We start from the raw sequence: 120,002 nt of genomic DNA, 5'->3' as shown, positions 1-120,002 counted from the left end.
GGCAGGCACCCCAGAACCCACGCAGGTAAAAGGCCAGCCCATATTCTCACCCAAATACACACATTTAAGGTGAGAGAATGGGTGACACACAAATAGCCCACTCTGAGGCATTCTAAAGGGCCTGTATATGTCTATCGCAATAATTAATCACATTCACATTTTTTAACACTTTGAGAATGTGGCAAAATGAGAAGTGAACAGAGTAAGATATTTAGATTTTGCCTATTATCCTCTATTTCTTTCTTCATATAACCATGCAGCCCAAAATATCATATCCTCTATTTCTATCTCAGGTTTGAAACTTCGGTATGTGATACGGTTGTATTATAAAATAAATATGGTCAACTAAGTGTATTCTTGAAATCAGCATCACTCTTACCAGTTCCTTTGACAATTGGTTTTCCCCTAATTTGGGTTTTGCTTTACTCAAACTTCGAATTTAATCCAACCACCAAAATAATTTTTTTTCTCCTCTGAAACAAGAGTTTCAGTGGTATTTTCCCAGCAGAAATGATTTAAAAGAAGATGGTCTCCAGAATGACCATGCTGGTCTAATATTTGCTGGGCTTCAGACCTGCATTTCTCATCCTGCAGGTACCTCAAACCCCACAGTTCCTAAACAAACTCTTTCACCTTCCCCCCAAACTGGTCCCTCTTCTGGTTAATTGTTCTGCTGCTTACCTAGCCACAAAGCTAAAACCTTAAAGTCACCATAAGGACAGCAACCATTAAATGACTGGGGCTCTAAGGTAGTCATATCATGTGGATCAGGATTTTTCAACCTCAACACTATTGACATTGTGGGCAGGGTAATTCATTGCTGGGGGGCCTTCCTGTGCATGGAAGTATGTTTAGCAGCATCGCTGGCCTCAACCCACTAGATGCCAGCAGTACCTACCCCCTTCCAGGCCTCCTAATCAAAAATATCTCCAGGCATTGCCCAATGTCTCCTGGAAGAAAAATCAACTCCGAGAACCGCTGATGGGAATGATCTCTTTATTCTTCATGGTATCCCACACGGTAAGTATCATAACTTCATGTCACATTGTGTAGATGAGAAAACTGGCCTCTGAGAAGTTAAGAGACTTGGCCTTGGTCACGTGGCTAGTATGATGCAGAGCTGGTCTCAAACAAAGTACTGTAAAAGCTGTCTCCCCTTCTCTCTGTTGCCTCTGGTGCGCACTTCTCCTATGCATCTAGTTTCTTATCTAACTATATTAATTCTGCATTTGAAATGTCTTGATTTTGCCCCCAGCTTTCTAGATTGCTTTAGCTCAGCTCTGTATTTCTTACCTAGATTATAATAACTCGGCTCTTATTTTATCTCTCGGATTTTAGTCTCTTCATCTTTCAATCTCCCTTTCACATTGCTAAGAGCTAACTTTCTTTCCCCAACAGATATTATGACATAACTGCCCTACTGAAAAACCTTCAGTGCCTACCGCAGTGGTTCCCAAATGGTCCTGGGTGGGACTAGTAGCATTGGTATCACCTGCAGCCTTGTTAGAAATGCAAATCCTAGGCCTCACCTGAGACCTATTGAATCAGAAATTCTAGGGTTGGGGCTCAGAAATTTGTTTTAACATATCCTCCACGTGGTTCTGATGCTCACTGAAATTTGAGACCCCCTGGCCTACTCCACAGAGCCTTGGGATGGCATAGAAAGCCTGACTTCCTTTCCTACCATATCCTTTGCACTACCTTCCCCTCTCCTGTCCCACCGAACGCATTTGCCCACCCTTTATTTTCATTCTTTCATTAGCTACCAAACCTACATTTGTCATTCTGTTCTAAGCACCAATAGTATAGATAAGACAGTCCGGCTCCTAAGTGGCTCACTGGCCTGGGGCTGGGGTGCTCCAGCCACATGGCATCACCTGGAATTAGGTACATACCATGTCATTTTAAGCCATATGCCTCTGAGATAGTCTCCTTCTTCTTGGTGAATTCCTGCGTCTTTTGTGGTTCATTCTCAGATGTCCCTTTTCCTGAAATACTCAGAGTTAATCCCTGTGGGTCCACTAGCCTCACACATCCATCTGTCATTTCATTTATTTGCATTTGTTTACCTGCATCCTAGAATACACTTATCTTTGCATAGCCAGCATTGTGACCCTGGTGATCAACCAGGCACACGTCAGAATTATCTGAAACTTTTAAAAAATATAAACGCCGGAGCTCACCCCGCAGACCTGCAGAAACAGTCTTGCAAATCCATATTTTTAAAAGTCCCCACACTACAGTTGAACCATTGCACCGTGTCCTGCACAGAGCAGGCGCAGAATGCCTGGCCAATTGCTTAGCAAGGCTGCCTGGAGAATCCTGTCTACCTCAGCTTGCTTCTGCAGCTTTGTGGGGTTTTGTTTTTTGTTTTCTACTCTTTTGATTTCACTTTCCATTTCCTCTAACTTGAAAGTATCTGCATTGGTGACAACCAAACAGCAGTCATTACTGATAAAAGACAATGTTTTGCTTAGAAGATCTTAATTTATGGACTTCATCTGGTGTCGAAAGGTTACTACTATATTGTTCGCAGTTGCAAACACGCAGCAGCAACCTCAAATTAGAGTTACCTGTTCAACAGTTCCTAAGGTATCTTTCAGGATTCTAGTCACCTCGCGGGTCCTGGCTCACAAGGTGTCCGTGGCTGATCACAGCCGTCTACCCTTATTACCCTCTAAGGTGGATGTGAGATCTTTAAACTGACTCACCTGTTGCCGACCAAGCCCGCTCAGCTCCACATCCCGGGGGCGCAGCCGAGCTGTCAACCTGGGCCGAGGTCGGAGGGCGCTTCCGAGGAGAGGGAATGGGGAAGTTCCCCGGGGCGGGCGCATGTGCAACCGATAGCGAGAAATCGAAACTCAGCTGTTAAAACCGCTGCCCCTGCTCTTCGGAATCGCGTCTGGAGACCCGGCTGCAGCCCGGGCTCCGCGGGCTCTGAAGGCTCTGAAGCATGTACACCCGCAGCAGCGTGCTGGGCTCCGGGCTGGGCGCCTCCTCTTCCTCCCGCCCGGCCCAGGACCCCCATGGGCAGCGCGGGGGGCTGGGCCCGCGGCCAGGCCAGAGACCCGGTTTGGAGGCAGCCCCCGGGGGCCCTTCGCGGGAGAGCACGGAGCACGCGGGCCACAGGCGGTAAGTAACAACCTGTGCTGGTGGGGGGAGCCCAGGCCCCAAACGTACTACTCCCAGGCACCTTCTTGGTCTTTGGAGTTTGAAACCACAGGGACCCAATAACGGATTTTGACAGAATGAAGGCTTATTCGCCTACATAAAACCACTCATGAATTGCCTTATTAATGGAGCCTGCTAGTTTGCAGGCCTTCACTAAATATTCAAAGCCCCGTTGCTTTCAAGGAATTCCTTTCTAACTTTTTTTTTTTTTTTTTTTGAGACAGAGTCTTGCTCTGTCGCCCCAGCTAGAGTGCCGTGGCGTCAGCCTAGCTCAGAGCAACCTCAAACTCCTGGGCTCAAGTGATCCTCCTGCCTCAGCCTCCCAAGCAGCTGGGACTAATTTTTCTGTTTTTCTTTTAAATAGAGGGGGGTCTCGCTCTTGCTCAGGGTGGCCTCAAACTCCTGGCCTCAAACAATCTTCCAGTCTTGGCCTCCCAGAGTGCTAGGATTACTGGCATCAGCCACCATGCCTGGACCCTTTGAAACTATTAATACTTTCCTGATTCTCATGACTGGCTACAGTTGAAAGATATGGGCATGGAGAAACCACTTAGGCATCTTTCTAATTTTCCAGGTATCTCCACAACTCATATTCCAACTAGTATGGAAATAAGTTTTCCCTTACTGTTTAAAAAAAAATGGTGCTTTAAAATGGGATCACTACATCAAATGCCAGGGTAAGGGCCAAGGGAAAATGTGGTATGGGGTAGAGGATCCAAATGCTGCCTCTAGCTAGGAGCAAGCTTGTATCTCAACAAGGCTGCCAGACAGACTGCCCTCTTAGGACCAGGGGAGTGAGGCTGAGAGTGAGGAGGTGAGAGACTGGAATGACTCTTGTCCTGGCATGGACATGTGTCCTAGGCAGGAACAGATAGGTAGCATCTATTCCTGGTCTTTGGTTTGGGGACTATAGTTGGTATCTTGGAAACATTTATTATGCAAAGTGTTAGCCTTTCTTTCCACTCAATGGAATGAACTGCTTTGACTCAACAGTATGGTTTGTAACAACATTACTACCTTTGAAGTGTTGCCTCTGTGAATTGGAACTATCCAGATTGTTTTTAGTCTCTCCTTTTTCATAGACTTCTAGTTACATGAAAGACAAATACTGGTTGCTAAGAAACAGTATATAACCTTATGACCAATAAACGGATTTTCTTTCATCCCTTAACTTTTGAAAGTACCAGGCCTTTAATACTATTCAGTTTAAAGTTACCCTTAGGTGGGGCAGATGATCTGGAAATCTATTAGAGATTGCAGCATTTCTCTCCTCCTCAGAGAAACTGGTGTCTTGCCACAATAGAAGAAGCTCATTAATTTAAAGTAATCTACATATCTATATGTGGTAACATTTAATAGTAACAGAGGTCATGGACATACGGTCTCATGTCCATGAGTGGTTAATGATAATTACCACCTACATGGCTTTCTTCCCCCTATTAAAGCATTCATTTAGCTATTACCATTTATTTGTAAGCTTATATCATCTCATAAGCATTGCAGCTATTTTCTTATTTGATTATAATTACCCCAGAATCTTGTTGGACCAAATTACTCAGAAAATGGCAGTTTTCTGATTAGTTATCCAGGCCTCAATACCCTAAAGACCCCACTACATACTATTTTGTGATTCCTAAGAAGATTTGCAAATAAACCATTAAAAAATACCTTAAAGAGTTCAGTTATCTCTCAGAGTTCTTTCTTTTCATGTGAACCAGTTGTAGTAAGCAGAGAATTATAAAATGCATTCCTTTTTAGGCAATTAATGTCTAAGATGTTGTTTGGACCTCTCTGAACTCTTCTTACATCCCCATTGGTCACTTATATCCACTTTCTCACTGTTTCCTTTAATGGAAGTGGAAAACCAAGGAGAATGGATGGCAAATAGCATCTCAGTAAAATTAACAAAAAATTAAGGTTTTATTTTTGGGATATAGATTATAAGCATTTTGATGGAAAATTAAGAAAAGAGAGGATAAAATTAAGGGCTTTAATAGTAAAGCTTCATTTGTTCACTCACAATATACATGAATCCTTCCATTAATCTCTTCGGGCAGTCCCAGAATGGGAATTAGGAACATGGGCTTTTATGCCAGGAAGACTGGGGTCCAAGTTCTGATTATTGCTGTTACTTACTCTCTGAACAAGATGCTTAGCTACTTTATGCCTCAGTTTCCTCATTCCTTAAAAATGAGACAATACCAACCTCAAAGGGATTTTTTTAAGCATGTGTATATGCATAAAACATAACTTTATGCCTGGTAAAACAAATATCCAGTAAATATTGGATGCTGATAGCCTTGAATTCATTTAGTCAATGTTTGTTGACCAAGTACTGTCATCCTTAAGTCAAGTGTTTGAGCCTTGTTAAAACACACTGATATGCGTAACCTAAACTTTTGTACCCCCATAATTTGCTGAAATAAAAAAATTTATAAAACAAAAACACACTGATTTAAAACAGCTGCTTACATATAAACAAAATACACTAGTAAAAATATGTGGCAACCTCTTAACATATCAAAGGATTCCAAGGACCTCTGATAGACTTTCAGGCAAGGTTGAGTTTTTGATGGAATTTGGATTTATTACAAGTATTTACTAATTCATGTTGGCTTTCCTAATAATTTTTAGTTGGTGATTTTTATCTTGTCCCTAAATATCATGAGCTATCTGCATAGATTTAAAGAGAAAAAAGCTTACATAGACTTAAAATCTAATTCTTTATCCTTCCTTCCTTTCAATATTTTGCTTGTTTGCAAATATCTCTTACTCATATCACATCTAGATAACCATAAGACAAAGGCATGGGTTTACCTAGTTTTACCCACTTTTGGGCAATAGGCTCTTGTCTGTAATATTCATGGTAATAAAGGGTTCATGTCACATTCAGATTCTTGTCTATAACCATACCTGTTCCTTTAGCTTAATGCTGTGTGAAGGAAATAAAAAGTATTTTGAAAATGAACCTATAATGTAGAATTTTATTATATAGTTAAATTTAACATAATTTATATACAAATTCAGTTTACTTTAACATATGTGTGGCCTACTTCATCCTGAGTACTGTAGACTTAAATGAGCAATAATAACAGCAAGCACTTATGTAGTGCTTACTGTGTAAAAGTGCATTATGTATATTAACTCTTTCAATCCTCACAACAACCCTGTAATACAAGAGGGTCTCTAGTTTAGAATAATTAATTAAAAACAGGAACAAATAACCAACAAAAAAGCTTTTATGAAACTTGCTGTCTAATTGGGCAGACATGTGTCAGATAATTACATGAATAAATCTTTATGTGTACTACAAAGGAAAGCCAGGGCCTTGAGCTAGTTTTAGGAATAGGAAAATCTTTCCCAAAAGGTGATATTTGAGCTGCATTCTAAAGGATAATTAGTTGTGTGGTTTTCCTGACACCAAATATGTCATTCCTGTACCAACTAACTCTGACACCAACTGGGTGTCCGACAATTTGATTCAATTCTGACACTACCCAGGGTTAGTGCAGACTCCGCAAATTAAAGACTCAGTCCCACAAGACTGCCTGCCCCTACTTCAGACTTCAGCCACCAGCTACAAATGGGGTCCCCAGGCTACCTTCACTTCTGCCCAGCAGACTACAAGTTTGGGAGTTCCCATGACCTCTCCCCTTCCTCAGTTTTGATAATTCACTAGACTGACTCATAGAACTCATGGAAACCACTATACTGAAAATCAGTTTTATTATAAAGGATACAACTCAAGCAGTCAAATGGAAGAGATGCATAAGGCATCTCTTGGGGGAAAAGGAGTGGTGGTGGGGGTATTGAGAACTTCCATACCTTCTCTAGGTAGGTGCCTCTATGTGATCACCAACTTGGAAGACCCCCAACCTGGAGGCTCAAGAGTTTTTACTGAGGCTTTATTATGCAGGCATGATTGATCAAATCACTGGCCATTGGTGATTCAACTCAATCTCCAGCCTCTCTCCTCTTCCCAGAGATTGGGGTAGGGCTGAAAGTTTTAAGCCTCTAATCACATAGTAGTTTTTCTAGGGATCAGTCCCCATCCTGAAGCTATCTAGGGACTCCCACCAAGAGTCGTCTCGTCAGTATACAAAAGACACATCACTCAGGGGATCCCAAGGGTTTGGGAGCTCTATGCCAAAAACCAGGAACAATGACCAAATATTTATTTTTTTGTTATACCACAGGAATTTAAATGGCCTTTGTGCCTCCAGAGAAACTTGTCATTTAGATCTTCTTCAAAAGAACTTGCTGTGGGGAACATTGACAATTGACAGCTCCAGCTGCCACCCTTGGAATCCATTACACCCTTTGCTCTGAGTGCTTGCTTACACTGGGTCCTTCCCAGCCAGGGTCTGAGCATTCCAGGGCGCTGGTGCCAGCCCATTCCTGGCCCATGTGGGACTCTTCTATTGGGCAACTTCTGCTGGAAGATTTCCCCATATTCCTGTCCAAGGTTTTCTCAGAACCATACAGCTGTCTGAGGTTCTTTCTGCTCAATCCTCCTTCCTGTTGTCCTTTCATACGTAGTATGAAAGTTGTCAGAATCAAAATGAAGTCACTTGTGTCAAACTGACAAATGGAGCAGGGGCCACGAAGGGAGGATTCTCAAGCACATATGCCTGACAACAAGAACTATCAACAAGGCTCAGCAAAAACCATGACCTTGCATGAAGGTCACACTGTAACCTTACACAAAAAATACTTCTGCAAGGACAGCTGCCCAGCAACTACGTGTCTAACCTTGGACTGATGCCACCCTCGTTACTGATTCTTGTGACCAAGGATAATTGTCTCAAAACAACTTATGTAACTCTCCTCACTTATCCTTTAAAAATCCTCATCTTTCTTTACCTCCCTGAATATGCCCACCATATTCCCCCTGCATTGCTCAGTCCTGAATGAATATCATTTTCTTCTAGAGAGCCTCTCTGTTATTTTGGTTTTGACAACAGTTATCAGACCTGCTCTTGTTCTCAAGGCTTTCCCTGCCAACTCTTGCTCCCTCTTCCTTTATCCTTCACAGGCATAAATCTCTTGCGTGTCTAACCCCGTCTTGGTGTCAGCTTCCGGAGAACCCAAACTGACGCCGTCTCTAAGATACTTCATACTGCAATCACAACAGCTTAGACACTCATGTCCGTTGTTGGCATACTATTTATGCACATTGGGGAAACCTACGCTTTTCTTATTTCTTCTCTTGGGGCCCACGGGGCATTCCCTGGTTGGTTGGTTGGTTGGTTGGTTTTGAGACTTAGTCTCACTCTGTTACCTGAGCTAGAGTGCAATGGCATCATCATAGCTCACTGCAACCTCAAACTACTGGGCTCAGGCGATCTTCCTGCCTCAGCCTCCCAAGTATCTGGGACTATAGGTGCGTACCACCATGCCCAGCTAATTTTTCTAATTTTTTGTAAAGATACTATGTCGCTTACTATGTTGCTCAGGTTGATCTTAAACTCCTGACTGCAAGCGATCCTCCTGCCTTGGCCTCCCAAAGTGCTGAGATTACAGGCATTAGCTACTGCACCCGGCCCCCTGATTTCCTTAATCCAACTTAAATGCTTCTCACCGGCTAGTTATGCTCAGGGGAAGGAAATAACCCTTGTAACTGACACTTTTTCTTCCCTTCATCCTCAAACCCTCCAGGGAGATAAAGGACGAGAATAAAGGATGGCTTGGAAAGTGTACTTATTAATTAATGGCCAATCTTGATTTTTTTCTTTTCTCCTTAAAGAGATCTGTGTTATATTTTGTAAATATAATATGGAATATAAGGTAAGATATATTATAGCCATTAATTTGTAGTGTTAAATTTTTATAAATATCACTATTTAATGTGTATATTTTGAAACCCTGAAGTATGGTTTCTTATGTCTAAGACAAAACTTAAGTCATTCTTGATTCTCATTATTTGCATCTGAACCAGCCACATAAAATATTCTTAAATTAAAGGCAAGTTTTTGCAAATATATTAGAGCCTATAAGAACTGCTTTCACTATTTCTTCCTCACTGCAATGCTACAGATTTTAATTTCTTCTCCCCACATGATTACAAGAAAATACACTTCTGCCTATAGATGCTAAACGACATGAAAGCATCCGGCTATTACTCCTCCCTGGAAATGGAGAAGTGAATAATGCTGACATTCTTCTTAGCATTATGAAATAATAGTACACTGGAAGAGGAGATCTCTGATTGATTGTAATGAGTAATCTTCTTGAGTAATTTTCTCAGTATAGATATTCATTAGGGGATTATTTGACTCAATCTCTAGGCAAGGCTCATAAGCATTCAGAAAGGTTATAAAGCAACAGATAGTAGTTAACTCTTAATGATATGGTCCAATGAGTTGAGTAAGTATCTCAGTGATTACCAGATTCTAATACTGAACTAATCAATAGAGCTCTGCTTGTTTGACTTATTTTTGACAAGAGAAATGTAATAAAGGATTGCAATACTGTGGTGGCATAAAATAAATTAGTTGTGACCTGGAATAATTAAACTGGCTACTCATAAGAGACTAAAACCAAAAGAACAGTCAGTGGCTCACATATGTCGAACAATTAACCATGTGCTAACCTTGTGTTAAGCATGTCACGTACATTACTGAGTTTTCTCTTCACAGTAAACCCTTTGCCACCTTACAGATGAGGAAACTGAGTCTTGAAAGATTAAGTGGTTTCCTAAGATCTTCTGGCTTTTAAGTCACAGAACTAGCATTTAAACGTGTCTGTCTACTGAAGTCTGGGTTCCGAACAGGATGCAGAGTGGGAAGAGGGAGTGAAGCTGCAGCTAGCTAAGGTCCCATCAGTTTTATGGTCACACCAGGAAAAGAAAAATTCTATAGACTACAAATAGTGATAATATAGAAATAGCAATGTGACTTTTATTTACAGTTGTAGGGGAGAAAAGATTTCTTTCCTTACATATCCCCTAGGTTCATGGCTGAGATCCCTATAATAAAAGACTAACAAGAGAAAAACATATAAATTGATTTAATAGAAGTTTTACATGCCATTGGAGCCTTCAGAAATGAAGACCTAAAGAAACAGGGAAGGCCGGGCACAGTGGCTCACGCCTGTAATCCTAGCACTCTGGGAGGCTGAGGTGGGTGGATCGCTCGAGGTCAGGAGTTCGAGACCAGCCTGAGCAAGAGCGAGACCCTGTCTCTACTAAAAATAGAAATAAATTAGCTGGCAAACTAAAATATATATAGAAAAAAAAAATTAGCCAGGCATGGTGGTGCATGCCTGTAGTCCCAGCTACCTGGGAGGCTGAGGCAGTAGGATCCCTTAAGCCCAGGAGTTTGAGGTTGCTGTGAGCTAGGCTGACGCCACGGCACTCACTCTAGCCTGGGCAACAGGGCGAGATTCTGTCTCAAAAAAAAAAAAAAGAAAGAAACAGGGAAAACTCTTTTTATGCTTAGATTTATTTGATCAAGAGTTAGTGGCCAGGCATGGTGGCTCATGCCTGTAATCCCAGCACTTTGAGAGGCTGAGGTGGGAGGATCCCTTGAGGCCAGGAGTTCAAGATCAGCCTGGGCAATAAATAGCAAGGCCCCTGTCTCTACCAAAAAAAAAAAAAAAGAAGCACAATCTAAGTATAATTGGTCAAAATGTGGTACAATCTAATGGTAATAAACTCATTTTTAATGGGGAAATTTAGCAAGGCCTGTTTGTTCAAATTCTTTGTCTCCATTCCTTTCCTCTAGATATAGGGAGGATTCCTCTGAAATGAGGGTCTTATGACCTATTAATACTTTAGAGGAAAGTCAGAGAATTTTTGTTTGCCTGCTTCAGGGGTGAATGATGGGAGAAGGTCAGAGACCTTCCTGTTTTGGTGTTTTATCAAATGCTAAAGTGCCATATTTTGGAATGGTGTGTCCTGAACCCCATCATAGCTTTAAAGTGATTTGGATAGAGAAGTAGTTTGCAAGAGCCAAGTTTCTATGGGGATCCCCTTTTCTGTGCTGCTTTTCATGAATGACAGCTTGGTGACCTTGTGTTGGAGCAGTTCTTTCACTGTCACTGTGCAACCTCAATAACGTAATGATGTCCAGTGATTTGATTTCAGACTTCTGATCGTAGCCTACGGTGAGCAATTCATTTGATGACATGACCTAGTGCATGCATGAGTATATATTAGGGCATTTATAACTGGAAAAAAAATTTCACAAAACAATTTTCACCCTTACTATATATGATGTACTCTGACATTTTCTATTTCTTGTTCATTAAAAATCCATTGAATTGATTTCACAACCCATTAGTAGGTTCCACCTACAGTTTGAACAGCACAGTTCTATGCATGGCAGAAGGGATTGTGAGAGTGAATGAAAGGAAAAGACATTTTGATTTGATTAGATCAAATTTACCTTCCTATTTGTGCAGGAGGGTATAAATTATGGTCCTGTTTAGAATGAATTTCCAACTTTTCTGCACTGCATTCCACTCCTCAGTATGGTATGTTTTTGCGGTTTTCCAAGTCTTAGGGAGCAATCATTTTTGTTCAAATACAATAATATCAAAAATGAATGGGAATTTCTCAAAAAAGTCTTTGACAGCTGAAACAGTGAAACAATAAATCAACAGGATGATGAAAGCTTGAAAACCCATAATACCTATAATAATCAGTAGAAGCATAGCAGAAATGAGAAAAAAGAAACTTAGTTCAATTACACAGTAAGGTTACTTACTTCAAAGTCAGTAGAGTGCTGTAAGGTTATACGTATTGTTAAGGTTAATTGCATCTATTCAGAATGTATTTGAATTTGAAACAAAAGCTTAAGAGGGAAAAACAATCAAAGGGAAGAAGACTGCATTTGAAGGGTCTGTTCTGTATCAGAGAATCAGCTCCATGATGGTTCCTTTGTTCTGTAATGTTTGTAATTCCCCCCACCTCCCCAAACATGAAGACTTAAAAGGCAATCCATTAAAGTCCTGTAGGAAAACTGGACATTTACCATCATTAAAACTCAAGGCCTAGTATTGCCCGATGTTTGTTTTACTATGGTGCTGGTGAGAGCAGAAACCTTTGCTACCTAACCTTGTAAGAAAATCTGCGCCCCTGCTTTAAGAAATATTTATTCTAAGCATTTCTCCATTTAAAAATCTTTGGACTATTTACTCCTGATTGTAAAAGTAAAGTCATATCTGCTTGTTATAAAAATGCAAGCATTACAAAATAATACAGAATGTGAAAATCCCCTGTGAGTCTGACCCTTAGAAATAAACACTTCAAAGATTTTAGTGTAAAGAAAATCTTTATTTTTAAAGTATAGATTCTGCTCTTTGACTCTTCATGCCAAGTGGAAAATCTTAGTGCCATTATGCCCTTTTCCACTTCCAATAGAGGGTGACAGGTATTCTTTTTCTAATCTTTATTTTACAATGTGATTGCTCTCTGTCATATAGACAGATAACGTTTTTTTCACATTGGTTTATTATTTAGTTGTACAAGGAAACAACTCTTCTTCTCACGGTGGAATCTTGGATAATCTGTGTAGTACTCTTTCCAAAAGTAACCTAATCTAATCATGAAGAAATAATAATTTCCTTAAATCCAGTTTGTAAGCAATTCTATAAGACAGTTTACCTGGACTCTTCAAAACTGTCAGTCATGAAAGAAAGACAAATGTCAAGGAGATTGTCCTAGATGATAGGACTGAGGCAAAAATCTCAATCAATGGAAGTTTATTAAGCCAAGATTTTGAGGACACACCTGGGGAAAAACATGAACTGCAAATTGGGAGGGTGGGTTGTGGAGTGAAGGAAGCATCAATTATGTAGATGCCCCTTTGTAGGTGGAAGGATGTCTGCTTCTGTCTTGTCTCCAGTTCTGTTACCTGTAAGATAAACTTGTAATTCATTATTAGTGTGGAATCAGATAGGCTTTAGGTGCTAGACATAGGTACAATTTGCATGTCCTTGCTTATGGGAGGTTAGCAAGAAATTTCCTTAATGATTTGTGGGGCCAGCTCTTCACAGGCACCTGAGGTTGTGATTTTCTTTTTACAGAGTCTACAGAGATGTGTCAAACAACAGGAATGTGTAATCCATAATTGGATCTGGGATGAGGAAGAGTAGGAAGGTATATTAAAATTGGAACAATTTGGAAATTTGAATATAGACTATTAGGCAATATTATATCAATAATATGTATTAATACAATATGATAATATTGCTTTGTTTAAGTAGGAGACTATCATCGTTTCTAAGAGAGAAATGTTGAAATATTTAGGGATGGTGTATTCTGACCATGAAGCTTACTTTCATGTGGTTCAGAAAAAAAGGAGGAGAGAGAAAAAGCAACTGTGGAAAAACATTAACAACTGGTAAATACAGGTACATAGTATATAGGTCTTCATTTTACTAATATGTTAACTTTTGTTAGGCTTAAAATTTTTTCAATAAAAAATTGAGGAAAAAGTAATTTTAGGTAATATCCTAAAGCTTATTACGCCTTCTACTTCCTTTTTTCCTTATTTTCTCTTTTGGAACCCAAAGAACTTAAAAGAAGCCTTTGTCATGGAGCTGTATACTTAAGATTTATGCAGTTTATTGCAGGTGTATTATACCTCAAATAATTCAGTGAAAAAAGCCGGAGCTTAGAACCATGCTACCATTTACAGGGAAAAAATATTTACTAATCTTTAAAAAGATTTTTTATCAATACCACTTTGTTTCATGCAGTGGTTTTTATTATTCCTGGGACACAAAAGAATCAGGAGCCAGGTTATAGACATTAGAGGCAAGAGCCAAAACTGGGGATGTAAAAAAAACAAATTAGTAATCTTATGTTAGTAAACATATATATTCATGAAAGAAAATACAGCAAAGGGATTCAGTCACAGCATTAAAAAAACGAGATGTACTAGTGATTCAGGGCAAGGTTCTATTGCATATAAGAAGATAGGTGTCCTATCTGCTATATATAGTTATTATAATGAAATATAAAAAAGATGTCCCCCATAGGTGTGTTAGGTACATATGGCTTTGTTTGTTTATCTCCTATAAAAGAAATCTGAAGGTAGGTAGTCTAGGGCTCATCTGGCACAAATCATAGGCAACTGTAATAGAACACTTATTTTCTGGTGTAGTTCTAAGCACTTTATATAGTATCTATATGCTATGAGGTAGAAAGTTGTTATCCCTGTGTTACTAGTGAAAAAAATAGAAAAAGTAATTTGCTCAAAGTTGTACAGTTAGGAAGTAACAAAATTAGAATTTGAAGCCAGGCAGTTTGGTAATAGATTACCACTAATGTGGTGGTTTTGTGGTCACAGAGCACCGGACTGGTTCTGTCTTTCTGCTTTGCCATTCCTGATGCATGTCTTCCATGTTCAAGTTGCCTCATTGACCAAGATAGCTGCTTCAGCACCAGCTACCACTTAAGCCTTCCAAGAAGGAGGAAAGCAACAAAATAGCTTTTTCTACCTGCCTCCATTTAAAGGAGCTTTCCTAGAAACCCCTCTCAATGGCTTCCACTTCTCAGTTTCTCAAATTTAATCACATGGTTACATCTAGCTATAAAGAAGGCTGGGGACTGTAGTCTTGTCATTGGGCACATTGTCAATCTGAATACCGTAGAAGTGCTATTACTAAGGAAGAAGTGAGAGTGAATTTTGAGTAGGGCTGGAATCTCTTCTAGTTTAAAAACTGAGGGTAAGAGCATAAGAGTGGAAAATAACCAATGATTTAAACTGTCTCTGGGATTTTGGAAATGCAATGTATATCAAAGGCAGAAAAACTTAAATGTAGTCTACATTCCTATTCAGAGCAGTAGTCCCCAACCTTTTTGGCATCAGGGATCGGTTTCATGGAAGACAATTTTTCCATGGACTGGGGTGATGTGGGGCTGGTTTTGGGATGATTCAAGTGCATTACATTTATTGTGCAGTCAAACCTCTCTGCTAATGATAATCTGTATTTGCAGCTGTTCCCCAGCCTTAGCTCCACCTCAGATCATCAGACATTAGATTCTCATAAGGAGCCCACAACCCAGATCCTTTGCATGGGCAGTTAACAGTAGTTCATGCTCCTATGAGAATCTAATGCCGCCCATGATCTGACAGGAGGCAGGGCTTATGCAGCAGTGCAAGCAATGGGAGGGCTCTAAATACAGATGAAGCTTCGCTGGATGCTCACCTCCTGCTGTGCAGCCTGGTTCCCAACAGGCTATGGAAGCTAGTAATTACAGTCAAATCAAATCCCAGAACTCACAACTCTGTGTTCTGAAAATATGAGTTCCTTGGACTTATTTTTTTACTGAGGAAGTAGTTTTAGACATTTTGCAAGCATGCCTATCAATTGGCCTCATTTCTATTTCCACCATTGGGTTTTTGTCCTCTTAAAGATGGTGAGTCTCTACAGTATTGTATAATATTTCATATACAGTCTTTTTATCTTTAGTCTGAATGCTTCTTGCTAACTTTATTTTGTAACTTTTATTATTTGTGTGTTTTTAAGTGAAAAAATACATCTCACGTCCACTCTGTATGGTCGTGCCAGTTGGTAACTGCACACACGTGCCCAGCTAAGGTGTATTTCGGGCTGAGATACATACCAAACCATGTGCCCTACGGGTTACTGCCTCCTGAAAAAAGGGGCATGTTTTCTAATTTGCAAAAATTTGTATGTCTCACTAGGCAGTGGGGATCCTGGAATGTGTGTGTGTGTGTATGAGTGTAGGCATGTGTACCTCTTTCTAATTTTCATAAAGGCATCCTATAAACCGCCCTGATGATTTCTTGCTTGTTTATCTTTACCCCTGGGTCTCTATTCAGTCCATTAACAGAAGCTGTGAATTGATGAAAGAACTAACCAACTTCACATCTGCTTCTTGGGTGTGCAGGCAATGTCTTAGGCTCTGCAGGTTCTGAGACGAAAGAGAATTCATAAGCCCTTCCATACCCAAGGTGTGAAGTGCTTGATCAGGAGTGGCATAACAGGCTTAAGGGTCAAGGGTGATTTAGCTTGATCTTGTCATTTTTTTGTTTTTCTTGGTAATTTGATCTGTTTACAAAGGAACTTTTGGAGACCTAAATACCTCAAAAATTTTGCCTTATGTTGACTAAAAACAGTAACTTCAGATTCCTACATTGAAGCCCATGTAACGAAAACCAATATGGAATGCCATGTCTAGAAAAATAAATATCCAATGCCTTTGGTTACCCAAGAATCCTCCTTTTTCTCAATTTATACATGTCTAAGGATAGGATTTTCTAGAGCTATGAAAACATCAAACCAATTTTTTTGTAGGACTGTAGACTTTACACGTCTACTATTCTGTTTGGAATTATCTGTTTGTAACTTCTATCGCTTTCTGAGTTTTCGCTCCTGACTACATTTCTTTTATAGTCAAACCAGTGTTGTTCCTAATTAGAAATTTAAATTACATCTGGTGTAGTTTGTACACACCAGGGGATATATTTATGTGATCCTTTTTGCCAGCCAAGATATTTTTCATAACTTCAGCATAACATTTTTTCATAGTGCTCATTGATGAAACATTATAACAATTGTGCAAGAATGCACACACAAAATACAGTTGTGTAACTCAGGAGAGACCTCACAAGGAAAACATTTCTTGAATATCTTTATTTTATATATTTTTTATGGTGCAGAAAAAAATTTTTCTCTTTGTCTTGTGCTATTCTTTCACGTATTCTCCCTTGGTATATCTTACTGATGCGTGCTGTTAGAAAGTGAAAACAATCTTACAAATTGAGACATTTCATTAAATTTCAATGAAGTAATTAAGGAGACTCATTTTCAAAAATATACATTTATTTCACTAGCTTGAATGTTGCTTAATCAAGAAATGACCAGAATACTAAAGATTGGTTGGTTGGGCTTCTCTGGATCAGCAGCTTTGAGAGTCAGACTGTGGAAAGGGGAGGCACTCAGGTTAAAACAGCAAAGGCCTTTGCTGCGGGTAGGAACTAATTGGCTGAAAACATTAATAAATTATCCTTGCTACTCATCTCAAGAGAAAGCTAAGAGAGAAGGGACGAATATTTGTCTCTACTGAGGCTTTACACTCTGCCGCATGATATTAAAAAATGAAAAGCATATCCTTAGATTTAAGTTCTTCTTCCTCTAGCAAGTAAGAGAAATAGAAGCTGAATTACTTGGAAATGCTTTCTTGTGAATATCATCAAATGTTTTAGATTTGGCATTTTCAGCCAATAAAATATTACTAAGGAGGTTGCCAAAGAATTCTCTAACATAAAGCTGGGACCACTGCTGAGGTTTAAGCTAAGATGCTTTCAGTTAAAAACCTCTAATTTCAGAGCTAATTTTTCCCCTCTTTTCATGTTCCCATACTGGGTACCTATAGGCTACACACATTGGCCATAAACTGACTGCAGTCCTATTCCTAAGACTGAACGTTCTAGTATTGTCGTTGTCAGACTTAAAAACTTAATCAGATTAGATATTGTAGAATACAATCTTTTAAAGACCAAATGATTTTTCTTTCCAAACCTTTTCCAAAGTTTCCATACGAGAGTCCCATGGATGTGGAAAATTCTCTGTGAAGCTGCTCCTAGCAAAGTCCAGGCAAAGAAACACTTTTGCCATTTCAGATCCTGTCCTTTAAGACTCAACGTGCTGTTCTTATTTCTTGCTATTCAGTTTTCTACTCCTGCAGTCTCTGTGAATCTCCTCTGTCTTGGATCTCTGACTACTTACACTGTTCCACCTGAACACTTGTTTGGATATTCTTGTACTATGCTCTGGTGGTTCCTTGACTTGTTCCTAAGTAAAGTATACATTCTGTTAAAGTGGTTGGTATCTGTTTTGGTATCTGCCCTCACTCTCCACAACCCTCTAACATAATAAGTCCATAATAGATATTGAGTTAAGTAGGTTGCATTGTTTGGAAGTCTATCGAGGCGGTGAAGTTGAAAGACAGTCGTATTTTGTGCTTTCTACATTGAGTTGAAAAGTTAGTTGCAGATGGTTAACTGGTCTAAGTCAAAACCGGATTTGAGTCTCAGCACTGTTGCTTAATTAATTAACCTAGTGATCTTTGGCACACAATTTAACCTCTGTGTCTTTAACAATGATTTATTAATTCCCAAGTTTCCTTTTAGCCCAGATGTTCTAAGATAGCTTGATTGATCTATAGCAGTGGTCCTCCCAGTGTGGTACTTAGATCAAGAACATCAGCATCACCTTGGGACTTGTTAAAAAATGGAAGTTACTGGACCCTAACAAGCTTGCCTACAAGCTCCCCAGGAGATCTGGATGCACAATGAAGCTGGAAAACTACTGATCTACAGTGTAGTCACATCTCTGGTATAGTGGGAAGCTCTATAGCACAATGTTAGCAGACGTCGAAGATTGTGTAGCAATTTCGTAATTGGCAGTTAAATCTAGTATCTTGTGTTTTAGCTTCAAGGCTCTATAGAATGGTTTGCCACTGCATCATATTCAAGTTTCCAGGGACTACCCACAGAATTGCAGCTCCCAAGCTCCTATAATACTGGCACTTGAGGAGTGAAAAATTTTTCTTAGGGTGAACAAAGCATATGCAGTGGACAAGGGATTAATTTCCAGCGGCAGCCTCCTAATTTTGTATTCATAGCGTTGTATGTATGCTAGGCTACACATGCAAGTCTGCTGATATACATTAGGTAATTGGGCATCCAGCAGGCCCATTTGCATGCAAAGGTTGTTGCACACCTCACATCTACAAGTCTAAAATTAAAGCCCAGTTTGAAGCTGGATGAAGGCTCGCCGCTAGGAAAATAATGAGATAAGGAAGAAATGGCTTCTGTTAATCAGCGCTTTGGGCCTCTACTGTTCAGTCTTTGCTAATTTGTCCTTTGAAATTGTACATTCCAGGTAGAAGAGAGAGTCTTCGAAGAGTATCTGGGTTTTTGTTTTTATTTTTTTAAAAAAAACAACAAATCCTACAGTTATAAGCAGGTTGTGTTTACCTACAGTGTTTCCCCTGAAACTGTATTGCCATGCAAGCTGCAGTCTGTTACCAGGCTTTGTTTTTGCTTTAGAAAGTATTCATGTTCTGTGGGACCACATGCATCATTTCAAAAAAGAGCCACCGCCACCACAAACTCACAAACTTGGTCTATAGCATCATTTTGTTTCAATTCAGCCCACATTTATCAAGCAGCTACTTTGTGCCAGGCACTGTGCCAGGGACTTGGAATACACATCATTTAAACACAGTTTCTGCCCTCAAAATATTTTAAGTTCTGGTATCTCAGTGTTGAATATTTTTGCTTAAATAAAGTCTTTCCTGATCTCGCTGTTTGAAGTTGACTCCTTGCTTCTCTGAGTTGATTAAACTCAAACCTGTGTCCCTAGGAGAATAAGAAACCCAGTGGACCCAGGCCTAGAAAAGTTAAAGCCTAAAAGCACGAGATTGTGGCCAGTTGGCTACTCAGGTGGGACACCATGAGGAGGTAGCAGCATTGCAGATGGCCTGTCCTCTGTGGGAACAAAGAATGCACCACTGTTTCCTGTTCTCCCAGTGTTGGGTCACAGGACAGAGAGAATGCCAATCTAAAGCAATCTTAAAGGGATTTACTCACAAGTGCCACCTAGAGGAACAGTGAAGCCCTACCAGGATGGTCTACCATGCAGTCACTTGTCCCTTCGTAAACTATTTTCTATTTCCATATTTGGCCATGTCCATTTGTTTTACTTTGACAACAGATTGTAAGGTCCTGGAGAACAAACCTGGCTCTTAAGATCATTGTACACAGTCCCTATGTGATGGTGATGATCTTAAATACAGTACTTTAGGAGAAAGAATGTCTGCTGGCTTCTATGCGTTAGTTTCTCACAATAATATGCAGTTTTTTCCTCCTCTTCATTCTAGAACAGGCGCATATACTTTGATAGCACCAAATGAAAACCGGAGAAATCAGATACAAAGAAGTATGTATATTAATTTCAAAATGTTTCTCATTTTCTTTACAATTGATATGTTTTGGTATGAGGTGTTTTTATTTTTTGATTTACATAGACTCGCCAAATCTCATCAAGCTTTTTTTCTTTTTAAACTTCAGTTTTTATTATACCTTTAAAATATTGTTGAACACCTACAGTGTGTAGTACAAGAAAAAAATATTCTATTGTTAACACTTCTAAGTTCGTTTCTCTATGTTAGTAACAGAACTCGTGGCACGATAGCAAGTCCTGGACTTCCGTTGTGCTTAACCAACATTACACTTGTTGCCAATGGACTGATCCCATCCCTGTAAGGTTGGTGTATGTGCTGCTGAAGTGAGCACAATCCCTGTAAAGTTGGGCTGACTGGTGAAATTTTTATGGCACTATGAATACTTTTGAAATACAGACAAGTTATATACCAAATAGATCATGGAATAATTTGTACCTTTCTTGATTTGCCCCATCCCTCCTCAGTGCAATTTTTCTTTAGCCTCTGCACTCTAATGCTGTAACTGTCAGAGTCTACCCTCAGCTATTTTTATTTCTGTAGTTCACAAATAAAAAATAGATTATGACCTCCTTGAGGGGAGGGACCACATCTTACCCATTTCTGTGCTTCTTGTACTTACTGTGTGTATAGCATGTTTAACTGAAGTACAGTAAATATAAATGCTGCCACGTAAAGTTATGGCATTATCCTTTAGAGTTGGGAGGAAAACTAAAGTTCGTACAGTTCACAAAGAGGTTGTGAGGCTTGTTCAAGTCAAGCTGGGGGAACATCTATGCTCTCCTTTGTTAGACGACTAATAGGAAATCTAATTTCATTACTAATGATGGACATAAGGGTGCAACAGAAAAGCAGCTCTGTAAAGGGTTCCTCCCAGACAGGTAGCACCTGGGTGATACCATGGGTCAGTGTAGAATGTGACAATCACAGCTGCCAGCAGTTCTGGTATCTTACAGGCTGTTGATTTAAATACCTAACAGGAACTTATATTAAATATCTCAGTGTGCTCTGGGTTTTTGAGATGTTTCAGAATTTTTGTTTTTTTTCCTAATAATAAAAAAAATCATCAATGGACATTTGCAACAATCAGGTCTAATGAGACCATGAGGGCAGTCGCTGAAGGAACAGACTAGTATCTCTCTGGCGCCCCCTGCTGTCATGCAGAGTGAACGTTTGGGGACGGAGCCCGGCTTCCCAGGGAGCGGGCTACCTACCTAGGGATGGCCAGGAACCAGGGCGGGTGTGGCTACAGGTGGCACAGGCCCTCACTCCTCACACTGCAGTAAGCCTGGGGAACATTTAAAATGACGTGAATAGGTGGGCGCCTTTTTCGGCCTCCACCCGTTTGCACCCAGATGCTCGAAATAAACAGCAATTAAAAAATGAAATAACGTGAATGTAGACATCAGAATTCTCCGGGGATATATTTTTACCTGACTGTGGATAGTTCTTATTGATATATGAATATTCTAGTTTTGCACAAATTGTCTATAGGAAACCTTTAAAATTAACTTGATTTAGAGTTTTAAGAATGCTCGAACGGGAGGAAAAACTATACTTCTTTATTTTAGTGGAAGTTCAGGTCGTTTTCAAATTTGAACCCTCTGTGCTGACTCTTGGAGAGAGAGTGCTACAGGGGTGGGCCCAGGGTGACCCAGGGGGGCTCAGGGCTTGGATGGTGTCTTCCTTTCCTTGGACATCTTGTTCGCTTATGCTCACAGGTATTTAATTGCCTTCTGACGGTTGTTTCGTATGCTTTGAAAGGACCAGGTTCCTCTTGCTAATGCTAATAAATGATGACTTGATATTTCTCACCTGCTCAGTTGCTGCGCAGGAGCTGGCTAACCTGGAGAGGTGGAAGGAACAGAACAGAGCTAAACCCGTGCACCTGGTGCCCAGGCGGCTAGGTAAGCCAGCACGCCGATTGCCTGTTAGTCCTGTGCACACGTCTGTCTTTGAATGTCCATTATAGGTTGTTTGGTCGTTGAGTTGCTTGGGATGAAATACGTTTAATGCAGGTATATTGTTTTTTCTGATTTTCTGCGAGTAGCAAACGTATGATGCCATGGTTCTGTGGAAGTAAAGTGATAGTTTAATTGCCAAATAACGCACAGCCTCTTAGATGATCGACTCTGAAGAGAGTTTACCTGGGGTGCCACACATGCCCTGTCCCGGCACTAGTCAGAATGGGAGTAAAAGCTTAGCACAAGCATATTAATCAGGGCAGTTAAATGTTAATGTGAACAAAAGGAATGGAGAGTCAATTGCAAAAGCAAGATGAGAGTGAGCGGGGGACCCAGTGGTGGGTATAAAGAGAAATGTCACCTGTGTTTTCATTCTGCGGATAGAGACCTCTGGGCCTCGGGAGCGGGTGCTGCCAGTGTGATGAATTGTCTGAGCCGCCTTTGCCGGTGTCTGAACCATTCAGAGGGGATGCCACCTAATGGGACTCGTTCACATCTTTCCTTCTTTCTTCTCTTCTAGCAGCAGCTGAGAACTTAAAGGGCTGGACACAGTTTGTATTAGCTAAATATGAGTTTCCGCAGATTTGGTTAATACAAACATGTCTTGAGTCAGGGGCCACTTACTGTTGCGATAGTTTTAGAGAAGTTTTCCCCCATCCCGCAGGATATAGGTAAAAACAAGCTACTTTGGAAATGATTTCTTAAGTGGAAGTAATAGTATTATCACCATCATCCCACTGTATTCCATGAAAAGGGTTAATCTCCTGTCACCTTTATGCTGGATAAGCAAAGTCGGAAAACAGCTTTAGTCCTTCCTAACTGGCCTCTCAAACCGGCTGTGTGGATCTAGTCTTTCCTGTGCTCTTTGGATGAAGTGAGAAATTAAATCTTTTTGGTCTTTCTTAAACAATAGAGTTACTCAGCTAATTCTAGGCCTAAAACAGTGTCATTTCACTAATTAGTGTTCAGTCCTAGGTACAGGTCAATACTCTGTTACTAATGGAGATTAAAGGTTCGCCCCTACCCCAGCCCAGGCCTGTTTCATGCAGGAAGCTAACAAGTGATACAGGGCGTGGCTGGATTTTTCTCGATTGACCCCTCTGTTCCCAGGTTCTGCCCCTTCCAGGGTCAAGGGTGGAAGAGCAGATGAGAGGTCAGGGGTCTATGGGGGCAATGATCGTGGTTTCTTTGAGCCTAGGTGTGTGCTGATTGCTCATTCTCCCTCCTGGGGTTCTTCAGGTTCTTCTGCGGCCCTCCCTTCCTGTCACCCATCTCTTACCCGATTTCCCTGATGGCGACAATATACTTTCCAGCTGGCAGTGCTTGGCTTCACTGTTGGCTCTTGGTCAACTCTTTGTAGTAGGGCTCCACTGTTCTCAAGGTGGCCCTCATGGGTGAGTCCCTTCAAGATGCCTTTAGATTGGCATTCTTTTTCATGAGATCCACACTGGAAGTACAGGAAACACTTGTGCATCATTTCTTCTCACAAACTCGGTGAATACAGGCCATTTGCAATGCAGCTCCCTCTTCCTGAGGACTCATCTGAGTAGCCAGCTGATAATAGCCTTGTGCCTTTAGGCTTTAACTTTTCTAGTCAGGGGTCCACTAGGACCCTCATTCTCTTAGGGATGCAGTTTGAAGTCTTAAAGCGATTTTCATTAAACCTTTCTCGAACATCTTGAAGATTCCTCCTTCAAACACAAGCACAGAGGAGATGGAATTTAGAGAGACATCCTTCCTCAGATTTCTACCTTCCTTTGACCTATCTAACCTCTTTTACAGGCTGAAAGTAATTGCTATTTAAGGTTCCCCAAACTAGTTTTCAGTAATTTCTTGCAGCTCCTACTTTGGGAGCTGCAGGTACCTCCCTTTGGAATTCAGAGCAGTTGGTATCTACTGTCTTGGGTCTTAGCAGAAAATGAGCAGGATTCTCATTTCAACTTTCTGTTACATGAAGTATCTAGAAATGGTCAAGTATGTGTGTGTGGGAGAGCTGGGGGTAGAAAAGAAAATTCTAGAATGTGTTAAACTTTGAGATGAGTTTTGAACAAAGCCTGCAAATGCTTAGACATCTGGCTTTCTCTATTTCTTCTAGTTCCCAACTCCTGCTCTATTTCTCTACCCCTTAAAATATTGGAATGACTCTAGGAAATTCAAAGAGTGGCTGTAACATTAGATAAAAGCTTCAGCATTCCTCACTGTTTCAAAAGGCACACTCCCCCATCCCCCACAATAGCAACCAAAGGGCCAAAACCAAACCTTTTATATCTTTAGGAGCTTGGAAGAAAAGTCCCTATGGTGTCTTTCTCAGTTCAATTATAAAAACTACAGTGAACACAAATTGTTTTAATGCATCTTCCGTGAGAGGGAATCTTTCAGAGAACTGACACTTTTAGTGACCAAAGCACCAGAGAATTATTTCAGAGGACCCTTTATAATGCGCACACCAAGCTTGCATAAACACCGAGAAATCCCTAGGCTGCAAGGATTTCTGGCCCCAAATTATTTTAGGTTTAAGAAAAAACAGGCAACTAATCTAACATCCATAGTTTTCTCTTGAATACCTTAAAAAAAGTAGTATGGATTGATAATCAGTTACTAACTAGAATATTCTCATTGTATTTTTAGAAACTGGGTTATAAAGACTACATACTTGTCTAATGGCAAGAGCCCTAAGTTCAAGCCTTGCTGTTTGAACACAGAGCAATAGCATTAGAAGAAAACCAATTGAAGCATCATTGGTCATCATCCTTATTAGGGTAAGGCATGGTCATATTCAAGCTGGAAGAATGTTCTAGAATTTCCAAGACGGGCATTATTTCTTACTGCTTTGCATGGCCCTTTAGGCATGATTTCAATCTAAGTGAAAGCTTTAATACCTACATGGTTGAAAAAGCTTAGAAGAGCTGTTCTTTTAGGAATACAGCCTCATCTTTCTGTCCTGCTCTGTTTTTCTTTTAAGTGAGTCCCATTTGTTAAGAACATAAGCAGTTTTTTTAATAAGACCTTATTTCCAGAGGTATTAAAATGTTAAAGAAACTCATGTTGTAGACTTATCATGTATTAATTAGTCCTTGATAGCGGACATTTGAGCTTAATATTCATGTTTCACCTTTGTGGCTTTTTTTTTCCTTAGGTGGAAGCCAATCAGAGGCTGAAGTCAGGCAGAAACAACAACTCCAACTGATGCAATCTAAATACCAGCAAAAGGTCAGAATCCATCTCCTTTAGTTTAATTTTGGCGAGGAATTTGAGTACTGGCTCTTTCAGGTAACCATGAAATAACACAGTAACTTTACTAAAAGCATAAAAACGTTGAAACCAATTGCAGAAAGCACCTCTTGAAATCAAAGATATTGGGAAGTGAGATGTTTAGAAATTAAAAACCTCGAATTCTTATGCAAGTCATCTATCAGTCAGCATGACCCTCAACTAAGGGAATTTTTTATCTAGTTTAAGTTAACTATGTTTTCACTGTAGTTTAAATGTACCATGTATGGAATGTTTTGTTTACAAGAAGTGGATTTGTTTACCACATGCCAGTTGTGGAAGTAGTACAAAAAAGATTGAAGACACCCAGTGATTTTTTTACAATGAACACTATGAGTTTCATAATCTAGAAAATTATCTTCCCGTTTCTTTCCCCAACACACACACACACACACACACACACACACACACACACACACACAGACACACACGCGCATGTGCGCGGGGAGGGGAGACAGAGAGAGAGAGAGAGAGAGAGAGAAGGGGCAGAGAGACAGATACAGAGTAGTTGAGAAAGAGACAGACCAGGGAAGAAACACAAAGAGAAGTTTCATGGGCAGAAGGCATCGTCTGTCCATTCTCTGTGATCTAAGTAGCTTGAAGTAACAACCTATAATCATGGTGAGGTATAGCATCGACAATACTGTAATTTGCCTTTCATCATAATTTTGTGTTCTAGAGGTTCAGACTGAAAAATGGTAACCGTTTTTTGTCCTCTGTAATCTCAATACAATTTAGATAAAAAGAGAAGAATCTATAAGAATCAAGAAGGAAGCTGAAGAAGCCGAACTCCAAAAAATGAAGGCAATTCAGAGAGAGAAGGTGAGCAGGTGGAAGATCAGCTCACATTTATTGAGGGTTTGCTCTGTGCCAGGTTCCCTTCTAGACACTGATCACATACCAACTCATTTAATCCTCACAGCAATCTTATGAAGTATGTATTATCCTTATTACTCAATTTTGCAAATGAGGTAGATAACTTGCCCAAGGGCTCATGGTCAGTAAGTAGAAGAACTAAGATTCATGTCCAGGCAGACTAGCCCCAGAGCTATGCTTCTGAGTCATCACGCTGCCTCACCTCTTAGGCAAGTGATCTAAGTGGTAAGGGTTCAGTCCCGAAGTCAAAGCAACTAGTAACAACAGCCATCAGTGGTATACTGCCCTACTTATATCCAGACATTGAATTTTCCAGATTGAGTGTGGTGTAGGTAAACATGCCTCTCTTATGTGATATGATCTATTCTAAACCTCAAAGTGATGTTCAGTCTTGACACTCTTTCTGGGGTTTGGGGGGGGAATCTCTTAAAAATGCTCATCTGCTAGAGAAGAAAGAATGTAGTATTGTTCTATTCCTACCTGCTTCCTTCTAATCTCCACAAACTCCCAAGCTATAATAGGTTTTAAGTGTTGGAGGTTTAGGGGGTGGGGGTTGACTCGAGAAACTGACCATGATGTATGACACCTGGTCCAGGTATAAGTCAAGGAAACACAATTCCTTTTCCTGCTGTTTGCTTTTCTGTCTTTCCCTCCCTACCTCCCTTCCTTTCGTTTTTATTTTAAAGGTTAAGTGCTGGTCAAAAATTTGAGCCTTATTCCCCCAAAATCAATGTTTTAATCAGTTAGAGTTAATGAAGCCAAAGCTGATGGCTTATGGAGAATGTGAGAGAATTAGTCTTCCCCTCCCATGAGGAGGAGATCTCTTCCTGGCCGGGAACAAACTAGTCTCTCTTGGAAAATGTCTGTTGTGCTGCATGACCTTGGGCAGCTCTCCAACCTTCTCTGAACTACTCCTGTAAAATGAGTCTGTAAGCACCACCTCTTCTCCCAAGTTCAAGAGCATCCTATTGCTGTAGAGATACAGGCTCTGGAGGTGGAGATAAGACTGGACTTGCAAATGAGGAACTGTAATAAATGCTGGAGGTATGAAAAAAAAAGAGTATGGGAACTTTGTTTGCAAAATTTGATTCAGCAATCCATTTCTAAATGATCAGTGATTACACTTTCATTGAGAAGATTTTTATTATAATAACTTTTTAAAATTTACCTGTCTTTTTCTTTGTACTTCTGTATTCCCCACCCTTTTCTTCATCTCCTTTTCTCCCCTCTCATTTTCTTCTTCAAAGGAAGGTTCACACTTAGGTCTTGTGATAGCAGAGGAGGTGCTCCCTCACAGAACACAGTCTGTCTGCATTTCGGGCAGAACAAAGAAAACCATCAAATCGTCACCAGGAACTGAATTAAGAGGCTTGCAGACCCTGAAGAATTATTGTGTTACAATCTCTTATCCTAAACTCATTTATTAGTTGTCATTTAATACCTATAATTGGCTGGCTTGTGGGTCATTTATAGCTTATTTCTTCATGGGTCAATAATGTATACTATTCATAAATGTTAATGGCTGGAACTGTTTTCTTTAACATTGAATAAAAGCAGTATTTTCCCCCTTCCTAGCATGGTAACTGTAGTGCTTACTGGCATAAATTTGCTGGAAAGTGAGAGGTGGGGAGAGAGTTGATCTGTAGACCCTTCCCATTGAAAATGTGGCCCTTGAACAAGCAGCACTGGCCTCACCTGGGAGTTTGTTAGAAGTGCAGAATCTTGAGCCCCACCTCAGACCCACTGAATCACAATCTGCATTTTAACAAGCTCCCCAGGTGATTGCTGTACACAGAAAATTTAGGGAGCATTAATTTAAATGACCTTACAAAAGAAGCAGGACCCATCCTGGACCTTCCACAGACTTGATTTCTCTGGCTGATTGGCCTGCACTGGTACCATGACCCTAGCCCTTCCTGTTGTATACAATCCTGTGGCTTTTCATATTAAATGTGAGCCTATTTAGTAGCTGATGTCAAATGAAAGAAAAAAGTGGACATTAGCCATCTAGAAGTGACATATTTCACATTGCCAGTGTGAAAATGGCGAAGGGAAGCGATAATGACTGTGCTTATGGAGCGCTTATTTTTTAAAGTGCACAGCAAACAAACACACAGACACACAGACATCAGCCTGCAAAACGCTGCCCTTCTCCCTGGGCAAATTGCTGCTTCCCAGAAACCCTGAACCATGTAGAGTCCGAGCAGCCAGTTGCTGCACAAGAACCTCTAGCAAAGCTAGATCCAGACCCCTTCCCCACCACCCTTCCATTTTTCCTCTCCCAGATGAAGTCACCAGGGGACACTGAGTCTCTTTCTGATTGGTCGTCATCTGTGCGTGTAACATTTAGTGAAGGGAGAGTAGACTGGATTCCTCACCAGCATTTTTGTGTGTTCTTTGATCCTTAATGAACAAGAAGGTGCAAAAGTCAGCCAACTCTTTAGCATCCAGTCATGTCAGTGGGGTCCAGGAAGAGTTTATCCCATGAGTAAAGTGGGAAATTTGGAGACGGGACTGGGATGCTTTAGTCAAACTTGCATCCCCTAGACTAAAGTATGTCGATGGTGTATATATGCTTCCAGCCGTGTGCTCCTTTGTACTGGGTCGTGATAATGAATTGTTAAGTTTTCAGGATTTTTTGAGCTAGTTGACTTCACGTTGGCAGCTTGAAACTGACTGTGGTGGAAATATATACACCATGGAAATTGGTAAATGCTAGAAATCAACCTTCCCTCCTCCTCCCTGCTAGAGTTGGTTGTTAAATGTTTACCAGCACACCACTGCCTAGCACTAAATGAAAAAAGTGTTCTCTTACCCACCTCTACCACCCACATTCCAAAGCCAAGCCTCAGAGGGCTACAGAGGGCAAAGATTTTGGGAAATGTCTGACATATTATATGTTTGATACTGATTGATTTAAAAATAGATTATAATGCATGTGGTAGACAGAATAATGCCTCTCCCTACCCAGCCCCCCAAGATGTCCACATTCTAATCCCAAGGATTATGTTATTTTACATGGCAAAGGAAATTAAGGGAGATTAAGTTTACAGATGGAATTAAGGTTGCTAATCAAACTCACCTGAAAATAGGGAGTGTATACTGCAATGTCCAGGTGGGCCCAATGTAAGCACAAAGGTCTTTAAAATTGGAAGAAGGAGGCAGAAGAGAGAGAGAGAATAGATGACAGCAGGAGAAATATTCAGCCTACCATTGTTGGCTTTGAAGATGAAGAAAGGGTCTATTAGCCAAGAAATGTGGGAGGCGCCTCGAAGCTGAAAAGGCAAGGAAGTGGATTTTCTCCTGGAGACTCCGCAGGGAACACAGCCCTGCTGACACCTTGCAGGTGGGTCCATCCTGGACATCTGATCTCCAGAGCTGTAAGAGAATGAATTTGTGTTTTAAGATGCTAAGTTTGTGGTAATTTGTTTACAGCAGCTGTAAGAAACTAATACTACTCATGGTTTTATAGTGATGCATTAATTTCTCTTCCTAGAAATCTATAAAGCAGAGATAATATCTCTAAGATATTAGAGCATTAGAATAAAAGAAAGTCCTTAAAAAAAAGGCAGTGTACCAGAGGCAAGTACTTTCTTTGTCACTGGTTCTTGAAGCACAAGGAGGAGACAGGTTTTCCTAACACCTCAGAGAAAGCCTTTTGTTTAAATTTAGTGCTGTGGGAGTAAAACTCCACCACACTTTTCCCTCATAATCACATTGATGAATTAAGTAATAATTTGATTTCTCTGGACTTTCATAATGCCCACAAAATGGGCTAAAAATGAAAATCTTCTAACTCTTTGTTAAAGACTCTCCCTACCCTCTGGATTCATTTTATTCTGCCTTTGATCTACATATGTTTGAAATAACATTAAACAGTGCTACATAGTTTCAAAATACTTCCATTTAATTCTCCCAACCTCTTGGGGTATCATAACCTCAGAGAATGAAGGAAATCGGCTAGAGATCTGAGTGGTATCCAACATCTTTTTTTTGCTCTTTCCACTAAACTATGGCTGCCAAAGTCATTTGGAGCACTGGAAGTCACAGTATTTTATGCAGACGTTGAGAAGTGTCATTAGTTTTAACGCTATAAAGTGAAATAGGAACTAACCAGTAGAAAACAAGTTATGCATATTACAGAGATTCATACATATACATATGCTTAAGGAATCACTTAATTGCTTTCTTATTTCTAGGAAGCAAGTAGTAGCAAGGGCTAATGGTTTAAGAATAACTTTAGGGGAAAAACTCAACATTGAGGAAATTACTTCAATATTGTTTGTATAAACTGGGAAACGTTTCAATTTCTGAAAACTTTCAAGGGACACCAGTGTTTCCAAGAAACGTGGTTCCTATATCATGCATTTCTTTGTGGATGAATGGTGGGGGCCTTAAGCCTTTGGTTGTTGAAATGCAATAGGATTTCACTAATCAGTTCCATAATGTTGGAATGTTGATATCTCCGAAATGCAGATGCGGTGCTAGGAGTGGAGGCTGTCTGCTTCTCTGTGCTTCACTTGCCTTATTTGTAAAATGGGTATAATAATATAATAATGGAACTGGCAGAACCTTAGTACAATACCTAGCACTTAGCAAGCACTCAGTAAAGGTGCCCTAACCTAATTTTAAATGTAAAGAAATGCTTTAACATTACCTCATTGAGCTCTATTGTATCAAATTTTTGCAAGGAAGGCATAGAGAGTATTATTATTATTATACACGGTTGGATGGGTCCAATTATTTCAGTGTTACCAAACCCACATGAATGAGATTATGAGATTGCTGGAGAAACAACACTTTTTCTTTTTTTGCCACACCATGTTTCTGGGCTTTCATCTCAGCTGGGTCTCTAATGAATGCCCAATGGCAGCATTTTTCCTTTGCATTCTAGGCCCAGCCCCAATTACCAAGATCTTCGCTCACTTCACATTCTTCTTATCTTTCATGTTTCAGCATATGACCTCATCTCCTACTTCTTAGGAAGTAAAGGCCATCAGACCTTAATTATCTTTATTTTTCTGTTTCTTTAGTCTCCTGTTGTTGATGCTCCCATTCCATCCCAGGAGGAATGAGAAGGTGCCTCTCCTGGTTGCTAAGATGATTCTTCTACCTGTGTCCACCATCTCATCTTCCCTCCCCTTTCCTCAGGGACCTTGCTTCTCCATCAGTTAAGCTCCCTTTTCTCCTGTTACTTTCTTGTCTTTGTGGTGTTTTGTTTTTCTATCCCAGGATACAATTATACTCAAGTTTCTCATCTTAAAAAGAAATTTTCTCTATTGTGTTTTGCTTTCAACTCCTCTATCCCCAAGCATCATGGTTCATCTTCGTGAAAGACTTCTCTACCATATTTGATTCCCAAATGTCAGACTGTGAACTGACTCTTTAACCAATCACCTGAACCAAAGAATCTCTAGTTTTTAAAAAAGATTCCCCAGGTAATGCTGAGCACAGTTAGCTTAGGAACATACCTTCTCTGATTCCTCTCCTTAACTCGTTCGTTGGTGGGCTGAGTGTGGCTTTTGTCTCCAGTACTTCTCTGGTTCTGATCTAGCTAAGATCACCAGTGCTGTTCTTAACTGAAATATCCAACGGAGACTTCCGTCCCTAGCTTATTTAAGCTGTTTGCAATATTAAGTCCTCTGTCCTCCAAATTCCACCCCTCTGGGTTTCCTCTGTGTTCTTTTCTTCCAGTTGTTTTTCCACTATGGCTGCTCACCAGGCCCTGTCCGTCGGTCTCTGTACCTGTGCCCCCATCTTTAGGTGAAAACTCCCAAATTTAAGGATTTAATTATTGCTTGTACTGATGATTTCTGAAATCCCTATCTTCAGGCCAGACTATATTTCTAAATCACAGAACTATATATTTTATTGAATGCTTGCTATTTCTCCCTAGACATTCCACAAGTATACCTGAAATCCAATAAATTCCAAATTGAACACATATGTTCATTATGAGGCACTTAAATGATAGTCATCTTACACCCTTCCTCCTTTTCTTACTCAACCGCTATCTGTGTAGTTATACCACCTATTATTTCTGTCCCCTACATTTTTGTAGAGGCTGTTTTTCTCCATCCCTGCTGCCTTAATTTGGGACTTTGATAATCTATGGCCTGGATTACCGTGAGAACCACTCACAGGTTCTCGTATCTGTGGCCCTTGTAGCCGCTTATCCTCCGTGTTGCCGTCAGAGGAGCTGCTTAGTGTCCTGCTTACAATGACATCATGGCTTATCATTGCCCGTCATAAAGTCCACACTTCTCTACTTGGCATATAAGTTCTTTACAATTGTCCTTTCTTACTTTCCCAGCCTTACCTTCCACCCATCTCTCTCCAAACCCTGTTCACTTTGCCTATGAGCTTCTTGAGTTTCTCTGGTCTGGGATATTCTCTTGTGTCTTTGTATATTGAAAACATTGTAAATTCTGGGACTTCACTTTTCCTACCCAGGGCCACTACTAGCCCATCATTGTCTTTTTGAAAATTAGAAACCAGTTCTCCATCCGGGCAGTCAATTCTGTGGGTATTCATACAGGTGACAGGTGGTACCATTGTGAGAAATAGAAAAAGACACCTCCTTTGTGCTAACGTAGCCACATGCTGGGGTGTGCGGCTTGATATTTCAGCCTTTCTGACCCCCTCTGCTGGGAACCCCTGGGCACTGAGCAGTCCATGTAATGGAGTGGAGTAGCCCTGCCCTCACCTCCTCCTCCTCCTCCTGGAAAACTCTTGCTTGTTTAAGATTGGTCTTTATGTAGAATTTCTATCTCTCATTAGATCCACGGTTTTTACCTTTGATTTGGTCATCAGCCCCCTGGGGAATATATAGAAAGCTATGAATCCATTCTGCATAGAAAGGAACATACACCTAACAGGCAGCTTATCCATGAACTCTAGGTTAGAAACCAGATGCCCCATGTTTTGAATCACTTTTTGGCTCTCGTGTCCAGGATAGAGTCTGACACTTAGTAGGCACTGAATGAATTTATGGAACTTTTGAGAGCATTTCCTGACAGTCCACTTCTGTGCTTTGTCTGTGTTCATGTTACATTATTTGCAAACTGCTGTCCCCTAACATATTTAACATACTGCCATCATTATGTCTTGTCTATGTCCCCAACTAGACCCTGAAATTTTCCAGGATAGGCACTGCTCTGCTCATAGCAGTAGTCCCAGAGTCTAACATAGTACCAAGAATACTTCTCCATCACTTCTGCTGAGGCATAAACAGACTTTTGTTTAATAAAATTTAGCTACAATGTGACTGTGAGTTGGAATCTATTAGTGAAGAGAAGAAAACCAGTGTTTTCAATTTCTGACCTTTAATAACTCCTTGCTTGTTATCTTCCACCCTTTTGGCCTCCACCTCTCAACATCCCACTCCTGTGATGCAGGAAACTCATCACAAATGAGCACTTTTGGTCTCATGAGTCAGGATTTTTTTCCTAGATTAGCATCATGTTTATTTGGTTTCACAATTTTTCATTAGTTTGCTTCCTAGAATTCTGTATTTCATTAATAATCCAGTTGCTTGCATTATAATTGATCGACGCTAGTAAATTGCCTTTAGTTTTCTCTGAAAGTGAAATCACCATCCATTTTGCCTTTCAAAATTGGACTCACAATTAGTTCTGGGTGAATGAAGACTTTCATGGGAATGAACAATATGAACAGTTTTTTTCCCCCCTTTGAAAGATGGAGCCAAACTTATGTTTGGGTTTGAAAGTGATGATTTCTATTATTCCCTTTTCACAGGTCTTCCTCTGGGCAAATCCAATTTTTTATTAAAGCAAATGCAGCTGCTTGCAGTCTCTCTTGGATTCATTTAAAACTTCACATTTCTCCTGTGTTGTAGAACTTGTTTTTAACTCCCCATTAAATTTGTTGTCTAGAAATTTTACTTGTTTTTCAGAGGCAAGTTAGAAAATGACAGCATGTCATGGTGAGCAAGAAGCAAGTGTTCCCGGGTTATTTAAATTGGATTAAAATATGCCAGAGCCATGGGTGACAGTAATATCAAATATGAAGCTCTTTATCTCTAGGCTCTCCAAACAGCTAATTAAAAAAAAAAAAAACTCTTTTCTATTCAAGTGGATGGCTTTTTATGACATGTGCGGTTCAGTCCCTCAACAGCTTTAAGTATCTGATTCTAAATCAGAAGGGAGTTGGGTTGGCTTATTGTAATTCTTTTCCTGAAAGCTTTAGTAGAATGTGGGTGTATATATCTATAAATTTTGCGTGAACTATTTAACCATTTATTATAATTTTAATTTAACATACTTGGTATGGAAATTTCATGTTTTCAGTAAAACATTTTGAAAGCACTGCTTATAAAAAATAAATGTTGCTATCATTTGAACTAGAGAATAAAAATGTGAAATACTGAATCTGTGATTATATCAATCACATTAGGAGAGGGAAGCTATAGAAAGAACTGGGGGATCCTGGCTTTCCAGGCAGTGCCCTTGGGGACAGAGAGGGAATACCATCTTGGAACCTCTGGCAGGGTACCATGTTGGACTACTGAGGCCACTTGAACTTCAGGATTTTGGAACTTGGGTAACTTTAACATCATGATTCACTTAATGTAATAGGTGACATTTTTACTTATATTTAAATAATAACTGAGACAGGGTTTTGCTATATTGCCCAGGCTGGTCTTGAACTCCTGGCCTCAAGTGATCCTTCTACCTCAGCCTCCCAAAGTTCTAGGATTACAGGCATGAGCCACTGCACCAAGCCAGCAGGTGACATTTTTATATTTGCAATTTCAGAGCAACAAACTGGAGGAGAAAAGAAGACTTCAAGAAAACCTCAGAAGAGAAGCATTTAGAGAGCATCAGCAATAGTAAGTTTATATTTTCAGAATTTTGTATCTTTATAGCCATGTTGTTCATCTAGCTTTTAAATTCGGGTGATGGTAACTTTTCAAAACATCTGTATTGGATTACTGGCTGTTATAGTAATTATGTAATTGAACTGTGTTGTTATGTAAGTGAGGATCTAAGGTTGGAGATATCTATACTCACCAAAGGATCCTTTAGTAGTCAAATGATTAGCAATAATACTGCTAAGTTTGGGGAGTTCCCCATCATAAATAAGTTGGAGGATTTGATTCTTTGGTGATCCAAGGTACTTATGATTATGTTGACTTCCAAGATACCAGTATAAAGTGGATGATGTTTGAAATGAAGTACCCTAGCAGAATCTAAACTAACTAGGGATTTATCTAATGGACTGAGGACTGTTACATGCTTGTGTTTTTTTCTAGACAAGAATTGGGAAATCAATTAGCACTTATTGACAAAATTCCTAATTGGTGGTCATACATACACCTAGGTAATTTTTCCAGTATAATTTGTGAATAGCAGCAGCTAATATGGGTATGACAACTACTACGTGCTTTGTAGTGTAGATAATCTACTGTTGTATAGGCTTTAAAGATAAACTCACTTGTGTCCTAGCTCTTGGTAGCTAGGTTACCTGCACACTGAATGAAAGGAGACAAAACCAAAGGAAAATATATCTGGCCCTACATTAATTCTAAGTGTGGTAGAATTAGACCAAGCAGATCTATGTTCAAAGTCTTAGCCCCCAAGAACACCTGTCTGAATATGAGTATTATTTTTAATTTTTAAAATAGGGATGATAATATCTATCTCACAGACCATTTGTAAGAATTAAAAGAATTATCTTGTGTAAATGACATAAGGATTTGAAATGATACTTTTTACAGAGGTCTTAGTTGAATGGCACTGTACAACTTTTATAGAGACTGTATTCAGATTTCTGTTCCCACCAGAACTAGTACTTGGTCTCCCATTTTCATATAGAATGTTCGCCGACTGCCTCCTGTTCTCTAGTCCCATGTTGTCTCTCACTTACAGAGTTTAAATTCACTCAGATGTGGGGGTAAGCATGTGTATGACACCCTGGAGCATGTCCCTTGTCTAAGCACAGAATCCTCTGGTTTCTCATGCCACTGAAATGACCCTTCCTCTATAATAAGCAGCTCCTTCTTGATTTAAGACTCAGAAACAGGAATGGAAAAGAAGTTTCTCAACCCTCTACTTTGCTCCTTAGTAAAGGTACTTGGCCTCTGCTACCCAGGCCAGAAGATGGGTTGGGGTAAGATGGATGTGTTGATGAGTGATGTCATCTTTCATAACTAAAACAAGCGTCACTCTCATTTTAGTCATGGAATCCATAGCCTGTCTCTTTCCACTCTTCTTTTAAAGCAGGCATGGAGGTGAGGAAGCTGGTGGGAAGCTAAATACCCAGATACATGGACTGTCTTGAGGAGAGAGATCGCAGGAGGGAGGTACTAGATTAAAGGTGTTAATGCATTATTGTCCCCCCACACACACTTCATGGATAGGGAATGGATGAGAATTTATTTCTAGGCTCAGCCTGAAGAGTTCTGGGTGGTAAGGGCTAGGCTGGGGGCATTAGTAGCTTGAAGTCACAAAGAAGAGCCAATGTCCGGTGGCATACTAGTTTTACATTGGAAGAGGGAAGACCTACTTACCGGTGAGGGTCTTAGGTATGGCACTGGGAAGTTGAACAGGTTCATTCTCTGGCAAGTTCTAAACCTGGCAAGGTGAAGGATGAGAGATTCTTGGAGTTTTAAAAGATGAGAGGTTGTGCTGCCCAATCTTCTTCCCATCATCATCTTCCAGCTTCTTGAATTTGTGTTTTACTAAATACAAAAGATCAATCACCCTTTTTCTATAAAGAATAAGAAACCCGTTTGTCCTCAGCCACCAGGAGCGCTGTCAGTGGAATTGAATTCAATTACATGCACATTTCACTCTCTTTCTTCTGCTTATCGTGAAAGTCCCAGTTAACCAGGAAAAAGAGAAGTTGGCTAAAGATCAAATTGACTTTTAAAACCTATTGAGAAATACATGAAGAGATATGTGTGTCAGAATCTTTTTTTTAAAGAGTATTGTATGAATTACTTTTGAAATTAAAAGACCAATAGCTCATGAAATGAATGACCATTATATAGCTAGAAATATGAAAGGGACTTCTTAGAAAAGACAAATCTCTATATAACAAGTGTTTATCACACTTTCTTGGACTGATTTTATGGTGGAAAAAATGTCTAGGAAAGCTGTTAGGATTTTAACAGTGCAAAAATTTCACCAGATCAACCAGACTGCCTGCCCCCCATCTCCCAAATTAGACTCTCACGAAGCTGTCAAACAAAGGAACACAAAATAGAAACATAAATAAGAAATTCTTTGAAACTAGTCAATACCTTGCTAGTTGCAGGGTGCTGTGGTTTTTAGTTCAAATAGCAGACCAGGAACGATGTTTTTTGTTTTCTGTAGAGAAGGGCAGCCATGAACTTGAGCAGACTGTAAATCCAAGGTGGCTGGAGAAACAGCTCATGATAGCAACCTGGGACATCACCAGGAGAATCTTAATATGCTCTTTCTTAACACCTTGTTCCTGGCTTCATTCATTTGCTTCTGATTATTTTTAGTGTTGTCAATTATTTAGCTAACAGGCAGAAAACTAGGCTTTTATTGACATCCAAAGGGACTCTCCTGAGTGTAATAATGAAGGCAGTTTATTGAATGCCTGTGAGGTTGCTTTCTAATTGTACGCATTAATCTGCCCATGCAAGCTGGCTGAAAATACACAAGCAGATTGCACATGCAGATGGAGCACACAGGATGGTTTTGTGAAAAGACCTCTGGAATGTACTTTTGCAGCACTGTCTTTTCCTTAAAAATCGAATGACTGTGACTATTTCAATGGGCGGCTGATAGCAGAACAGATTAATGGTGCATTAAGTCTGCTACTCTGGCTGGGGACAGACTCCAATTTCACAATTTCGAATTAGTTCTAGGGTTCTTGAGCCTGAAAGCAGAGGGTAGAAATGGGCATTTAACCTTGGTGTCGTTTTCACCGTTATTTTCAGTCTTTGTAATTGTTTACCGACTTATAAAAGTTCAGATGGGATACTTTTCAGGATGGCCTTTTCTATTACTCATTATTACTGGTAGATGAAAGATCTGAAGTAATGGTTAATAAAACTCTTTTGGAAAAAACAGGATGGTGTGATTTAGGTTATTTAAAACATTGGATAAAATATACCTCGGCATTTTAAATTTTAAATGGTGATTTATTTGGGGGTAATATAGTCATCTTTCTAATTGTGTGTTTTTTGAATGAGTGTTGAGACAGGTTTGAATTGTGAGCCTATTTAACCAGTGAGGGGGTCTAGGGTAGGATGGGAGTAAGAACAGATGCATTTTGTATGCAGGTGTTAGGAAAAAGTGTTCTTTTAAGGAATTTTCTGGAGATGTAAGAATTGGCTATATTTTAAACATTTAAAATTTTAATTCATACCTAATAACCATTTAATGTAATAGATTATACATTTATATGGTTTTAAAAGTACAAAGTTCTTGGTTCTTTTACTTAAATGAATTAAAAAGCTGTTAGGTAATTTTGAATCTGTGGATTGTCAGGCACAGTATTAGACATTTTATATACACTTTTTTTCCCATTTAATTTTCAGATGAACCCTACTGGGGCTGTGTCATCTCCATTATTATAGGTAAAGGGTTGGGCTATTAAAATTTCCCAAAGTCATAGAGACATTAAGTGATGCAGCCAAAGGCCTGGAGATTTTGAGGGTCTCATGTTAGGTTTAAATTAGTCTACTTGTGTTAATTTTAACCAGGGGGCTAGGAGGTTTTATGATGACTCAATGGTTAATTAAATGTTTATGAAATTATGGTTCATTGTTAGATTTTTTTTTTTTTTTTTAAAAGATGGGGTCCCACTCTATAGCCTAGGCTGGAGTGCACTGGCACAATTATAGCTCCCTGCAACCTTCAACTCCTGGGCCCAGATAATCCTCCTGGCTTAGTCTCCTAAGTAGCTGGGACTACAGGTGTGCACCACCATGTCCAGCTAATTTTTCTTATTTTTTATAGAGATGGTAGCTTGCCATGTTGCTTAGGCTGGTCTCGAACTCCTCGCATCAAGCAATCTTCCTGCCTCAGCCTCCCAAAGTGCTAGGGTTACAGGCATGAGGCACTACACCTACTGTGAGATTTTTATACACCAATAATTATGTAAATATATTTAACACGCACAGTTAGTAATAAGAGAGGGGGGAACAAATTACAGTGAATAGTTTGGGAGACTAGTACACTGACTGAACTGACAGGTCTGTTTTTTCTTTGCTTTTTTTTAATCCACCCTCACTTTATGAGATTTTTCTTCCCCTTTTTTTTTTTTTTTTAATCTAGTTTTTCTTGGAACCCCAACCAACAGTGGGTTGAGGCAGGGGATGGTTGCTGTTTTTTTCTTAGTAGAGCTTTTACTGGTCATTGTCTGATGGAAAAGAGGCCTTATAGTTTCATGGGTAGAGTTTTTATAGCCCTTTTTGGCCATGGTTAGTTTTTTTTTGTGGTTTTTATGGGCTTCTGTAGGAGTAGGTGTAGTCATTATCTCAGCGGTCTTTTGGCTTTACTTTTTAGACATGTCTCAGGGCTGTCTGGCCACAGCAGGTGTTATCTACCATACATATGTTTATTACTTTGAGGGGTCAGTAATTTTACCGTAGGCTGAGTCACTCTATAAGTGACTCATAAGTGACTCTATTTTTAGACATGTATATCTAGGGGTTAGGGAAAATAGGTAATTTAGAGGCATGGCATACTATGAAGGTCAAGAATGTCTGAGGGTGGAGGTGCTGGGCACTACAGACACACGGGGTACCTGTGGAGAGGAAGATTGGAGAGTGTAGGTCAGCTCAGAGAAAACCAGCTTGCTCAAAGTTGACTTCTGCTTCTTCCTACCAAGATCTAATTTTGCCTGAGTAGGCAAATGAAAAGCTTAGAAAATATATCTGCTATCTCTCTAATCAGCATACATGAATGACATCATCTTCTCAGGCCTACCACTGGGTTATTACCATAACCAAACTTACTATAGGGTAGACGGGCTTTTATGACCTCTCCTGACTGCTCTCCGTGTTCTTAACTACAGTTTCCAACATTGTTTCTAGGGAGAAAAAAGGCTGAGTTCTGAAAACCTCAGTTGGAAAAGCTCTTGGAAGGAAGCCCATTTCAAAACAGGGCCTTCCTATTTCTAATTTGCCATGCACCACCTTGAGCTCCGCCTGTCGTTTGTAATATTGGGAAGTTTCCTTCATTTCTGCCATCAGAACCATGCATCTCTTTTACTTGCATTTGGATAATGTGTGATTCGTTCCTAGGGGGCACATCTTCATCTATTTTAGTTTCCTAGTGCTGAGAATCCAGGCAGGACTGCTGAATATGCACACTTAGGCTCCAAGTTTGCCTTCCAATATGCTCACAAAACTTCTAATGCCCTTCACGGGAGCTTCCAGAAGACACTTAAGGGCCAAATTGATCCCTTATCCATATGGTAGGCTTAAATCCAACCTTGAATTTTATCATTCAGGTAAGGTGAATAGAAAGTCATCCTATTCATAACTTTCTATCTTAGGCTAATAAAGTGAACTTTTAGATGCAAAAATTCCATATCTGTTTTGTTCAGAATAAGACTGAACAGGTTGTGAAAAATCTAGTCTGAGGGAATTCCTGCCTACTGAATGTGAAATCATGTTGATGGTTAAGACCATATCAAAATTTCCAACCACTGTCCTTTCTTCCTGCAGATATCCTATTGTGTTTTAACACATTTTCATTTCCGCTGCAGCCACCCTCATGTCAGTGTTTATAACATGTCACCTGAGTTATGGCCTGTGTCTTCTGTGATTCCGGTTGTCTCCCATCCCATACTACTGCAATGGCTTCGTTATCTTCTTTGCCACCTGTCTCTTGTGAGCGTCTTATATGTATTGTCAGGTTTAGTTTTTTCAGAAACACAACTTTGGTGATGTTACTCCCCTACTCCAAAAGATTTGATTATTTTCTATCCCTGTTGCCGATGAGATGAATTCCAAACTCCTTAGCCACACCATGGAGAGCCACGGGCTGCCTTAGTAAGATGTCAGAAAGGGCCTATCGCATTTGGGCCTGTGTCAGGTGATGAGGAAGCAGGGGCTTAAGGAAGCAGATCTTTGCTCTGGATTGGGTATTATCAGGAAGCAGCATAAGTCATGATTCATTATAGTCACAGAGTGACGACTTCTGACATTGATATTACATGAAATTGTTTACTTTGAACAGGATAACACCAAGGCCTAGTTGTAAGTGCCAGGCCCCTTTTAACTTTTGCAGTATGTACTTAATAATTGGTGAAAGATAAAAGTTGACTCGTGCCTTCCTTACGAAATAGTTCCACTTAATTATCTGGAACCTAGTACCATCAATGTTCCCTTCTTGGGAGGGCAGGGGGTCTGGGGTTAGACTGCCTGGGTTCAAACTGTAACCTTTCTCCTTACTAGTTAAAGAACATTATTGAACCTCTTGGAGCCCCTGTTTCCTCATGTGTAGCATAGAGTTGGGGTAGTCGATACAACCCACATAAGAGATCTAGCAAATGAGACCCAGAACATAGTATGATTAACTCCAACAAGGGCAGCAGAGGAAGAAGTAAGAGGAAGGGAGCCTCTCAGGCCTCAAGAGCCTGAGAACCTCTTTTTGACATATGAGATTCACCGTGAAGGCCCTGGGGCCCGGAAAGTGTTCCTGGTAAACATACCATACCTGGGGGAATATGTGACCCCCTTCCTGGAGACATGCTACCTGGAAAACCAACTTTATCATTTCTACATGAGTTCGAAGAGCTTTATTGAAAAAAATTACACAAAAATGAACTTTAGCCAAACAAATAATGAATCCAAGAAAAAGATATGATACCAGAACAATCATGAACAAAGAAGACAGTGTGCTTGATTTTTTTCATTAGATCATTAGGATCTAATTAAAATGATGGAGGATTTTAGCACCAGAAGAATCACAAGGAAGAGGGATATGAACTATAATATGTATTGTTTTGTTTTGTTCTATAAGTGAATGCTTATAAATTTCAGGTATTGATAGAAAAATATGTTTCTACATGTTAATTATATGTACAAATAAGATCTACAACACAAAAGCATATGAAAAACAATATAAATGAAAATTTGATCATTACAATAAAAGCCAAAAAGAAGGTGGAATTTTAACAATAAAGTATAAAAAAGCAAAATATTAAATCCAATAACTCAGCATTCACAAAAAAGATATATAGGCCAAATTTTCTTATTAAAAGAAAAGCTCTTGGATTGCATAAACAATACAAATCTAGCTATATGCTATTATAAGGGATATCTGAAACAGAAGTTGAAAACAAAGGCATAGAAAATACATCCACAGATGCTAACAAAGGAAGCAATAGTAATATGAGACAAATTAAATTCAAGGTGCAAACTATTCAACAGGATAAAAGAGATTTTATGCAGATCAAAATATGTAATCCAAAAGAAAATGTGAGTCGTAAATCTTTATCAACATATATTTGAAATACGTAGGACAAAAACTAAACAAAAACTGTTCAAGTCTCTAATATAGACTATGGATTTGCCACATTTTTCTTGTATTTACCTAATTCTCCATAGAAATTAACAGATCAAGTGAATTAAAAAACTTCCCAAATAAAAGATAATTTGAATAACAATGACTAAGCTTAATTATATAGACAGTTATAAAATGTCATACCTAGTATATGAAAATACATATTCTTTATAAATAGTGACTTTAGACTGACTAAAAATCACCACAAAATTAGCTAGGACCGAGGCCTCAAAGACTCTCTGTAAACTCCAAAAATCCTCCAAATCCTAGAAAGCAACAGTCCTTGAGAAAAACATAGTAAAATTAGAAATTAAACAATAAGAGATTTTAATGTCTATTCATTTTTTTAAAATAACTTTTTAGATGACTTTTGGGAAAAAAACAAAATCAAACTGAAATTTCTTTGGGGTAAAAGAATAAAAACTTTAAAGCCAGGAGGAATAACAAAGTATTATTGGCATCCTAATCAACAAATAAGTAGATCCATTGAATGTTATAGGGAATCCATAAGTAGGCCCATGTTATATGGAAATTTAGTATTTAGGACTTTAGCTATGGGTAGAAGCATCCTTTCAAATCAGTGTTAAAAAGGTCAATTTGACAAATTGTATTTAATCAATAGAGGTAGAATGTAATGAAGGATGATTTCATAATTTGGGAGTAAGAACTCCTTTCTAAGCAATACACAAATCTCAGAAGTCATAAAGAAAAACCATGGAATTAACTACCCCAAAATTTTAAAATTTATGATAGAAGATATAATGAATAAAGTTTGAAGTGATAATCTAGGAGAAATTATTTGCCTCAAATATATTGGATAAAAGCTTCATTTCACAGAGAACTTTTATAAGATGATAAGAAAAAGACAACTCTAAAAACTATTGGCCACATACTTGAACAAGCAGTTAAAAGAGAAGAAATAGGAATCAATAAAAATATTCAGTCTCAGTGCTGATTAGTGAAACACAAACATAGGTTTTAGTACACTGGCAAAAATATCAATGTGCAGGTAACATCTAGCATTAGGCAAGGAGCTCTCATTTATTCAACAATGAGCATCTAATGTGTGTCAAGCACTATACTAGGTTCTGGGCATGAATTGTGAAAAGAGCAAATACGGTTCAATGAGTGAACGTGGAAATTCAGATAATCTGACAAAGAACTACATAGGGTAACATTATAATGTTTCCTATGAAGGAACATAGTGGAAGAGAGAGGGTGCAGGGATTGAGAATACAGGACTGGGAGGGGAAGATCTTCTTAGCATCATAGGTAAGACCTGACTCCATGAAAATGGCATTTGAACTAAAGATAGAAGGAGGGGAAGGAACCAGCCATGCTGAGAACCAGGGAAAAAGGTTCTAGGCTGAGGGAACAGTGTATAGTGTATTCAATAACATGAAAGGAAGCTGGTGTATTTGGGCTGAAGTGAGCAAAAATGAAGAGAGAGCATGAAACTGACAAGACAAGCAGGAGCCAGACATGTCAAATAGGTCACGCAGCGGCCCTGGCACAGGGTCTAGATTTTATTTAAGCCACAGGGAGAACTTTCAGAGGCTTTTTATTCATTTTAAAGAAATAGTGCTCTGGTTGCTGCATTGAGAATAGATTTGAGAAGCCAAGAGTGGACATGGAGAAGCTACTGAAGATGTCACTGCAGTAGTGCAGTAAGAGCTGGTGCTGGCTCAGATTACGGTGATGTCGATGCAGAGGGAAGTACAGGTGTACCTTGTTTCATTGCACTTTGCTTTGTTGCTTTTTGCAGATACTGCATTTTTTCCAAATTGAAGGTTTGTGGCAACCCTGTGTCAAGCAAGTCTATTGGTGCCAGTTTTCCAATAGCACATGCTCACTTCATGTCTCCGTGTCACATTTTGGTAACTCATGTGATGTTTCAAACTTTATTATTGCATCTATTACAGTGATCTATGATCATCGATCTTTGATGTTACTATTGTAATTGTTTGGCACTCCACAAACCGCACCTATATAAGACAGTGAACTTCATTTATAAATGTTGTGTGTGTTCTGACAGCTCCATTGACTGGCTGCTCCCACTCCCCTCTCCCTCTCTTCAGGCTTCCCTATTCCCTGATATACAACAACATTGAAATTAGGCCAATTAATAACTCTACAATGGCCTCTAAATGTTCAAGTGAAAGGAAGAAAGAGTCACACATCTCTCAGTTTAAATCAAAAGCTAGAAATAATAGTTAAGCTTAGTGCGGAAGGCATGTCAAAAGCCGAGTTAGGCTGAGAGCTCAGCCTCTTGCACCAAGCAGTAAGCCAAGTTGTGAATGCAAAGGAAAAATTCTTAAAGGAAATTAAAAATGCTACTCTAGTAAATACACAAATGATAAGAAAGCAAAATAGCCCTTTTGCTGATGTGAAAAAAGTTTTAGTGGTCTGGATAGATCAGACGAGCCACAATGTTCCCTTAAATCAAAGCCTAATCTAGAGCAAAGCCCTAACTCCCTTTAATTTTACAAAGGCTGAGAGAGTTGAGGAAGCTGTAGAAGAAAAGTTTGAAGGTAGCAAAGGTTGGATCATGAGGTTTAAGGAAAGAAGCCATCCCTAGAACATGAAAACGTGAGGTGAAGCAGCAAGTACTGATGTAGAAATGGCAGCGAATTATCCAGAAGATCTAGCTAAGATAATTGATGAAGGTGGTTACACTAAACAATAGATTTTTCAATATAGATGAAATAGCTTTCTACTGGAAGAAGATGCCATCTAGCACTTTCATGGCTTCAAAGGACAGGCTGACTCTCTTGCTAGAGACTAATGCAGCTGGTGACTTTAAGTTGAAGCAAATGTTCATTTACCATTCCAAAAATCCTACAGCCCTTGAGAATTATGCTAAATCTGTTCTGCCCATGCTTTATAAATGGAACAACAAAGCCCAGATGACAGCACTTCTGTTTATAGCATAGTTTGCTAAGTATTTAAAGTCTATTGTTGAGACCTGCTAGGACAAAAAGATTACTTTCAAAATATCACTGTTCTTTGACAATGCACTTGGTCACACTAAAGAGCTCTGAAGGAGATGTACAAGAAGATTAGTGTTGTTTTCATGCCCGCTAATATAACATCCATTCTGCATTCCATGGATCAAGGAGTAATCTTGACTTTCAAGTCTTATCATTTAAGAAATACATTTCATAAGGCTACAGGTTGCTGTAGCTAGTGATTCCTCTGATGGATCTGGGCAAACTAAATTGAAAACTGCCTGGAAAGGGTTCACTATTCTGGATGCCAGTAAGAACATTTGTGATTCATGGGAAGAGGTCAAAACATCAACATTAACAGGAGTTTGGAAGAAGTGGTTTCCAGTCCTCATGGATGACGTTGAGGCATTCAAAATTTCCATGAAGGAAGTAAACTGCAGATGTGGTAGAAATGGCAAGAGAACTAGATTTAGAAGTGGAGCCTGAATATTTATTTGCTTGAATTTCTGTAATCTTATGCTAACACTGGAATGATGAGGAGTTGCTTTTCATGGATGAGAAAAAAAGTATTTTGTTTTAAGATGAAATCTATTCCTGGTGAAGATGCTGTGAACATTGTTGAAATAACAAAGGATTTAGAGCGTTAAACTTACTTAGCTAATAAAGCAGTAGCAGAGTTTGAGAATGTTAACACTCCAATTTTGAAAGAAGTTCACTGTGGGTAAAATGCTATCAAACAGCATTGTCTGCTACACAGAAAGCTTTTGTGAAAGGAAGAGTCAATTGATGCTGCAAACTTCATTGTCATCTTATTTTTTTAAAATTTGCCATCGCCACCTTAACCTTTAGCAACCACCACCTTGATCAGTCAGCAGCCATCAACATCAAGGCAAGACACTGCACCAGCAAAAGATCATTAGCTTTCCCAGTGTTGCTGCTTCACATTCATGTTCTGTTCCATACATCTCATGCTTGTGATCTCTTAAATGGGACTAGTATATCTATCCCAGTAATTTTCTCCCACGTTCTTATTTACATAGGCTCTGTGAGTGCTTACAGGTATATGAATGTCTTTTGTTTGCACCCAGTTATGTGAAACTAACTCAAGCAAAATAACACTTCTTTAGATTGTCCTGTAATCTACATTGCTGAGCACGTAGCAGAGACTCAGGAAGCATTTGTTGCTTGCATGTGTGAATGTGAGAATGATTACTTACTCACCTAAACCTCATGGTGGCAAAGTTCATGTTTGTGCAGCTATTACAAAGTACAGGTAGAATGCATTGTTAGTACTTATACAGACAGTCCCGCAGACACACTGAGGTTTTATTTCCAAATGTGCTATATAACATGAATTATTCATAAGTCAGAATCATGAGGACCTAAGATAATGATGCATATTAAATATCCATCTGTAGTACCGTAGTAGTTCTCAAGATCACCAGGGATGCTTTTAAGAAACACAGATTTCCAGATCCCACTCCAGACATGCTGAATTAGAAAGTCAAAGGCTTGAGTCTAGTAATTTCTAGCAAGCACTGCTGATGATTCTCATGTAGCCAGCCCCACACTGGTCTTCCTGTTGGCATTTGGGAAACTATTGTTCTGTGAAATCCAGAATGGCATCTGCCAAGTCCTTCCCTAGTAAACACCATCATAGTGTGTGTGCTTTTTCTTTTTTTATCTGAGAAACATTTTAGAGACACAGAAAATATGTATCAACTGCTAAGATCACACTGTTAAGATTTTACTTACGTTTGGTTAAATTTTAAAAATAAATATTACAGAGACTGCAGAAGTGTTATACTTTGACCTTCATTCCTTCCTCCTCCATCTTTCCCTGGTAGTAACCACTGTCCTGGTTTGTAACATTTGTCAATAGCCTTTAGCCAAAACCCACCAGGAACACACCTGGAGCAGAAGGAGTTGTGTTTATTACTCATTGCAGTGAAGGAAAACACATACCATAGGGAATGGTGGGGTATCTCAGTCAGAAAGCATTGGAACCTATTGTTAGGATTTGGCCTTGGTTGGGTAATTTTGGGAAAGGTCTAAGGAAACAAGCTTGCTCTGGATTGGATGCTGTTGGAATCCTGGGACAATTTTATGATTGGATATCTCAAGAAATCTTATCTATTGGGAGGACAGACTAGACTAGAATGAGTATGAAGCTGTAATTGGCAAAGAATTAGCAGCCATTCATTTAGTTAGAGGAGAGGATGTTTGGTAATTTGTGGATCGCATGATGACCTCGTGTGAAATAGATGGTCTGTGTGACTGTTTGTATTCAACAGTAGAACGAGGCTCAACTGCAGCATTGAATCAGTTTATCATAACACTGAGGTCTACATCAATAGTAATAACTATCAGATCAATAGTAATAACATTCATCGGGTATTGGGCAGGTGGGAGGAGAATGGGTATATATACACCTAATGGGTGCAGTGTGCACTGTCTGGGGGATGGACACACTTGAAGCTCTGACTTGGGTGGGGGAAAGGTAATATATGTAACCTAAACATTTGTACCCCTGTAATATGCTGAAATAAAAAATAATAAAAAACACTTATGAAATGGCTAAAAAGCCAAACCAGATCCTTGAGAATTCTTTTTTTTTTTTATAATTCTTCCTCAACTTTTCTTGGCTGCTTATTATGTAATTTTGGAATTGATCACCTAAATTGAGAAATGATCTCTTGTATATATTACTTTATGCCATAGTATTAGGGTGGACTAATGGCTGTAATAGACAGGCCCCAAAACATATAACAGCTTGAGTAGTGTATTTTCTTTTCTTGTTCATTTAAGACATCAGTGAACAGTTTTGAAAGATGGCCTCCTCTGCTCAGGTATTTAAGGACCAAATCTGACAGAGGCTCTACCACCTTCAATACACAACTTCCAGGGCTTCCCTGGGAGGTGTCTCTATTCCAGAAAGCCAGAAGGAGAAAAATGTATGGAGACACATGCCTGGGAAGTCTATAATCAGTTGGTCCTGGAATTGCTGTGCATTCCTTCCTCTCACATTCCACTGGTTGAGACTCAATCCTACAGCCAACCTTAGCTGCAAGGGAGGCTAGGAATGCAGTCAAGCATGTGACCAGAAGAAGAGGAGAATGTACATTTTGATGAGCATTTAGCAGTCTCTGCTACAACAACAACAAAACTGTATTATGTTGAGGTGAGATGATCCTGAAGAGCCTTTTAGGATAAGCCGTAGGAATCGCCCCAAGAAAAAGCAGGAAGGACCCTTAAAGACCATAAGTTGGGCATGAGTCAACTTTATCTTCAAAAACAGTCTAACCAGTTGTTCTGTGGAGAATAAAGGAAGGAATCCTTTATGCTTGGGTCAGAGGGATAAAGTGCAAGGGGACCATCCCCACTGACAGGCACCAGCATCACAGTGAGGAACCCAGAAGAACCCAAAGGAAAAGGTGACTTGTAGTGCCAGAGTCCAGGGTTCTTAGTCTAGTTGGACTTCCAGCAAGGACGTTTTCCTTTGTTTGCCCCTCAGAGAGGTTCTATACCTTATTTTTATTAAATATAACCACAGTTACTTGCAGGGGCCCCAATTCAGTTCAGCCAGTACATGGAAATTCTTTTATATACCACGCACTGATGCTAATAGTAGAAAAATACCACTTAGCACAGTAACTTGGGACTTCCTTTGTTTGTATAGTTGGTGACTTGGCAGTGATCCACATTCCCTGCAAGTTGTTACTTGTATTCCTCTGGTGGTCCTGAGACCCCTTCACCCTGCTTTAATCTTGAGGCATGAGTGGGGCAGTGGTAATTGGCACAAGGGTCGGAGCTGGAGGCTGGTGTCCAGCCAGCTTTGTGCATGGCATTGGCAGTGAGGAACAGCAGTCGGCACACACGTAGGGGCTGCCATCAACTTGGTCTGAAGTTCCTTCCTTCCTTCCTTATCACGGTGTTTGTTTTTCACTACTTTCTCCCATGGTCTGCACTCTGCTAAGGATATTCAGAAATCTCCTCCAAACTTCTGGCAACTCTGTCTTCTTTTTATACTTTTGACTGATGACTTCATAAAGCCCCAGACAGTGGGGCAGCTTCCAGACTCTGTGGCTTCATTAGTCTCCTTGTCTATTCTGGGCAAGATAAGTAATCCAAGACAAATGGAAAGGCTGCTCGTCTCAACTGCTGAAGTCTTGTGTTTCTCAGGGTTGCGTACCTTGCTTCACTTTTAGCTCTGCCTTTCCCTGGTCAAGCTTCTGACCCTGTTCAAATGCCATGTTCTGCCTAAGTAATTGTAGTGATGTTGGCATCTCTGTTTAATTTCTCAGCCCTTGTTTTGATTATTTTCCCCAGCGGGTGCCATTTGTTCTTACCAGACCCTTTGTGTTTCCTTTGCCTGTGCCCTAAGTACCTGATGAGTCAGATCTCAGCATTGGGCTTAAACTATTAGAGGGAGGCGGAGGGAGGGAGGCAGATGGAGCCGGCTGCACAAGTCTGGTGCAATATAAATCAGCCCTCCGTGAGGTATCTGGTTGTGAATGCGGAATAAGGAGGCAAAAGTCCCACAAATTATATGAGAAAAGGACCAAGGAATAGAAATTAATCAAGGGTAGGCAGGATGGGGCAGTCTTTGAGGTGATGACTAAGAAACAATTCCTGTGTTTGATGCTTCACACAGGTGAGAGGAGAAATTGGGGTAGTGGTTTGGATTTTTAAGGGAAAACAAAGTACTTCTTATTTAAACTGAGGACATTTCTAGGTCAATCTTTCAGAGCTAAAAAGAAATGTCACTGTTCTAGAAATTCAGATTCCTGTTTAAAAAAGAAAAGAAAAGAAAAGAAAAGAAATGTCAGAAATGCAGCCCAGAATCAGCAATACTTTTTAACCTCCATGGAATGAGGTTTATCGCCTCCCTTAAATCAAATGCAAAAGTGCATGAGTATGTTTGTGTGTGTGTGTGTGTGTGTGTGTGTGTATCTGTCTGTAGAGAAAGAGTTCATTTCTGCTTTTGGAATCACAAAAGAGTCCATGATCCATAAATGGGAAAGGGTTTCTGGATTAGAAGGTCTGTGTATCCTGAAAGCAGTCAGAGCCATGAGGGAGATGAGATGATGAGGAGAAAGACCCCCAGAGGGTGAGGGGCTTAGTGTAAACCTGGTGTGAAATGAGGTGTTGTAGGGCATTAATGTTCCGCACCTCCATCCTGAAGTCTGAGTGTCAAGCTTTAATTGTCCAGATAGGAAATTAGGGGCCCATACTGGGGAATCTGAGAGAGCATTTATTTTCATGTTGATATTACAAAATGGACAAAATAAAATCATAGATTCACATTTTCACAAACCTAGTTTTATATTTTTCAGACTAATGTTCTTCAAGAATGCAGTCTCACGATAGCATTTTGTTTTGATTTTCTACTGCACCTTTTCTCAACCTAACCTTTTGTTCTATCTAGGATGCTTCTAGTCATCACTCAAAGTCTGGGCCAGTATCCAAAGGCACAATAAACAATGATATTTCTATTTTTATGAAGGCACTAAAACCTATTTGTGTTCCCGATAGCAAAACTGAGGAGTTCTTGAGCAGACTGAACACAGAGTTGCCAAACAGAAGTGTCTGTCCGACTGCTCGTCCTGACCCACGATCCTCCACATGGGTAAGAGGAATGTCATGCAGGGTGCTGTCTGGCACCTTTTAAAGGGGTGTTTAGTGACTGAAGATTAAGGACACAGAGTGACTTATGCAGCATAAAATGCTGGAACTAAACTAAAATGACCTGATCTCAAACTTTGACCTCAACTATTGCCTGATCTGGAAAATACCGCTTGTATTTGTTACCTATATTATGGGTATCTGGGCTAAAATGTCAGCCTCGGAAAAGTCCTTGATTTCTGTCAGTCATCTCTCCATCCATCCTCAAATTCTTAGGTCTGTATAAGGCCTGCTGTATAAGGCATACAATTTCTGCCCTGAAGGACTGTAGCAGAGTGAGGGACAGTATGAACAGTGACAAGGCACATTGGTGAGTGCAGAGCACACCGCAGTGAGAAGGTACCATTGCCTTGCCGGGAAGAAGCATCTAAGTCATTCTGTGTGTGCCTAGATGCTTCCTGGTAGAGATGACACCACAGCTAAAGCTTAAAAGATGAGTCAGTAAAGTGAAGAGAGTCATCCCAGGTAATCAGAATTAATCAAGACACCAGAAGCAAGAATGAAGGCATAAAGGCAAGAAGTGTGGCTCGTGTTGGGGAAGCAGAGTTAGGTAGCTGCAGTGTAGAAAAGTGAACTAGAAGGCGCGAGAAGTAAGCAGGAGCCATGAGCGAAGACTCTTTCTCAGTAGTGGCACCACTGGCGATTTGGGTAGGACAGTTCATTGTGCATGTTGCCTTGGGTACTATAGGATGTTTAACGTCCTGGCCCCTGGACATAAAATGCTAGTAACACCACTCAGACACTGAGACATCCAGAAATGCCCCACACAGGAAGCTGGTGGTGCTCCTGGTAGAAAACCACTGAGGAAATTTGCGTACCACGGTGGAGAACTTGGAACTCATTCTGTGAGCACTGAAGGCACTGAACATTTTTAAACAGGGAAGGTTCAAGGTTAGATTTATACTTTCACTGGATCACACCAGTAACGTTGTGAAGGATAGATCTCAAGGAAGAGAGAGGCCTCTAAGGCTTCTGTGTTAGGCTGCACGAGGAGTGATGAAGACTTCTAGGACAGCAGGGGAGAGAATGGAGACTCGAGTGCAGGTCAGAAAACTGCTTAGAAGGTGGAAACCACAGGGCTTCGGTATTGACTGGCTAACTGGGGCCCAGAAAGCAGGTATCATTAAAGACGACCCTGGGAAAGGGTTGTAGTTGAAAGAAAAGATGGGTTTATGTTTTTAAAAGTCTTAGCTTTTCCAGGATGTGGGCAGATAAATAAGTTGTTAGAGAAACTTGATCTTTATCATCCCCCATCCTGTTCTCATTAAGGACCAAGTATCAAAATGTCAAGAAGACATGATGACACTTCTTGGGAAAAGGTCACTATACTCTGCAAACCTTTAGGTGTTCCTGGTTTTATTTATTTATTTTTTTTATACTATTACTTCTTTTGGTGTTCCAAAGTCTAAATTTGTCAGTGTGGGCACCACAAGTTTATATTAACTGAAATCCGTCATCTTTCTCCCCTTTTGCAGGGCTCTGGGGAAAGAGTTGAGAAGCCGTAGGTAGTGAAGTGAAGTCATATGTAGATGACAGCCTGACATCTGTCTGGGTGTCCTCATGGCTGTGAGGGAGGGAGAAGAGGACAGAAGTTGGATGGCTTTAGCAACTGGATTTTTGCCTACCCAGATGGTCTTGCTTTCTGTTTGAGGGCTCCCTGAATCCTGTGATTTGAAATACCTGGTAGTACTGTGCGTGCCTGCTCTATTGATTTTTGGCTCGTCTCTTCAATTTAACAAGATCATCCTGAATTTTAATATTGTTGTCCAAAGCATTAGCAATGTCTCCCAGAGCTGCATTTTCTGTGGGTTGATTAGTGCATTAGTCACACGATCCTCAGGGCTATTAATAGAAAATATGGAGCAGGATTGGACCCCGGCTGGTTCCTTATGAATTGCATGCAATAGCTGCTCTCATTTTGACACCAAACTATTAATAAGTTGTCGGCGTTCAATATATTTAACTGACTTTTTACCCATATTGTACTCTTCTCATTCTGTCTAATCCATATGCATAGAATTCTTCTGAGAATGCTTTGCAGAACCATTTCCAATGCTGTAGGCAAATCAAATATGTACATTGTACTTCCGTGAAGAACGTTTCTTCTCTGTCAAAAGAGGATACCTGCAGTTTACTTTAGCAGTGGTCAATGTATAGAATGTGGACACTGTGATTCCCATCTATATGGGTTGTGATGAGTTAGAAGAATTTAACTTTGAGGTTTTGTTTTCCAATTTTAATTTTACTACCTAATGCCATTTTCCCAAGATTTTTCTTACCCTTTTCTTATTGAAATGTGAATCTACCATTGGCAGATGGGGATTTAATAAATGATAAAATTATGTCTATGAAAAACTATAGAAAAATCCCTTTAGGTGTTACAAAAAAATTCTTTTTGTGTTAGGACTTCAGACAGAAGGTACTCACAGGGTTCACTGTGTACACATGGATTGATGTAGTTCTCTGTACTTGTGTGCGTGTCTGTGTGTGTGTCTGTGTGCATGTCTGTTTGGGGGTGTGTGTGTGTGTGTGTGTGTGTGTGTGTGTGTGTGTAGGCAGAAGTGCCAGCATCATCATACCTTCCTCAGCCATTATCATTGAATATTTCCAGTTGTACACTAAAGGGTTTCTAGTCTCTGGTTTGCTGCCCACACTTCTACAAAGAATAGCAACTTAAAAAAAAAATCTCATCCTGGTGTTTCACTGCCCCAAATCATTCAGTGGTTCCCTATCTCCAAGGTCAAGGATGAAGTAAAAATGCCTTAGCTTAAGCACAAAACCCTTTCTGCTCTCTGCCTCTTTCTTCCCGTAGATCCTGTCTGTTTCTCTGTCTCTGCCCCCAGCTCCACCTGCAGATTCCCCCTCTCTTTACAGTTGCCTCTCTCCAGGCCTCTAGGATCTGGAGAACTGGCTCCTCCAGTCTGAACCTTTGCTGTGGTGAGTGCAGTCGATGGACATGACTTGGAAGCTTACAGGAATGCAGACCAACCTCAGCGCCACCCCCCCACCCCCGCCCCCTGCAGCCCTCCTGCAGCCCTCCTGCCTCAGAGCCTGCATTTAACACCATCCGTGGGTTGCTTGAGGGGCCCAGCTCTGTAGCTCTAGCAATATCCTCTCCCACTACTGTGGGCACTCAGGGAAGTTGGGTTATTTTAATTTTTATCCAGGTGTCACATGCTGATTCTTTAAAAAAGTCAAATATCAATTGTATATGTGCCCCTTGAATCCCACTTCCACCCCAGTACTTTAAACTTCTTGTAGTTTCCATTGCTGCTGTAAGAAATTCCCACAAATTTAGTGGCTTACTACAACACAAATTTATTCTCCTGCATTTCTGGAGGTTAGAAATCAGAAATGAATCTTAAGATGCTCAAACTGGGGTGTCAGCAGGGCTGGTTCCTTCTGGGGTCTCGGGGGGCATCTGCTTCTTGCTGCTCCGGCTTCTCTTGGCCGCTGGCATTCCTCGGCTCCTTGGTGCGTGGCTGCATCGTGCCAACCTCTGCTGCTGCCTCACGCCACCTTCTGCCCTCGCTGACCTTCCGCCCTCCTCTCACGAAGACCCTTGTGATCACAAAGGGCCCACCTGGCCAAGCCAGGCTACTCTCCCCATCTCAGAACCCCTGGTTTCTGCAGAGTCCCTTTTGCCATGTAAAGAACATTCTCCGGTTCCAGGGATTAGGTTGGGGACATCTTTGGGAGGGGCTGTTATTCAGACCACCACACTCCTCTAGTTGTTTCTGTTGTTAGCTCTGCATTGCTATTATATTAACATGTATTGCTATCTCTTGATTAATACATTTTAGACCTTATTAACCCTTTCTTCCCCTCATTCTCCTGGTAGCATTATTCAGTATTTCAAGCTTTCCTTATTATGACTACATATTTTCTTACTGCCAAGCCAGTTATCATACTCTGATACGTTTTCTTTTACAAGTTTTGGGACCTATTTTTGCATTTTCTTCATTTCATTTGAATATTTGATTGTCTTCCTTCAGCTTTTGTGACTGTTCTACAAAATGCCTCTTGATGCAAATTTCCACAGTTTTCCATTTTGTGCCTGTCAGATAGTTATGCCTCCACCCACCCAGTGTCTCTTACCCCCTGCTTTAACCTGCAGGGGTCATTCTTTAGGCCTGTGGAACCCTGACCAGCTGCTGTTCTGGGGCTTCAGCATCCTCTGCACGCTGGATTCACCTAGGGAACTTTAAAAATCACTGGTGCCAGGTTTGCACCCCCAGAGATCCTGCTGTGCTGTGGCCTGGGCTTTGGGGGATTTTAAAGCTCCCCAGATGATTCTAATGTGCAGTCAAGGTTGAGAATCACTGTTTTAAAGTCATCTTGGGAATCGCTTTTATTGCTTTCCTATGTTGGGTTTCCTGATTTCTGGGTCTCATTTCTTCTATTTTCCTGTTTTATTTCTTTGTTTTGGTGGAGCATGTTATTAGTAGATTTTCAAGAGAAGATGCATGAGAGGTGAACATGTTTGGCTCCTTCCATATCTGAAACTATCTTTAGTTAGCTCTCATGCTTGCATTTTTACTGATAATGACTTCAAATTGGAAATAATTTTCCCTCTAAATTTTGAAGGCCTTGCTCTTCTAACTTGGAGTATTTGTTCCTGAGAAGTCCAAGGCCATGGGAATTTTAGGCCTTAGATGAGGGCTTTTCCCTGTTTTCTCTAGAAATATGTTAACATCTTTTCTTTTTCTGGTATTCTGCTCTGATGTGACTTAGTGTGAGAATCTTTTTTATTCATTTTCAATGTGGAAATTCATCTCTAGTTCTAGATGATTTTCTTGTGTTATTTCTTTGATTTATTTCCTCTTCATTTCCTCTTTATGGAATTTCTCTTATTCTACTTCTAGGCCTCCTGCATTTCTCTTCTAACTTTTTTCTTTTAAACATTTTTCTCCTCTAATTTATCTTTGACTACTTTTTTTCTACCTTCTGGAATATTTTCTTGACTTTATCTCCTGAATATTTTACTGATTTGAGGTCTCCTTGGGGAGGGCAGGGGAGATTTTTTTAAAAATTTTCAGGAGCTCCTTTTTTTCCTCTGTTGCTTTAAAAATATATATCACCCTATACTTTTCAGAGGAAGCAATGCAGGGAACAGAAGAAAATTTCAAAGAAGGGGGCTGGGAGGCTCACTGGTCAGGTGCAGGATTTTATAGAATTGTTTTGTTCTCAGCCTGGCGTTTGACCACTGCTGCCTTCTAAAGTACTTGGGTGCCTGGTTTGGTTTATCCAGAGAACACAGCATTTTTCATTTCCTGTTGGGGCTGGGTGAATTAGCACCTGCATTTTTAGGGCAGGAGCACCTAGGGGTGAAGGGCTTCTATTTGAGATAGAGTTTGTGTTTGTTCTGTTTTTTCCTCTGATGACAGTAATTTTCGAGAGAAGAAGGGAACAGAAACATCTTTACTCCAGCATGTGGAAAGAAGTTACTGCTTGTCATGGGTTGAATTGTGTCTCCCCTCCCCCACAAGTTATATGTGGAAGCCCTAAGCCCCAGAACCTCAGAATGTGACCTTATTTGGAGATGGGGTCTTCACAGATGTAATAAAATGAGGTCCTTTGAGTGGGATCAAATCCAATAGGAAAGGTAGCCTTATATAATAAAATGGAGAAATTGGGACACAGAGGTGTCCATGCAGGGAAGGTGATATGAAGAAACACAGGGTGAAGATGGCCATCTACAAGCCAAGGAGAGATCTTTCCTTCCCCATCCTCCAAGGGAATAAACCCTGAAGACACCTTGATTTTGGATTTCTAGCCGCCAGAACTATGAGATAGTAAATTTCTGTTCTTTAAGCCACCAGTCCATGTGGCACTTTGTTAGGGAAGCCCTAGCAAACTCATATACTGCTATTTTTCCTTTGTTCATATGATGCCCAGCCCTCTGCTTAGTCTGATTGCCTGCTCACTCTTTGAAATACAACTTAGCCTCGCCCACTATGAGGAGGTATCCTTGATCCAGTTTAATAAAATGTCCTCCGTTTTGGCTTCCTCCATCATAATACCTATCACGTTGTACTTTGTTAATCTTCTTGTCTGACTTCCACACTAGGCTATACATGCATGAGGTCTGGGATTGTGTCTTGACACAGTGCACATAGGAGGTTTAAATGTTGTTTATTGAATGGATACATTATAAGCATAACTTTTGGGGAAAATGAATAAAGTGTATTTTAATTGAATGACAAAAATTTAGCATCAATATATTAAATACTTAATGATAAAAATATGTGAATATAGTGACTTCTAAATTTCTGGTATTCAGAACTAAGAAAATTAGTGATCAAAAAAATTTCCTTTCCCGCCCCCCATTATTTTTGAACAGAAACTTCCTGTCCTGCCTAGGGATCACAGCTGGGTAAGCAAACAGCATTACAAGTGACTTTGAACTTTTCATAGTTAAGGTGCCAGGTGGCTTCGCAGCATCTTATATGTCTAATAACCATTTTTTTTCCTGAGTCAAAAACTAGGACCCATATTCTAATAAAAGAACAACAAGGGGGTAAGTTTAAAAGGAAGGTATTTAAATAGACTTTAGGGCCCTTGCTCAAGTCATAATATTTGCTTTATATATTTTATTCTGCCTTTTAATCTCTTAAATAGAAGCTGTCTCCCTCTCCTTCCTTCCTCCCTGGGTCTTACACAGAACATTTGTGATAGAGATGAACCTTCTCTGATATAAAAAGAAGGGGTCATTCAGAAGACTACTCCTCCCTTCTTTGCTTTATCAGAGTCCCTTTGTGTTTATCATGTAAATAAGAGAAAGTGGTAGGATGTACGTTTACCTGTTTAATGTGGCAGAGTTGGGTATAAGGGCTTTCTGAACACGTGGAGCTCCATTACTCTAATTGATACCGCTGTAGACGATATAATTCCGAAAGCTTCTCTTTCTGGGAAGCAGCTCTTACTGTTTGATGGTGTATGGGTTTTTATAGTGACAGAAATGGAGAAATGAACTTAAGAAGTGCTTGAGAAAAATGATATTAAAGAAAAAGGGAGAAACAGCTTGCATAAGCTTTATGGATTATGAGTCCAGAGAACTAGGCCTGAAATATGTAGCCTGCTGCCGTGATGCTGCTGGTGGTTTTATGAGATCAGTGAGATTTCCTAAGCATTAGCGTAGCAGGCTGGACTCTCTGCCTTACAGAGCCTGGGCCAGCAAATCAATCTGAGGGAGAGAAAATATATGACACATAAACAGAACACTTGAAATACCAAAAAGTCCAGAATACATGGTCACTATGCTGGTGTGTGGAACCCTGATGTGGTGGGTCAGAGAGACTAAAGGACATTCTGCTGCACGTGCTGGCTCTCTCATGGTGTATGTGCTCCTGTGCAGACTTTGTTTTCCCTGTAAGAAACAGAAATAATCTGGAAATAAGCTTCATACAGATTAGGGATGCAAAGACTTAGAAAGTAATGCATCTTTGGAATTACGTGGTATCAATCACCAGTGGACAAGTTGTTTAATAGGAATAGCATAAATGAGCCATAGACATATCAGTGCTTCTAAAGACAGCACTTGTTTTTAATATTGACTGATCAGCTAGTTGGCATATTTTCGAAAATATCTTTAACTTTCCACTAGAAGGAATAAACTATGTTGGTTATCTCTGAGGGGATATTTTTAAAGCTTAATTAAACATTTAGATCATCCTTGAAAATGTGCTGGATGATTTTGCTTACAGGAGCCTTCTTTTTATATATCTCAAGGGACATCTTCAGGCATATGCGTAAATCACTTGATAAGCAAGTGTGTGTGCAGATCTTACCTTACGCCTAGGTTGAGTTACTGGCACCAGTCTCATAATAGGCAGACTGGGGTGCTGTGGCGATACTTTTCCTGTGAACTTTTCTTTTCTTTTCTTTTTTTCCCCCTGTATCTTTATAGGCCAGAAGCTGGGCTCATAAAAATTCTCTAAAGGAGGAAGAAAACCAAAAATTGCAAAAGATGAAGGATGAACAACATCAGAAGGTATTTACAAGACTCTACTACTTCTTGCTAGTTGTTTGCTTGAGGTCCTAGATAATTTTGAAAAGTTTCTAAACAGAAATGCTAAAATACTTGAAAATCCTGAAAAATGAATACGTGCATTGAAAATAAAAGGGGAGTTCTAGGTTTATTTTAAGAGTATGGTAGTGGTTTCTTCTGGTCAAAACTTTCGTGGTACTTAGCTTCACAGGGAGCTACGGTGTGTCGGGCCCAGTTGGTGCCAGCAGTTCTTGAAGATGACACAGCACATGTGAACTTCAGATCTGCACCAAAACAAAACACGACCAACATCAAACCAAGATAGGGAAAGATAGGGTGATTGCATATAGTGGCCAGAGAATCCTAGAATGCATAATAACCAAAGTAGGCATACAAAGTTATGAAACTGGCTTAAATATTCACCTAAAAATTGTTATACACATACAATAAGACATAAAGATATACTACCCCTGTATACAGATATGTGAGGCATACCAAATATTTTGAGCAACAGAAATCAGCGTAATGAATACAGAGCCATCTCATGACGGTGTAAAATTCTGTTATGGCAACTGACGATATTCAGTGTGATAGTCATACCTGCCTTTGATAACTAGACTCAGATGGGGCCAGAAGCTCCTCAGCCTGAGAAGAGAATCATGAGAAAGATCGGGGGTTAACTCCAAGGTACCACTTTATTCTAAATCCTTTAGATAAGCAAAGTAGTTGGGCATGGACTCTCTTACCAATTCTAAAATAAACCAAGTAACTCCTTTGATTCTACTATCCTCAGAGATATTACTTTTTCTGTTGCTACCAAATTTAAAAAAGACAGTGGTAATCTCACTATAACAGCTTCTTTATTACCCACTTTATCCTTAATTCCTTATGATCTAGTTTATATTCACAAATGCTGTTACTAAAATTGCTTTTTACTCCCTTCTGAATATACAATTCAGTGGTCTTTTTGCAATCCCTATCTCCCTATAACTCTGCAACACTATCTAACACCACTTTAAAGCTTTCCTTTTCTGGCTTTTTTTTTTTAACCATATTATTCTGGTTGATCTATCTCAGAGTAATCTATCACAGTATTCATTCATTCATTCTATCAATAAACATGTACTGAGGTCCTGTGATGTGCCCGGCCTTGTGTAAGTTCCAGGAGCTACAATTAAGAACTGCACAGACAAGTTCCAACCCTCCTGAAATTTATATTTTAATGGAGGAGATAGACAATTAAAAGGAGACAAAGAAATAAACATTGTACTTTTTATTTTATAGTGACTCATCATTTTGTAGTAATTAATGCTACAAGGAAATAAATCACATGTTGTGATAACTTCAGGCTGGTGTATCAAATATTGTTGATTGTCTGCCTCTGTACTATAACCCTGATTTTTCTTCAGGTAGCCATCCTACTTTGCGTGACCTGTTGCAGAGAAGACAAATGGCACCCCAGCCCCAGGGATTTCATTCCAAAGTGGTCTAACACTTTCAAGGGAGTTCCATTCTCCTAAACTGTGATTGGTTCCACTGTGGACATATGATACAATTTTGACCAATGGGAAAGCTACCTTTCAGTACAGCTTTTTATCAATATAAAACATACTACTCTTCCCATTTAATGATTTTTTTAAGCTTGATTTATTTTTTGTCTTTCTATTTTGTCTGATACTAATATTTCATCTACCAGTTTTTTGTTAGCATTTAATGTGGCATTTTCTTTCTTTTTTTTATCACTCAATTTTAACCTTTTTGTATCATTTGGTTTAAAGTAGATTTCTAGTGACAAAATGGCTGGTTTTCTTTTTGTCTAGTTTTAGAGTCTCTTTTAATGAGTAGATTTGATATGTTCTCATTTATTATGATTACTAGTGTTGTTTGCATGTATTTGTATTCTTGTTACATAATTTACTATTTTTAACTATATTTATTTTTTTGACTCTTTGAATTTTCTGTTCCATTTATTTACTAATTTTTTTGCTTTTCTTTTTCTCCCTCCCTTCCCTTCTTGTATTCTAAGAAATCTCATACGTTTCTGTTTTTAATCTTGCATAGTCTTTGGTTCTCTCTTTTAATCTAAAAATACATGTCTCTCTTCAGTATTCCTTTTTGCTTCCCATTTTTCTTTTGTGTTTCTTCCCCTACATTGTGTCTGCTCTCCATTTCTGGGACATCTATCAAATGGATTTTGGACATTCCAGATTTCTTCTCTATATCCATTCATTGTTTTCTTATACTTCTTATCTCTTTAGCCTTTTTTCATTGCATTCTGGAAGAAAACTTTAACTAGATCATCCTGCTCACTAAAGTATTTCATAACTTTTCATTCAGCTTATTTGGCACATATATTGAATTGCTGATTTACTTTTTCATAGCAGTGTTCTTTATAAGTACAATATTCTCTTTCATGTCTACATTGATGGTAACTACACAACCATTTAAGTGTTCTACATACTATATTAACTATACTTTTTTTCTTTCCATTTAAATCTTTATCTTCCATGGAATTCTTTCTCCAATCTTTGATTGTTCTTATTTATCGTCACGTGTTTCTTTGGACATGCCGCCAAGTGAGGTATGCAGGAGCAGCCCCTTGTTCTCCTATCTTCAGTAGGTACCTGAGACATTTCCCTGCTTCTCTGAGCCCGGCCACCCTTTCCCCCTTCACTGTTTACCCCATGGGGCATGTCAGTGCTGCCTACTGTGCAGTGCAAGTGTGCAAGGGGAAATAGCCCACGATCAAGCTGCTCTCAGTGCAGTTCTCCAACTGACCATCCTAAAGACTGCCTCAGTAGTTCCTCTGGAGCTCTTTCAGAAGCACTGCAAACTCAGCTCCAGTTTAACCTGTACCTTTGTTTTCCCATGCAATTTATCCTGTCTTCTTTCTGCCTTTCAGGAATTTCTTAAAATCTCTAATAGGCTGATTGCACTTAACTGCTTTTGCATAGTTCTTAATTTTATAATCAGTTAGAAAGTAAAACACTAAAAATTTTAAAATATTTAAACTATTGGATGACAGAGAAAATTATTATTGTAGAACACATAAAAATTACAGTGAGTGCATCTTATGGGGAATGCATGCAGAGATGTACTCTGAGAAAGAAAATTATAACTTTTTAATCCATTCAATACTAAAAAAAGAAAATAAATGAATTAAACATCCAATCCAAGAATTTAGAACAAAAACAATAAATGACACCAAAGGAAGTAATTAAGATAACAGAAATTAATAATAAAACTTCAAGAAACAACTGTTATAAAAGTCCAACAGCTTGTTCTTTGATAAGGTCAACAAATGAACAAATCTATGGTAAGTCTAATCAAGAAGAGATTAGTGAAAATGCAAATATACAACATTAGAAAAGAGGGGCTAGAACCATAGATTTGGAAAAGATTAAGTTTATATTACTGTAGATAATACAGTGCTAATAAATTGAAAATCTGGATTAAGTGAATGACTTCCTAGGATAATATAAAACTCTAAAAATGACTCAAAGAATTAAAAAATACATAAAGACAAATGAAAATGCAAGTGATTTCTAAAGTTTTCTGAGAATTACTTTCCCCAGCAGGCTGAATGAACTTGGATAATTTTAGAGGCGAGTTCCTTCAAATTTTCAAGGAACAGATTTTCTTTCTATGCTTTACAAATTGTTTCAGAGCACTAAAAAATATGAAACACTCTAGAATTTTATTTCACTATCATCTACATATTGTCAAAACGTGATACACAAAATTCAAGTGCTTGCACATGCATGTACACACACACACACACACACACACACACACTCTCTCTCTCTCTCTCTCTCTCTCTGATAGATAGGCCAATCTCATAAAGACAGATTAACATCTGAACGAAAATAAGAACATTCTAGCTAAGGGAATTTTTCTCTTAAATAGTAATTTACCAAGACAAAGTAGGATTTATTCTAGGAATGCAAAGATGACTAGCTATATAATGTAACTCTTTATATCTTACCACTGGAATAGAATAGGCCATGAGAGAAAAACATTTGGCCATCACTTTAGTTGCACAAAAAGGTATTGATAAATTTTAACCTCTACTACCAATTTAAAAAACCACTTCAGTGAACTAGAAATGTAAAGATTTTCTTAGGCTAGGTTCAGTGGCTCCTACTTGTAATCCCTGTACTTTGGGAGGACAGGGTGGTAGGATTGCTAGAGCCCAGGTGTTCAAGACCATCCTGGGCAACATAGACCCTGTCTCTACGAAAAATAAAAGAATTGACTAGGCATGATGGCATGCATCTGTAGTCCCAGCTACTCAGGAAGCTGAGGCAGGAGGATCGTTTGAGCCCTGGGGTTGGAGCCTGCAGTGAGCTGTGATTGTACCACTGCACTCCAGCCTGGGTGACAGAGTGAACCCCTATCTCTTGAAAAAAAAATTCTTAATATACATATAGCCTTCTAAACCTATAACCAAAATTATATTCAGTGGTAAAATACTAGAACTGTGAACAACATAAGGATGTTTGCAACCCCTACCATTCGTTAAGTAGTATTACCTTGGAAATTTTAACCTTGTGCTACTCAAAACACTTTTCCTTGTTTGATGGAAAAGTTCCTTTTTAACTGAAAAAACTGTTAGTACTGTATGGAACAAGACTTGGGAATTGTTTTAGCTAACTTGCTAAGACAAAAAATAAAAGGCAACTTTTCTAATGTTGAAAATAAGTTGTTTATGGATGGGAATTATTTGCCTATACAACTTAAGAGAATCAACTAAGAAATGATCAACTAAGGGCCGGGCGCGGTGGCTCACGCCTGTAATCCTAGCACTCTGGGAAGCCGAGGCGGGTGGATCGCTCGAGGTCAGGAGTTCGAGACCAGCCTGAGCAAGAGTGAGACCCCGTCTCTACTAAAAATAGAAATAAATTAGCTGGCCAACTAAAATATATATAGAAAAAAATTAGCCGGGCATGATGGCGCATGCCTGTAGTCCCAGCTACTCGGGAGGCTGAGGCAGTAGGACCGCTTAAGCCCAGGAGTTTGAGGTTGCTGTGAGCTAGGCTGACGCCACGGCACTCACTCTAGCCAGGGCAACAAAGTGACACTCTGTCTCACAAAAAAAAAAAAAAAAAAAAAAAAAAGAAATGATCAACTAAGAATCAACTAGAACAAGTGGCGCTCAATAAAAGAGTTGGTTACAAAATATATATGCAAGAATCAATAACTTTCTCAAATACCAGCAAAAATTAATGAGAAAATACAATAGGCTAAAAAGATATCATCAAAAAGCAAATAAGTAAAAAAAATTGTTCAATAGCTAAAAGATAACAAAAATTTTCTGTTTCCAGAAAAGTCAATTTTTAAATTTTGAAGTATGTATACGCTGTGGAATGTCTAATCTAGCTAATTAAAAATGGATTACTTTACATGTTTTTTTTTTTTGTGGTGAAAACACTTAACATCTATTCTCTTTGAAGTTTTCAAGAATACAATATGTCATCATTAACTATAGTCAGCTTGCTGTGTAGTAGAGCTCCAACTCCCCCCTTTCTGCCTAACCACCTTAGCCTCTGGTAAACACCATTCTATTCTCTGCTTCTATGAGATCAACTTTTTAAGATTTTTCATGTAAGTGAAATCATGTGATATTTGCCGTTCTCTGCCTGGCTTGTTTTACTTAACATAATGTCCTGTAGGTTCATCCATGTTGTTGCAAATGACAGGATTTCCTTCTTATTGGTGGCTGCATGATATTCCATTTTGTGTACATACCAACTTTATCCATTCATTCATTGATGGACACTTAGGTTGATTCCACATCTTGGCTATTTTGAATAGTTCTGCAATAAACATGGGGGTGCAGATATCTTTTCAGTATACTGATTTTATTGCCTTTGGGTATATACCCAGTAGTGGGATTGCTGGATCATATGGTAGTTCCATTTTTAATTTTTTGAGGAACTTCATACTTTTTTTTAATACTGGCACTAGCATCACGTAACTGTTTCCTTTTCTCCATATCCTTGCCAACACTTATTATCTTTTGACTTTTTGATAATAGCTATTATAATTGGGGTGAGATGATAGCTCATTGTGGTTTTGATTTGAATTTCCCTGATAATTAGTGATGCTGAGCATTTTTTCATATACGTGTTGGCCATTTGTATGCCTTCCTTTGAGAAATGTCTACTCAGCTTTTTTTGCCCATTTTAAAAATTTTCTTGCTATTGAGTTGTTTGAGTTCCTTATATTTTTAGGATGTTAACCCCTTATCAGATGTATGGTTTGGAAATATTTTCTTTGATTCTGTAGATTGTGTCTTTATTGTTTGTTTCCTCTGCTGTGCAGAAACTTTCTAGTTTGATGCAGTTTCATTTGTCTATTTTTGCTTTTGTTGCCTGTGCTTTGAGATGTTATCCAAAAACTCCTTGCTTAGATCAATGTCATGGAGGTTTTTCCCTATGTTTTCTTCTAGTAGTTTCATAGTTTCTGGTCTTACATTTGAATCTTTAGTCCATTTATTTTTTATTGATTTTTGAGTTGATTTTTGTTATATGGTAAGAGATAAGGGCTAATTTTATTCTTCTGCATGTGGAATTTTCCCAACACAATTTATTGCAGAGACTGTCTTCTCCCCACTGTGTATTCTTGGCATCTTTGTTGAAAATCAGTTGGCTGGATATGCATGGGTTTATTTTGGGGCTCTCTATTCTGTTTCATTGGTCTATGTGTTTGTTTTTGTGCCAGTATCACACTGTTTTGGTTACTATACATAAAAGTCAGTTTGAATAAAGCAGAGATGGATAGTGCTTTTGAGTGGCCAAACTAAACATTTCAATAACTACAATTCTACACAAATTAATTTGTGAGTTTAATGCAATTCCAATAAAAATTTCAGTGAAATGTGAATTAATTTAAAAACTATTTCTAAATTTCAGCTGGGAGAATAATCATGAAATTAGATAAGAAACTTTGGAAAAATAGGAATAATAATTTGTGTGTGTGTTGAGGCAATGAGAACTTATACTAGTAGCTATTAACATATGCTACAAACTCTGAAGTACTATTACTGGTGAGAGGATCAACTGAAAGGCTCTTTGGCAACATCAAATTCTGAAGAGTTTCCTAAAAGTATCAAATTTGAAAGGTATACATTTATTCTGAGGAAATGATCAGAGGTACACATAAGATGCATGTACAATGTTGTTTATTTTTAAAATGAGATTAATGAAAAATTTGAAACAATTTGTTCGATGGTAGAAGATTTGAAGGTTTTAGAGAGTTTGGAATAAATACCGTGCGGCAATTACTATCATATTTTAATGACATAGGAATATGCTCACATATATGAAAATGAAAAATATTTTAAAATACAGTGCAGATGAGTTTTGAAACCTACTTCCTTCTTACATTTTGCACAAATTACTTCATCTCTTTAAGCCGCTTCCATTATGTTCAGTACTGATGTTTTTTACCTCATGGCATTGTTTCTAGGATCAAATGAGAGAAAGCACGTAGAGAGTTTATCCTAATGCCTGGCACATGGTAAGCCTGAAAATGTGACCCAAGGTGATAAGTTATAATCTATGGGTATAAATCAAGAAGAAAATATACTGACATGTTAAAGGAGCTTATCTCTTGGTGGGGAGTTTTTTATGAGAGATTATTATGTTTTCCTTTATAGTTTGTGTACTTACTACATTTTCCACAATTAATAACTTTTATGAGAAATTTTTTTTAAAAGTTAGAAGAAAGTTGATAGAAAATATTTTTAGGCAGGAGATAGAGAGCTGTAGAAGGAAGTCCATTTATCTTTATGATGAAATGATAGAACTAACAATAGCTAATACAAAGTTACAATTAGGTGGGTGAATAAGTTCTGATGTTCTAGTGCACAGTAGGATGATGGTTAGCAGTAAGATACTGTATATTACAAAATAGCTGGAAGAGAGGCTTTTGAATGTTCTCACTAAAAAGAAATAAATGCATGAGGTGATAGACATGCCAAATACCCTGATTTTATCATTATATAATATATGTATCAAAACATCAAATTATACCCATAAATATGCACAATTACAATATGTCAAAAGTTTGTTAAAAAATTAAAAACCAAAAATGCCGGGAAGATTGCTTGAGGCCAGGAGTTCAAGACCAGCCTGAGCAGCATAGTAAGACTCCCATCTCTGAAAACAAAAAAAAAAAATTAGCCAGGTGTGGTGGTGTGCACCTGTGGTTTTAGCTACTCAGCTACTCTGGAGGTTGAGGCAGGAGGATCACTTGAACCCAGGAGTTGGAGCCTTCAGTGAGCTATGATCATGCTACTGCACTCCAGCCTGGATAACAGAACAAGACCCCATCTCTAAAAACAAAACAAAAAACCACTAACAATAGCTAGTAAGAGAAGAGTGTACATTATTTATGCTAATTTTTAAATTCTCCTACTTCATCCATTAGTATTTATTTCCTTTGATTTGGTTCGTCTTAATTTTGGGGGTAGTTTCTACCTTTTCTCCTTGTTCTTGATAGCCAAGGCCACTTTTGTCCTTCCCTGAAATCTCTTCTCTATTAAACATTCTAAGGAAGGGGTTCTTTAACTTCCATGGCCTCAGCTCTCCTGCTTCCACTGTCCTTTTTCTCTTGTTGAGCTGAGAGAACAACCTCTCCTGGGAGAAGTCTGTCCTGCCAGGCGATGGCACTCGAATGTTTACATAAAGCATTCAATCTGAACCATGTCAGAACACGCCCCACTGGGATTCAGACACGATTTTTAAATGACCCCATCTTCATCTTCAGTTACTCTGCTGAAGTGTTGCTTTGGAGCATGCCTTTCACTCTGACCTCATCAGGTTGCTCAAGTCTCTGGCCTTGCACACACCTCTCTGTTGTATAGTTGACTCTTTGGTAGAACAGGACACCACCAGTAACTTGGAGCCCAGAGAGCTGATTTTATAACCTCTAGCTGAAAATGGTGACCCTTTTTTACTTCTTGCTGTTAGCCTGGGCTCCAAGCAGAGCTCCTTGGTGCCATCCGGCAGCTCCCCAGCTGAGTGGTCCTCCCCTGGGGAGCACAGCACTGTCAGGGCAAGTATAGGCAGTTGCACCTTTTGCAGTGTTGTCCTCATTTACCATATACCATTGGCCAATGTTTATAGGAAGTTCTGCTCTTGGCATTACCAAAATGGCATTTTGTTTATTATGTCACTTAAGTTCCTTCTCGGTATGCAGCACTGTCTGAATGTAGGGAGTTGATTAGCACAGCGATAAGACAGGCTCCCCTCAGAGAGCTTTTGTGGAGACACTTAAAATGTTGACCACCCTTTTCTCTCGTTTGCATTCTCTTCCTCCGTATTCCCATGTCATGTTGCTTGAACTTTGTGTTTAGCAATGCATTTCTTTTTGCTTTGTATTGGGGTTATTTCTGGGTCTGTGTCTCTTATTATACTGTGGTTTCCGTCAGGATGGAGCTGTGCCTTGTATCTGTACCTTCAGCATGAATCCAGGTGCCTGGAAAACGGTTGGTGCATAACAAACGTGTATTGAGTGAGACAGGACTTGACAGTGTCTCGGATGTTGCACGTCAGCTCCCTCCTGCTTAGAGCGTTTTGATTCTCTTGATGTCCCAAGTGTGGTCCTTGAAACAAGCTACTTATTTTGTATTTGTCCAACTAGATATTGTACTTCTGTGTGAGAACCCAGTAAATGAACCAAGAATATGCTTATAAGACATGCAGACTCGTCCTCGGCTGTCAGTTCAGCAGAACAAATTAATTAGTTGAAATTATCTTTCTTGGTACCAGAGAAAAACCAGCCTCTCCCTAGTAAATACGCTTTGCTGGTTATAGGATAATAATCCTGACTGTGGTGATGCCAGCACCTCCCCTTCAGCCATCTGGAGTGATGTCCCTGCATGGTGATGCCTCATCAGCTCTCGTCCCCGTGTCCCTCCTGGTCTTTATCTCCTCTCCCCTGTCCTTGCCTCTATAATAGGAGGACGTATGTTGTTCTCTTCCCTTTCCTCCTCCCTAACAGTTCTTAGTTTCATAATGTAGTGTTTTGCTCTTTTATATCTCTAAGTATTAAAAATTATATATTGGATTTTTAAATAAAGGAAAGAGTAAGGAAACAAATGGCTTCCCACATAGATAATAAATCCCTATTGGTGGTATGAGGAAGTAATATATACACATAGTTCAAAGGTTAAAAAATAAAAACTGTATATGATGTTAAAACTCCTTTTCCTTGCCCATCCACCCCCCAAGTGCCTCTACCCAGTGTTAGTTATAGTTAATATTTGTGTATTTTTTCATAAAAATTTTTTTGTTTTTATTTTGAGATAGGGTCTCATTCTGTTGTCTAGGCTAGGGTACAGTGGCATCACCATAATTCACTGCAGCCTCTAACTCCTGGCTGAAGCGATCCTCCAGCCTCAGCCTCTGCCTCCCAAGTAGCTGGGACTATAGGTGGGCATCACCACACCTGGCTAATTTTTCTAATTTTTTTTTTTTTTTTTAGAAGTAGGGTCTCACTATGTTGCCCAGGCTGGTCTTGAACTCCTGGCCTCAAGTGATCCTCCCGCCTTGGCCTCCCAAAGTGCTGGGATTACAGGCGTAAGGCACCATGGCCAGCCAAAAAGATGTTTCAAATAAGATATATACCAGCCTATAAAAGTTGAAATGGATTATATATATATATATTTATATTCTATTTCTATAGAAATGTCCCGAGAAAACTGTTCTGAGCCTATCTTTTATCACTTAATATATGTTAGAGATCTCTCCATAGGCTTCCTCCTGCAACCACCTTGCAAAAAAAATCTACCTTATTCTTTGTAACTGTTTCATAGTAGTCCACTGAGTAGATGTTCTATTGTGCCAGTTCTTTATTGGTATTGATATTTTCTCCTGAACTTTTATAGTCTCAATAATACAACTGTGAATATCCATATGCATATTTTTGATCACTTTTGCAAAGGATGTATACATTTTACATCTTGACAGTTATTGCTAAATTGTCCTCCAAAGTCAAAATTAGTTTGCAGTAATTTAGACACTGTACCAGAGTATTTGAATGTATCTGATTCTGTTAAACTTTTCTAATCTGTGCCAATATGATTAAAAAAAAGTTTTATCTCACTGTTTTGATTCATACTTCTTTGCCTATGGGTGAAGAATACCATTCTGAGTTTGCAGGCAATCTGTAGTTTATTTGCTAACTGCCTGTTCTATCCTTTGGCTCTTTTTCTGTTTGATTGTTGCCTTTTCCTTATTGGTTTGTAAGAGGTCTTTAGTCATTTCCCCCAGATCATCCCTGAGCCTTAACCTAAAATAGTCACTGAGGCAATGAATCTCATATCAGTGTGTGTTTTAATCCTTTGCATAGGATTAAGATTGAATTTTTTTCTCACTTGTTTATGGGTTTCCTTTCTCTAGAAACATAAACTCTAAAGGAGCAAGGATCTCAACTGTCTTGTTCACCATTGTGGGTTCTATCCCGTAGATCCAAGCCTGGCTCATGTTAGGCACTCAGATATTTGTTGAATGAATGAAAGAAAATTGAGGCCAGGTGTGGTGGCTCACACCTGTAGTTCTAGCACTTTGGGAGGCCGAGGCAGGAGGATAGCTTGAGGCCAGGAATTTGAGATCAGCCTGAGCAATATAGTGAGCCCCTGTCTCTACAAAAAAATTAGAAAAATTAGCCAGGTATAGTGGCCTGCACCTTTAGTCCTAGCTACTTGGGAAGCTGAGGTAGGAGGATTGTTGAGCCTGGGAGTTTAAGGTTGCAGTGACCTATGATGGCGCCATTGCACTCTAGCCCAGGCAACAGAATAAGACCCTGTCTCAAACAAAAAAGAAAAAAATAGCTTATGTGTGTCATAAATACTTATTAACAGTTTGTTTTTTGATTTTGTTTATGGTATTTTTTTCCAAATGGAAGCTTTGAATTTTTAATGCTGCCAAGTTTATCAGTCTTCCTCCCTTTTATGATTTTTGGATTTCCTTCACTATAAATTTATAGGTAAATTTACCTATGCCTCCTTTAAAACCTTCTAGTTTCATCTTTTAGGTTCAAATCTTAGACTTCGATAAAATTTATTTTTATTAAAAGAGTGAAGGATCTAGTTTTGTTTTTTCTCACAGTAGTTGGCTAGTCTGTCGTCATTCATTGAACTATTATATCTCTCCTGCGTTGGTTTAGCACAACTTTATGATAAGCTACATTTCCATGTGTATCAGGTCTCTTCCTAGACTCAAATTGTTTTAATTACTATAGTTTTATGGTATGTCTTAATATTTGGTGGAGCTGGTTCTTTCTCATTTGGGGGGGTTGGTGTGTGTCAGGATTTGCTTATTTCTTTTTTCCAGATAAGTTTCAGGATCATTTTCCAAGTCTGAAAAAAATTATCTTAAAAATTATTTTAAAGTAATATGTAATAATATGCATATAAATACATAATATGTGTTTTATAGTTTTTTTCTTTTGGTCTTTGTGTCATACTCCAGAACTAAGGAGAGTTTAGTTTGTTCAGAGTTCATTGTGTGAAAGTCAGAATGGGCTGGGTACCAGAAGTTGCTCCTTGGAGAAATGAGTTCATGGATGTAAAAAGAATTAGCATCCTTTGGCAAGAAGATTTAGATTTGAGCTTAGGTTAGGGATGCTCTGCTAAAACTTTTGAGTGTAAATGGGTTCTGTCATTCTGGAAGTAGCTTTTCATGCTTGAGTATGATGAAGTTATCCTGAATCCTAACTGTTATTTTGAATGCATCCTGGAAAGATGATTAGATACAAGAAAACCTAAGCCCCAGTCTTTATTTTGCTGCTAATGAGCTGTTTATCTCTTGATAAGTTACTTAAACTGTGTCTCTGATCCTCTGTTTCCTCATCTGTTAAGACAAGGATAATATATAGCTCATTCATTCATCAAACAATACTTTGTTTTCCTGCTTGCCTTTGGAATTGTTGTGAAGAACAGGTAACACAATTCTTGTAAAATTTCTGTTTGAAAATGTTAAGATCTTCTGGTTAAACATTGCACTTTAAAAACATTTCATTTGCTTTTGCTCAGTTCCTCTCTCCCCATATGCCACTAAAAGGACAATACAGGATTTTTTGTTGTTGTTGCTGTTAAAGGCATAGGCCAACAAGTACAAAAGAACAGGCCAGGAGGCTGCAGAAAAGAAAAGACATTAGCAAAAATTTTGAAGCTGGGAAGTAGGTGGTCAGTGGTAACTGACTTAGAGGAACAGGAAAAGCCAGAACTCATTTTCAAGAAGCAGTAAGACACAAGTTGGTTAAAGTTCAGGAATTGGAGGCACCTGGCACCTCAAGGCTAGGGCTGAAAACAGGAGGATGAATTAGAAGCCTAAATGAGCTATGAAATTTCTAGATCCTTTCCCCAGCACACTAAATGTTTTAAAAAAAGAAAAGTTGTAAGAATGAGGATGGGAGTGTACTACGAAAGGAGGTTGGGATTGGGGTGGAGGTAGTAATAGAAACACAGATCTTTTTCTCTTGCATTAAGTCAAAAGATGATATGATTTTTTAAAAACTAAGAAATTGGAAAATATTCATGCTATTAAGAAGGAGATAATTAACAAATGAAACCACACATGGAATTGAAAGTAATTGTTGAGGTGAGGAAGAGGACAGGAGCTTCTTTTATTTGGGTATGAGCCTTGGTAGTACTAATAAGTAGTACTGATACTTGGTAGACTATTAAAATCACATACATACAGTGATAAAAATTAAAATGAAGTAATTAGGGTCACATAATGTGCTTTAGAGATTGATGAGCAATATATTTGGAATATCACAGTACAAGAAACAAGTTTTTATTTTGGGGACTGTGGAATATTGGATGGCCTTTAAGTAAAGTTAGAAACATAAAATGTCAACCTGAACTTTGGGTTCATTTTATACTCTTCATCAAAAAAGTTTGGGAGTTAAAATAAAAACCACCACCATTCATTGGTACGTGTTGATCGAGATGTGACAGTATTTTCTCTACCAGAAGATCTCTCTAACTCAGGCACTGATACATGATTTGGGCCTAATTTTTTTTTTTTTTGTCTTTGAAGTGGGATTAAAGTTCAGTCTTCTTGAAGGTGTAGGTATTAATAGTGGGATATTAGAGAAATCCTGGGACCTAGTTCTTTGGTGTAACTAAGCATGGTACTAAGTCTAGTACCCACAAGATGATCAGAATGTTGGAAGCTAAAGATTTAGTTATAGTAATGTGATCAGTTTGAAGCAAAATATCTCTTCTAGTGAGCCCAGAGTTCTGCTAGTATAGAAGTAACTAATCAATAATAGGTGAGTGCTTTTTCTCCAGAATGGAGAATATTTTACTAACAAAATTGCACTACACAATTGATTCCAACATTTATTTGTAAGTTGCTATGAATTTATTAGGGAAGAAATACTAGAAAAATATCAAGAAATAGCAATGTGTGAAATAATTTGATTTTTCTTTGTAAGACAGAGATGAATTTGACTCACACTCTATTTTCCTCTGTGTATGTTGTACTGTTGTACCTGTTGGTCTAATATCTTGACCACACACATTGGCTTTCTAACCTAACAACTTTATGTTCACATAGTTACTCTGTTTGACTAAGCCACAATTATTTTTGCTACCTACTTATATAAGAAAATAATTTCAGTTCCAAATAATACTCAACTAAAAGTTTTAAAACTGAAATATTGCACCAGCTAAGGTTAAATATGTAATTGATTTGGGTGTCTTCTATACCAGCAGTCCCCAAACTTTTGGGTACCAGGGACTGTTTTCATGGAAGGCAATTTTTCCATGAACTGGGGATGGAAGGAGGTGAAACTCAGGCAGTGATGCCAGCAATGGGGAGCAGCTGTAAATGGAGATGAATCTTTGCTCACTTGCCTGCCGCTCACCTCCTGCTGTGCAACCTGGTTCCTAACAGTTCCTAACAGGCCATGGACCGGTACTGGTATGTGGGGTACCGGTACATGGGGACTGAAGTTCTATGCAACTGTGTTAACTGAAACCATATTTTAAAACTTTTATTGTTCCTAGAGTGAATTACTGGAACTTAAGTGGCAGCAGCAAGAGGAAGAGCGTGCCAAAATCCACCAAACTGAACACAGGAGGTATAACTGGCTAATAAAATAACCATTCTTGGTTAAATCAATTACCTATTAATATACAGCTTTTTGCAGTGTTTTAGGATAGCACTAGAGTAATAATATTTAATATGGTTTTGGAATCTATATTACCTCTAAATCTTTGTTATTGGGGTGATGTATGTATGAGGTATGCCAACATGTATTTGTGTACACACAAATATGTACATGCACACACAATATCCAATTTCCCTGGATAGGTGGCATTATAAACTCACATTAAAAAAACTGAATCATGCTCTCAAGCTGTGGGCTTATTTAAGTTATATTTAATTTGCCTTCCATGGGACAAAGCCTCACAATTTGAGATGATGCTTTATCATTTACAAATCACTCTAGGATAATTAGTATAGGTGGTCAGTTTACCTATATGTGAGTAGAAAAGCTCAGACAAAACTCATTAAAGTTATTTTATATTGACTAATATGTTAGAGAAAAAAATGTTAAAATAGAACCATTAGGTAATTTTTTAAATAGTGTAAAAACTATCCATCTTAACCCTAATACCAGACTTAAGAACACACAGTAAACTATCGTGCTGATGTTGGGACAGTGCTAATAACCACCATCTGCTCTGTCATTATTATGCTAGGATTTACCTGCGGGGACACTTGTGTTACTTGGGTTCATTGAGGGTGTGTGTGCAGTAGTATCTGCGAGAAGAATTTAAGGGTTTTCATGATTTAAAGGAACAAAGTCTTTTGAAAGTGAAAGGCTTCTCTTATGTATTTAACCTTCCTACTACCACTAATGTGCATTTTTAAGTTGTGGTGGTTTCATTTTGTAAACTAGAGACTTTAAAAAGTGTTCACTGGAAGCTCACGGTTCCGATGGTGCCACTAACTGCGGGTGGGTGCTCTTATTCTTCTCACTGGGCTGTGTTGCCCCCACGGTCCAGTCAAAATCGTTTTAAAGTGTCAAATGTGAATTTCTTTGTTTGTCTCTCATTTAAAGAAACAGCAAAACTCTCTTATTATAAGGCTATTTTGTTGAGTAACGTGGGGGACGGATGCCACCCATTTATTACAGAGTAGGTCATAAATTAATTTAGCCTTTTTAATTGGTTTTTGTTATTTTCTCTTTAAAAGGCTTTCCTTTAAAAAAAACTTGATTAAATATATACAGCTATTATGTACCCATAATAATTAAAAATAAAAAATTTAAAATGAAAAAAACTCAATATTTATTTAATATATAACACTGGTTGTTAGTAGCAGCCAGTTATTTCTTTGGATTTCCGAGGATTGATTGAATTGTAAGGCTGTAAGTGACTGAAAGATAGTGATGTGTCACATTAACAGGCCCCATTGCTAAGAAGTTAATCTTTGATGGGCACCACTGATGAGTTAAGAAAATGGTTTCTATATACCACCATGATAAGAAAGAATGAAATCATGGCGTTTTCGGCAACGTGGATGGAACTGGAGGCCATTATTCTAAGTGAAGTAACTCAGGACAGAAAAATAAATGCTGCATGTTCTCACTTTTAAGTGGGAGCAAAACTATTTCAAGAGCACACAGAATGGTATAATAATGGATACTGGAGACTCAAAAGGAGGGAGCATGGGAGGGGATAAGGGATGAAAAATAACTTATGGGGTACAATGTACACTACTTGAGTGGTAGGTACACCAAAAGCCCAGACCCCACCATTATACAATACATACGTGTAATGGAATTCAAATTATACCCCTAAATGTATTTTTTTAAAAAAGAAATTAATCTTTGATGAGCACCCAGTAAGTTAATTGATAAGAGATAGAAAAGATGATTTTTTTGTTGTAGAAATATTGGCCCTCATTCTTTTAAGTTTATTTCCATACTGCTAACTACCTAAATATTGTTGGGGCTGTTTATTTTCTATACTTTTTCTCTATTGGTTTTAGTTAAATTTACATACAAATTTAATCCAAGAGGAACTTTCTCTGGATGGTAAACTCAGTAGTCAGTTTTGAAATAACTGAAATCTTTGAATACACATTTTATGTTCTTAATTTTTTTTTTTTTTTTTTTTGAGATAGAGTCTTGCTCTGTTGCCCAGGCTAGAGTGCCGTGGCATCAGCCTAGCTCACAGCAACCTCAAACTCCTGGGATTAAGCAATCCTTCTGCCTCAGCCTCCTGAGTAGCTGGGACTACAGACATGTGCCACCAGGCCTGGCTAATTTTTTTTTCCATATATATTTTTAGCTGTCCAGATAATTTCTTTCTATTTTTAGTAGAGATGGGGTCTCGCTCTTGCTCAGGCTGGTCTCGAACTCCTGACCTCGAGCAATCCTCCCTCCTTGGCCTCCCAGAGTGCTAGGATTATAGGCATGAGCCACCGCGCCTGGCCTTGTTCTTAAGTTTTGAAAACCACTTACAATTATATTGTCCTTAAAATTTACAATGCGCTTTCCCATATTATCATATGAGAATACTCATTCAGTAACCTCTTAATGAATTAAATGTCTATTTCCATTTTTCCTCAAGGCAACAATACAAACTATGTATATAGTACATGTATGGAAGACCTAAGTTAGGTTTTCTCCAGGGGCATGATTTTATTAGAGTCCAAAGGGCAATGTGCTTTCTATTTAGAAGTTCACGTAGCAGAAAACTCAGTCCCTAAGTGTTATAACAGAAAGCTTGTGGGATTCCTCACAAGCTTTTTAATGGACACCGTAATGAGCGTGAGTGCACCTGAACCTGACCTAGTGTAACTATCTGAGCAAGAGAAGACAAGCAGAAACTCCAGAGAGAAAAGACAGAGCATGGAGGTCAAGGACTTGAAAGGATTTGGGCCATGAGGTGAAAACTGGAATGAACTGAATTGATTTATTCAGACATGAACCATCGCTAAATAATAGTGTTTATCCAAATCAACCCTCAGGAGAAAACCTAAAGTGCAAGTTTGACAGCAATAAAATGTATGTACTTTCTAAAACCAACACTCAAAAATATAAACTGGCACTTTTCCCTCCGATTTGAATTCGTGATAGGTATTGAGAGAAGCAATCTTTTTCCCACCCGTTATCTCTGGTTGATCCAAACTGCAGGGGACAGAGGTCAGTTGAGGACACTCCTAAAGTTCTAAGGAGAGCTCAACCACTCTGATATCCTCTTAGTAACTGATGCTCGGAGGTGAGTCGCGTTACCTTTTGTCTTCACGACAAGCCATGGGTCTCGGAAGTATTTGAATGAATCAATTAGCAGTGAGCTGTCTTGCATGCAGCGCTCACCACCGATGGAGTGTTTGGGTTTTCATGGTGCAGCTGCTGTCACAGCAGGCGGGGTGGGTACCACGCTCCAGGAAAATTCATTCCTTCAGTGATTACATTATCAAGGCATACTCCGTGAAGGCTTTGTTCTAGGCACTGGGAACAGGGATAAACAAGGCACAAGAGGCCCCCGACCATGCATATGGAAATTACAGTCTAGAGGGGAGAAATAAAAGTCAACAATTAAAAAGCGAGATTATTTCAGATGGTGATATGTACTGTGAAGATCCTACCACAAGGCGAAGTTAGGGGAGCAATTGGAGGAGACAGAGGACTAAAGAAGGTTTCACTGAAGCAGTGACATCAGAGAACAAGGAAGAGCCAGCCACACAGAGACTGGGGGCAGATGCACGTGCTTAGATGCTCCCTGTCGTCAGGGGCAGGAATAAGTGCAAAGGCTGTAAAGTGGGAATGAGCTCAGACTCGAGTCCCAACTGACTGGATTATATTAACAGTAGGTGCGGAAAAGAATACTACGCAATAAGGTAGGAAAGGCAGACAGAACAAGATAGTATACGATTTTGTAAGCCAGTGATTTTATTCTAAGACCAACAGGAAGTTGTGGGAGGGTTTTAAGCAAAAGAAGTTATGATCTCTCTTATAATTTAGTAAGGTGTTTTGTGGAGAATGGATTACAGCGGATGGGAGTGAAAGGTGATGGTAATTTGCACTAGACTGGCGTCCGTGGAAAGAAAGGCGTGAATTCAGGGTGTGTTTAGTAGGTAGAGCAAACATGGCTTCTGGAGATTTGGATGTGGGGTGGGCTGGGGTGGAAGAGGCTGCCATTCTTGTTACTGGTGGAAAGACCAGATGAGAACAGCTCCAGGTGTGCAGAATACCTTTGGAAACTCCAGAGAGAAAAGACAGAGGGAGATCAGGGTCAGTTTCCTCTTCCTTAATGGCCAGGTCTCCAGCTCAGTAAGACACCATTCCATCTGCATTCTGAGAGATTTACAAAAGGTGACAAACATCAAGCTCGGCAGTGAACCAGGCTAAGCAGAATGTGGCACTTGGGCAGATTTTACAGTAAGAGGGAAGAAGTTTTTGTAGTAGCTGAGGCATAATCACTACTTGATGGGACCTGAAGTTATTGAGAAACAGCAACTGAGTCAACACGTGGTTAGTATCTTAGCTAGCACTGAGCAAGTACAGACAGACAGAACAACCTCCAGCCTTTGCCTTTGCCACCCAGACCTTATTTTCCTCAGGGTTCCCAAATCTCCTTCAGTCATTGACTTGTAGCCACTCACCATGACTGTCCTCTGCCAATCTTCATGGATGACAAGGAGGCTAATGTGACTGGTTGCCACCTTCCCTTGCTTCCACAAATGTGTACTGAGTGCCTGCTATGCACCAGGCACTGCGTTTCTGCCTCCAAGAAGCTTATAGTCTTATTTCCTCAGTTCCTAAATAATGTGTTGCTATCACAGAGTGCCTATTGCAGTGCTGTTTCCCCAGCTTCCAAGTCCCTGACTCTACTTGGCCATATGTGGGCAACTCAGAGCATGATCTTTCTATTGTAATATTTACACAGAAAAGTCCATAAAGTAACTAATTAGGCCGGGCACAGTGGCTCACGCCTGTAATCCTAGCACTCTGGGAGGCTGAGGCGGGAGGATTGCTTGAGGTCAGGAGTTGAAGACCAGCCTGAGCAAGAGTGAGACACCCGTCTCTACTAAAAATAGAAAGAAATTATATGGACAGCTAAAAATATATATATAGAAAAATTAGCCGGGCATGGTGGCGCATGCCTGTAGTCCCAGCTACTCAGGAGGCTGAGGCAGAAGGATCACTTAAGCCCAGGAGTTTGAGGTTGCTGTGAGCTAGGCTGACGCCACAGCACTCTAGCCCAGGCAACAGAGAAGACTCTGACTCAAAACAAACAAACAAACAAACAAAAAAAACCCAACCAATTAGCATGACTAATTATAAAGTTAACAACCACTTCTACTTTTCACTTCCGGGGTTTACTTTAGCAAGACTAGCAGTGGGGTGCAGGGTATATGGAAAGGACATCTCGCTTGTACTTATACTGCTGCAGAGCTATTTTTGGTGGTTCTTCATGTTTTGGTTCTTGCTGAAGCTTCCATCTTTCCTTGACCTCTGAGGCTCATATCTGGCATGGCCCTGAGGGGTACAGTCGCTCGGGTGACCAAGGGTCTTGCAGAACTGGTAGGAGATGTGCACGTGAAACTGTGAAGTTAAGAATTGGTGCCCTCTTTGACCTGAGCCAAGATCGGCACCAGCTCCAGTAAAGAGCTGTTAACAGCATGTCATATGGTTAATGGGAAAAGAAGTTTCTGTAGATTTCTTCTAAGCTGAAGGGGGGACGCAATCCCCACAGCCAGTACAGGCAGCACATTAGGTTCTCAAAAATCTCTTAGCCCTGCAGCAAGCTTTCTACTTACACACATTTTTCATTGTTTCAAAGGGTAAATAATGCTTTTCTGGACCGACTCCAAGGCAAAAGTCAGCCAGGTGGCCTCGAGCAGTCCGGAGGCTATTGGAATATGAATAGCGGCAACAGCTGGGTGAGTTTTTTCTTTTCTCTTAAAAAAATCATCTTTCAAAGTTGAAGAATAAAAACAATGAGAATTTTAAATACATGTGGCAGCCTTCTCCCCAGATATTATTATATATATTTTTTTGGTATGCTGTTCAGCTGTGTGATGGGCAGTCAGCCAGGGTGATTACTGTACATTCCACTATAGCTTCTGAGAGAGGGAGAAAGTCCTGATTTCAGCTCTGGCTAATCACAATAAAAAATGACACCTGCCCTTTGTTCTCACCGTGATTGCTGGACTGTAAGACTTTCTATCACTCCTTGCCCAGACCTACAACAAAAACAAATGAACATCTTTTTTTTTTCCCCAGGAAGATCTTAAGTGAAATATGGTTACAAAAATAATAAGCATTCTCTAGTAATATATTCTTTCAGTGAAACTAGCACATCAAAGAAACTAGTAGTTAATTTTTCACTACAAAATTATTTTTAAGAAGCCCTACAGCAAAAGGCACTTTTTAAAAATGAAATGTCCTTCCACATTTCTGTGAAGAAAACCACGCAACTGGTGTTATGTGTTTCATATATTTTGTGTGCACAATACATTATTGAACCAGCACCAAAGCTTTGGAATGTATATGATTGTGAGATTTGCAGTGTGTACAGAATCAAAACTAAGTACAGTAGGTTTTACTGGAGCTCAAGTGCGTATGTACATTCTCTATATATATGTAATATATACACACACATCTCAGATAGAAATCTTTAAACTGGTAAAAATACAAAATAGTCAAGTGTGGGGCCAGGCGTGGTGGCTCACACCTGTAATCCCAGCACTTTGGAAGGTCAAGGTAGGAGGACTGTTTGAGGCCAGGAGTTCAAGACCAACCTGGGCAATACAGCAAGACCCTATCTCTACAAAAAAATTAAAAAACATTAGCTGGACATGGTAGTATGTGCCTGTAGTCCCAGCTACTTAGGAGACTGAGACAGGAGAATTGCTTGAGCCCGGGAGTTCAAGGCTGTAGTGAGCTCTCATTGCACCACGGCTTTCCAGACTGGGTGATAGAGTGAGACCCTGTCTCTAAAAATAAATAAATAAACAAATAAATAAAATAAATAGTCAATGCTTGCTGACCTCAAAACTCTGGAGATCTCCCTTTAATAAATATTTGAGGGACAAAAGATCATTTTTGAGAAGCTAATCTGTTAGAAATCTTATATACAGGTTTCCTTGAAAGACATCTGGTAGTTAAAATTGGCGAATAGATTTTATAAATGTATACATATTTAAGATAACTGAACATAAGCAAATTTGCAGAGAAGGCTTCCTGGATGTGTCTATTTATCCACAGTGTATGCTCTTTTGTTTCCCTATGACATTCAGAACATGAATAACATGGAAGAGAGAGAGAAAAAATAATTGAAACCCAGTATCTTTGCATTGTGTGCTATGATATGCACATTATTGACTTATTCCTATGAATATGTGAGTAGAAGTCATGTGGAAAATGGAGCATTGTGAGCTGAAGATGTTATCCAAGTTCCTGTAACTTAGTTGTGAAACGTGATTGGAATTTAGATTTTGGCCAGGACTTTGGAAGCTCACTATACATTTGTCATTTCTCCTCTACATATCAGCTCCTACAATTTAGAAAGTACCTATAAAAATGCCTGGGATGAGGGGAAGATGGACACCATTCAGGCTTCTGCTAAGGAAACGAGGAGTTGGCAGGCTGGCTCACCAGTGACTATTGGTAGGCCTTAGTGAGCCACAAACTCTGCTTAGACCCACGGATAAAAGAGAGGACCGTGGTTTTCTCCTGGGGGAAATAGTGAGGGTGATTGGCTGAAGCTTCCTCAGTAGGGTAGGCACACCCAAGTCCGAAGTGATTATCAGCACTTCCCTTACCGGAAAGAAGCAGGGACAGAAAGGTGAGAACTTCTCAGACTTCCACCTCCACCTCTGTTCACCTCCAGACATCTGTTCTTGTACGCTTGCTTTTCCTTATGATTCTATCTCTTCCACCTCCCGAGGAACTTTGTTCTGGTAATATTCTCCCTTCTCTTCGGTATTGCTGAATGTTCCATCTCAACTAGAATGTAAACACATCAGCATACGATATAAATAAATATAAATTCCATTGATACCACCTTTCCCTCTTGCTTCTGCCCTGTTTCTTTGTTCCCCTTCACAGCAAAACTTCAAGAGGTGTCTGTCCTTGCTGTCTCTAATTTCTTTATTCTGTTTTTTTCTTAAACCATCTCTAATAAGATTTTAGGCTTTATCAGTCCAAAAAAAAAAATGCTCTTTTCATGGTCACTGACAATGTCCACATTGCAAAATTCAGTGATTATTTCTCAGTCTTTATCTTTTGACTTATCAGCATCATTTGTCATAGTGAATTGCTCCTCCTTTTTAAAACTATTTTCTTACTTGGCTTCTGGAACACTGTACTCTCCTGGATTTCAATGGACCCTAGTGGCCACTCCATTTCATTCTCCTCTGCTGAATTCCTGCACTGCCTGTCCTCTTAACACTGGAGTGCCTCGGGATCCACCTTGGACCACATCCTGAACTTTATGTTCACTAAATACCTTGGCGGCCTCATTCATTCTTATCAAATTAAATATCATCTATATGCTTATCACTCCCGAGTTTCTATTTCCAGCCTAGACTTCTTCCTGCAAACACCAGACTTGCATATCCAGTTGTCTACTCAACATTTGTACTCGGATGTGTGATAGACATTTCCTTTGATTGCCTTCACCCCAATGCTCTAGCTGCACTTTTTCCTGTTTCTCTAATGGTATGACCCCTCTCTCATACCCCCTACAGCTGATCCATCATCAAACCGTCTCGACTCTTCATTCCAGATTTATCCAACCCAACAGCTTCTCACCACCTCTGCCACCATTGTCCTGCTTCCAGCCTTGATCAGCGCTCATCCAGGTGCCTGCAGTAGCCTCCTGGATGGCTTCCTTCCACACTTACTCCCCTGGAGTCTATTCTCAATATGAGAGTGACAGAAGTCAGAGCCTTTCTCTCTTTAAAACCCTTTAATGTAAAAAAACCAAAAACCAAATAAACAAAAAACCCTCCAGTGGCTCTCATCCCTCCCCCAGTCACTTAGAGCAAAAGCCAAAGTCCCTCCAGCAGCCTGCCAGGTGCTGCATGACCCAGGCCTCTTTGAAGCCCTCTGGCTCCTGCCACTGCCCTCCTTTCTCAGTCCTCTCCAGCTATACCAGCTTTCTTCTTGTCCTTTGGAAACCAGTCATGATTACTGTCACCTTAAGGCCTTTGCACTAGCTTCTCTCTCTCTACTCTTCTCCAAAATATCCATCTGGCTTGTTCTCCTTCACCTAGTTTATTGGATTCCACTGCCTTAGTGAGGCTGCCTTGGGCATCTTAGTTAAGGCTGCTGCTTGGGCCCTCACCCTGGCTCTTGCAATTGCCTTTCTGGGCTCTACTTCCTTTTTCCATAGCAGTCTTCAACTTCTAACATAATTTATTTATATATTTTGTTGACTTTTTACTCTCTGTCTCTCTGTGTGCTAATATATATTGAATATGCCACAAGAGCAGGGCCCTTTGATTATTTTGTTCACTGATATATCATAAGTGTAAAACAATGACTGGAACTTACTGCACACGAAAGGAAACAAGTGAGGTCGAGCGCGGTGGCTCATGCCTATAATCGTAGCACTTTGGGAGGCTGAAGCAGGAGGATTTCTTGAGGCCAGGAGTTTGAGACCAGCCTGAGCAAGTCATTTCTATAAAAAATAGAAAAATCAGCCAGGCATCGTGATGTGCACCTGTAGTCTCAGCTTCTTGGGAGACTGAGGCGGGAGGATCCTTTGAGGCTACAGTGAGCTATGATGATACCACTGTACTCTAGCTGGGGCAATAGAGTGAGAACCTGTCTCCAAAAAAATAAATAAATAAATAAAAGGAAAGCAAATGGTTGTGATTGAACATCACAAACACAACAGAGATTTAGAGCCAAATGATTTGATATATTAAAATGATTAGATGCTGAATTAAAAATCACTATGAAACATTTGGTGAAATAAAAATTAGATTTGAAATAATGAGGAAAAATAAGAGACAATTAAAAATAACCAAGAAAAAAATAGAACTTCTACAGGATAACCATTGAAATTAAGAAACTCAATGAATTTATCATAATAAAAGAAATGCAAATGAAAAACTAAACCAAAATACCATTTCTCATCTATTACTTCATAAAAAATCAAAAGATTGACAATATACTCCGTTTTGCAAGGCTGTAGGAAAATGAGTAGTTTACATATTATTGGTGAAAGTACAAAGTGATCCTCATGTTATCAAGATCAATTTGTTACTGTCTTCCCATAAAATAAAGACCAGACCTAGACATACTACAGGAAAGTTCTATTAAACTCTCAAGGAACAGATTATTTCAAATATCTAGAAAGTTTTTCTGGTTAATTAAAAAAAAAGAAAGTATTCTCCAAAATGATTAAGCAGCTAAATGTGACTTTGAATTAAAATTAAACAAAGACTGTACAGAAAAAGATACAGACTCACTCTCACTTACGAATATAGATTCAAAAAGTCACAAAATTTTGACAGATTCAATAATGAATTTTTAAAAAGTATACTATATCCTGATCAAATTGGATTCATTCCAGAAATGCAAGCTTTATTTTTCACAAAACAAAACAAGAAAACTACTGAGATAATTCACCTCATAAATTATGGGAGAAACTCTGTATGATCATTTCAACAGATACAGAAAAAAACATTTAATAAATTTCAATACTTATTTGTGGTAGGGACTTCTAGCAAGCTAGAAGGAGAGGAAAAATTCCTTTACCTAACAAAGGGATCAAAACTCTAATACATATCAAAACATTTTCTTTAAATCAGATAAAAGGATTAAAAAGGGGGGAAAACATTTCTAAATCACAGGTGATACAATTATCTACATAGAAAAACCAAAAGAACTTATATTCAAATTATTAGAATAAATAAGGGGTTGGCAATGTTGGTGGATGTAAAACCAACGTATAAAAACTAAACTAACTTCATTTCTACACATTGAGAATAAAGAAAAACCTAATAAAAAGGTTCAACCAAAGCTGTACGTGATCCTTTAAAAAATAATTATAAAATTTTGTAGAAAGACATTGGGGATGAAATAATTGGAGAGTTTACCCCTAGTTAATGGATAAGGATGAGCTCTCAAATATTTTATAGATTTATATGAATTATAATCAAAGCAAAAAACCAAGAATAGCCAATTCACTCCTAAAGATAAAGAAGTATATATGGGGACTTAAGTAAGTATTTAATACGGTATACAGTTGATACCAGCAGAGCCAGCCATTTCTGGAATTCTGATGTGTGACAGAAGAGGCAGAACACATTGCTGGGAGGAATGGACTCTTCAACAAATGCCGTGGGGCCCATTGAGTACCCACCTGAAATTAGGTCCCTTCCTAACACCATTCATAAAAAAAGCCATCAGTCCCAGGTGGATTAAAGCTTATAAGCAGAAAAGAAGACTTTTTTAAATTTTAGAAGAAATAAAAGAGGCTATTTATAAAAATTGACGGGAAGAATTTTGTAAGCCCCAAAGTACAAACTGAAAAATGATAAATATGTCTACATTACACTTTAAAACATCTGGTTGTCACAGGGACACCAAACAAAAGTCAAAAAAGAAGGCATCAAACTTTTATTTAGAACATGTTTTGTAAATAATAAGTGGACGGAAGTTAGTATGTAGAATAAATTAAGAATGTGTCATTTGTTTCGAAGTTGGCAGACGAGGACTGAGCTTCCCCAAACAATGAGAAGGGAGAGCTATGCCCCATCTCACACATGGGCTTGGAGGAAATATTGGAACCAAAAAAACACTGAAGATAAGGAATAAAAGGCAGAAAACATGATAAAAATGTGATGTAACCATCGGAAAAAACAGTTGTTTCTTGATATGTCATATAAACACTTAAGCAGTAGAACCCCAATAAGTGTACGTTGGGTTGATTGATCTTTATTTTTTTAACCATTTTTCATTTAAATTAGTCTTCTCATATTGCTTAACATATTTATTCTTCAATAACTTAACATTGCTTTTATATTTTAAAAATGCATTTTGATTTTCTAGAGTCCTCTATTAGTTTTCATGAAGCATCTAAGGTGGGACACTTAAAAATCACTTTAAATTATATTTTCTCTGATACAGTAGGCGAGACTCTTTGGGATGCTGTGGAAACTCTAAATCTATGTCTTCAAGGGCAGTTAAGCATTTGCCATGACCTATGAGGCAACCTGAGATTTTAATTTCCCAGAGTGTTAGAAAAAACAGCAGTAGTCTGTATTCCAAATGTAGCTTGGCCTGGCATTGCAGAGGCTTGATGGAGATTTCTTGACCTTTGCACGTGGGGGTGGGGACTCATTAGTCTGCCTCCCTACCTGAAGGTCCCCTTAGAAGTCACCTTCCTGCTGTATAATACAGTGCAACTCTGCTTGAGACATTTCCATTTAAATTGCTGTCCTCCACATTGTGTTCATCCTGTCCTTGCTGTAACTATGGAGGTGGGTGACAATAGCCTATCTCTAAGAACATAGCCAATAAGACATCACTCGACAAACCATTCCATTATTGACCAAGACTATTTTGTGAATCAAATGCAATGCGACTTGAAAATTAAGTGGTTTCACTGGTACTTCAAATTGTTAACAATAACAACAGCAACAACAAAAAGGTCATTTTAGCTTAATGCAGTTAAGAGTTTTCCTTGAAGGTACTTCATTTGGGGAATATAAAGGCTTTGAATTTTATTTTGCTGCTTGCAGAAATTTTTTGTTTTCTTTTTCTTCCAGGGTATATGAGAAATATTTACTTCTATTTGGCCTTCACCAACTGACCTTGAAAAACCTCATGAGATGCTTTTCCTTCAAGCGATTTTATTCAGCCTCACTGTTTTTACCTTGACTTCAATTGCCCACCCACTCAACTAAGCGGTCGGGGATGACCGGTTTCTCCCTGTCCTTATTTTTGCATGTTTGCCAGAGCTGATTACTGAACTCATATTTAATCTCTACTGCTAGTGAAATGTTACATTATTTTTCTAATTGGTTTTGCCTCTTATTGGAAGTATAATTAGAGCAATGTTAGTAAGATAGAAAATGAGGGAATTACTTCATGCTTTCAGGTTAGCAAGAGCTGTGGGCGCTACAGGCTCATCTCTCTAAGCCACTAATTCTTACCTACTTCTCAGATCAGGTTTGGGGAAGCTTTGGGACCTTTTTGGATTTTAATCCCTACTTCCTTAATCCAGGGCATGAATATGAACAAAAGAAAAAAAATCTTATATTCTTTTAAAGAAATGTATGAATAAATTTTGTACTGCTTCTATATAAATGGGTCATTTTTAATGACATGTTCTTGGGTTTTTCTCTGTTGAGGGGGTCTCATTTTAATATTCCTCTTTCCAGTCTGCATAGATCATAATATAGTGGTATAATCACTATTGGATTTCGCTTTGGTCTTGATTTATTTACTAATATTGTTATCCTGACTTTCAGAGGGGGACGGTTTATTTCTTGAAAGGCCAACGTTTCCTTAAAACTCAACTAGACACAAATGTATACATCATATATGGTTTGTAGCTGTTTTGGAAACTCGTCTTTGCTCTGTGCACTCTTTTTATCCAATTGGGAATTCAGTTGACTTTCTTAGTCAACTTCTGTTACCTTGAACCAGTTCATAGAGTACAAGAATTATCGATTTTTCTGTGCTGTGTAATCCAGCCCCCTCTGTTCCCTCCCCCTCCCCCTACCACCACATTATGTCGGTAAAGCATTGCATTCAATCTTAGAGTAAAGGTTAGAGGAATAAATCATTTTTGCCACTGAACAACTAATTAATACTTGGCAGCATGAAGGGATCTTCTGTGTTGCTAATTGCTCTGCTGAAATTAACTCTCCAAATCTCTGCATTCAGAGAAACACTGGGATTTGAAATTCTTGGACCAAGACACATGACTGGGGGGCTCCCAGAGCTGGGCAAGGGTGTACTGCAGAAAGGGTCATGTGGGTGGGGTGGCCGCCAACAGATGGTGCTCGGGCAGTTTCTGGAGTAAATAATGCAGATATTCTTGGTTTCCCTCTCCTCTGCCGGCTGAAGCTATGTTAGGGCTGTTGATGCTAATATGAAATGTTTGGTCCATTTGAAATCCTTGTCATTGCCTTATATGGGGAAAACTAAGTCCCTCCGCCTGTGTTGGAAACACCGCCAAACTGATTGTAAATGTGTGGCTGTCACAGGCATTTTCCTGCTGTGGCCTGCAGCCATTTCGGCCCTACACCTGCCAGCCTGGCTACTTTACAGTCGAGCTCCGGTTTTTGTGTCTAGGCTTGGTATTTTGCTGCGTTTTCCAGGGTGTAACCTGGAGTTGATGTAGGGGAAAGGGATGCTCTTTTCTTTGGGGGCTCTCGGGGAACTTGGTGTCAATTTCTCTTCCACTTCCTGGTGTATTTTGCACTCTCGAAGATTTTGTTCAGGTGTCTGGACATTTAAAAAATGTGCAGGTATGAAAAATTGTGACTTCAGGGATAAAATTATCTAGAATATGTATGGGGTGGTAAACATCTTCCTTGATCAGTTTTCTACGTAGGCAGAAATAACCAAGAAAGAAGCAAGAGTTGCTGCCTAAGGAGCCTACCATTTTGCTTTTCACATTTAATCTGCCTTGTTGAATCAATTCGAATAAAATTTGACTTGTAGGTGACTTTGGACAGGAAATCCGAACGTTTCAGTCACTGCTTCTATGCTTACTATTAAAGTACTTTTTCTTTTCTGAAAAAGAAAATATAAAGAAGAAACAAATTGTTACAAAAGCAAGGTGTTTGTTATAGAAACTTTAGACAAAGCAGATGTGTAATAAAATATTCAATTTGGTATTAAAGTTTTAAATATCTCTGTATTTGGATTTACCCACCTTTTTCCTTTTTGGTTTCCTTCTTGGTATTATGTTGACAGGTTCTAAATTGTGCAAAGCAACAACCTTCAATCTACCCAATAGCCTATCCTAACAAAACAAAGGATTTCCCCTACTATGGGGCAATACAGAACAGGAGATCTCATTCCATTCTCAGCATAGGCCCGAGCACTCACATATTTTGGATGCTTTTACACTAGAGAAATATTTCCTGTGATCCCTAACTACTTTGTTTAGGTTGGAAAAAAACTGGGTTTTTTTCTTTGGATTGATTTTGTTAAAAATCAATAAAAATAAGCCTACAAGCTTATTTTTAATTTGGAGATTTGATCATCTTTCAGAAAGCATCTTTAGAAAATTACATTGTAGTTATAGTAAATGTAGACATATTTCCTTCCAAAATAAAACACTTGACATTTATAAATATGAAAACTTCAAGTTAAAATTCAAAGTTTTGTGATAACTCTGGCTAAAAATTTGTAATTGGCTTTAGAAAACATATAACCATAGAAACAGTGCCTACAAACCTAATTTTAAATTTCAGGATATTAAACAGATGGGTTGTTAATAGCTGGATGTATTCCTATGAAAGCGTGTGTTTAGAAGCATGACTGCGGAGGAAGGAACTGGAATTGTGTTAGAACAGTTAGTAGGTAGAAGAAAATAGTAGGAAGACTGTGGGTTCTTTGTTTTTAACTCAGTGAACTAGTACTTATAGAAACTAGCTCTGTGCTGATGTGCTTGAAAAAAGATTGGAGTGATATATAATAAATTTATATGAGGGAAAAAATATACCTTTCATGATATGAGGATTGTGGAGAGAATAAATTACACATTAGGCATGTCTTTAAGGACAAGGCTCTGTTTTGGACCTCCCCCCACCACCACCTTTTTAAAAAAATATTGCATTGTTTAGCAATGGCATTTAAAAAGGATTGTAGAGGATATTTTTTTCTCTGCTCACAGAATTATATGCTCAAAAGTGAAACAGTTTTTTAAGGCATATAAAGGCAAATGGAGGACATTTTCATTACATTTATGGCCATGTTGTCGTGCCATCTGCTGGGATAGAGGGTACAGGGAGACCTGTGCTGCAACACACACATCCCCTAGGAAACTGATTTATTGCAAGTCTTTTGCTTTGCTGCTCAGCTGCAAGGCACGTGCTCGGAGCGTCCCTTCTCACCATCCCTGTAGAATACTGACTACAGCTGAGCTGAAGGAATCATCCAGTCAGTCATCAGAGGATGACATTTCATTCTCTACAAAATGTTACACAAGTGATCAACATCAGAGTAAGGACTGGTTAGAAATTTAAATTTTTATATTTTAGAAACTGGAGTTAAGCTAAAATGAACAGAAATTATGCTTTAGTACCGAGAGAGCAGAAACAGATGGGAAGGGATATTTGAAACTGGACATTGTGAATTAAGAAAAATGAGAAATAATTTACATAAAATATTTCTATTCTGGTGTGTTTTTAAGGTGGCACTATGGAGACATAAAGATGAGTGGAACAGGTCCTGTCATCAGGGAATGGAGCAGTTGGCGTTGGCTGGCTTAATGGACCACAATAAACAATCCCCACATCTCCTTGGATTAGTGATTTGCTTCCTGCTTATACTACAAGCACAGGTCGGCAGAAGTTCTCTGCTCACCTTAGCCATTCAAAGACTGATGAAGGTTCCATCTCCTCTTCTTGTGCTTCCACTCTAGCAAGAGGAAGAAATAGTGGGCAGTATTTTGTGTTGGGCGATTAAGTGCTTTCTCCAGGAAATGACACATGCTATTTCTGTTCACATTTCATTGATCAGAACAAATCATATGGCCATCCTAACTTTAAAAGAGTAAGAAATAAAATTCTACAATTTTCTACAATCTACAAAGGAGGAAGAGAACCAGAATGTTTGTAAATAGCCCTAATTAATAATACCTCCCCCCAAAACACACTATACAGTTGTAGAAGCAAGACAAAGACACCTGAAAGCTTAAGATCAAAGATACATACAAATGCAAGCAGGTAGAAGGAGGGGAGAGGGGGAGATGGGTAAATTCACACCTAATAGCTACAATGCACACTATCTGGCGGATGGACACATTTATAACTTTGACTCAAACGGTACAAAGGCAATTTATGTAACCAAAACATTTGTACCCCCATAATAATCTGAAATAATACAAACAGAAAACAAATGCAAAGCAATAGCAGAGACCCAGTTCAGTTCAAACTCTAGTAAGGGACTAGTGTATGCTAGGCACTATGCCAGGCATGAAGACCACAAAGAGGTACAAGCCAGCCATTAAGGAACTATAATTTGAGTTAGGGACACACAGATGACCTAGGAAACATGAGACAGGAACTCAGTGATATGACTTTCATATCTCTAGCCTGGGTGAGTGAATACATTGGTGGTGATATGGCCATAGAGACAAAATGGTGGTGTTTCAGAGGAAGGGAGCTCTGGTGTGATCAACAAAGAGTTTCAAAGACTATGGATTTAAATTCTGTGAGCTCAGCGAATTTACCTTATTCAATCCTTTATTCCCAGTGCCTGGAATAGTGTCTATCCTATAACAGTGATTCAGTGAGTGTTTGGAAAATGAATGGGTTTGGTGGAGGGGAAAGATATTTGTAGATGGAGAGAAATAAGTATGGTGGTACTTGGTGGGAGAATTGGGTGCTGGGACATTGAAGGCAAGCAAACCACAGTGCCGGTGGTACGTGTGTGTTGGGTGGGGGATTGAGAGAGAGAGAGATTGGAGGACTAATGTGGTTGCTGCTCAGTGTGAAAGGAAGATAAGATGTAAGAGAGGAGAAACACTCTGGAAGAGAACTTCTTACAATGTTTTGGAATTCTAGCTAATTGCTTAATCCTAGGTGTGGTAGTCAAGGGTAGAAAGACTCTTGGATAAGGATATCAGACTAAGCCGATCAGTTATGAGTAATCCCAGGTCTGCCAATGGCAGCTGCTGGCACAAACCAAAGGGCTGGCTTTGCCCATTTATGGTACAAAAAGGGTGTGCCTCTCCTTTAATCCCTGCAGCTTGTTAGCAGTGCCATGAGCAGTAACAGTTTGGAAAGAAAGGAGAACCACTGGTCTGCTGGGAGATATGAGAGTCGAGCCCTGCCATTCTCCAATGTTCGAAGCCTGGACATATCTCCCATCTGCACATCTACTTCACAGGACAGGTTTTGGACAGACTGGTGGGATAAATGCTCTTAAAAGGTAAGTGGGAGTGCAAGGTAGGAGAGTGGCAAGGTAAGTGCTGAATCAGTCAGTATTAAATGAAAACCTGCTCTGTCAACTTCTGCTCTTCATTATTAAAAATGTCTGCTCTTCTTCCTTCTTACCTTTGTAACAGAGGAAAAGGTCTGGAAAAGGGCAATGATATGCTTTGTGAGTTGTCTCTTTAAAACCCCCACCTTTTCTGAGAATTAAAACTTACCTTCCTGCCTGAGGCCGGTAATTAAAGGGGCAGACAAATGTTCTTTGCTATTTTTTTTCTAGTATCTTAAACACTGGAGGTGGCTCAACAGAATTATCCAGACAAGGGTCATGAGATGTTGTCACCAGAGATAAGGTGGACTGAAACCACCAATTATAGTCAAACAACAATAGCCGGAAGCCACAACATGTGACACTGGTCAAACCCAACGACCCCCACCTCCTTTTAAAAAGCCCTGTATTTCTGCTTAAAGACAGGATAGAGGTCTTTTGAGATGCTAGTCTACCACCCTACTCATTTGTCAGCAAATTAGTAAACTCTTTTCTTTCCCTCAAATAAATAACTTGTCCTCATTCTCTATTCTCATTGATTTGGCCTCAGGGCCAAGTACTGAACTTTTGGTAATATGTCACTGTTATCGCCCAGCCAGGTTCATTCCCCTCTGCCCAAAAGGAAGGCAATACACTGAGACAGCAGGTGATATAGCAGAGAAAGGGTTTCATTGCACAGAGGGCTAGGTGGGGAGGTGTGAGGAATTCCTCAGATCCATCTCCCTGAGACTTTGGGAGACAAGGGTTTTTAAAAATAGTTTGTTGGGCAAAGGGTTAGGCAATTGGGTTTGTTACCTGGTTGGGTTTGGGGCAGAACCATAGGGGCATAGAAATTGTCATCTTTGCTGAGCTGGTTCTTGGATGGGGGTTGAAATACCAGTTGAGTCAGTTCCTTGGTCTGGGTGGGTCAGCCCTTCCACTGAATGCGGGGCCTGGAAGATATCTCAGAAACTACCTTTAGGTTTTGAAAAGGTGATGTTATCTATGGAGAAAGTTAAGAATCTTTATGACCACCAGCTGTGACTCCAGAATGGCAATTATAGAGAAGCAAACAGAAGGACAGTGGCTAATTATCATCATTATTATTATTATTATTAATTTTAGCTAGGCCTTCTCAGAGTTTTAGGCCCTTAGCACAGTCCTCACCTTGTACCCCTTTGTTAATTTGTAAAGGATGGATTCGACCATTTATAGATCACCTGGCCATGTACACTTGCAGACCTCGACGGTCTGCCTTCTCTCTCATCCATGCATACTGATTGGCGGGGATTATCAGTTCTACTTCCACAATCTCTAGCAATTACCCCCTTTCTTCCCAGCTCACTGCCATCCCCTTTAATTGGTTTCTTGGGATATTTTAAAGAGATCACTGTCAGAAAGAACCATCAGGCCCTCTTGTCTCCTGCACCTCTCCTCAGTGGTCTAAAGGAAGGCGTGGGAGCTTGTGAGGAAGTGATGACATCATTTCAGGGTTTTTGCTGGCCATGCAGAGAAGGCTTAGAATGCCAAGACAGGTATTCAACACTCGGAGAAGGCAGATTTTAATGCATTCAAGAAAAAAATGTTAAAATTCTATTTCTGAAGAGAGGATTAAAAGGAATTGGCAAGCTTTCAAAATTATAATTCTGTCTTTGCAATCACACATGTTGTTCATGCTGAAGACAAAAGAACAAGGCATTCAGAGCCAACGTGTCTGCACACTCCCACTGAAAAACAGATTTTAAAAGGGCTTGTGCCAAAAAGGGGAAAGAGAGGCCCGTTGCCAAAGATTATGTGAAAGAAAGGCAAGGACCAGTAACAGATCAGAAGGACCAAAGGCCACAGTGAACTGAAGCTTATGAGAGAGAAAGAAAAAGGCTAAGGATGATGGAGGGCTTTTCAATTTAGAGCCAGAACAAGGAAGGAAGAGGCTCGCAGCTTGAGGCCAATGGTGTGATGTTGATGGATGACGTGGAGAAAGCAGAACTCCTTTCCTTCCATTTACTCCTGTCTTCTCTGTCAAGGAGAGTGATCTTTGGACTGAATAGGGTAGAATGAACATTGTTAAGAGAAAATTGAAGCCCAAGATGGGTGTAGAGATTATGCGAGAGCATGCATCGGCTGTAAATGAGCCTAAATTTCTGGCTCTGAATGAATTACAGTGCAGGGCTCTGAAAAACATGGGAATGAATTTACCCACTTAAGAGGAGAGAGATTTGATGGGGGGGGGGGGAAGAGAGGAGGTGAGAAAGCAGGCCACTGGAGATAAGCCAAGGCCACTCACTACCTGGGAATTGTAAGATTTGGAAAGGGCCCTAGATGTCTAGCTCAACCACTACCTGATGCATAATTAAATGTACAAGTAGAGGTGTTTTGCGGACAGTAAATAACTCTTATGAAAGGCTCAGCTTACCTGTCTAGTATTTGATCCTCTTTCTTAATGCTTAGTTTTCAATATGGGAATTGTCTTACAGTTGTCAAAATCATCCATTTCTTTCTCCTTTTCTTTCTTCTTTCCACAAACATTTCTTGAGAGAAAACTATGTTGATGTTGTACAGGTAAACAAATAGGACAGAATTCTTGCCCTTAGGTGGCATAGTCAATTAAAGGGAACCTATCTGAATTTAGTTATTTGTTTATTCAACATATTGGATGGAAAGGACAAATACAAATTTAAAATGAAAGGCTTAAATCTCCCGGTTGAAAATAAGGTAAAAGGCTTCCCAACTCTCTTTTTCTCTTTTAGAATTCTTGCTGTAAGTAAATCTTTTGAATGGCTACATAAGCCTCTGGGCTGCCTCTCAATCAGTAGTGTTGCCTCTAGGACCTGAGTTCCATCTCTTTGAAATGTAATCAAGGAAGAAGATAAGGCTCCCAGTTTCCTAAGAGGAGATGGGCCTAACTTCATTTGCTGCCAGACTCCAGATCACCAAATCTGCCTAATATAATGGGTTGTATCCACTTAGCTATAAAAGAGTGAGAGTTCTTTCTGGTCTTGGCAATGTTTTAGCAGATTGCCTGTAATAAATGTCACTTTCTGGTTTCATGCTTATTCAATAATAAAATTGTTGTCTTTCTCATCCACCTTTGTGGAAGGGTTTTCTGTGTTGGAAGGAGATTTTGTTTTTAACTATATTTTCTCGAGAGTGCCCACTATGTGCCAGGCATGCTTCCAGGTACTGGGGATGTATTAGGTTAAGTATGAAATGTCCTATTTCCTTAAGTACTAAGTTTGACAATTGATATCTCTGACATTTCACTTTGACACTTCTTGTTTTATGTTTATTGTGGAGGTATATCCTCATTCATTCAAATGCATGGTTTGGCTTGGGATTATCTTTCAAATTTTTTTTTTTTAGAGCAATTTTTGTGAAACTATGGATGAGTCAAAAATTTGTGTTATTTTCAAAAATGAGTTCTGTTTTGAAACAAATACATCACAGACAGCTTGAAATATCAATGAAGTGTTTGGAAAGGATGTGGCTAATGAATGCACAGTATGTCGATGGTTTGAGAAGTTCCCCTTCTAGTGATTTTAATCTTGAAAATGAGCCATGTGGGCAAACTGAGACCAAGGAGGATAATGATGAGCTGAAAGCTGTAGCAGAAGAGAATCCATCTCGACCTCTGTGTGAATTAGCAGCAAGGTTTGACGTCACTATTCCAACAATATCGGACCATTTGAAACAAATGGGCAAGGTAAAGAAGCTGGATAGATGGGTTCTGCATGATTTAAATGAGTATCAGAGGAAAAAATCATCTTGAAGTTCGTCTGTCTTTGCTGTCACAACAAAAAGGTGAAACATTTCTTACCATATTATTATGTGTGATGAAAAATGGATTATTTTTGACAATTGCAAACATTTGGCACAATGGTTGGATAAAGATGAAGTGCCAAAACACAGTTCAAAACCGAATATTCATCAAAAAAAGCTAATGGTGTCTATTCTATGATCCAGCACTAGTATTATCAGCCACTACAGCTTCATGAAACCTGGCCAATCTAATACAGTGGATGTCTACTGCAACCAGTTGGATAAAATGATGAGGATGCTTGTGATTAAGCAGTTGAGATTGGTCAATAGAGACAGGACAATCTTCTTGCAAGACAACGCTCGACCACATGTTACACAAACAATACTGCTCAAATTACAGAGCCTGGATTTGGAAACTCTTTGTCATTCACTGTATTCACCAGACCTTGCACCAAACTGGCTACCACTTCTTCCAGCCTTTGGACCACTTTTTCAAGGAAAAATATTCAATTCTCAACAAGCTGTGGAAAACACCTTTTTCTATTTCAGGGCCACTCGCTCTCCAGGCTTCTTCGCTGCTGGCATAAACAAGCTGCCAAAACTATGTTAATAGTGTAGGCATATACTTTGATTAATTGTACTGCTTCTTGTTTGAGATATAATAAACTAAACTTTTGATTCAAAATCAGACATTTCATATTTAATGATAAAACAGAAGTCCTGCCCTCGTGAAACTTATATTCTAAGAAATAAACACCCAACAATAAGATTAATACTAAGTAAATCACATAGAATATTGGAAGAGATAGGTGCAGTAAATCGTGTAAACAATTGAGTATGATGAGCTGTGTAGGGGCCAGTGGATGCCCCTCAGAAAGAGGGGTAAATTCTCCTGGGGCAGTTGAAGACTTGATGTTTGAGTTGAATAGTGAAAGATGAATGTTTTTGAAAATAGCTGGTGGCTTTGGGGGAGAAATGGAGCTGGTATTCCATTGTTACCGAAAGCTTGGTACTTGTCCCTGAGGCCAAAACAATGAGAACGAAGAATGAGGACAAGTGGTTTGAGGAAAAAGGCAAGAGAAATTTATTGATTTACCAGCAAATGAGGAGGGCGGTAGAGTAGCGTCTCAAAGACCACCATTTTGCCAAAAGCAGAAAAACGGGGCTTTTAAAGGGGGGGTTTTCAGAAATTGGGCTTGTGCCTACATGATTGGTGTCACATGTTTCATCTTCAAGCTATTGTTGCTTAACTAAGATCGGTGATCTCAGGTTACTATTATCTTGCGACCCTTGTCCAGACAATTCTGGTGAGCCATCTCCTGTGGTTAAGATAATAGAAAACAAACAGCAAAGAACATTCTGCTGCATTGATTACTGGCCTCGGGAAGGAATGCAAGTTTTAATTCCCATAAAGGGGGAGGTGATTTAAAGCCAACTCGTAAAACATTTCATTGCCCTTTTCAGGCCTTTACCTCTGTTATACCAGGAAGGGGAAGATATTTGATCAAAGGTGTGTAAATGGCAGCAGGGCACATTAGGGGAAGTCTGAATAATCATTATCATCCCATTTGATACCATGCACAGCCAGAGATCGGGATTCTTCTTTTTTTGTCCTTCTTTTTCCTCTCTTCTTGTCCTTCCTCCTCTCCTGCTCCTCCCACTCTTCTTGTAATGATTGAGTGATACTGTTGACACATACTGAGTTCACCCTCAGCTAATTTTTTTTTTGCTTTTTAAGATGCAGTCTTGCTCTGTCACCCAGGCTACAGTGGCACAATCATAGCTCTCTGCAACCTCTAACTCCTGGCCTCAAGCAATCCTCCTGCCTCAGCCTCTTGAGTAGCTGGGACTATAGGCACATGCCACCATGTCTGCCTAATTTTTTTTTGCAGAGACAGAGTCTTTCTGTGTTGTTCAGGCTGATCTCAAACTCCTGGCCTCAAGTGATCCTTCCCCTTCAGCCTCCCCAAGTGTTGGGATTATAGGCGTGAGCCACTGGGCCTGGCCCAAAATCTTTAATATTTTCTACACACCCAATGTGGAATTTGTTGGAATAGTTTTTATTCCAATAATCTTGTGTTAGTTTATGTTTGTGTGTGTGTGTGTGTGTGTGTGTGTGTGTGTATGTGTGTGTGTGTGTGTTTGTGTGTGTTGTGTTTTAAAGAAGAGCTGAAGTAACTGAAATAGTCTGGAGAAGAGAAAACTCTGGAAACAATGACAGTTGTCTGCCCATATTTAAAGGTCTGTCATGGGGAAGAGAACTCCATTTTGTTCTATGTGACTGTTAGAACTAGTGGATGTTACCTCAGGGATGTGCATTTCCTCTCTATGCCAAGAAAAGCTTTTAGAAGTTGATTTGAGAATTGACCAGGGCCATTTCTCAAAGGAATCTCTTAGGGAGAGGGAGAGATCTTGGTAAAAACACAGACTCCTGGACCCCATCCTGGACTTATATCACCAATCTTGTTACTAGGAACTGTCAATTTACATAATTGGCTCTTAAAGAAATCCCCATGTGAACTGAAACTTGAAAAGTTATTAATACTTTAGTGTTAATATACCTTTTCTTGAGAGCCCTTTCTACCTTGGGAGACTTTGATCCTACAAGACCCTAAAAAGGGGAACCAGGGAACTTTCATTTTCTTTTAAGTGTGGGGAGTCTAATGATCCTATAATTAGGGTGACCATAGTATTTAACTTTCAAATAAGGACACTTTTGAGAATGAAAGGAAGAACTAAAAATCACCGTATATTTTTTGAAATGCTTATTAGCTGACAAATTAATTTCTCTATATTGATGGACCCATAGTTATATTTAAATACTATTTATTTCAAAAATAAGTTTTTTCTCTAAAAAGTAGAATAACATATCTGTGTACATCAAAGGAAACTTAAAGCTTCTTTACATATATTGAAAAATAAAAATTTAATAGTAACAAAATCAGAATAATTACCCACCTTTCATCATTTTTTAAAAAATACATTTGAAACTGCCCTTCATAAAATTAATAGAGGGCCACAATTGGGAATTGTGAGAGGGGAAATACATATGTATATAACCAGCCATTGTTCCCTAGCTTGCTTTCCTATAATTGATTACTACTCAGGAGAAATATAGCTAATAGTTATAAAGATTCTCAGCTTTCTTCATTGCTTCCATAGATAACATCACCCTTGTGAAACCTAAGGCTAGTTTTTAAGATATCTTCCAGGCCCTGAAGTGGTGGAATGGCTGACCCACCCAGACCAGTGGCCCATACCAAGGAATTGTCTCAACAACTGGTCTTGCGACTCCCACCCAAGAAGACAATTTCTATACCCCTATGAGTCCACCCTGAACCCAGCCAATCAGCAGACCCAATTGCCTAGCCCTTTGCCTGTCAAACTATCTTTAAAAACCTTTTCTCCCAAGCGAGGAGATGGATTTGAGAACTTCCTCCCATCTCCTCCCATGGTATCTGGTGATATTAAGCCCTTTCTCTGCTGTGACACCTGCTATCTCAGTTTATTGTCTTCCTCTTGAGCAGCGGGCAATGAATCTGGTATGACTGTAACACATTTGTCTCAAATACCATGTCACTCTGTTTTTCTAAAGAATGTGGTTTTATTTCCTCATATGGTCTTGCTGTATTCAATTTTTAAATAGAATTATCTGAAATTTTCTTTACAGTTGCATTTTATGGCTAGTAAGTTTGAAATGGACCTTCAATTGACCTCTATAGACTATATCACGTTTGAGAATATGCTCTCTTTAACAGACTTAATAGGATCAGTGCAGTTCTGTTAAGTGAGTGATATTCTCAATTCTAATATATTTTCAGTATGTCTTTTTGCCTTTACTCCAAGTCCCTTTCTTCAAAAAGTCTTTTATAAGGCAAACCTTGTCAAGTTTGTTGTCTCTATTATTCTTTGCCTAGTTTGTATTTTGCAAAATTTAATTCTTCTCAATTTCACCCTTGTCTTGTATAATTTAAAATAGGAGTGTCATAAAAAATTTTTGTCTACAAATTGAGATATTCCAAAGTGCAGTTACAGAATTTCAAAATTAAATCTCATACATCATTTGAGGTGTCACCCTTTAATTTGTTGAGTTCATTTCTTTTGTGGGGATACATTTTAGTGTCTTGCTGTTTTTAAGCCTGATTACTAATAATCCCAATTTTCTAAACATCTGGAAAGCTGATGTTTTCTGGAGCATCGTTCATTGAAAACGTTGAGAAAAATTGTCTAACTTTTTTGTTTGGACAAATACAACCCAAATTTATAGGACTCATTTTTAAAAAGAATTCAGCACTATTGTAGGCCACTTAGGTTGATTTATACAACCTTTAATGGCTCAAATATTTTCAAAATCCTACTTATGGCAGACAGCAAAGAGAAAAAACACATGCTACTACCTTGTATTTAAAATCAGATTTTCACACACAAAAAGTACAGCTCAGTTACCCTATGTATATTTATAAATTCTTACAGTGACTACTACTATTTGGATTGTTAGACAATCACAACTTTGAGCACAAGTGTGAATTATGTTGCACCACATGTAATTCCAAGTGCATTTGTTATCGAAACCACCAAGGGGTTCTAGCCTAGGTCTGACTGTGTTGCCTGCTACACAGAAAGCCAATTACTGAGACGAGAATTGCCAAGGAAGAAAGGAATTTTTAATAGGAATGATGTCATCTGGGAGATGGGGTTGGGGCAGCCTCAAATCCATCTCCTCAACTAGCAGAGAGTAGGGGCTTTTATAAGGGGTTAAGGAATGTGTACAAGTTAGTGAGGGATGGTGAGTCTTGGTGCAATTCCTTTCTGCATCAACTCAAAAGTCCAAAGTCTCTCTCACCTGAGACTCAAGGCAAGTCTCTGCCACCTATGAGCCTATAAGATCAAAACCAAGTTATGTACTTCCAATATACAATGGTGGTGCAGGCATTGGGTAAACATTCCCACCCCAAAAGGGAGAAATAGGCCAAAAGAAAGGGGAAATAGGCCCCACACAAGTCTGAAATCCAGTAGGCAGACATTAAATCTTCAAGTTCTAAAATGATCTCCCTTTACCCCATGTCCGGCATGCTGGGCACGCTGGTGCGAGTGGGTGCCCTGAAGCCTCAGGCAGCCCCTGAGCACCTGCAGGTTTAACACCATGTGGGTGCTGCCAAGGCTTACAGCTTGCATCCTCCAGAATGGCAGCCATAGCTATACCTAGGGCCCTTTGAGCTAGGGCTGGGCTGGAGCAGCAGAGATATGGGAGCAGCCTCCTGAAGTGGCACAAGGTGGTGCCCTGGGCCTGGTGCCCTAAACCATCAGTCCTCCTAGGCTTCTGGCCTGCGATGGGGGGAGTGGCCTGGCCTCATTTGCATCTGAGATCTCATCAGCCTGGCCTTTACTATCCATATTTCTTTCATTATTTTGGCCACAACTACATAACAAATCTTTAAGGAGTTCCAAACTTTCCCATCTTCCTGACTTCTTTGGAGCCCTCCAAACTCTTCCAACCTCTGCCTGTCACCCTGTTCGGAAGCTGCTTACTTCCACATTTTCAGGTATCTCCATAGCAATGCCCCACTCTTTGCCGAGTCCATTTTGCGTTGCTATTAAGGAATATCTGAGGCTGGATAACTTATTAAAAACAGGTTTATTTGGCTCACAGTTCTGCAGACTGTACAAGAGGCATGGCACCAACATCTGCTTCTTGTGAAGGCTTCAGGGAGCTTCCAATCAAGGTGAAAGGAGGAGAAGCAAGTGTGTCACATGGCAAGAGAAGGCAGTAGTGCAAGGTGGGAGGTGCCACACTCTTAAACAAATGGCTCTGAGTGAACTAATAGAGTAAGAACCCACTGCAGCTAGAATGGCACCAAGCCATTCATGACGGATCTGCCCCCGTGACCCAAACACCTCCCACCAGGCCCCACCTCTAACATTGGAGATCAAGTTTCAACATGAAATTTGGAGGGACCAAGAATCCAAACCCCATCATTCCACCCCTGACCCCCCAAAGCTCATGTCCTTCTCACATTGCAAACTACAATCATCCCTTCTCAATAATCCCCAAAAGTCTTATCTCCTTTATCTTGCAGAAATTCTACCATTTCTGGGAAACAACTTAAAAGGTCAAGTAGTTAGTTAAAAGTTACAGGGTTCTGGTCATCAAGCCCTACTGGCCCGGGAAGCCAAAGCATAAGAAAGCTGTAGGGAAAACATGCATGGGGGTTCATCCTGTGTGTGTTCTTGGGGCCAGTTACACATTTTGCCCCATAATTTTATTTAGAAAGACCATAGTTTTACAAAGATACTGTGATCCCTCAGAATTTGTGTTTAATTATTATGCAGAGATAACTATCTTTAGTTGGAACTTTTAAAATTGAATTTATAGTAGCACTGATTCATTTAACTGAATTTGCAATGACATCTCACTCTGGTAATGTCAGATATTTTTACCTTCAACAAAATAAAATTCCAAATGCTTTACTTTGATACCATAAATTGGATGAAAAAATGGAATTATTACTGAAAATAATTGTTTTCTAATTTGAAGCATCTGATTACATTTATATAAAAGTGGCATCATTTAATTATTTGAAACTTTTCTGCCATTGGATCCCACACATTAAAACCTATCACTCTGTAGGGAGGAGACTTGCTCTTCCTCTTTCTGTTTTCAGTTCATGACTGAGGCCTCTAATAACAAAAGACAGATGAACCAGAGAAAAGCATGCATGTCACTTAATGTAAGTTTTATTATATGTGACATAGGAGCCTTTACTAAGGAAACAAAGACCTGCAGATATGGTTAAACCCATTTTTTTTAAACCTGTGTATTTTTATGCTGGGTTTGATGAAGAGAGGAAAGTCAGGGAGAAATGTGATATGGCAAAGAGTATAATCTAATGGTAATAAACTGGGGGAAACTTAAGGTCCATTTGTTCAGTTTCTCCTCTGTGACCCTTAGTCTTCAGAGATACGGATGGGTATAGGCACCTCTCATAGGGGAGGGGGGGCACCTCCCACATGAGGGTCTATGACCTGCTTCCGGGGAAGGTCAGAAAATCTTTCCTAGCTTCTATGACCTGCTTTACAGGGAAGGGCTGGGGAAGGTCAGAGAGACTTTCCCTCTTCTTCTGTTTTTCTCAGATTCCTGCAGCTTAAAATATTCAATATGCCAGCAGGCCATATGTTGAAGTAGCATGCCTTGCACTCCAACCTCATTTATTGTATGTGAGTAAGAGACAGCAAAAATTTTGAGAAGCAGTTATTTGATCCAAATAAAAAGCCACGCTTTATAGTATACTTTCCACAGCTGTATGTGATAAGTTACTGTGTTCATGCACAGTCTCTGGGAGTAGATACTAACACTTTAGCACTGTGGTCCCCAACCCCAAGACCATTGACCAGGACCAGTCTGTGGCCTGTTAGAAACTGGGCCACACAGCAGAGGGTGAGGAGCAGGCAAGTGAGCAAAGCTCCATCTGTATTTACAGCTGCTCCCCATTGCTGGCATCACCACATAAGCTCTTCCTCCTGTCAGATCAGCAGCAGCATTGGATTCTTATAAGAGCATGAACCCTACTGTCAACTCCACATGCGAGGGATCTAGGTTGCGCTTCTTATGAGACTCTAATGCCTGATCATCTGAGGTGGAGCTGAGGTGGTGATGCTAGCGCTGGGGAGCGGCTGCAAATACAGATTATCATTAGCAGAGAGATCTGACTGCACAATAAATTTAAAGTGCTTGAATCATCCCGAAACCATCCCCCCTTCCCAATCCATGGAAAAATTTTCTTCCATGAAATTGGTCCCTGGTGCCAAAAACATTGAGGACTGCTACTTTAGCAGATTTGTGTCTTCTGGTTTTCATGTAATCAGTGATATCATATTCCCCCCAACACCAGCATATGGTAAGTGTTGATAAACATTTTGGAATTTATAGGTTTGTCATCAACTTTCTCATGAACAGAATATTTGAATTTCCTTTTGAATCCATTAACGCCAAAACATTTATTGAAAGTTTAAAAAGTGTTACACAATAATATTAATAACATAATAGTTATAGCTTCATACAATATACCATTAATTTTAGAACCACTGTAGCAAGAGCATTTTGACTCATTTTCTTAAGCTATGTGGCAGGACTGCTCACCCTTTATTTCCTGTATATATTTTACATACACCTCAACCAAAATGTCCCATATTTTCCACTGACTATACTGAGTGGTAGCCTGCTGACTTTAGGCACCTCTCAAATTGAGGCCAGGATCAATGCACAATTGGCTGGTACACCAAGGGGCCAGCAGGGCAGTAGCACCAAATCTTCTTTCCCCATCATCCCAGACAGAAAGTTAGCTGTCTTTTCAACAAAGAACTGCTAGCACAGTTTCTTTGTTGAGTGAGGACCCTAAAAGCTGTCCTGGTAAAGGAGGTGTGAGTTACGTTGTGTTGCAGGTTGAATTATCTAGACACAGGTGCTGAGAAGAAATTTGAGGTCTAAGATATTTATGTGGGACCAATACCTGTGGAAGAGAAAAGAAGGAGAATTGGGAAGAGCAAGATTTCCAGTTGTGAGAGAGGCTTTACAAGGTCTTGGCTAATCCCGCAAGGAGCTCTGGAGTTAGCCTGGCCCATTAGAGGTATCCCACATTGGGCTGAAGTGGCTGGACCTCTACCCCCTGCCTCGCCCAGTCACCAGGTGTGCACTGTCCTGGAAGAGGTATGCCCTTTGTGGGGTCACTGTCTGCTGCTAAGGCAGACCCTGGGGAAGGTTGTCTGTGCACTATGCCATCCACAGTGGGACAGCAAGTCCTTCTTTAGAGAGGCATCTGGACATCACATCATTGTCTACCACAAGTTGTGCCTAGATAAGTTTGGGAAAAGTAAGATAGATTATCTCTGGGCATCCTCTGATCTAACCAGAATGGGAACTCAGTTTACCAGACTTGTCTTATATAGACAAGCCCATGGTAGAAAGTGAAAGTACCAAGCAGTGATGGCCACAGGCTGTGGCCAGTTCAGGAAACATTTGGAGGTGGAGATTGGTGTGCAGGAGGATGGTCAGGGGGTGCTCTGTGGATTACCATCTCTGGGAGAGGAAAGAAAAGAGTAGGATTGGGCAGAAAGAGAAGTTGGCCTATGACGCAGTCTCAACAAAGGCCAATTGCATGGCCAGCTCTAAAGCTGGGTGGGGGCCAGACATTTATACCTTCATATAAACCAACCCTGGAACACGGGTGCCCTGGGAAGAGGGCATGGCCGTTGTTAAGACGACACTCTTTATCCAAAGCAATCTTATGAGGGCCAACAGCTGGGGCTTCCTCCCAGCGGCCCTCCTGGCACCCGGTGGAATAGTCCTCCAGTCCTTCACAGCATCTGCACCAGAAGTCTACCAGTCCCATCCTGGCTGACTTTAATGCAACTCTCAATACTATTAAAACGACTTTGCTTTAAAAGTCCTGGATAAATGCTGAAAGAAATACAATACTGAGACAGTAGGTACAGACTGGAACTGTCCCTAAGCAAATCAGGAAAATGTCACCCCATCTATAGTGGAGTTCAGGCATGATTTCTAGGGAGAAAGAACAACAGTCTAGGAGGTAAGCTGCTGATCCAGAAATCTTTTGAGATGATTTACTTGGTTTCCCTTGGGTTTCTCTCAAAGGCAAAAGGATTTAAGTGAATTATTTAATCCATTTTGTCTATATGTAGCATGGCAGTGCTTTTGTATTTTGCAGCATTTTCTTTCATTTTCAGGGCTGATATCCTCCTCTCCATGTAATCATTGTGTTTGCTGCCCTGTCCTGGTGAATCAGAGACCCCACTGTCATCCAGGCCATCTGCCTGCAGGTCCTGGCATGCCCTGTGCATGATTGTTTGGCCCTCACGCTGCACCCCACCTCGCTCTCCCTTAGGCTGCGAGCAGAGGATTTTTCACAATTGTAAAAACATAGAAACTCATCCTCACCAATCCTTACAAAGAGCCCAGGGAGTCCAAGCTGTTCCAAATGAGATGCTTCTGCCAAAAGAGCACGGCCAGAGACTGGCTAGCAAAGGGAGGCTGGTGCATTTCGTTTCATTATGAACTCCAACCAGGGGTCTCTTGAAGGTTAAAATACCTTTACTTAGCTCTCAATCACTGTCATGCCTGGCGCAAGGTGCTTCAGAGTTAGGAGGGAGGAAGACATAGCAGGAGAATCCCTGGACTAGACATCTGCAGGACTGGGGTCCTGCCCCTCTTGGTCCTGACATTCTGTTCTCCAAAGATCATTATTTATTTCATTATTCCCACTACCAAGGAAAGTGTCTGGTTAAGCGTGGGTGTTCAGGAAACCTGTTTTGTCTTTTTTCCTGGATATAGCTTGCATAAGGAATGAAGAAAATGAGTGTGGCGGAAAAAAGCCAAGAAGCTAGAAAAGTTTTTCATTCCATGCTGCAATTGTTCCTTTCTCTTCCTCCACCACCCAAAGCACAAGACCCTTCTCCTGACTTTGTATCTTACAACCCAGTTTAGCAACCCAGTGAAAAGACCATAAGGCTCCAATCATCCTATATCTACCCTAGGGGAGGATTTTATTTGGACTTATTTGGATATGTGTTAACCTTTGGAGCAAACCTTACATCCAGGGGAACAGAGTGCTGTGATTAGTCAGACCTAAATATTGCTTTTTCTCACCATTCTCTACTTCTTGCTATTCAATTAGATAAACGTTGAACCTTTTCTTCTATCCTTCATGTTCCTTAATATCTCTTACCTGTTTCCTATTTCTCTGCATTTGTGCCACATTTTGTGTTCCTTCTTCAAATAGATCTTGTCATTTACTAATTTTCTCTTGAGCTGGTTTTCATCTATTTAAATCTACTTATTGGGTTTTTAAATTTCAATGACTAAGTTTTAAAGTTTAAAAGTAATTTTCAACTTGCCTCTTTTTTTTTTTTTTTGCATAGCATCCAGCTCTTTCATTTTAGTTTCTATTCTTATTTTATAGTCTCTTTCAGACTGTTTTATCAACTACCCTAGAATTTGTGGTGTTACATCTACTAATGCCTGTGTCTGCTGATTTCTCTTCAGGTGGTTTCATTTCTTGTGTGGTTTGTCATTTTTAACTGTGAGCTTCTCCTAAACTGTGGTTGTTTTTTCTGTATAAATCATGCACTCCTTCGTGGCTCAATTTTGCATTTACTTTTGTTTGGCCTTCAGGGGTTTACTATTAATAGTACTAGATCAGTTTTTGTAATCTTCTCTTGGTTTGAGTTTATTATACTGCTTGGACATTGTGACTTCTGATACCATATCTGGCGTGGGGTTTCAATGTCATGGGAGATTTTGCTTGTTTTCCACTCAGATTCCCAGCAATTCCAAGCTTCCTTTTCCCTTCCCTGAGCTAGTGGGTGGAGTTTTTCTAGTTTTCTTTATCCAGACAAGGCAGTCCTTTGAGGAAGCTACACAGAGTCTTATTTCCAGCTTCCTGCCTGCCCCTGCCCAGACCACATCTTGTTTTCCAATGTGCAGGGTCAATCCCAGGTCCTTGGCGTCTGGGGCTGGTATCCTACCCATGGCCTCTGGACTTGGACTTTTCTCTCATCACTTGTCAGGATTACCAGTCTGGTTTTGAGTTATTTTTCTTTTTTTTTAATCCTAGTTTCTCAAGGTTTTCTTCCCTTACTCACTCTCGTTCTCCTTCTCTTCCTTCCTTCTTCTGAGTGTGGAATTCTATTCTAAATTATTGCTGTATACTTTTACCCAACATCCCAGTGTGTTTTCAACAGGAACATAGGATCTTGGTGAGGTGGTGATGTGGGTGGAAGAATGTAAATAAATCTTGTTCATGTTGCCCAAGGATCTTGAGTGATCTTTGAAAAATGAAATAGATCATGCCGCTCCCCGGGTGAAAGCCTGCCAAGGACTTGCTGCGGCACTTCAACCCCAAACTCCTTATTTTGGCTTAAAATGTCCTGTGTGAATTGATCCATAAATCCCTGTCCAGCCAGAGCTCATGCTATCTTCCCCCTCATTCCAACCGGCATTTCTTGCTTTAGAGTCATTATTCTCGCTGTTCCTCCTGCCTGTGATGTCGGGTCCCTGGATCTTTGCATGGACATCTCCTCCCCGACATTCAGAATTGTCACCCTTCTAAACAGGGTTTCCCTGATCACTTTACCAAAAGTAGGACCCTACTTCTTCCCTCTCACACCACCCTGTTTCACAGTCTACATGACACTTACTACTATGTTAAGTAAAATGGTTTTTGTTTTAAGGTTTAAAACTGTTTTTTAATAAAAATTGTATATTCTAATAATTAAAATCATTTGAACAACAACAACAACAACAACAACAAAATGGCACTTTGATTAAGCTACATTGAACATCTTGGGCCAGCTTGGTTTGACTCTAGATTTCACTGTCGTTATCCCACCCCGCGTCTTCCTTCACCAACACGCAAGTTCCTTTCCTGCCCTGCCAGCCAGACAGGCAGGTGGGAGAGGCAGGTCCTGCCTTCGTTGTTAGTAGTTCTCGATTCTTTGATGTGAAAAGGGAACCAGAGTCATTGAAACTTGCTCCAACCTCTTTGCATCTTACAAAGTTAAACAGTTAAAAGAAGTGACACAGGAAGGCAATGCTTGTGGAACTCGCCTCATAACGACTCACCTGCTTGCTTCTCCTCTTCGCAACTTTCTTTGGAAGGCAGTGGATTTTTCTCTTGCGTTTCTGTCTTCCTCAATTTCGACTTACTGAGTTTCTCCATCTCGGGTGAGATGGAGCGAGGCGTGAGAGTGAATGGGGGTCTGCACAGTGGCCACCAATGAGTAAGTAATATGGTTAATGTATGTTGGTACTTGTTTATTTTGGAGGCCAGGCTGACAGGGTTGCTGATAGGGAAAGAAAGAAAGGATCAAGGATGAATCCTAGATCTGGGGCTGGAGCAAGCGAGTAGATGCTTGTAAGAGAAATAGGTGTGGGAGGAGAATCAAGAGTTATGTTTTGAAAATGCTTGTGTTTGAGATTCGTTATCCTAACGCATAAATCAAGAGGGAAATTGTATATAAAAGTCTGGAACCCAAGCAGAAGTCAGGGATGGAGATAAAAACTCGAGTGTCATCCACATGTAGATAATATTTAATGCCACACGACTAGATGGTGACACCCAGGGGAAGAGGGAAGTGTTGTTAGAAGAGACAAGGTAATACGTCTCTTGAAACCATCACCAAGGTGACATAAACAGAGTGACAAAGTAATGCCACTGAATGAATACATGCAGAATGAGAGAAGGGCTTTTCATGAAGAAATGAAGCAGCATTATCAAAAATTTATTTAATTAGCTTAACTCTTGCTTCTGCCAGTCAGAGGTCTTTGGTTTTGGTTTTTTGTTTTCAAAGTATTACGGGGTACAAATGTTTTTGGTTCCATGGATCACTTTTGTAATACTTGAGTCAAGGTTAAAAGTGTGCCCGTCACCCAGATAATCAGAGGTTTGATGCATGGAACCTCCAGGGCTGGGTGCTATGAATTATCAGAGGAGGAAAAATCAACTTTCTTCGTTTTCTCCAACCTAACCTGACCTACTGCAGCAAATGTACAGAATGATTTCATAAACGTTGATTTGTTCGTCTTTTTCCATGGGGGTGGGTACAGTGATTCTGACACAGAGGATACATGGGTGTTGTCCAGTACAAATAGTTAAGATCTAAATCTCTGAGAAGCTTTATTTTGTCAGTTTCCCTGAAGGCTACTGAGGATGGACCAGAAGAGAATTTTCTTCCTTATTTTGGGAAGACTAAGTCATAGAAATTAGTACTTATTTGTACTTTAGTGGATGGGGGCAACATTACCAAATTTCTTCCAATAATTTAGTTCAAGATGGGAATTGTGCTCTGAAGTTTTGAAATACGTGATAAGGCTGAAAAATAGTTAGCTGTGATTGTGGTAATAGAATGAACCGGCTCTCTGCTCTGACTTCGTTGAGCTACATATCACCATCTCATGTTTAAATCTAACTTATTGCTCTTATTGTCTTCTAGACTTATTTAGGCTATAAAAGTTATACCTAGAGGTATGGATTGTTTATGTAGACTGTGTGGTTGCAACTGTACAATATACCCAGGGCTTTGCTTTACGGTTTCAGTCAAAACAAAATTATAGGCTTATAATCACCTTTGCTCAGGAAGCAATGAAGAATATTTTAAATTTCACATTTTCATTGATCTTTTGTCAAGAACAGAACTAAAGTTCCAAACGAGATGCATTTTCTATAATGCATGTGGCACCTCCTCTGGAAATAACTGTTGTCTTTGTGATTCTGATTTCCTGAGGAGACAGTTGGAAATTAAACAATAAAAAATAAGATTCTGTACATGACATTTCATTTTTGGATAACCAGCAACCCAAAATCCCAGGCATTGGGATTAGTATATTCATCTCCACAGGTGCCCAGAAATGAAATAAAATGTCTCCTAAAGCAGTAGACACACTTCATGGCTATTACACCCCAAACTTTCCTCCAGTAAAATATTTTATCAAAATTACATGAAAAACCAAAATCTGTGCAATGGTTGTTAAAGCAGTTTTAATGAGCTTTAGGATAGAGCACACCCCCGACAATTCTTCCGTGGATGTTTTACCATGCACAGGAAAGTCATTCAGAGAACATTATACTAAACTATTCTTTCCTCATCTTTTTGGCTGTGTATTGAATCAATTAAATCGCAACTTATACATTTCTGGTTAAAATCTCTAAGACAAATAGCCTATGTTTCCATTTATAGGTGAAGTGGGTACTTCCTGAAAATATTTCCCTCTCACTGAATCATTCCCTCCTTTCTTGTCATCTAGTTGTTCATTTAGCAAGTATTTATTTATGTGCCATGTCATTTTGTTGTTCTCAGGGTAACAATTGTGAGCAAAATGATAGAGGTCTCTAGGCCCTTATGGAGTTTATAATTTAGCCAAGTAGACAGATAACAATAAAAACAATAGCAATAACAACAGCTTCTCATCCTTATTGTTTTCTGTTTGCCAGATACTATTCTAGGTGAAGTTATGTATTATGTACCTAATCATTACATAACATGTGAGAAGGTCCTATAAGATAGGTTCCATTACTATTCCCACAGTGTGGAAAAGGAAACAGAGGCAGAGGAAAATTTTAAGTAATCACTCAAGGTCATGTAGCTAGGAATTGGAACTAACAGTACAGGGTGATGAAGGTTATGGTATAGGAAGTTCAGGATATTGTGAGAACATGAGGTCGAGGCTCCTGACCTGGTGTCTTAGCCAGCTCAGGCTGCCCTAACAAAGTATCACAGTTTGAGTGACTTAAACAACAGAACTTTATTTTCTCACAGTTCTGAAAACTGGAAAGTCTAAGATCAAGGTCTGGCAGGGTTTAGTTTCTGGTAAGGACTCTCTTTCAGGTTTGCAGATGGCTGCCTTTTTGTTATGTGTTCACATGGTGAAGAGAGAGAGAGAGAGAGAGCTTTTTGGTGTCTCCTCTAATAAGGGCACTAATCCTAGCATGAGAGACCCACCCTCATGACCTCATCTAACCCTGATTACCTCTGAAAGGCCCCACCTCTAAATACCACCAGCTTGGGAGGTAGGGCTTCAGCATATGAATTTGATGAATACAGCTCATTCCATAGCATCTGGCTTTGTAATTTTTCTAGATCAGACCTTTGTTCAGATCAGAAATAATAGTTAGTGGCTATTAAATGAGACTATTTTAAAAACATACACCTCTGCTAAATTCCAGCATCATCATAACTGGATTACTATGTGACCATTAGCTTTTTAAGTTCTTTAAGCTTTGATTTTCCCATCTATAAGATGGGAGGAGAGCTGTGTTGCTCTCCCATGCATATATAGATCTCTATATGTGAATAGCATATATTTCTATAGGTGAATGTATGTGTGAAAGGGAGTGTGTATGTGTGTGCAGGCGTGTGCGTGCACATGTGCACGTGGCAGGAGGACAGCGATCTTTTCTGGCACTTTAGCATGTATAGCAATTTTTAGTTTACCTCTTTGGAGAGTAGATGTATGTTACCTCATTTGATCATCACAGCTGAGCTGTCGTTTTTATTCCCATTTTACGTGTGCAGAAATTGAGGTAAAGTTTCTTTTCCAAGGTCGTGCAATTGGGATGCGGTTGAGCTGGGGTACAAGGCATAAACCGCCGATGTCTCCTGGGTCAGTGCTTTTCCTCCGCCCCGCGGCTGCCTGGTACTAAGAACATTCTGCCTGATCCCTGGGCTCCGAAAGAGATATTCATTCTCTGTGGTGTGCTTGGCTGACATTCCATTTTGTTTCCCTGCTATCCATGTGAACACCCCACAGTGGTGAGAGTTTCAGTGCAATTTTGAAGTATTGATTTCTAGTCAGCCCCCTTCCCAAAGATCCTGCCACACACCCGATTCTATTTGCTTCCCTTCACTCACTGCACACTGCTACTTGAGAGCTCCTGGCTTGTTCTCACTCCACTTCTGTGCAACTGGCAGAGATGTACTGTGGTTACCAGGGCTTCAGTGCTAGGAAACCAGCTGAGTTTCAGAACTATGGGCAGATTTTGCTGTTTTTAAAAATTAGAAACAATCTTCTTTACATATGTAGAAATACATGCATTTGTATCATTTCATATAAATTCACAGGTTGGTCATGGCGTATTACCTTTTAAAAAATGAAATCCTTTTTTCTGTACTTTATTTGACCTCATCTTTCCCCCCCAAGTCAGCCTCCACCTCCAGCTAGTCTGTATTTGTATTTACAATGTAGCATGTGCCCATCCAGATAATTTTCAGTGCTCATAAAATCAAATGTAAACACACACATGTGCATGTATATATGTATACCGAAAATTAAATGTATGTGTGTATTTTACAAAACCAGGGCATTATTTTACAAAAATGGGTTCATACTATTATCGTAAATACTTTGTGTCATTTTGCTTTTTTCACTCAACAAGAAATTAGAAATATTTCTCCAGGCCAGTTGGCAGAGCTCTAAATTATTCTTTTATTTTTTAAGTGAAAAATGAAAAATTTAAGACATACACAAAAGTGGAGAAAATAATATAAAATAATAAAGTAATCCCATTGCCTATCACCCAATTTCAATAACTCTTTGCTGTTTGTCAATCTCATTTCATCTATCCCACTCAACCATTTAAATTTTTCATTTATTTTTTGCTGGAATATTTTAAAGCAATCCCAGTCTTTGTGTTATTTTTATCCAGTAAACACTTCAATATGTATCACTGACAGACAGAGATTTTTGAGAACATAAGCAATTTTACTCTTACATTATCACCTATGACAACATTTATAATAGTTCTTTAAAATCATCCAGTAGCTCATTCATGTTCAAATCCCCCTGATTGCCTCAAAAATGTCTTTTTACAGTTGGTTTGTTTGAATGAGGATTCAAATACCAAACATTGCATTTGCCTGGTATGTCTTATAAGTCTCTTTGAAATTTACAACAATCTTCCCTTCCCTTCCCCTGTTAATGCCTCTATTTGTTGAAGAAACCAGTTTTTTTCCTTGTAGAATTTCCCACCTTCTAGATTAGGCTTATTGTGTCCTCATGGTGTCATTTAACAAGTTCTTCTACCCTGTGCTTCCTTGACACATTTAGTTGAATGACATAGAGGGTTGACTAGATTCAGATGCAATTCTTCTAGCCAGAACACATAATAGTTGGTACTTCCTATTGCATCACACTGGCAGGAATACAATATTGGTCAGTCCACTATAAGTTATGCTGAAATTGGCCAGTGGGTTCAGGTATGGTCAGCTTCATCTCTCCAATATAAACTTCCCCATCAACCTTGACCTAATGACATTAGCATTCAGAAATAGGTATTACTTGCATTCATTTTTCACTCAGAGTTGAAAAAGGATGATTATCTATTACTTTTTTGCATTTATTAACTGGGACTCTTCTATGAAGAACTCTACCTTACCAAGCATTGGTAACCCTGAAGAGTAGTTTGCACAGGAGAGGCAGAATAGAGGCTTGATTTTTTTGTTTGTCAATTTTCTGAACAATGAATTGTTGCTTTAGTAACCTCCAATGGTGATGAATAACATTTTGGACTCACAGATTTTTTTCAATATATTAGATATGTTTCAGTATATGGAAGTTTTATTATATTTGGTGTTCAAATGGTCCCATCCTTGGCAGAGGAAACCTCTCAGATTTGCTCCTATTTTCTTCTTTTGACAAGACCTCATTAGTTTGTTATGGTTTCCTTGCTTTTTGGCACAAGAAGATGTCCTAGACTTACCCAGTATATTTTCTACACTATACCTAGATTGAGTCATTTCCTTAAAGAGGACTGGTCTTTTTAGGGAGAAATAGTACTTGGAGAATATATTCTTGGTCCTAGAAGTTAATTTTTTCTCTTTTTAATGGCTCTATGATACTCCGTGGAATACCATGAAATATTCAACCATCTTCCATTGCTGGCATTCACTTTGCCTCTGGTTTTGCCAGATCCTGTCTTTCAATTGCAAAGTCACATAGAAGATGTGAGAAAATTGTTCAAGAAGATTTCTATGGCCTTTATATCATTAGTAGAAATTTTAAGACTGAAAACTAATATAAGGATAGCTGGAATTCCTCATAGAAATTCTGGTAACCCAATGGTTCTTGGGCGATATGTGAAAACTAAAGGAAAATAGTCCTTCTTCAGCTTGGTAGAGAATTTCTCCTTTGTTTCCTGACACTTATCTTTAATAAGATGAAAGATGGTACCCTCTCCTCCTTCCCTTTCTTGGTCAGAGAGGAATTTTCCATCCTTCTCTTATGGATTTTAGTAGAAACATATTTTTTATTTGCTTTTTCCTGACTGTGCTCCTGGCAGGGAGAAGCATGGTAGCTCTCCAAGTCATATAGTGGCTTGGACGTTTCATAAGCTTCATACAACTTTGGATAGGGGTACAGCTGCATGCCATATTGGCAGGACATTTTACTCTTCCAGAGGGCATTCTGGCCTTCTTGATTCTATATTTTATTTTTTTGCCAATCATCAGACAGTGTGCAATGGAGGAAACAAAATTTATTGAGAGCTTTCAGCTCTGTAACTAGCAATAACTATTCCTGGCTGGTTACAAAGTTCCCCAGATGCGCCCTGCTATATAATCCTGATTTTCTAGTTCATTGTAAATTCACAACACTATACTAACTATGCCAACTGTCCCTCTTTTCATAACTATATAAAAAAGAAAATTTCTGGTAACACTCTTAAAGCTTTTGATAATGCTTATAGACTTCACAAAAAAAACTTTTATTAAAGTGTAATATACATTACAGAAAAGTGCAGTAAGTGTACAGCTCGATGAATTTCCACAAACTGAACACACTTATATAACCAGCACTTGGATCAGTGAATAGTACATTTCAGTAAGTCTCTGCCCTTCTACCTCCAAGAACAGCCTTTATCCTGATTCCCAAAAGCATAAATTAATTTTTCCTGGCTTTGTACTTATATTAAATATAAATGAAATTATGCACTGCATACTTTTTTGCATCTGGCTTATTTTTCTCAATATTTGTGATGTTCAACCACATGTAATTGTAGATTATTAATTCTATTTTTTTTTTTTAAGAGATGGGGTCTTGCTTTGTCACCCAGGCTGAAGTACAGTGGCATGATCATAGTTCACTGCAGCCTTGAACTCCTGGGCTCAAACAATCTTCCCATGTGCCTAGGACTGTAGGCATGCACCATCATGCTCAGCTAGTTTTTATATATATTTCTGTAGATACGGGGCCTCACTATGTTGCCCAGGCTGGTCTTGAACTCCTGGCTCAAGTGATCCTCCTGCCTCAGTCCCCCAAAGTACACGGATTACAGGCTGAGCCACCATGCCCAGCCCATTCTAATTGTTGTATAGTATTCTCTTGTGTGTCTCCAACACAATTTATTTTCTATGTCGATAAACATTTGGGTAATTTCCAATTTGGAGCTATTACAGATAATGTTACTATCAATATTCTAGTACATGCCTTTATTGAACATACATGTGTTGAGTATACACCTAGAAAGGGTATTTGTGGTCATAGTGTATACACTGTATTCTGCTTTATTAGATAACTCCAAATAGTTTTCCAAAGTGGTTGTATCAAACCAAACTCCTGGAAGGTACATATCCTTACCAATGCTTGGTATTTTCCATCTTTTTCATTTATATGTATGTATGTATGTGTGTGTGTATGTGTGTGTGTGTATGTATGTATATATGTATGTATTTTTTTTAAGTTGAAAAAGATTCCCCAGAATACAGAAGAGTTTCTAATACCAGCATCTAAGTTCTGTTTGAAGTATAGCAATATATATGGGGTAGATTACACTGGGCCTCTGACAACATCCCAGTTTATTTCATTGATGATAGAGATTGGGTCAAAGGAACACAGGCAGGTTTGTAGACCATCAAGAAGCAGCAGCCTACGGGTTTAGTGACTTTAAAGCAGTCAACTGTTTTTTGCTGATGTTTATTATTCATAAATTTTGTGAGAAAAAGATAGGAAAAGAGAAGTGGTCATTCACAATTCTATTGCAGTAACATACTAATAATTTTTAGTTACCTCATGTGCAAACAAATCTGAATTTAATACGGTGGGAATCATGGTGTAGACATTTCATATTACATTTTTTTGAACTGCATGTTTTATCTGAAGCACTTTCTTAGGTTTTTAAAAAATATTTCCTCATTATAGAATATATATATTAGAAAATATATGTTACTATATTTTTCTATTTACAATAGTTTTACTATTCTAGAAAGGTCTATAGAAAGTATCTTTGTCAGTCTACCTTTTCTTTTTTTGGAAAAAATTAATCCTTTATGCAAAATTTCTAAGTTTTGGAATACTGAGTAGAAAATTTCTTTCTCTCCAAAAAGCTTTTCACAATTTATGCCAGAGGAGCCCAACCTTCTTGGAAACTACAAGATTAAGTTTGATTTACAGCAACAAATACTTTGTTAGGTTCACAAATAACATATATGGCATGTTGTAGAAGTACATTTTTAGCATTTGGAAGATTTAAACGTTCTTTCTTTGCTTTATTTGTAATAGCCAAGTTTGGAAACAACCCAAATTTCCACCAGTAGGTGAATGGATAAACAAATTGTGGTATATCCATACAATGAAATACTATTCAGTAATTAAAAGGAAGGAATTATTGATACATGTGTTACAACATGAATGAGTCATGAATTAATTATGCTAAGTGAAAGAAGCTGGAGAAAACAGAATCTATATTGTATGATTCCATCGTATAAAACTCTATAAAGTGCAAACTAATCATAGTGACAGAAAATAGATCAGTCGTTGCCTGGAGACCTGGCAGGGGTGGGGAGAGGCAGGAAAGAAGGATTACAGAAGAGCATATGGAAACTTTTGGGGTTGATGGATATGTTTGTTATCTTGATTGTGGTGATCGCTTCATGGGCATACACATATGTCAAAACTTATCAAATTGTACACTGTATATATGTATAATTTATTGCATATCAATTATACCTGCTCAATATTTCTAACTCTTTGAAGATTTAAAGAAAATCAGAAGCATGAATTGTTTTAATTCATCATTATTATATAGTATAGTGAGTTCAAGGGATGCAGTTAAACCTACTACACTACATAATAATAACCAACAGCAATTCATGCCCCTCATTTTGTGTGCCCAAAAAAGATATTTCAAGTGCCCAACCCAGTCCCTATGAATGTGAATCTTATTTAGAAATAGGGACTTTGCAGCTTACTGGATTGGGGGGTCCCCAAATCCAATGACTGGTGTCACTGGAAGAAGGGGAGAAGATGCACAGACAGATACCCAGAGAGACGAACACCACGTGTAGAGGGAGGCACAGACTGGAGTGATGCAGCTACAAGCCCAGGAACACCCAGGATGGCTGAGAGCCGCCCCAAACTGGAAAAAGGCAAGGAAGGATTTTTCCCTAGAGCCTGCAGAGCAGACATGGTTCCACTGAAACCTTGATTTTGGACTTACTAGCCTCTAGAACAGTGAGAACACAAATTTCTATTGTTTTAAGCCACAAAAGTGATAATTTGTTATAGCAGCCCTTGAAAACTAATACATATATCAATATGCTTTTATTAGCTAATATACTCTAATTTTGAAAAAGTTGATAATGTAAAGGGAAAAATACAAGGTATCTGTACTATAGAACCTGATGTCTGATTATCAGGCCCTATGATGAAGCTTTGTTCTTCAAAAAATTGATCTGTCTTTGTTTCTGTGTCTGCTGTCCTGAAGCCAGGTGTGTTACCTCATGTCTTTGCATTAATATGCCAGTCCAGGGGCTCTCAAAGTATTGTCCATGGACTCTTGAGGATTGCTTGGACCCTTCCAGGGAGTCTGGAAGACCAAATCTATTCTCATTTTTTGCTCTTCTCACTGTGTTGACATTTGTGGCGACAGTGCGAAAGTGATGGTGGATAAAAATGCCGATACCTTAGGACAGATTAAGGTGGTACTGGCAATTGCACTAGTAATCATTTTATTCTTCATCTGCATGCACTAGCAGAAAACAAAATCAAAACGAGTTTCCCTTAAGAATAACCTTGATGAAGGAGCAAAATATTTAATTTTATTAATCTTGATCCTCAAGTTCATGTCTTTTTAATATTGTGTGTGCTGTTGTGGGGAGTACAAAATAAAGCACATTTATAACATACAAAAGTACAAAAAATAGTACTTGTGTGATTGAGTTGTGCATTAAACAAGCAGCTTTTCTGACAAACAGCATTTTCATTTGACAGACAAGCTCTGCTTATTCAGACTATTCAGACTTGAGTATTCAGTAGACATGGCCCCCCATACTCAGAGATTCTCCTTCAGAGGAAATCATTGTAGAGATTCCACTTTCTTTGCTGAGAATGACATTTGCTGTGAAAGCTAACTCACAGGTAAGGCCCAGGGATTTGTCTGAGGATGCATAACATAAAGTCGTAGAAGTAGATTTAGAAGCCAGGCCCCCTTACTTCCAGCCCACTACCCCTCCCATCCCGCTAAATGGGACAGGTGGCTTTCCATATTGCACGCATCCCCTCCTTGAGACAGTGAGCCAAAGCTGCAAAAGAAAGAAATGCCAGGTGGAAAAACTGACAAGTCAGATATTACACAGACACTTAATTTTTATTTTGTAATTTCCACAATCCGAGCAACCAAGTAGAATACATAAAGAAGATACTAAAACACGGTATAATAAAATTCATTTGACCAGGAAATATAGGCTTCCGTGTTTTTGTCTCCAGCTCAGCCCTTTTCTTTTTTTATTTTTAATATCAACTGTTTTCTGGGTCCAACACTTACTTTGACAAAAGCTACGTTGAGTTGCAAGTTGAGACATGGCGCACAGCTTCTATGATTAAGGAATTCAGAATCTATCCAACATAAGGCCTTGAGGACGGAAAGAAATGCCGAGGGAAAAATGTCTCAATATTGCCATGTACAGATAAATGCCTGAAGTAAATATTAACTGTTATTTCTGCAAACTTTCCCACTGTTTTACATACTTCATTTCCTTCATTTGTGAGTCTACAGTGGATTCTGGCAACATGATGATGGGTTTCTACTCATGACGGGTCTTCTCAGCGTGGGATGGGTCAGTGTTTGCAGCTCAGCTGGCTGGTGCCAGAGTGGAGAGCTCATCTGATTTGATTCCACCCCAGGCACTGAAGGATTTTCAAGATTTCCCTCTTAATATTTGACTTTACTTGAT

At 39.3% G+C, this 120,002-nt stretch overlaps 1 protein-coding gene across 2 annotated transcripts; it reads left to right on the top strand.

Annotated features, from left to right (window-relative positions):
- The first annotated feature begins 2,880 nt into the window (after nucleotides 1-2,880).
- EPSTI1 (epithelial stromal interaction 1) lies at nucleotides 2,881-87,670 on the top strand. Of its 2 annotated transcripts, XM_045567038.1 has the most exons (12): nucleotides 2,881-3,132; nucleotides 20,036-20,094; nucleotides 21,940-22,023; nucleotides 25,217-25,290; nucleotides 26,089-26,172; nucleotides 35,004-35,077; nucleotides 51,227-51,320; nucleotides 57,720-57,752; nucleotides 59,286-59,369; nucleotides 74,395-74,468; nucleotides 80,191-80,290; nucleotides 87,137-87,670. In XM_045567038.1, exons 1-12 carry the CDS (start codon nucleotides 2,954-2,956, stop codon nucleotides 87,143-87,145), a joined length of 948 nt encoding a protein of 315 aa, XP_045422994.1. In that variant the 5' UTR covers nucleotides 2,881-2,953; the 3' UTR covers nucleotides 87,146-87,670. The 2 variants fall into 2 exon arrangements, with proteins under 2 accessions (XP_045422994.1, XP_045422995.1); XM_045567039.1 differs by lacking the exon at nucleotides 57,720-57,752.
- Nucleotides 87,671-120,002: the final 32,332 nt, after the last annotated feature.

This window comes from Lemur catta, chromosome 13 (assembly GCF_020740605.2).
Source record: "Lemur catta isolate mLemCat1 chromosome 13, mLemCat1.pri, whole genome shotgun sequence".
NCBI lineage: Eukaryota > Metazoa > Chordata > Mammalia > Primates > Lemuridae > Lemur > Lemur catta.
The sequence above is the reverse complement of the archived record's forward strand: the minus strand, read 5'-3'. Positions and strand labels throughout refer to the sequence as shown.

Excerpts from the sequence above, each read along its gene's own strand:
- EPSTI1 (XM_045567038.1), top strand. The coding sequence starts at position 2,954 with ATGTACACCCGCAGCAGCGTGCTGGGCTCCGGGCTGGGCGCCTCCTCT. Across the intron at positions 25,291-26,088 it reads AATCTAAATACCAGCAAAAG|ATAAAAAGAGAAGAATCTAT; the intron begins GTCAGAATCCAT and ends AATACAATTTAG. Across the intron at positions 35,078-51,226 it reads TTTAGAGAGCATCAGCAATA|CAAAACTGAGGAGTTCTTGA; the intron begins GTAAGTTTATAT and ends TGTTCCCGATAG.